This window comes from Carassius carassius, chromosome 13, assembly GCF_963082965.1.
Source record: "Carassius carassius chromosome 13, fCarCar2.1, whole genome shotgun sequence".
NCBI lineage: Eukaryota > Metazoa > Chordata > Actinopteri > Cypriniformes > Cyprinidae > Carassius > Carassius carassius.
Window position 1 is genome coordinate 21,273,550 of NC_081767.1, and position 144,179 is coordinate 21,417,728.

The following is a 144,179-nucleotide window of genomic DNA, read 5'->3' on the forward strand; positions in this document are numbered from 1 at the left end:
GCATCACTTGCTCACCAATGATCCTCTGCAGTAAATGGGTGCCGTCAGAAACCAAACAGTTGATTAAAACATCACAGTAATACACATTACTCAAACCTATTAATTAATGGCTTGCAAAGTAAAATGTGTTTTGCAATACACAAATATATCAAGATGTTTTTAACTTCAAACTGTTTCTTCAGGCTAAAATACGAGTCATGTATCCATAATCTTGCCTTTTTCAGTGACAAGTTCTTGACTGATCCAGGAGAGAAATATGCACAGATCAAGCACTGTTAAGTGAAAACAGTCCAAAACAGTTCTGAACAAATATGTTGGTGATGTAAGAGGGATGGATTTTTTTATGGAGGAAGCATCATTATGCAGACTAAAATATCAAAAATATCTTATCTAAAAGCAATGATAAAAAATATGTTAATGATTGGTTTGTTCCTGACAAACATGCAGATTTTCACTTCACAAGATTTTTATTAGCTGTTTGAACGCTGATTCTGACGGCACCCATTCACTGAAGAGGATCCATTGGTGAGCAAATGATGTAATGCTACATTTCTCCAAATCATTTCCCATGAAGAAAAACAAACCCATCCACCAGGATGGACTGAGGGTGAGTATATTTCCTGTAAATCATCATTTCGGAGTGAACTTATGGAATTGAATTTCAGATCTTTTATCAGCAGAGTATTATGCAGAATCTACTCTGAAAATATTTTTTTATGTTGATGTTCACTAGGATGTTTTTTTATTTGATTTTCTTACATACAGTTTTGGATTCAGATCAAAAGAAGAGAAAAAGGATGTATTATAGATGTAAATGAACCCAATTTGGTTATTTATAAAATCTAGGGCAAAATGGAGAGATGACGACTATAATCTATTTGACTCCTGGAGTGAGATTTCCACTCTATGGAAAAAAAAGAGATTTGATTCAAAATGGCTTTATTGTATTTGTGTTTGTCTGCTTCTGTTATTATAGTCCTTGCTTTACCTTCTCCTCCTGCAGTTCAACCAAGGAGTTATTAAAAGTATGGACACAAAGCTGGTCCTGAAATAAAGAAACTGCTTGATCTGTTGTGGATATTAAGGTGAAAAGCATAATACTTCACCATGGACCGTTGAAATGAAACATCTCCAACATCAGAGGCTATATTGCTACTGGATAAAAAAACTTTTTAAAAAAGTAATTCTTTAGATATATCCTTCATAGATACTCTGTACAACAAAAGGTCATATAGCCTATAAAACTGAAAACCTTACAGTTTTTTATTTATTTATTATCATTTAACTAAATGGACACCAAATGTCAGGCTGTTTGGAAGCACTGTAACGATTTTTGCAGGAGTATTTGATCTGAAATCTGTTGGATTTATGAGTATTTATCTTCCATCAATGTGGATCTTTAAGTAAAGGTGACACATATACTGTGTGTTAATCTGCCCTGGAGTATAAGAGATTAGTCTTTATTTGATGTGGTTTACATTCCCTTTTGCATCCTTGACAAAAAAACTGACAGAACTGGAAGGAGTGACTTAAGGGAAAGATCCCCATTTACTAATAGGGATGAAAATGTAATGCTATTCTTTGATTTCATACTTTTCAGTTTAATTTGAAAGATTTGTCATTTTTATTACTTATTGTTCATGTCTGATACATATTACACTCAAAAAGAGGTTAATTGGCTCGTAATAATAGGGGAGCCACTTTAAGTGCTGTATAGCACCTATCTTTAAAGGTGCTAAACAGTACCTTTGTCAAATGGTGCTATCTATAACGATCTATATCTATTAACATCCTCCTCCTTAGATTTTAGACATGTTACCCCACTCTCATTTGTATGCTATGAATGGGAGTTTACTACAGCAAAAGCTGTTTTGAATCCCTTTTATGCTTTTCTGAAGTAAAAAAAAAAAAAATTGTCTGGGGGCCCTGGGATATTATTTCCTTACGGGGGGTGGGGTGGTATTTTAAAGTTTTATTTATTTTTTATTTTTTATCCTTTCTCCAACTAAACTAAAAGACTAAGAGAGAACAAGAGAACTTTAAAATAACTATACAGGGGCTTAACGGGTTCTTTGTATGGCAGTGGTGCTATACACATATATACCATCCCAAAGAACCACTGAAGAACCACATGGGCCTAAAAGGTTATTTGTTACGGTAGGCTAGCGATGCTATATAGCACCCTACCCAAAGGACCACTGAAGAACCACTGAAGAACCAATTTGTGTGTGTGTGTGTGTGTGTATATTTATATATTTTTACTATCTCTCTCTCTCTCTATAATAAAATTAAATATAATAGAAAGTGGGATTCACTTATTACAAATAATGTGATAAGACGCATTTCTGGTGTGAAACCAGAGCAATATTCACTAAATAATATACTAAATACCCTTGAAATATTCAGGAGTTTTTTACAGCATGGTGTCCTATTCATCAGAACCTGCAGAAGAAACAAAACCTCTGCCAACACTTGAAAAGGTTTGTTCTTGTTAAAAATATGCTTCATGAAATGCACTGTTGTCAACACTGACATCTCAAATATGTCTTTGGTGTAGTAGTGCTCAGTTCTCAGATGATCCAAACTCAGGAGGGACGGGGATATGAAGCATTTATATTCTGCAGTGCAGGGTTATTATTGTCAGCAAATAGAGAGCTATTTAATCTGATGTGTAGCAATAACACAGCTGAGAGAGCTAATTCAGTTACCGACCATTTCACATACTTAAAGGAATTGTTCACCCAAAAACGATAATTTGCTGAAAATGTACTGACCCTCGGGCCATCCATGTAGATGAGTTTGTTTCTTCATCAGAACAGATTTGGAGAAATTTAGCATTAGATCACTTGCTCACCAATGGATCCTATCCAGTGAATGGGTGCCGTCAGAATAAAAGGCCACAAGTAATCCACACAACACTGCTTTGGATTCTTTTCACTTGTAAATTTATACTTGATCTGTGCATATTTCTTTCCTAATTTAGACGAGACATATTTTTTACTGAAAAAAAGCAATGTTATGGATAGAGGACTCATATTTCAGCCAGAAGCAATGGTTTGAAGTTAAAAACGTCTCTTAAAATGAACAGTGTTTCTGTTTGGGAATTCAAACCTTTTCTCTGTTGCAGATAAGGGAATATCTGCAAGGTTTCCCTACAGAGTTACTCCCTAACCATGGAGTGCATTAGAAGGGTTTGGTTTGGCATGTGTTTTGTTTATGTTTCTATGCACATTGCATCTGTTTCGCTTTGTTTCACATAATAATCCATCACTGCTATGGCTATCCCATCAAACTGTGCATAATTAATTCGAGGATTCATTACAGTGCCTAATTTCTCAGGAGACTGATGTGTTTGAGTGAAAATGCACAGAATATTTTATGTAAATAAGTCAGTCAAAAAGAGTCGATGTTCTGCTGCAGTGCTTTAACCAAAAAAGATGCTGAATTTATGGTTTTGTGGTTTTATCCTTTGGAACCACTGCTTAAGTTGTCCATAATAATCAAGTAACCTATCGTCTTGAGCTGAAGTCGGTCTGCTGTGTCACACACATAAATCAAAACTATGCCTGACACTCTTCAAGTGGCACTCATAATATTTGAGAGAGAAGCATGAAGGCTGGATTATCAGTCTTCTCTTTGTGTTGTACATTTTTGATGTTTGGTTCATAGTAGATGTTGAGAGCAGCTCAAATGCTCAAATACAGTGAAAAAACAAGGCGCTTGATGCTTCATGATTAAAACTGAAGGATATATTTATTTATTTATTTAAACATGCAAGCAAAAGTAGACTATGATCTGGACATTAAACAAATGTCTAATGTTCTTGAATATTCTCTAATTTTAACTTTGTATGTTGTCCATATATATTCTAGCAGATATTTTATAAACATTACAATATATAATTGCATATTGTGCAATTGCAGTTTCTTACGATACAGGAAAAGATTACAGAAAGAGATTTTACAGATAATGAATATGGAAAAAGTGTCAGATTTACTCAAAAGCATTTTTCACTTATTCCTTGGATTGTTTCAAAATACCATCTTACATAAAAATCAAATTGCAAAACTATTTCCTTCCCAGTGGCTGAGGACTGAGCAGTGTGTGTGTGCAGAGGCAGGGGGAGATTATTTAAAAGCATTACAAAAACCCATTACTTGCCTTCATGAAATTCTTAGAAGCAGATTGGATATGGAGCATGGTCATTTTCCATTGGATAACTTGATCTACACATTGCACATGCAGGGCTAACTGGGTCCGGTGCAATGGCACACTGAGCTGATGGAAATATGGAAACTATTTTCTACCTTAATGTTGCAGCAGATGAATTATATTGGCTCAAGGCATTCAAGAACTGCTGTGACTCACTGACATGAAATGTTGCTCATTTATTTGCAGGCAGCTCCGCTGACTCTCCGACAGTTTCAGTAGCCTGCATGGTCCAAGTTTCCAAATTACCTTTTAAGACGGTTAAACTGCATTTGATTTACTTTTTCACTGCTTTTACTTCACTACACTAGTATTTATGGGTTCAAAATGGGGGTTTTCGAAGTGATGCTATTGAAGAACCTTTTTTGGTTGCCTTAGTGAACACTGAACACTTGGCGTGGCACGATGCGATGCAACAAAAGATAGTAAACCGAATTAATCAGTTTACATTGGATACACTGCAGCGTGACTCAACGGAACAAATTCCCGATAGTAAACTGATGCCCTGTTCTATTTCTGATGACTGTTTATAGTACAATGACCTCATATATGTCAAAAGATCAAGGGAATTTTGATTTCTCAGTTCATGACCCCTGTAAAGGACTTTTTTTTAAGCATTTTAGCCTATATATTAAATGCACACACATAAACAAAATGTTAATCAAAAGGTTTTCACAACCTATCATACATACATCACATGCATACAGACTCCCTTTAAAGCAATTGTGAGGACAAATTAAAAGTATGGCAGAAAGATGACCCCCTTTTCATCTCCTTACTCTTTTCTCCATGGACACCACCATTTCTAGGCCATCTCTGGTGGCACAAAGCACACAAATGTATCAGAATGATTCAAATAAGATTTCTTCTACTTCTTTCAGAACTTCACTATATGTTTGGGGGCACAGAACACCACTTTTGTGAGCTTATTTGCAAATATACTCAGAACTTTGACAAAGAAAGAAAATTACAGTTCTTAAGCTGACAAAATAGCAAAAGTTAGTTTAATGACAAGATGAACTTGATGCAAGAATTCATAAGTAATCATGAACAACCATCAGCCAACAGGTCGAATATAGGTGAAGTAGGACAGTTTACTCTTGTATCATTATATGTATTCTTTCAGTTCTAAAAAGAGTATTAGGTTTTTCCTCAATATGCATGGGATGATGGGATGGCAGCAGTGCATGATGATATTTGAATAATAAAAATAGAATAAATAAGATAAAACTCCCAAAGTGTCCCACTTTACTGTTATATCAGTGTTTCCTAATTCAAACTTACATTTGCATACACAAGCAGCATATTTTCATAAGCAGTGAGCAGTGACAAGAAACTGTGATATAGGCCTAAACAGTACATCTTTAAAAGCGCGAGAAGCTTCTTCATTTGTAGGTTTAGAAATGATATGCCAGGATTATTTCAGTGTATTCCTGAGCCTGGAAGACAGTGAAAACTGTCATCCACAATCTTGGTAAGAAACATTTTTGTCAGCTTTTTCCTCCAGTTATGTCTGCTGGATGCACTCTTAAAAGACAGCAAATTTTAATTGGCTACCTCTCATAACATCAGGTGTTCTGAAACACTTGGTGAGTGATCATGATAACCAGTCGATCTCAGCTATAAAACAATTATAGTGCCTAATTGTTTTAGCTCTGTAGATCACTGAAACAACCTTCTCACAAATGTAAAGTTTTTCAATTAAATCAGATGAAAAGACTGTTGGCTGAAGCAGCAGCTGCTTTTGTCTGTGTGTGTGTGCGTTGGTAGTGGGGTTCAAATTATCAAATGTCCCAATGTAGGCAAAACCCCATTAGCACAATGACACTGTGTCCTCCAGCAATTACATTTGTTTTCTAACCAGCTGGGACTGTGACAGGCGACCAGCAAGTATATACTGAATATATAGAATATGTAGTGATGTATGAAGCACAGCTCACAGAGAAGTCACTTTCAAACTAAGTAGGCTGCAAAATCTGCATGAGAAACTTTTCACCCTCACATGAAATTTCTCATTCCTATTGAAATTACTGTTTTTGTCCCATAAAAAACTGCATTCAGAATCAGCAATATCGATTAGCATTAACTGTTGATGTTTGATATTGCAAACTGGTAGGCTATTGTTATCGATTCAATGTATTATTGTAATCATAAACAAATGTGAGAAAACCGTTTTACTGTTACTGCACTCGGTTATTCTACTAGTTATTTATAGAGCGGCTAATAAATCAAAGTCTTGCACATTTACAGGAAAAATGTTGCATTGTACTGCGGCGTTGCGTAGCCCCGCCCACATGAAACTCTCATGAGGTAAGGTTGGTTGTGGATAATATCATATGACAAATCAAATTTTCTACAAAGAAAATTATGAAAAGCATAAAACCAGCCCGAAAGTCGTGAAAATGAAAGGTGTTTTACGTTGTGCAGCACGATAAAGCGCGCGGACGGAGGGAACTGTTCTGATTGGCTGTGATTTGTGATTGATTATGTCGCGTCGTGCAGTTGTATCGGGTTCACTGTAGACAGACAAATGCTTTTCGGTCGTAACCCTGCGTCGCACCTGGTTCGGACACGGATTTAGGATTAGAGGTTAGAAAAAAACATTAGCTCAATATACAAACAACAGAAGTCAATGGAAAGTCCTCACCTTAGAAAACCAAACGTCAGAGTCTTTGTCAAGATAGCAACAAAGAGAGCAAGAAGGAGAGGGGAATCATATTTCATATTCAATTTCAACTCCACGCCTTCTGCCCCTATATACCAATAATGCGGCTTAACTGAATGCTAACATTCAAATGTGAGTTTATTCACCTTGCAGGCAAAGTTTCAAGGGAACTGCCACGCACCAGATCTCAGAGGAGTCGCGGCAGGAGTAGAAGAGAAGAAAGGACGCTAACGTTTGCCTCATCTCTAACGTTACACTTACTTTCGTAAAGGTGGAAGAAGCTGATGGACGTGATATTTAATGCAGAAAACTGTTCGCTAACCTGCACGGGCAGTTAGAATGGTCCGGCTTTGTCGAGGAGACGGAGGAACGTTACATGTGTTGCCCTGCGTAAAGAAGCAGTGTGAAAGAAACCCGATTTCTATTGCGCGTATACTGTAGTTCAACGCATCTGTAGAATCGCGCACATCGGTCAAGTCATGTCTTTTGAATTCCGAATACTGATGTTTGGAATCGGGACAGCCCTGGTTATATTTGTGATTATAGCTGATATATCGGAAGTGGAGGAAGAAATCGCGTAAGTAAATTCGATTAATGTTCAATAAACAATTCGGATTAAAATATCTCATTCTTGTCTGGTATTCCTATTTGTTTCAATACGCAGCGATATTCTTTTTATGTGGTGTTTATGTTTAGGACACTGTCCTCCGTGCTTTGATTGTCTCATGAGAGACTTTGTAGAAACCCAAACAATGGACAGTCCATTTAGGACTAGCCTGAGCATCGTATTGCATTGGCTCGTATTAATACCATGAATTCACACAAATTCATGAGAGCTCTACATTTTATTTCCCTGATTGTTTTGTGTGTGTGTTTTGTTTTTTGTGTCTGTTACAAAATCTTAAACAAGCTGTGTTTTGGAAAATAACTGGTCTAGTTAGTCCAAGCTGGCCTTAAGGTGGTCTAAGCTGTTCTGTAGCTGTCTGACAAGCTGCCATATCCAAAAAGCCAGCCTGACCACCCTACTGAGCTGATTTGTTTCTGTTCCAAGATGATTTACCACCTTACCAACTTAATAGCCACCTTGAACCAGCAAATGATTGGCTTGGACCAGCTAATAACCATTTTGGAAAAGCAAATAATCAGATTAGACCTTCTACAATGTTCCAAAACACAGACTATAAACTGTGTTTTCCTGCTGGATTGGTTTGGTCTTTCATCAAAGAGGGTATGAGTCCAAATAGGGAGACAATGTGTTCCCGAGGACTACTGTTTGCAAAGCCACAGCCTGTGTATGTGGGTACTTCAATTTGAGGGAACAGCTCACGTTTGATATCACAGTAGTCTGATGTAGTTGAATATTGTTTTGTATAATCTGGTGGGTATACGTGATATTTTAAAGCTTTTAAAGTTAATATTTTGTCCATTCAGAGTAACCAGCAGAGTGATAAGACATTTTGAAGGCGATTTTGCTGAATGTTGCATAGACTCTGAGTATTAATTCTTGGTTGGTCTCCAAAATGAGTCCTTCAGACTTTGCTGAGTGTGAAACCATGTATGAGAGTCAGATAAATGCAGCTGACCCTGGTGCTCTGTAATAGATGACTGTTGGTTTGTGGTTTTGTTCTAGTCTTGAGTGTGTTCTGTTTGCGCCCATTCATGGCGAGTGAAAAGACAGTCTGATCTGTGGTTTGTGGCAGCTAGGGGATTACTGTTTGATTTGTGACTTTAAAGCAACAGCCTGGAGACAAAAAATGAACAGTTTGCCTTTCCTCAGCTAACTGAACCCTGTAGCAGAAATCCTCAGGCTTACATAATTTATCTAGCTGTCTCGGCACATACACTTTAAAGCTCTTGAGTGAGAAGAATGTTTGTGCAGATGGATTAATTGCATGAATAATTGCATGAAAAAAAAACCGTATATGCTCCCAGGATGTGCATATAGTGCTTAATTTTTTTATTGATCATGCCACATTTGACATTTTATGCAAAGTATTTGGCTTGTTTGTTTATACCGTGAGATTGTATTTCATGTTTCTGCTGCACTGATTACAATTGATCAATTACGCATGGAAAGGGAATATTTCCTCCCTCATATTTGCTAACCGAAAATATCCCAGAGACAAAATATAATTTTAAAATCCCAATTTGGAAATTTCACACCTCATTTACTAGCTGTCAGAAGACATTAGGCAATGCTTATGATCTAATTTTTGCTTAAGTTATTGGTGAGATTTATAATTTATTGCAATTTAGAATATAATTCCTTATCAAACAAAAGATCTAATGGGTATATCTCAGAGCAGTTCTAAGCGTTCTGAAGCAACACCACCATTAAATCTGCATTTGAAGTTGCTCCCCAGAATTTTAAGAGATCTGTGATCTCCCTGCTTAATAATGCACATAGCCATGACTTTGGGGAAGACATGGAGAACATTACAGTGAGTAGTAGACAAATAGGACTGATTTGCTCAAGGAGACAATGCTGTCCTGTCCTAACTGCTTCAAAGGGGCACCCAGCAGGTAGAGGTAGTGTGAACAGCATGATGTCAGTTACCTACAGTGTTGGGGAGTAACTAGTTACATGTAAAGGAATTACGAAATTGAATTACAAAATAAATGTAACTGTTAAAATAAACTTCACACTTTGCTGAAGAAGCATTAGTTAACTCTTGGGCAGCAACTATACTCTGCCATTGTTGTGTATGTTTGTTCGCGCTTGCCTTTAAAATCGGCACGTAGGCAACTGCGCATGTCTACATGCATGCGCATGGCATAAATGTGTTAAACACCCAAATGATTGGGTGTTTAACACGGAAAAGACAATGGTGGTGTTTTCAAAAACTTGCACTTTGAAACCTGTTTTAAAAAAGATACATTTTCAGTCCCCAAATTGCCGTTGTCATGTAAATGAACAGGATAAACGCATAAAGTTTACAGTGTTTGGCTTAAAACATTGTTGTGTAAAAGGTTCACCAGTTGCCACCGTGGCAAGTGATGAAAAAATTGTTCCATTGTTTTAAAAGTGCATTCCAGTGCTGTGCGTTAAAATTAAATTATTATAATCTCATTTCAAGTGTTAAAGGATTTTGAAAGGCTGACAGTAATCAGTGTTGAGTACTACTGGTTAATCCTGCCTGCATGCTTAAAATATTTAATAATGATCAACAGTTAAAAAAACATTCATTAGAAATTAAGAAAAGTAATCAAAAAGTTATCAAATGTAATCAGTTACATTAATAAAGTAATCTAAATAGTTACTCTAGTTATTACATTTTTAAATAACTTGTAATCTATAAGCTATTACATTTGCAAAGTTACCTTTCCAACACTATAGTTACTTATGATCCTTGGTGTTATGTTTGGTAGAAATAGTTAAAAAAAATAGTTGCTAACCCACAGGCCATCCTAGATGTATATGCACTTCATTGAAACAGATTTAGAGAAAGTTAGCTTTGCAACACTTGCTCACCAATGAGCATGTGATGCAGTGAATGGGTGCCATCAGATTGAGACTCCTAACTGCTGATAAAAACATAACAAATATCCACAAGTAATCAATTTGACTACAGTCCATCAGTTAACATCTTGTGATGTGAAAAGCTGCATGTTTTAAATAAATTTATCACATGGTGAGCAAGTGATGTAACGCTAAATTTTCCAAATCTGTTCTGATGAAGAAACAAACTCATCTTGGATGCCCTGAAGGTGAGTACATTTTGTATTATATTCTAACACTTTATTTTTATGAAATGATTAATCAATAATAACGAGGGTCAAACACGCTTGTCATAATCTTGGGTTTGTACCATCAAAATATTCTAAAGAGTTTAAAAGTGGAGGGGCTCATATTAAATTCCTAAATAAACATCATCATTATAATTTCATTTCATTTTTTTTTCCAGTCCAGGATCTAATTGCCTTTGCCTCAATTATCTACACGGAGAGCATTATTAATGGTGAATTTACTGGATAATGATAATGAATATTTTATGCCTTCTGCTCTTAGGAACATTGAGGATTCACAGAAGTTTCACATAAAAAGCTTTGTCCTTCAGTCTAACAGGTTTGTAATCTGATTTGTTATATCACTTATGAATGATTTGTGGTGTTTTCCTGAGAAAATATAATTGATGCGTACAAGCACATATTTAAGTCTTTAAATGTATTCTATTTTCTGCTTGTTTGCATGCTAATTATTTATAATTATTTAAACCGTTCAAATGTTTTATTTTTTCATATTTATCAGGGTTTCACAAATTCATTACAGCGTTTACCAAAACATAGCTGCCAGTATTTTGAGCTGACAGATGTTGTTATCATGTTGTTATTTGTAGCTGTGTCTAATAATGAATTGTGGTAGACATGCGCATAAACAGGTTTTTTTTTTTTTATTTACCTCCATCAGAAATTCAGTCCTGAATGCCGTTCCTACTTCACTAGTCACCTATAAAAAGAGCAAAGTCTCTTCTTCTCTAATTCCACTGCCAGGCATAAAGAGCAAAACCAGCAATTCATCCTCGCCTGAATGGACTTTCAACAGAACCTTGACTAACCTCATCAGGTACGGCTTGAATTTATTCAAATGCACAGTATGGCATTTCTTAAGAATGTGGTTCACTGTTAATACTCTATTTTGTATCCCTTTAGCATTCATAAATATGTAATTATTTTTCTTCCAGAAAAAACATTTTGAGGTTCCTGGATGCTGAGAGGGACATCTCAATTCTTAAGAGCACCTTTAAACCCGGGGATGTAATTCATTATATATTTGACCGCCAGAGCACCACAAACATCTCTGATAACTTGTACCACCTTTTGCCGACGGTGTCTCCAATGAAGAACCGGCATTACAAACAATGTGCCATCGTAGGGAACTCTGGGATATTACTGAATAGCAGCTGCGGCAGAGAGATTGATTCACATGACTTTGTCATTAGGTAAACTTCTTTTTTTGTGGTGTAGCATTCAACAGTTTGTGCTTGTTGATGAAACCTTAGCCAACTCTGATCTAGAATCAAATAATACATTCCATCAAACAATAAATCTTCCTAAACTAGCTTTAAAGAATAATTATAAAACAATGTCCTAAAACTAGCAGTGGAGTACTTTTTTTCTCTCTAAAAGAAATAATTATGTCTCCTATTTGAACTTTTTTTATATACCAGATTTATTTAAGTGATAACCTTAAAACAGTTTGTCTCATCTGTGTAAAAAAAAAGTAATTGGGACTGTGCCTTGCAATTGCCCCTATTTCTCATAAATTGGTCTTTATTTCTTGTAACTGTGACTTTGTATCTCACAGTGTGACTTTATTTCTTTATTTTATTTTAAACCTGCACAATTAGCATCTTTTTTCTGAGGTGAAAGTACATTTTCATGAATATACAGAGCTACAGAGGTTTCATCATGAGTTGAATATCTCAAATCGGTACGTTTGCTAGGCTGATGTCAATTTATTATGAACTTTATGGATTTCAAACAGGTTACGATCAGTATGTGACACAGTGCACTTTTGAAATAGCCGTCGGAACATCCAGGCTTGACTCGTATACTGTCGGAAGGCTTTCAGAACTGAATGGTGATAATAACATACTGCAATTAGTGACCAGCTGAGCCAATATGACATTTAAATAAGTCATTCTAAGCCACAGCCCTGGAAACATAATTAGGCTGTCTTCTAAAAGTGACTAAAGTTCACTTGCCTGTAAAATGCTCTGCATGCAACCTAAAGCTGTTTGCTTGAAAAAAAAAATCCTTTTACATCAGTGTGCTTCATGTGACACACTTGTGTAATACTATGATATTCCCAATCCTAAATTAGTCTTTATCAGCCTAGCTGTGCTCATAGGATATTAATGTCATTCAGCCCCAGTCCAGGGACATACAGAGACTCAAAGATTAAGTAATGGAGGAACTTAAATCCCTCCTGTGCGTTTGGCATGGCTGTTCTGGGCCAGAACAAGACTGTGAGGGAGTGTGACCATGACAGCTAAGCCTCAGCAATCGGCATGGTGCCAGTGTTGAAAGGTTTTCCAGGTATTGTGATAAGATGATAATGCCAACACTGTTCTCAGTATTTGCTTTAAAGTCACCTCTGTGTGTGTCTTCATGGATTTTTTTTGTTTTTGTTTAAGTTAAACGATGGGATGAGCTTTAAAAGGCACTTGCATGCGCATTCCTCATGTGACAAGATAATACCTACTGTAGTATCAATGCTGTAGTTTATACAAAGATAAATTCCTTGTTTAAAAAATTAAGCAAATTCTTTGGAATGAAGGTCTATTGCTCACGCATACTTTTTTTTTTTTTGCTCTTTGTCACATTGTTAATGAATATTGTGTCACTCTTGATGCTCAATAGTCTGTTAGAGCTTTTCAGTCTGCCACAGACCCCCAAATATGATCATCCTAATGTGAGGGACCACCCATCCTAAAATTGAAATGGAAGCTATGCAGTATATTTACATGTAAAGACTATTCATTCTTTTAAATATTTATACACATTCATAATTTAACATTAATTGAATAACATCACCCACTTATTTAAAGGTTCTGCATTGACACATTTGTGTAGAGTATGTTATGGGTGTAATGTAATCTCTTTGAAGCTGGCACGCAGAGTGATGTTTATACAGTATGTTGATAGCTTGTTACTAGCTTGATGAGGAAATCTAAGGCTTGGCCATATGCCACCATATGTATACACACAGGCATAAGCATTCACATATACAATATGTCAAGGAACAAACTTGAGATAATATTAGAGATAAGAGATATGAGATAAGACCTAACCATTTGAATGTGTGTGTATGTTTCCAAGGTGTAACTTGGCTCCAGTGGAGGAGTATGCAGCTGATGTGGGCCTGCGTACCAGTCTGGTGACTATGAACCCTTCTGTTGTGCAGCGTGCTTTTCAGGACCTGAACAGTGAGGAGTGGGTGCAGCGCTTTGTCCACAGGCTGCAGAGCCTCAGCGGGAGTGTGCTGTGGATCCCTGCTTTCATGGCTAAAGGAGGAGAGGAGCGAGTGGAGTGGGCCATCCGCCTAATTCTTCTGCATACTGTGAACGTCCGCACTGCCTTCCCCTCCCTGCGTCTGCTCCATGCTGTCAGGGGGTACGTGCTCATGCATTTAAGCCCACTCAACACCCATGCTCACTGAAGCAGGTGTATCAACACTCTCGCTATTTATAGTTCAGGCATCAATATGTTCACATCCTACCCTGCGACCACACCAGAGTACTGTTCCTGTAAATGGATTGGGGCGCACACTAAGTGCACACTGGCATCTATATATCTGTATTTTTCAGAGAAGGTCTTTGTTAGTTCGCTCAATGAATTCAAGCCCCTCTGGGCTCAGTTGTAGGCAGTTGGCTTTAAATAGCGCAACCTTTGCCTCTTTCATTGACCTCTGCATATTTTAAGTCTGCCGTTCAGCCCTCCTTCAGAGCAGAGTGTCTGGAACCTACCGTCCTTACAATGCACCTATCTGAGGATGGCTTTTCTTAGATCGGGGTGTCAAACATACGGCCCGCAGGCCAAACAAGGCCCACAGAGGTGTCCAATCCGGCCCGCAGGAGGATTTCAACAATAATATAAAATAGTAAATTAAACATCAGTTTTACAATTAAATAAAGTGTGTTCGCTACAACATTTTATTTTGAATTTAAAGAGGAACAAATTACTAATTAATTTACGTTGATATTAAGCCTCGGGAGTCTGGACACTTAACATATGCCTTTTAAAGCGGCGCCAGAATCTCGAGCAGCATGAGGATATGATGATAGCTGCGTTGTAACTGATGCTTGTGTGGCAATTTTCTTGTGATTTTAAACATGTCCAAAAGAAGACATTTGGCCTGGAACGACGGACAGGCTATTTAAGGAGAAATGGGAAAAATGTATTATTATCTCAACACCAACATGTAAGTTTAATTACAACTCGTGATATTAAATTACACTCTGACGCACTGGACAGCTTTGTATGGAGAAAGTAAATTAGCAAGGAGTGTGCAATATTTATTGTGTAATAATATCCTAACTGTTGTTTTAATGATATGCGAACTGACATTTTGTAACTTTGCAAAAAAAAAAAAAAAACACATTGTGAGAGTTTTTCAGTGTTGGATGAAGGCTATCAGGTTACAATATAATTCAAAATATGAGGCAAAAATGCCCTGTATTGTTTTTAATATTTATTTAATGAACGTTAAGAAATGTCTAACTAGTGTTGCTTTCCCGAATGTCAGCACGATCACTTTTAAACAATAGCTCAACTAAAAAGATGTTAGTAGTAAGTGTGTTACATTAGTCACACTGCTGTCTATTTCTGTTTGCCAAGGAAGTTTTTAACAAGGCCAAAGTAAGACCAATTGTGTGTCTCCGTGCAGCACTAAGTATTTTGTTACTGAATTCATCTTTGTTTTTGAACAAAGCATTTGAATCTATGATTCAGTGGCCTATTCATAAAGACAATTACTAACTTTATTTCTAAATGAATCAGCCGTTTTGAATGAGTCAGTTGATCACTCATAAAGACAGAGATTTGCTGCCACCTACTAGTGGCTTTAGTGTCATATTTATTTATCCATGTTAGGCTTAAATCATCTCAAAAACACACTCTGCCAAATATGGTTATATATATATTGTGATGTGGTGAAGAATCACTCGACAAGTTTGGCGTCGTGAACAACAAAAAGGCCCCGGAGGGTGGATTTTTATTAACAAGAAAACAGGTGAAAGGTGGCAAGCCGGTGCGTGGAGACTGGTGCTCACGGTGCTCTTCACTGCTCAATCCAAGTGAAAGTGGGTGTCCTAACGTGCTCCAAAGGGGGTGGGCTGTCGGTCACTCGCTGCTTTCTGGAGAGAAATGAGAGAAAGGTTAGTCCAGCGTGCATTCGGCTCGAGACCAGTGTCCGTCTTGTCTGCTCAGCATGTGCTTCTTAAAGGGGTGGTTCGGGATTTTTGACATCAGACCTCATTTTTAAGTCAGCCTGGTTGTTATTCATCAGTGGAGACATTTTTAAAAAAAAAAATTATCCAGTCTTTATATTTGGATAGATAGCCGATGCTAGGCTAGCGCGAGTCAATGGGTATATGTTAGCCAGCCATTAAAAACAGTTTTACCCGCTCCACAGTGCACCAAACGCAAATCAATTATAACACTAGACTATCGATGCAAATGTCCGTTGATAGAATAATGTTAGAAATCAAACTTATCACAATATCAAAACAATGATTCTTATAAGCTGGTTCTTCTAATTAATAATTCACAAAGATAGCTTAGGTTACTAGTTTGAATAGCTCTGAATCAGTGCCCATTATAATTTATAGCATTAGCAGAGAGAATATTTAATTGATACAATACTGTTCATTGCAGATAGAGAGAGATTTCTCAGTTACACAAAAATACTGAGCAGCACACTAGTTTTAAAACATTGATAATAATGAGAAATCTGTCCTGAGCATCAAATATCATGTGACACTGAAAACTGGAGTACAGGAATACATTATAGGTTAATATATATTAGCTTTTTTAAAAACTTTTTACTTTAATCCCAAATGAATCAGAATAAAGAAATCTGTACTCAGTCCTAATGTACAAAGTCCAGGGGTAACTTTAATATATGGGGTCTGAAACTCCTTTCTTCCAGGCCCCTCTTTTTCCTCGAGCGTTCTGAATGAATGACACTTCTCGGATACACGGAGAGAGCTCTATTGTGAGGTTTATTCAGGGGTGAGTGGACTGGAGAGGGTTCAGTGCATCTTAATGGACATTGTTCAATTGTCTGATCTCCTCCTTTTAAACGTGGAAGAGCTGCACAGCCATCAGGTTTTTAGCATGAGAATATTTTAAAAGGGGGGTTTAGCCTAAATTCAGCAACTGAGCTCAGGCTCCTTTTTATCAACCTAGCTGTTAACACACTTAGGATTTACAATCACCTGTTACATATGGACTGGCACTTTTTAAAAACCTTATACACCTACTATTCTATTCTATTTTTTTAATTTATTTATTTAATTATTATTATTATTCAGTAAAGACACATTCAGTTGATAAAGTGGCAGGAAAGGTATTTCTAATGTTACAAAAGTTTTTTATTTAGTTTTGTCCTTTTAAACCTTCATCAAAACTATTCACAGAAAAATCCTTAAAAAGTATCAGTTTCTGCAAAACTCTTAAGTAGCACAACTGTTTATTAGAAATAATGGGAATGCATGTTTTTAGAGCACCAAATCAGCATATTCGCATGATTTCTGAACTACCATGTGACACTGAAGGCTGGACATAAATAATTGCATTTTAAAATGTAAAAAATATTTTAAATTGTAATATTTCAAAATACTGCCGTTTTTACTGTTGTTGTTTTTTTTTTTTAAATCAAATAAATAGAGCCTTGGTGAGCTTTTTTCAAAAGCCTAAATTCTTACCGATCACAAATGTTTGAACAGTAATGTCTGATTTTCTGTACTGTTTTCTTTTATGTAATTGATATAGAACAGTATAAAATATAAATATAAAACAGTATAGATCATACTAATTGTAAGAAAGCATGCACTTGAGTATAATGAATTATGATGACTATATGGTCGGTTTTATGTTCGTGATCATTGATTTTCTTTCAGGTACTGGCTGACCAATCATGTCCAGATCAAAAGACCCACCACCGGACTCCTGATGTACACCATGGCTACACGCTTTTGTGACGAGATCCACTTGTACGGCTTCTGGCCTTTCGCTCATGATCCTGACGGCAAACCGGTCAAGTACCACTACTACGACACGCTAACTTATCACTACTCATCTAGTGCCAGTCCACACACAATGCCTTTGGAATTTCGAACTTTAAGTGCCCTTCACAGACGGGGGGCGCTGCGGCTGCACACGGGACCCTGTAAACTTCCAACATGAGCTTTTGCAGCCTCATTCCAAAACGGTTTCATACACTGGACCTTATACATGCAGAGAGAAAGAAATCCTGTGAAAAAGATGGATTACCTGAATATTTCAGGTAAATCTCTGACCAAATGTGAGACTGCAATATATGAACAGAGTTTTTTTTACCTTTTCCTTTAGATTTCTTTTTTTTAAGCGTTCAAACTTAAGAAGGTCTTTCATTTCTAATTAAGGTTATTATATATATAGTCTCTTGCCATTGTTTTATTTGTTCAGATCCCATGTTTTTTGACATGATTCATTAAGTGTCTTACTCGTTCAGATTTTGTTTTATGCCATATTTGGCCACAAGGTGGAAGCATCTCTGAAAGGAGCTAAACTAAGAGGTTCTTTTTGTCTTTAGTCTTAGATTTTGGGGACAAGTTGTGTTTAAAAAAAAGCAAGTCTAAATTAAGAATGTTATTTATTTGTTGCCTTTACAGTCTATGTGTCTGTTGAGCCCACGGACAGCTTGTCTGAATGTAGGACTGTTGGGTCAGTTGTTACCGTAAATTCAACATGGTAGAATTTAGACTTAACATTTTAAATGGTTTAAAGGGGTTTTACCACTACCTTGCTACATAAATTCTTTTAGACGATAATTTAGACAATAATTTAGTGCCTCAAGTGAGAGATGATGTTATGTAGCATTATGTGACACTTGATAAAGTTGCCTTAGAAAGACATAGTGAGTAGTGTAAAAAGTTTTGCATTGATGTGCAGTAATACTTGTGGAACATGTGCACTGCAACCGTCTGAACACACTGGTGTAGCTGAACATGTTTGCAGTGAGGCAGCTATCAGAGCGTGTGCAGCCCTGTGCTGAGATACTGTAGCCAAATCCAGTTCACAGCCAGCTGTTCACACACTCTTGTGTACTCAACCGTGAAGAGACATTCAGTGTGTAAACGGTGGAATTTGTTAAAGCCACATAGTAGCTGTGTTTCTGTATCTAAGGAGGGTTTTTCGGGGTGGGGGGGGGTTGAATTCTTTTGTATGTGACATATTACACGTGAATGTATTTGTGATAACTTAAAAGTAAAAAAAAAAAAAAAAACACCTTCCTGCTGTACTCATCTGCCCAGTGTGATTGAAGGGTCAATGACATGACACAATATATATATATTTTTTTTTTTTTTTTTTTTTATTTATGCACACACTACAATTCAAATGTTTGAGGTCATAAAGTTTTTTAAAAATGTTTTTCAAAGTCTCTTATGCTTCCCGATGCTGCATTTAAAAAAAAAATACAGTTAAAGTAATATTGTAAAATACAACTACAATTTCAATTAATTGTTTTATTTTAATATATGTTCCAAAGTACTTTTTAGAAGATTTTTTAAATATAATGTTCAAAAGAACAGCATTTAATTAAAATAAATATTTTGTGACAATATAAGTTTTTACTCTCACTTTTGATCAATTTCATGAATCTATTTTTATTTATTTTTTATATTTTCAGGGGCCATTCAATAAAAAATGTCAGGGCGATGCAGAAATGATATCCTATCATAACAATGAAAAACAACAACCTTTCAGAGTTACTTCATTGGTTAGGAAGTATGGTGTATATGTATATACACACACAAGGCATGTGGTGTGATCAACATTCAAAGGAAAAAGAAAAAAAAACACTTTTTAAAATATTTACATTAATTTCAATGTGAACTTGTTTAAGATGTAAGGGGAAAAAACATCACTTTTATTCAATTATTATAAATAGATCTATTGAAAATATATCTTTAAAATAGACAGTATGTTTGCCCTCCTCCATCAAGAAAAAAATAAATAAATTCCACAAAATAGCTGAGTGACAAATTTCATTACATTTGCTTTGAGGTGCAATAAAAGAACGGTTACCTAGAAGTTGTTTGCTAGAGGTTTTCTGGAGGCAGTTAATCAAAATTAGAGAAATGTAAAATATATTTCTGCATAAACATCAGTCTACTGAGGGGCTCCACTAGTGTTTTGAACCTTGTGATCTGTCGTGTTTTTAACATGGAGCATTCGCTGCACTACATTTTGCTCTTATGATGTCTCCAGTTAAGTTAAAAATAGTTAATTATCTCACCGCAGACTTCAGCAGGCCATCAATCATGCACTACATGCATTTATCTGTAAAAAAAAAAAAAAAAGAAAAAGAAACTCAATTATGCCACAATTGACTTCAGGTCACAGCTTGGAGGACGTTCAGAAGAGATGCTTCCTGCTTTTAGGATGTGTTGATGATTACCAAAGTGTCTGGTTTTTGAGGAGAAAGTAAGATTCTTTTGTTTCTGTTATTACTGAATGACCTGTGCTGTGTGGTTAGGGACCCTATTAACTTCACACCCAGAATAGCCCAGATGTTTGTGGAGATGAGAGCAGCTTTGTCTTCATTGTATGGTAAAACTGTAATGGGTTGTGTAGAATCCTTGTTGTTCTTTCGGTCTCAATGCATATTTTAAGTTTGATGCTGGATCTCTCAACTAAGGCAAGTTACAAGAAAATCTTGCATGTAATAGTGTTATTTCACTTTGCTGCAAATTTACTCACCCTCAGACAATTCAAGATGTAGATGAGTTTGTTTGTTTGTTTGTTCAGAACAGATTTGAAGGAATTTAACATTACGTCACTTGCTCACCAATGGATCCTCTGCAGTGAATGGGTGCCGTCAGAACAAGAGTCCAAACAGCTGATAAAAACAACACAATAATCCACAAGCGATCTGTATTTTGGCCCCAAGCAATGGCTTAATTACTTCACAAGATATTAATTGATGAACTGCAGTCGTGTGGATTATTGTGATGTTTTTATAAGCTGTTTGAACTCTTATTCTAACGGCACCCATTCACTGCAAATGACCCATTTGGTGAACAAATGATGTAATCCTAAATTTCTTCAAATCTGCTCCAATTAAGAAACAAACTCATCTACATCTTAGATGGCCTGTGGGCAAGAACATTTGCAGCAAATTTTCATTTTTAGGTAAACAATACCTTTAAAGAAGTGTTTTAGACTTTAAATAAAAAGAGAAACTGGAACAGAGAAAAGCGGTGATGCCACAAAAAGAATCCAATCTGGGAAAAATGAAAGCCTATATTTTCTTAGAAATATATGGCGTGATGTCTTGACAGGCAAATTTCTAGAAATGTGGTGTGTTTTAAGGCTTGTGGGTGACCAACGGTCATAACCACAGAATGACTCAGCTCAGCGCAAGTTTTAAAAGACATTGGCACAGGAAAAAATTTATTTTTAAATGCCCTTTATGTCAGGCAAAAAGAGAATTTACAATATCCTTTGTGGTGCTTCAGAAGTTATTTTAGATGGGAACAGCCACAAAGGATTGAAGGCTCATTAAACACCAAAGTTCCACATAAAACTTCAAATTAATTTTTAAAACTAGAATTGTTTGGTGAAACTAAATAAGTTGGCCTTCTGCAAGTAATAAAGTGACATGCATCCATGTGATGTAGTGAACCTTACTCTCTCAAGCTCTCAGTAAGAAACTCTACAAAAAAACCACGTTGTTATAACTCAGACAGCTATCAACATGGATACATTTTAAGTGCACTTCACTGTGCAGTTACAAATTAATACTTTAAAAATACATATCAGTAACTTTTGACAGAGTACCACCCCACCAATAAAGCACCACCAAATTTGAAACTTGCCATTTGCATCTGTCTTTTTTTTTTCTTCTTTTTTTGAGTTAGCCTAAATGTTATGTGCTACAGTTTAAGCTTGACTAACACTCAGCTAAAGGTAAATAGACGAATGGAAAATGTGTTTGACTTATATGTTATTCTGTTCTTGAGCCATTACTGGTTAACAAGATTGTGGCAGATCTTAGATATGCCATCGCACATTCAAGCTCAAACCAGGTTTTAAACAACACATTTGACAAACCTTGCTTGGATTTAATATTTTGGATTAAGATTTGTATTTATTTCATCAATCAAGAACCCCAAAATAAGTGCGTTTATGATTTGGTACGCTTCAAAAACAATATTTTACAGTTAGCACAGACATCAACAAATTTCCTATGGAAAGAAAGATGGCTGTTGATATACACTTTTTTCCAGTGTTCAGACTAGCAAACATGTTATACAAAACCAGGAAAAAGTTAAAGCATGTATTTTAAGACATGTTCAATTATTGCTCATTTTTATTGGTCCTTAGATGCTGGGCAGAAGTCCTTCTCATTAACATTAAGTAGGAGTATCAAAATAAAACTACAGTGAAGTTAAGGAAAAGTCACATAATTCGGTAACACATTAGTATAGGGAGCAGCTCTCACCATTAACTAGTTGCTTTTATTAGCATTCATATTATTAACATATTGACTGTTTATTAATATATTCTCCATGACCATATTCGACTTCCCTAATTCTTCCCAATACCTAAACTTAACTACCTTACTAAATATTAATAAGCAGCAAATTAAGAGTTTCTTGAAGCATAAGTTGTTAATGGTTTGTTAATAGTGAGAATTGGACCCATGATACAATACATAGCTGTAGCTTTAAGATATTTCAAAGATACTCTTCCAGTGCTCCTCTAAATCTGGATAATATAATTGAATATTTCTGATATGATAACGGCTATGTGTTTAAACCCTTCATGATGTTGTGGCACTGCAGTTTTCCACTGCCAAAACCAGTTAATTCATAAAGGAGGTGTGCATTTATGCGACAATAAAAAAACAATCCCCAACCTCAGAGAGCAGCAATATGCCAACAATAATCTCTCAACTCCACATACATCCTCTCTCACACATACATTCAACCCTTATACAGTAAATATGCACAATTAGTGGTTCGTAAATTAATCGTTCTCAAAATATAGGGAGGAGGATTGAAACATATTACGCTTATTAAATAAAACTTTCTCTAAAAATAAACCATTTCACACAGTATATACAGACGATAGTATATAATAAAGATAGTTTCAGTATTGGAGCATAAATATCAATTCAACATCGTCAATAGTCAGATTTAAAAAAAAAACTGTCCATCACAAATATAAAACTATTCTTTTCATTTGAAACTTTGAGCTGATTCAATCACAGCAAAAATCACTTGAAGTAAAGCAATGCGATTGACTTAACATTTGAGCTCCATAACACTTTTAATAATTGTCTGGAATTATTAAAACCAAAATACGTATTGATATTATGATTGCAATAAATATATATATATATATATATATATATATATATATATATATATATATTACTTAACATAGCTTCTGTGTGATATACTGTAACAGAAATGTTCAAGATGTCTAATACATTCAAAGGCAATATTGAATATATTAAGCTGAATTACAGATTTCTACCAAACAAGTGGAATGTTTTTGGGCAAATATATGAAAAGTTGTCCATTTATTAAAGCAATAATTAATTTGTGGAGGACTTATTTTAGTGTCTCCCTTCTTTGGAGTAAATTTGGTTATCTTGGATTACCTTTCTGTGCTTTCAACAGAAAACTTTTAATAAAACAACAGATTTCATGCTGGTTTGGAATGCCAAAACACATTAATACATGTAAAAACTCTTGTTCCACTGAGGTTTCAAGCAAATCCGGAGGTGCAGGGAGCACAATTTCTGTATAGATGTGGTCACACAGAGGTATTCGGGGGGGTTAAAGGAGATCTTCAACAATGACTCTGAGCACAGAATGTAATTCACCTATGAAAAAGCAAAGAATTTAAGTGAGAGGGTAAAGAAAACAAACAAACAAAAAAAATGCATCAGGTTTCCAGTTGTCAAACTGGTCTAAACTGGTTTGCGTCACTATCAAACAACTACATTGCCAATAAAAAGCTGATAAACGGAGCCATGCCCAACAAAAAGGAAGCAGTTTCTCAGTCAAAGAACAATTGGACGGAAGGGAGAAGTCAAGTCTTGACGCTCACGTGCCTTCCAAATAACACAACTATTTCCATTGAGACCTGTGAGGTCCCACACCAAGAACATTCATAGTCAATAGATAAAACATCAACAACTAAAGTCTGTGCCAAGAACCAAACATTTCAGGCAGAAAGGTAGCACATAAACACTCTTCCTTAGTGTAAAATGTTGAAATATGCATTGAGTGCTTAGGAAGTCATTTTCCATTAATATTTAATTCTCTTGACATGAAAGTCCTTAGACATTTCAGTCTTTGTTCTATTTAGAACCACTTCCTTCTCATTCCCACTATGCTGCTACTCTGTTTGTTTACTGAAATATTTAAATGTGGTATAAACTGGAGAAAATATGTATCTGCACTGCACAGATTACATTTATTTCCAACCATCTGGGAAGAAACTGAATCTTGTTTCCTGTGAAGACTGAAGGTATTTAACATGCAGACTTGGAAACAAACTAGTTTACTACACTAGTTTAGGCGTTAGTCCCCCTCTCTTTAAATTGTTTTTAAAATGCCCATTTTAAATAGCACTGGAACACCTCTATGTACAAAAATAACTAAGAGGACACAAGTTAATAGAAAACATCTTATTTCACGTCACTGCACATAAAGCATGTTGTGGTAAAGCAGGCTACTCGCCTGTACTTGACATCGAACAGGGTCGAGTCGCCTTCTTCATTTAAAGGCGTCATCTGAACACGCTTGGTGGGAGTTGTGATGATGTCATACTTGCGCATCTTCTTTGTCGATTTATTCAAACCAGAGACAGAGAGAACAGGTGTTGTTTGGCCTTCAAAACTTTCAAACTACTTTAAATTAGATAAAACTGAAAACCCTCAAACTTTAAGCTTTTAAAACTACTTCAAACTTTCTGCCAAGGCTTTTTCAAGCCAACTTAACGTTTGACCACAAACTTTACTATCTAGTTGTTCTATTAATGATACTTTTAGTAATTTAGCAAAAGAAATGTTCATTCACTTCCCTTCACAGTCTGTTTCCAAGTTGGTTCATTTTAAAACTGATCTAATAAATAACAATATAAAATAATTCTGTCAAAAGTTGTGTTTATAGTGACAGACCTTTGACTGGGCAAGGTAGCATTTTCTTGGAAACAACAAAAACAGAATATCAGCTAAGTACTCAGATCAACAAAATACTAAGCCATTCAAATATAGGACAAATTATGTTTGGCCTATCTGAATATTTTTATGACAAGGCACGTGATTAGCAAGGTTGTTAATACAAATATGTGAATCGAAATGCTTTTGATGGTAGGAAGATCCCTTAAAATGGTAGAAATTCGAGATCCAGCCGCTGCATCTGTTGCATTATGTGATGGATGTTCTTCTTGAGGTGGTACTGTTGAACTGAGCTGCGTCGCTGAGGATGGACGAGTATGTGGCTCTCCGTTCACCTCATGCGCAATGACAATGAGAGCAATAGCCAAAGTATATAGCCACATATTGTTACCCTATTTAAACTGTTTGGTTAATGTCTTGGATATTGAAAAGATTTAGTATATAGAAGGTGTACAAACTCGTGTAAATTGGCGAAATATTGCATTGTTCCACGAGAGTAGACTACACATCAAACAGTTTTACAGTAGACATTTAAATAATGAATCTGTAGCCATAAGTGTTGTTGTTTTAGCTATTATAAATTATATGGTACATGTTGCAAACATATCTATCTATCTATCTATCTATCTATCTATCTATCTATCTATCTATCTATCTATCTGTCTGTCTGTCTGTCTGTCTGTCTGTCTGTCTGTCTGTCTGTCCGTCTGTCCGTCTGTCCGTCTGTCCGTCTGTCTGTCTGTCTGTCCGTCTGTCCGTCTGTCCGTCCAAAGGAATAATTTGTTTTTAAAAAGGACCCAATGTTAGATACAGGTTTGTAAAGTTTAGTTTTTAATCATTTCAGCCAATTTAAACAGATTATTTATTTTATAAATAAGCTAATGATGTAGATTTTACAAAGAGGCTTTTGTTGAAGAATTATTCATTAAGTAGGCTACTATATACCACAACAGAAAATCTGCAACCCTTATCTTTTTCAAAAAAATATCTGTTTCTAAAATAAAAGAGCATTAAATGTACCCTGCGACAAAAACAGCCTGCTTGATTTTAGAGAGAGTGGAAAATCGTCATGAAAATAAAAATAATAATGAGACTCTTTTAGGGGAGTCGTGGCCTAATGGTTATTCGAGTCGGACTCCCAATCGAAAGGTTGTGAGTTCGAGTCCCGGGCTGGCAGGAATTGTGGGTGGGGGGAGTGCATGTACAGTTCTCTCTCCACCTTCAATACCATGACTTAGGTGCCCTTGAGCAAGGCATCGAACCCCCAACTGCTCCCCGGGTGCTGCAGCATAATATGGCTGCCCACTGCTCCGGGTGTGTGTTCACAGTGTGTGTGTGTGTGTGTGTGTGTGTGTGTTCACTGCTCTGTGTGTGTCCATTTCGGATGTGTTAAATGCAGAGCACAAATTCTGAGTATGGGTCACCATACTTGGCTGAATGTCACTTCACTTTCTTTCTTTCTTCACTTTTAATGCCCAAAAAAATGACTAACATTATGACTGGACCTACAGGGATAAATCCATGATTTGACCCCTTAAGATTGTAAGTAAGGGAAATGTGTTATTATTGGATTAGTCTTTGGCTTTCTTTCCTGTCTTCCATCCTGTTATTTAACAATATTTATCAGAGGAGTCCTTCTAAAGCAAATAAACTTTAAGATCAGAGTAGTAAAGTGCATAGTTTATATTAGCCACATGATGGCGCAATGTTCACAAGTTACAGTTAGTGGAGAAAGTACTGTGCAAAGTCTTTCTCCACACACCAAAAGAAAGTGGTGTGTAGCATGTCAGTAGGAAATATCAGTTTACATTTCCAACCATTCCTTTTTGCCATTAATTATAACAATCTAGTGAGATTTTTGTATGCACAAGGAGTTTGACAACAGCCAGTGCTCTGCACAGATTTGTATGTAGGTTTCTTTTATTATCTTGGAGACATTGCCACAGTTCTACAGGATTTAGTTTCTTCAAATAATCACATATGGACTGGATGATGGTGAGATCAGGTCTTTGTTTGCAGCACTGGTGTGTTGCAGAGTTTAGCTCCAACCCTAATCAAACACACCTGAACCAGCTCATCAAGGTCTTATTAGCTATACTTGAAACTTCCAGGGAAGTGTGTTGAGGCAAGTTGGAGCTAAACTCTGCATGACACTGGCCCTCCAGGACCAAGATTGGTGACCCCTAATAGATAAATTACTGAATAGCATTTCTGCACATGTGACAAATACAATTTATAATTAGAATTAGTATGTGTACTAACATAAGGGCAGATTTAATATAAGTCAACTCTCAAGCATACATTATGTTAGAAGAACAGCAAATTTCTTCAGAGCCACAGTCCCCCAAAAAATAAATGAATTAAAATAATAAATCATAGACGGCCACAAGAGGGCTCCTAGATATATATATTTAACCAGCCCTTATTTTATTTAACATTATTCAAATATGTTCTTTGATTTATTCAGTGCTACACTAACATGCACCCCAGATTTGTGTGCTGATATTAGGGACCATAATACCATATATTATCATTTATTTATTATATATAGTTTAGAAAAATAAAGACAAAATGACATATTTTTTTCTATTCTTGGTTGTACACATATAATCAACAGAGTTCAGCTCAAAGCCTCTGCCTTCCATGAACAGTCCACCTGGTGCATTTGCTAGTGCCTACGTGGCATGACTTTAGAGAAGAGGGGGGAGGGAGTCAGGAATGATCCAATTACAGTTGCTTAGTAACCAACTGTGGTATGCAGTCTAGCTAGAACAGATAGAAAAGAGCCCTTGACAGAGCTGAGTTAATATTAAGTTTATATTAAATAAAATAATTGAAAATTCTAAAATCATCAAATCTACTATTTTATTTTCAAGTTTTGACTATTTAGTTGTGTTTTTTTATTATTATTAAGGATGTCATAACAACACTGTGAATTCAAATTTAATAGTTTTAGCTCAGTTAGCCTATAGGTTTTAATGAATAGTGAAGATGGAATTACTGAATAATATCTCTATGTATTAAATAATAATAATAACACTAGTAGCATGACACTCTGGGCCTTCTGGGCCAATTTGTTTACCCACAAATTCCTTATTAACAGAAGTTTTTGATATTTAATATAATTTAAGGTCGAGGACTGAGTGAAGACACACAATTAGATCAATTAACCACAAAATTTGTTTCGACTGACTTATTCTTACAAATGTTTACATTCAAATGAAACTACAAAATTAAGAGCATTGTATATATTTATCCAAATCACATTGTGATGAGATCAAGTTGGATTCGAGTTCATACACACACACACACACAAATATATATATATATATATATATATATATATACATATACATATACGCGCACACACACACACACACACACACACACACACACACACACACACACACACACACACACATACATACAGTCGTGGCCAAAAGTTTTGAGAATTACATAAATATTAGTTTTCAAAAAGTTTGCTGCTAAACTGCTTTTAGATCTTTGTTTCAGATGTTTCTGTGATGTACTGAAATATAATTACAAACACTTTATACGTTTCAAAGGCTTTTTTCACAATTACATGACATTTATGCAAAGAGTCAGTATTTGCAGTGTTGGCCCTTCTTTTTCAGGACCTCTAAAAATTCGACTGGGCATGCTCTCAATCAACTTCTGGGCCAAATCCTGACTGATAGCAACCCATTCTTTCATAATCACTTCTTGGAGTTTGTCAGAATTAGTGGGTTTTTGTTTGTCCACCCGCCTCTTGAGGATTGACCACAAGTTCTCAATGGGATTAAGATCTGGGAAGTTTCCAGGCCATGGACCCAAAATTTCAACATTCTGGCCCCCGAGCCACTTAGTTCTCACTTTTGCCTTATGGCACGGTGCTCCATCGTGCTGGAAAATGCATTGTTCTTCACCAAACTGTTGTTGGAATTTTGGAAGAAGTTGCTGTTGGAGGGTGTTTTGGTACCATTCTTTATTCATGGCTGTGTTTTTGGGCAGAATTGTGAGTGAGCCCACCCCCTTGGATGAGAAGCAACCCCACACATGAATGGTGTCAGGATGCTTTACTGTTGGCATGACACAGGACTGATGGTAGCGCTCACCTTTTCTTCTCCGGACAAGCCTTTTTCCAGATGCCCCAAACAATCGGAAAGGGGCTTCATCTGAGAATATGACTTTGCCCCAGTCCTCAGCAGTCCATTCACTATACTTTCTGCAGAAGATGAATCTGTCCCTGATGGTTTTTTTTGGAGAGAAGTGGTAGATAGAAATTGGAAAAGTTGCTGCTTAAGTTTTTATAATAGCAATTTGCATATACTCCAGAATGTTATGAAGAGTGATCAGATGAATTGCATAGTCCTTCTTTGCCATGAAAATTAACTTAATCCCAAAAAAACCTTTCCACTGCATTTCATTGCTGTCATTACTGGACCCGCTGAGATCATTTCAGTAATCGTCTTGTTAAATCAGGTGAGAATGTTGACGAGCACAAGGCTGGAGATCATTATGTCAGGCTGATTGGGTTAGAATGGAAGACTTGACATGTTAAAAGGAGGGTGATGCTTGAAATCATTGTTCTTCCATTGCTTACCATGGTGACCTGCAAAGAAACGCGTGCAGCCGCATAAAAATGGCTTCACAGGCAAGGATATTGTGGCTACTAAGATTGCACCTAAAGCAACAATTTATAGGATCATCAAGAACTTCAAAGAAAGAGGTTCAATTCTTGTGAAGAAGGCTTCAGGGCGTCCAAGAAAGTCCAGCAAGTGCCAGGATCGTCTCCTAAAGAGGATTCAGCTGCGGGATCGGAGTGCCACCAGTGCAGAGCTTGCTCAGGAATGGCAGCAGGCAGGTGTGAGCGCATCTGCACACACAGTGAGGCGAAGACTTTTGGAAGATGGCCTGGTGTCAAGAAGGGCAGCAAAGAAGCCACTTCTCTCCAAAAAGGTTTTTTTCTGGTTTTTGTTTGTCCACCCGCCTCTTGAGGATTGACCACAAGTTCTCAATGGGATTAAGATCTGGGGAGTTTCCAGGCCATGGACCCAAAATTTCAACATTCTGGTCCCCGAGCCACTTAGTTATCACTTTTGCCTTATGGCACGGTGCTCCATCGTGCTGGAAAATGCATTGTTCTTCACCAAACTGTTGTTGGAATTTTGGAAGAAGTTGCTGTTGGAGGGTGTTTTGGTACCATTCTTTATTCATGGCTGTGTTTTTGGGCAGAATTGTGAGTGAGCCCACTCCCTTGCGAAAGCAACCCCACACATGAATGGTGTCAGGATGCTTTACTGTTGGCATGACACAGAACTGATGGTAGCGCTCACCCTTTCTCCTCCGGACAAGCCTTTTTCCAGATGCCCCAAACAATCGGAAAGGGGCTTCATCTGAGAATATGACTTTGCCCCAGTCCTCAGCAGTCCATTCACTATACTTTCTGCAGAAGATCAATCTGTCCCTGATGTTTTTTTTTGGAGAGAAGTGGCTTCTTTGCTGCCCTTCTTGACACCAGGCCATCTTCCAAAAGTCTTGGCCTCACTGTGCGTGCGGATGCGCTCACACCTGCCTGCTGCCATTCCTGAGCAAGCTCTGCACTGGTGGCACTCCGATCCCGCAGCTGAATCCTCTTTAGGAGACGATCCTGGCCAGGGATGTGCACAGACATTTTGAGGGGCAGGGGCTCAAGTGAAATAAAGGGCACTTCTCATAATTAGGTTTTTTTTTTTTTTACAAAAAAGTATATGTATATATATATATATATATGTATATTAACGCAACTCTGACTTCCTTTTAAAAAAAATAATTTAAAAAGTTAATTAATTGTATCTTCCTCAAACTCACGCAATTGTTTCATTTTCAAAAGATGTCTACAAAATAATCAGTTCACAGAAACCATGGTCTCCTTAGTATTCACTAGGTTTATAGAGCAGCAAAGGAAACCATTCCACAATGTGCATGTTTTGAAAACATTTTCTATGCTACTAGTTTCAAGTATATATGAAGAGTTTAGATGCAAAAGCCTCTAAGTGCCATCTGAAATTTTCTTATGAGCTTTTTTTTTTCAAGCTCGTATTTAAGTTCAGTAATTTAACTTAAATGACAATTAATAGGTAATTTTCATTGCCAGTAATGTGAAATAAGTGAACATAAACATACAAGCTTGATAAAAATGATCAATATTGAAGGAAATTTCAGATGGCACTTAGAGGATTTTTCATCTGAACTCTTCATATTTAGAATAACCTAAATAACTGCATCAAACAGAGGGGCGTGTTTTACTAATCATTTGTTTATTTTTGCACAAGGTACTGCATCGTTTTAATTATTTTGGTGTTATCAGAATACATAACACTTTAAAATTAAACTTACCAAAATAATTGAGTAAAAATTCAATAAAAGCCAATGTCACGTATGTATTTGTGGTGGTATGGAATACTATTTTATAAAGGTTTCGAGGAAATAAAAAAAGTTAAATTACTTAAATAGTTAATTTATAAATATTGTTATTTTTAAAGTTTAATGTTAACTTATTTCTACTCAGTTTTATTTATTAATGCACCAGATGCAGTTACTCAGATTTACTACATTTTTTAGAGTGTATCCTCCATGTGTTTGCATCTGTAGATTTCTTCTAAATTCACCAATTTAGATTTCTAAATTTCAGGGGGAAAGACTCTTGATGTAAGTCAATAACTGGGGACGTTCTGTATGCAAATTAGGCGTCAACTAGTTAAAATGCGCACATTTGCATCTAATTGACAGGGAAATGCAGGTAAATAGGATAAACAAAATAACTAAAGCATATCACCTGGTGGTGATATATGCTTATTTTATTAACTTATTTTATTACATGGCTTGGTTGAATTCCAATGTAGAATGCGGTCTGTTATAACCAACAGACCGCTGTGAGGAGTATAACAGACCGTTGCCATGAAAAACAGAGCGTTGCTATGGATTCACAGGATTCTAACCGTAGAGACAGAGCGGACTATTTTCTTTAGCGGAAGCAATACAATCGGGTTTAACAATCGGGGGGAGAGGGAGAGGGAGCGCTTCAGAACTCCTGACCTGATATTTAGATACTATATTTCAATAAATATATTTGTTTGACAGGGAAGCTGTGTGCAAACAGAAATATATATTATTTTTCAAAAATAAAAAAAAAAGCATCCCAGAAAAAAGGGCACTTTCTCTCCAGGAATAAAAAGGGCAGGTGCTCAAGCCCCCTTTCATGTCTATGTGTGCACGTGCCTGATCCTGGCACTTGCTGGACTTTCTTGGACGCCCTGAAGCCTACTTTACAAAAATTGAACCTCTTTCCTTGAAGTTCTTGATGATCCTATAAATTGTTGATTTAGGTGCAATCTTAGTAGCCACAATATCCTTGCCTGTGAAGCCATTTTTATGCAACACAATGATGGCTGCATGTGTTTCTTTGCAGGTCACCATGGTTAACAATGGAAGAACAATGATTTCAAGCATCACCCTCCTTTTAACATGTCAAGTCTGCCATTCTAACCCAATCAGCCTGACATAATGATCTCCAGCCTTGTGCTCGTCAACATTCTCACCTGAGTTAACAAGACGATTACTGAAATGATCTCAGCGGGTCCTTTAATGACAGCAATGAAATGCAGTGGAAAGGTTTTTTTGGGATTAAGTTAATTTTCATGGCAAAGAAGGACTATGCAATTCATCTGATCACTCTTCATAACATTCTGGAGTATATGCAAATTGCTATTATAAAAACTTAAGCAGCAACTTTTCCAATTTCCAATATTTATGTAATTCTCAAAACTTTTGGCCATGACTGTTCATACACACTCATACATATACAATAATATATAGCAATTTTCAATTCATCAAATATGGTCTGTGGTTATCATTATTATAAGAGACTTTAAAACTTAGTTCTACAACATAACACTGTCATGTCATATCTCAAACATAAATTATTCAAAGTCTCACAATGTTGTTACTGTTTTCTAATTAAAAAATAAATCAATTTAAACAATATTTAAAATTCACGTTTAAGGTATGACTGTGTAATTTATCTCCAGGTCTCTTTGTTTAGCCTAATGTTAACCCATATATCAAAATTTGATTTGCTGTTCAAAAGTTTTTAAACAGTAAGATTTGTAATGTTTTTTAAATAAGTATCTTCTGTTCTTTAAGGCTGCATTTATTTGACCAAAAATACAGAAAAAAACAGTAATATTGTAAAATGTTAATAATATTTAAAATAATTATTTTCTATATCAATATACTTTAAAATATAATTCATTTCTGTGATGGAAAGCTGAATTTCCATCAGCAATTACTGCAGTCTTCAGTGTCACATGATCCTAAAGAAATCATTCTAATGTGCTGATTTAATATTCATTTTGGAAACAGTTATGCTGCTTAACATTTTTAAATACTTTTTTCAGGATTCTTTGATGAATAAAAAGTTAAATAGAACAGAATTTATTCAAAAAGAAATGTTTTGTAACAATATCCAATGCCATTTAAAAGTTTGGGGTCAGTATTTTATTATTATTATTATTATTATTATTATTTAAGATTTGAATGCTGTTATTCAGCAATAATGTGTTAAATTGATTTTTTTAAGTGATAATAAAGACTTATATTGTTAGAAGATATTTAACTTTATTCATCAAATAATCCTTAAAAAAAGTATCACAGGTTCCAAAAACCATTAAGCAGCAACTGTTTCCAACATCGATAATCAACATATTTGAATGATTTCTGAAGGATCATGTGACACTTAAGACTGGAGTAATGACGATAAAAATTCAGCTTCGCTTCAACAGAAATGAATTATATTTAAAGTATATTAAAATAGAAAACTGTTGTTTTAAATTGTAATAATATTTCACAATATTAGGCTACTGGGGAAGTCGTGGCCTAGTGGTTAGAGAGTTTGACTCCTAACCCTAGGGTCGTGGGTTCAAATCGCGGGCCGGCAATAACCTGACTGAGGTGCCCTTGAGCAAGGCACCGAACCCCCAACCGCTCCCCGGGCGCCGCAGCATAAATGGCTACCCACTGCTCCGGGTGTGTGTGTGTGTGTGTGTGTGCGCGCGCGCGCAAATGCCGAGCATGAATTCTGAGTATGGGTCACCATACTTGGCTGAATGTCACTTCACTTCACTTCACTGTTCTTTCTGATCAAATAAATTCAGCCTTGATTAGCAGAAGAGACTTATTTAAACATCACATATCTTATTGATCTCAAACTTTTGAACAGCAGTGTATAAATTTTTTTTAAAAAATAAGTTGCAGTCAGAACAACACATGGTTAAAAAATGCAAATGATAGTGTTGAGAATATTCTAGTGCAAAAATGTGTTGTTTTTTACGGTCAATGAAATCAAAGGTTAGTGTACAGATACAGTAATGGATGCAGCGTTTCTTCTACCCAGAATGCTGCAGTGAGAGGAAGTTGTCTCTGCTTACGCTGAAGCCCAGGGCAGTGCACTGACTCGCTCAGTATAACAGCGCAGGCGGAGAGGACGAGGAGCTCACACGGAGAACAGACGACGGCGACGGGCGGAGATGGCGATGCTGCGCGCTCTGAGAGAGAAGAGCTCATTAAAACGAAGATTACCGAAGAGAATGGCGTCGATCCGTTCAGATGAAAGAGCAGATCACGACGGTGGGGACATGGTAAGTTTATATTGTAGATTAGAACTTCTAAACGTGTTTGAGCGAGTGCTAGAGACGCGCCAATATGGTGGAAAGGAGAGGGTTCGACGAGGTGTTGTAAAATGGCCATGATGGGGCCATTGCCAAGGACTGAAAAATGGCATTCCGTCGATTTAATCGACGATCTTATGGTAAAAACATCGCGAAAATGTTAGGAAAACAATGCGTGGACATGTTGCAGGAAAACTGTGAAGATTTCAACTGACAGCAACGACGAGAAACGAGGATTTAACTGTCTACGCATTTTAAATTCGCTTTGTCCTTTAGGGAACATAATGTCCTTGTAACATTCGAAAGCGGAAAAAATATATTTATTAAATGTCAATATTGTTGAAACGATGCAATTTTGCATGATCCATTGCCATTCTCAACATTTTGAATGTCTTTTGTTGATTTCATATGTTTTCTTTGAATAAACAATTTTATTGAACGTTTTAATGCATTTATTGTGTGTTAATTATTGAAAAACATATTTTCTTTTCCCCGATGTACATTGTTTTGAACTTCTTAAGAGAACATTGTGAATATTTCAACGTACCATAGGATTTAGCACAATTTTGATGTTTTTACTTTATTTTAAATTTTTATTTTTTTAACTGCATAAAATTGTAATGGTTAAACGTGTGTACATTTTATGATCTTTTCCACTTGGTAATGAACTTGAATAAAGGTATCCACTTGTATTTCTTTTATTTTGAACAACATTTATGCTGTATTTTTCGACGTTAAATAATAGGGTGTTGGCTTTTAACCCATTGTGGTCCACAAGAGGAATTTATATTTTTTTTAAAAAACGTAGAAAATTGTTTCTTTTTCTGTTTTCTTTTTTGGTCAGAGATTTCCTGTGAAGTACATTTGTACCTGATTAACACGGTTTTAACGTATTAAATGCCTTAAAATTGTGCAAAAATGATCGTTCAGCATATTAAAAAAAAGTTAATTAAACCTGCAATTTCTGTTTTCCATCTGGTTGTTGCCAAAATATCATAGAAACATAATCTAGAAAGTAATACTTTTTAGTATGTCTTTATTTAAAGTGCAAAATGTTAGTTTTGAAATAATAAATGAGGTCTTTGCTAAATATGTTTGTAGAATCAACTGTTCACTCCACTGATGTTCAGAAAACAAAGGTTGCATGTAAGAATAAATAAAAATAACACATGAGTCCTCAGTAATGTTTCTGATTTATGTATATTCTTTGGTGTATATGATGTATTATGTTATGTACATGTAGATTTGAAACAATAGTACTCTACATTTACTTAGACGTTAGCTGAAAAACAATGTATTTCATGTAGAGAAACCGCATGACTGAAATATTTATGTTGAGGATTTTGATGCTGAAGTGAGCATTACTATGTAAAGGAGACAATACAATGCTAATTGTATAAATTGTTTTTTGCGTACAGGAATCAGAACAACTGGATGAAAGATGATGGGGTTTCGTTCAGTCTTATAACATGTAAATGTAAGTGTCGATAATGTAATCAATATTTTTTTAATCAATATTTCACCTTTTTAATTTACTTTATCACTGACTACCACTAGGTTGTGCTCTAAATCAAATTGTAAGACGAATTTTCAATTTAACGAAGAATCTTTTTGTTGTTAAAGGTTCCTGATCTTCCAAACGTCAATAAAGATGAGGAAAATGATTTTCGCTGTAAGTATTGCAATTATAAAAGCCTAAGCTAATTCTTATCTTTTGACCATACAGTTTATATTTTAGCTACTTTATGGTTATGTGGAATATTTATTAATGCTTTGAAAATGCTTCAGATTAGTAATTTTTGTAATTTCTGAACTGCATATGTTTTCCAGATATTTTAAACCATCAAAAATATGTAGAGCCTGAGTTTGCTATAGCCATACCATTTGTTAATGTAACCGTAACATTCTACGTGGTACTATGAACTTTGTACTTGCATCTTTCTTTAACGATGAAATGCAGACAGAAAAATATACATTTATTATTAGAAGAAAATATTAAAGGCAATTGTGGAGAAACGCCATTTTAGGCCTTCAATTAGCTTTGTATGCAAGAAAATTAACACTTTCAATTAAAATTGTTTCTAGAAAAATATTCCTATTTTGACACGTTAGACAATATAGCTAATGTTATAGTTTGCTTTTCGTTGCTCCATTAATAGCTGGAACTTAGCGTTTTGTTTTTTGTTTTAAATTGCTTAAATTCATTATTACAATTTATTTATATTTCACCCCTGAGACCCCTGTCAGTATCTCTAGTGTGAACCGCTTTAATGCAGCAAATAGAAAAAAATTTAAAGGACACATCACCTTACAACAAATTTTTATAATTACAATAAGAATTTATTTAGAATAATTTCGTCACTCAAGTTATATTTGTGTTTGTTGTTGTTTTACTTGACGACAAATTACAATAACCAATTATTATTAATAATAAATTTACTAGCAGACCACAAACTCATTGCATTTTATTGAACACTTTACAACACCTTTCAGTTCTGACTTCAGCTTATGAAAACTTAGCATCCAGAAAATTTTATTCAGCAGTTGTCAGTTCATGCATTCCCTGGGAATCGAACCCACAACCTTACCATTATTAACATTACCATTACCATAACTTACCATTACTAATAGCACTACAATTCCTGTTCATTGCAACCAGAGTAATGGAGCCTAATTAGTGATAACTTTTATGATTCCCAACGCAAGCAGCACTGTAATTATTGCTCATTTTAAGTATTACATTTTGATGTAGTTCCTCCTGCACTGTTTGTGCTTCAAATGAGAACAAGGAGCACTGCTGTTATTTTCTAAATGATCAGACTCAATATTTTAATCTGACAAATATTAAACTTAGCTCTTACTTAAAAAAAAAGTTATGTCCCATATATAGTGGACATGGTCCCATGTGACTTGTTTACTGGCCACGATTAAACATTTGCATTTAGTCAATTAGCAGACAATTTTATCCAAAGCGATTTACAAATGAGGAAAATGGAAGCAATCTAAATCAACAAAAAAGCAATGATACACAAGTGCTATTACAAGTCTTAGCTTAAACGTAACAAAAGTATGTTAAACTTAAACAAGTCACAACTGCATAGCAATACGCCAACAACCACTCAGAACATCCGGACGAAGAAGCATACCGGTGATATCTGTTCCTGAACGTTTATTTTTATTTTTATGCCAACTTTATGAAATTCATTCAAAAAAGGTTACATTACACATTCCCTCACTGAGCCTACGTCCACATGAAGCAAGACCTTTCCCTATCTGATCTTTTTTTCTTCTTTTTTTTCTCTCATCTCAAGAAAAATCTGCATCCGCACGAAACCACAAAACAATGTAGTAAACATGCCAGACCAGCATGTAGTGGCGTAATTCTGCCACAGATACACTAAAAACAGCGAAGACTTGGACTATGCACCTTGCGCGCGGTGTACAAATGAACATGGAACAATACGTTTATTAATCTGTTAATATTAGTTAATAAAAAGACAATCGTTCAGTGTTCATTCATGTTTTGGTTGCTGTAACGTGATGTCTGACTAGAGGCGAGACGTGGGCTGATGACGTCATCATTTCAGAAAATATACGGATTCGCTGTCTACACGAAAACGTCAAGGCGAGCGCCAGATTTATCCACTCTGGGACCCAGTATCATAAAATGCGGTTTCACTCTCCCAAAACGCCTGATCCGTGTGGACAAAACGCATATAGAATACAAAATGTATACGTAACGCGAAACGCATCTCTGTGTGAACGAGCCTCACTCAAAGGCTTTAGTTAAAGGTTTTAATAAAGCTCAAATCGTTTTTAGTGCAAAATTGACAGATTTAGGTCAGTATGTGAGGCTCCACCGCTGCATACTTGATCTGTAAATCATTCAAGAAATTAGAATATCCGTATTTTTTTTTTTTTTTTTTTTTAGGAGACAGACAAACCCTCTCTTCACTTATGTCCCAAGGCTACTTTAACTCTACTGTATATATATATATTTTTTAACACCTAGCTTAAACCGAATCATAATTTCTAGTCATTTTCCACTGATGTACGCTGTCTGATGAGCATTCAGTGTTTGTTTTCTCTTCCGACTCAGAGGAAGCTCATTCGCTGCTCATATGTCAATCATATTACGCATTCATAACCCGCCCTGTCTCCTGTGACAGACGTGTTACACTTCCAGAAAAACTATTCTGTGGATAAACATGATTTATGATGATTTGCATGTGATTTTCATGAGATTTTGCATGTGATTTTCATGAGATTCTGCCTGTGTTCATAACAATACAGGGTGTTTACATGAGAAGTGCTAAGCAGGTGTAGTGATTAGCTTGATATAAAAGGCTGCAAATAACACATTTATGCAACATTATATGACCAAAACCCTGGTTAGATCACAATCAAAAGTTATTACAAACACTCCTTGGTGGTTTAAAGTGAGCTTTGAGTAGAAGCATTGTATACATTTTATAAATGTTCTTATGTAGCATGAAGCTACAGTGTGCATGAATGGCAACACATGCATTTTCCTTGAAGCCTCGCCAGAGGCAATCACTCGCCAGAGACAATATTGTGTTTTATACTTCTGATCTCACTGATTCTCTTTATCCCTGCAGGTGATGTTTGCCTGAAGAGGAAGAAAGCTTCAGCAAAGTTTCAAGGAAGGGAAGACTACTCTGTAAGTCCTCACAGTGTTATTTGTATTATTAAGGTTTTACTCCATGTGTCTGTCATTTTAGCTACAATTAGGTCCCACAGTTCTAGTACCGTATTTTAGCTCTAGCAAATCTAGTAGTCACTTAACGACATAAAATGGAAGTTTCATGAAAAAAAAACATTTAGAATTGCTGAAGTTCATCACAGTTTTAAAAAGGGTAAAGAAAAAATCTATAAGCTTAATAAAATTGCGTTAAGAAGGACTACATGTTACAACTTTGAAAAGTGTTAATGTTCAGCTTTTTTCACTTGGTGTTGATGACCACACGTTTTACATTTACTTGTCTTCAGTACCTGAGCATGCTTGGGTGCCATCTTCACTTCATCTTGTTTTCAGTGGAAACCTTTCTTGAGATCAGTGACTTGTTTCTTATGGAGTCAATTCTGCTTGTGTGCAACTTGTTTTACACACCTTGATTCTGGGCCACAATTGGACTCCTTTTGTTTTCGCTGGCTTTTGCAAACTTCATTGGAAGAGTTTTCTGTGACTTGCACTTGTGGCACATTTTTACTGGAATACACTGCCCTGCATTTCTGCTTTCCTTGAATGACATGTAGAGTGATCGCTGTAACGTTTTCTGCTTTTGATTTTGGGATGGGTATCCAGACCAAAAAACATGGTCTGTTACCATTGCACATTAAATAGTGTGCCTGTTCCAGTGCATTATTTCATATGCTTCATATAAAGACATTGTATTGACATAGTTAATGGAAAGGGATTCAAAATGTCTCGAAGGAAAATTAACTTAACTTGAGAATAAAGCTATTAAGGCTGCGTGATAAATCGAATGTGATGCGTATCTTGTCAGTAAAGCCGATTCTGTGATTAGTAGCAAATCTCCAGCACCTGCTTTCAGATGTACACAGAGCTGTAGTTCACTGACAAGCTACGCAAAATCTTGTCATAATCGCAGACGATATAATCGCACGATTATGAAATCTAAAAAATCATTCTGTGATTGACAGCTGTTTACGTAGCTTGTCAGTGAAGTACGGCTCTGTGTAATAAATACTGAATTAAATACCACATTTAATAACATGTTTTTACTCAACTCACTTCATAACATTAAATGAGTGTTTGAAAAAAATACTTCTGTGAGAGGATGTGGCATTTTACACAGAATAGGGCACACAATATATTTCATATTATTCTAAGCAGTGATACAGGCTATGTCGGTTAGCATTGTATTATTATATACTTGATTATGATAAATATTATAAGACGTACTCTGACAAACCATATATTGTCATAGTCGTGTGTTTATTAGTCCTGTTGAGTCCACGAAAGCAGTTAAATATTTTGTTTATTCCGTAAGGCATTTCCTGTATTTCTTCTGCGTGGGTGTATTTGGAGTTTTATGAGCGCCCTCTGACCTTCGGATGGAAATTTAATTCTGATCACAGATCCGTGCTTCAATGAAAGATACGCATGACATTCGCAGTTTCTGCCTAATCGCGGTCTATCGCCTTTGCGATTTAATTTCGATTAATTTAGTTTTTTAATCACTTTTGAGATGCCTGACTTGTATTACATGTACTTCATACCTGGCCCCTTTTTTCCCTTTGGGATTTTTTACTTTTTACCACTTGGGACAACTTGTTCTCTCTTTGTATCTCTCTAATTTAGAAATGGACCTTTTCTAATGTGACTTCTCATTTTTAGTGGTTAAGCCACTTTGTGACACTTTTATACATACACAAACACGCATGCATGCGCACACGCACACACATATATATATATATAATAAGAATGAAGTCTTGGCAGCCTAAACATTCTGCATGCCATAAATTTATCGATTTTTACAGTTGTTTAGTTGTATCGTGTTCTTCAATGTAGTTTTAATTTTGGTCCAAGTTACATGTTGTAATAACATTTCTCACAAGGACACACTACAGTAAATTAATGAACTTAACTCAATAATTGAAGCTGTCACTTGTTTTTCATTTACTCATTTCAATGCTTTTCAACTGTAGTATTCTAACTTGGATAAAACTTTATTCTTGTATCAATGACTATTGGATACAGAAAGATTGCAATATAGTAACCTTTTCTGAAACACATTTACAGAAATGATAGCTAATGACAGACATATGTTGTAACACTACAGGAATTGAATGCTTTTCATGTGTTTTTCTTTATGATTTGATCATTTACACTAAGCATAGATCATAAAGCTACTTTGAGTAATAAGTTAGTAATAAGAACTTAGAAGTGAACCAAATCCAGGTATTACAGATTTTCCAGTAGTTGAAAGAAAGGGTTTCTGTAGTGTTGTTTCTTGTGATTTTATGCTTCTGAAATTGTGCAAATAGTTTCTTGCAACTACATCTTGTAGGTGAATATAATGAAATCATGCAAATCTGCGGAAACTATTTAGCATTTTTTTAAAGCAATTTATGGAAAAAAAAAAACTTTGTTGTCTGTTATGATGCCATTGTTATTGTATGGACAAGTTTTGCATTTTAATTTTGAAGTTGTTCTAATTGACCATATGAAGCTACCTTGGGAGACTGACCATTGTCTTAAACTTTAATATCGTTAGATGGAAAACTATATAAAAGAGGATACTGATTGATTTAAAAAAAAGTTTTGTTAATTGCTACATTATAGTTGTATGTTACGGTTTGTATGAAAAGCTGTCATCGCATCTTAAAGAGTACATTTGGGGTTTACGTTTTTTTCCCTTTTTTTAAATTTCATTAAGAACCGATTCTGGACAGTCAAGTGGAGACTACTGCTTAATGAGGAAGATGGCGGCTCATGTTTTGCTTTTGGATTTGGAAAGAGACATTTTGTATGTTTGATTTGCTATTATATTTTAATTCATTCGCTAATGTGCTCAACAATTGTATGTATTTTCTTTTCATATTTGAATGCATTGTTTTGATGAAATGCCTGTATTTAAACATTTTTAAATGCTTATTTGCCTTTTTAAAAGAAAAATAAAAAAATTATGATTGAACAATATCGAGTTGCCCTTATTGGATGGAGAATAAGAATGGCGTTTCGCAAATTATTTACTTTGATTTTACATCGAAGTTTAACACGGCTTGTCCAGGTTTAAGTTTTTATTTTCTTATTTAAACAAAAAAACTAACAAAAAAATACAGGTCTGCTGTGTTATTTAATTAACAAACTATGAATTATTAACTGATAATCGAGGTGATATTTTCAAATGTTAAAGGGTCTTTGTCATTTTCAACTGCCCAAATCAGTTTTTTTTTTAATTTTGTTTTTGTTTTTTATTTTAGATTTGTTTTTATTCATTTGATGTACTCCATAATTATGAAGCTTTCGCAAATTATTTTTTGTTTATTCCATCTATTAATTTCTTGTTGAATTGATTGCTCATTTGCTCACAAGATCCATTCTGCAAGCTTTGGGGCACGCAACTTTCCTCTTTCAAATATCACGTTTGCAAAGTACATTACGCATACAGAGCAGGTGTAAAAGTGTTCAAATTAAGTGGTCTAAAATGGTGTCCAGAGTAGTCCAGCATTCACTGCAAAATGGCAGTCTGTTGTCTCATTTCCTGTCTATGCAGGAAGTGAAGGCTTAAATAATTTTATCAACATAAAGATAACTACTGCCCTTTGTAACCACCATTCAGTCGGTCAGCTATTATACTTGCAGGGTAGAACCAACTTCAGCTTTAAATTTATATATGAAACTAGTCTTTATTGAAAATAAAAGGGGTGGGACTTTCGTGCATCACCTGAGCTCTGGGTAAATGGAGAGAACGTCAATCAAAGGCTAAGCTCAGAGCTGGGAAGGAGCTTTAGATGGCGGATGAACCTTGGGAAGGGAAGAGCGTTGAGCCTCGCAGGGCTGTCGATAGCACTTGTATCTAAACTTTGCTGAACTTTGACTGCCTCTTGGGGTTCCGTTATCGCGCGAAATCGTTCGTTTTATAACGTTTTGGACTATAGAGACGTTCTGTGACTTTGTTTCGTCGAGAAAGCCCTGTGGTGTGTGCGTAGAGCGGCCAGTTGTTGTTTTCCCTGCCTTGCGCTGGCAGCCATTGCGGTCCTCCATTTTTAGTGCGCTCTACTGGGCTCTTCTCACTCTCTCTCTCACTCTCTCACTCCATTCAAATAGGCATCGGTGGATTACTGCTATTATTTTTATTTCTAAATATTATTCCGATTATTATTTTCGTCTGAATCCTGGAATATTTTTTGATTTATTTATTTTTGTTTTAGCCAAAGTAACAAATCGGCTATTTTGTCAGATGTGAATGTACTGCTACAATCCTCCTCCTGTCAGTGGATTAGGTATGTTTACATCGTTTGTTTTCTATTGTCGATTTAATTTGCTTTCATCGTTGTTTTAATGGTTCTTTGTTTGATGACGCAGTAAGAATTTATGCATGTGGCTCTGTGAATCTGTTGCCTTGAAATGCTATTCGACACATGGATATTTGACATCGAATAGGGTCGAGCAGGTGTCTTTTCAATTCCGATGCTTTTTAACTTAAGAATTACTAAAAATATATATTTTTAACTACCTGATCCCAACTTGCATTTTCCATATATTGCAACGGCAGGCCTTTTTTTCCTCTTTCCTTTTTTTTTGACTGTTCATCCCCACTTTAAACTTTTGACAGTTAATACCTGGACAAAAGACCATCATTAACAAATCCCAAGACGGAATCATGATGAAGAATAAGAGTAAAAAGCAGGAAGATGAAGGCTCGACTCAAAGCAATGCTTCCAGGTACGATCTTTCATATTTTTCTCTCTTTTTCAACTTGTGTCTTGACTGTTTACATTTACAAGCATGGTTGGTCAAGTGTGCTGTTTAAACCACAATGTCTGTAAAATAGAAGGGTTTCGGATCACTGACCTTGGGATATATGTATAGCCACACCCTGATTTTGCTAGTATTTCTAAAAGTGAATTCAAGGCCTATCAGGGCCTTTACCCAAATGTATACTCGAGATGCAGTGTTTTAAACAGATTTGAGCAGTGATTTCGGTTCTAACATTTATAAAGTGATCGTGTGAAATGACCTTGTCTGATTAGCATGTGCTGCATTGCACCACTATGTAAGGTTAATGACATTTTAAATACTTTAACTTTGACATAACATGAGAGTTTAGCATTTGATTCATGTTACAATACTTGTAACCTGCTCTTTTCTATTGCTTATTACAATAGAAAACCTGCTCAGTCTGATTTTACTGAAATATTTTAATGAAATCCATTTCACACGCACATAAAAATGTTTAAAGCAAAGTTAATTGTTTTATCTGAAATGGAGTATTATTTCACATATGCATAATTGTGTTGTAAAATTTGTTTACTTTTTTTTTTAAATAGTTCTTGTTTGTTTATTGTGCAGTACTGTTAATTTGTTAATACAGAAAATATTAACTGCTTTTTTTTTTTTTTTTTTGATCATAAAATACTGCTTGTTTTAGAGTCCCACATGGGTGAATTACAAACTTTGGCTATAAGGTGTGGAATGTTTATAGAGTAAATATTTATAATTTCCTTAAGAAATGGAGTATATTCATATATGAATACAGTTCTAGCTCAGCACTCAATCACATATTCCATCATTCACTGTAGTATAGCTCCTTGTAAAATATTTTGGGTGTTTTTGTTGTGAAAGTGATTTTATTTTTAAGCATTGTTTGGGACGAAAATTGTAGTTTTATTTTTTTTTTCTCGTCAAAATTGGTTTGGTTTGAATAATTTTCAGCAGCAAAACACATTTTGGGGTGAAACTTTTAAAAACCTTGACACAGGAAATCAAACCCATATGTTGTTCATTAGACTGATAGTACCATCTAAAATGAAAGTAGTTCTCTATTGTGAATATATTATGTTCCATCCTTTTCCCTCCAAACTAAATAAAAACAAGATGTCTTGATTCAAAGATGCAGTGGAAGCTAATTATTTTGGTTTCTTTACTACACTCACAGTTACTCTTATTTCCATATGTAAATATGAAACTTTGAGAAAATTGTTCTTCCAAGAAATGTATTGTTTACATGGGCATTATTGATTTAGGTTAATAATTCTTTAAAATACAACAAAATGACAAGGACGTTTGCAGGTGACTTACAGTGATGTCATTTTTCATAGGTTTGTGTTTTTGTTTTTGTGTTTTTCATAAAATATAAAAGAAAAAACTTTTAAGACAACAGTTGGAAATGGAAGATGATATTTTAATGGTCACTTGTTGATTATTGAAATTGTAATAATAAAATGATAATTTATTTACACTAAACACTTAAAAATGGAGACACAGCTCATGTATCTTTAACAAATTTTGCTCTAACATTTAGCCCCTCAAGAGCTCATCAGTGGGGCTTTTACCCTGTGGGTCATCTTATCAGTATAAAAAATGAAAAGAAAAGCACAGAATGTGTTGATGTTGTGTATAGATGGTGCTTATGACTGGATCTGTCATTATTTTTATGGTCATTTGTCAAGATCTGCCATCTGAAATGATTACAGCTTTGAAGTTCCCACATATATATGTGCCGGATACCAGTCTAAACTGAAAAATAAAACTCAAATAATGTCATCTTTTCACAATTACACAATCAGTAGTTATATGTAATACTGTGTAAGTGATTATGAATTGTCAAATCAACATGTATGTTCACTTTTACAGGTTGCTTATTTTTTTTTTCAGTGTTAATGATCCATTTGAGAGTCTACATGCATTCACTGTCCTGGGAAACACATTTATTGTTGTTTAACTGCTGCAGCCCTTTTTTAAATATTAATAAATATAAACAAGAGCTGCTTTTTCCTGTACTATAGCTAATGTACTTTATTTGAGGTGTTTGTAAGGCTTACAGCTACACAAAAAGCACTGCTTGGTTTCATCTCTGTGTGAGACTGGTTTCATTAAATGGCTGAAAGTCCTCAGTCACAAAATGGCTCTTGCTTTGTACTGCAAAGCTTGTATTAGTTGCTGCATTACATACAAGCTTCTTGGAACTACAGGAAGCTGAAGCAGGAAGTCTTTTAGAGGTCAGGTGATCTCATCCTTTGATTTCATTGGGCCTTCCCGTTGCTAGCAATAAGCAGCCAATGAGAATTCAGTTGAGAGGTTAGGACCACCCATACGTGATGTCATTACCCATATAAGCACAGTCTAGCTTGTACTGCTGCTCTGTCAGCAGATGTTTCATTTCCTGAGCACATGACACGTGTTTATTTCTAGCAGTGCATTCCATTATAGGACTGGATGTGCTAGCTTTCACAGCCAGATCTGCGTTATGGTTTCCCATGAATGCCATCTATCAAATTAAATGAGCTTTACTGAGATACTTTCACTTTAGGTTTAAGGAAAGATATAGTGCATAAATGTATATAAGAATAGTTCAAAGTAGTTTTCACATTTTAGTGTCACGGTTCATTTTTTAACTGTAAGGTAGATAAATAGTTTCATTTTTAGTAGGAGGGCCTGTTTTTCTTTTTTCAGGAGGAAGCAGTTGAAATTATTTTTAGACTCAAAGGGCAAAAGGACAGAAGCGGTCGGGCACAAAATGACCTGCTGGTTGCTTTGAAGGTTTATTTATTTATTGAATTATTTGGTTTGCACATTGAAATACCTTTATTTTGAAATAAAATTGCATACAATCAATTTAACAAATCAATAAATCACATTGTATATAAATGTCATATACTCAGTTGCGCATGTTAAAAAAAATGCTTGCTTTCAATGAATTATTCCACTTTGACAGTTGTTGTGAATTTGTCTGTTTGTCATTTAAGTAGCTTAATTTTAAAGACAAGGAATGTTAATTCCAGCTAAGAGTTTTCCATGCATTGTATTGGATTTCCCCATTCCCAGTTTCCAAAATCCTTGGAATGCTTTTGTTTACACTGACAAAGACTCAGCGTGGTTTAAGACTTTACACTTGGAAGATTCAGCAATTATTTTTTTTTTGGACTGAGATTAGATTTAGTTTAAAAGACAGACTTATCCATTTCAAATTGGTAAATAATAATAAAAATAAATAAAGAGAAGAAAAGATGGGTAATTCAGTGGTTTAATATTAAGAAAGTTAAAATACAAAAATATAGATATAAACTACAAATTTACATATTGACAATTCATAAGATTTAGATGATATTTTTGCCAATAACTGAGATTTTGAACAGGACTCCTACTTTTTAGAACAACTTCACGGGTTTTCATTGTTTCTCAACATGCACATCTTTAATGTTATAGCAATTCAGCTTCAGAGGAATCGAACCGCTCTGGATCGGAGTCTGGGAGTCAGTCAGAGAGTGAGCAAGGAAGTGATAGAGTTCGTTCCCAGCGTTCAGAGTCCAACAGCACTTCTGATTCTGAGAGCCACTCTGAGTCAGGCAGTGAATCCACTGGGTCCAAATCCCATCAGACCTCAACGCAGGACAAAGACAAACCGGTCAAGAAGAAAGACAGCCTGGCAGATGTGAAGAAGGTACAAAAATAGGCCAGCCTGAACATTAGGATCAATCAGTTATTCAGTGGATTTAAAATTAATGATGTTCCTAATTATCATAGATGTGGGAGGAACATCCAGATATTTATGGTGTTCGAAGATCCAGTCGCAGCAGACAAGAGCCTGCTCGGCTCAACATCGGAGCTGAGGTAGGCTGGCTGTATGTAACTCGACACTGACCCCTAGCGGTTTGTTTTTGTTTTGTATTTTCACGTACTGCGTTGACATTCACGGTAAGTTGACATGTTCTGCATCTTGTACTAAAGTAATTGCAGACATGGTTCCTTAGTAAAGCGTATATATTTATGTTTGGCTCTAGACCCGGAACTGATCAGGCTTGGCAGCTCAAGTCGTGTAAACATACTCCCTTGTGTTGAAAGCTTTATTTCTTTAATCTGAAACATGACGTGTCCATGCCTTGTAATCTAGTGCTGTGTATTCAAAATGGATTTCTAGGGCAGCAGTGATTCAGAAAGTGAAAGTCCCAAAAGAAAAGGCTCACGGCAGAAAAAGAAAGAGTAAGTGTACTGGAAGAATTTAAATGGGTGTTTCACTCTCCTTTTTCAATATTTTGTTTACCAATGCGTGCTTGAAGCCCCCCCCCCAACACCCAATGAATATCTCCATATGTAATATTTAGATTCAACCATATTTTTGCATGTAAATGTCTGTTAGGCAGTTGTTTTCATTTACACTAAATACATTGAAAAGTGTAATTTAAGTTCTTAAATACTTTTTAAAATAAACAGTCATTCTTGTAAGTAATTGATTGATTTTATATAGTGTATATATATATATATATATATATATATATATATATATATATATAATATACTGCTTGATATGAAGTTTTGAGATTCACAAATTAAGTATGAGTAATAAGTATATAGAGTAATCGAAAAATTAAGTTTACTTGTTAACCATTAATGTAAACATTTTAATTTCGAATATTTGATTTATTATAAAATGCAGTTCATTAGTTCTGAGTACATTCAAAAGTTTGGGGTTTGTAAGATTATTATGATTATTAATGACTTATTTTATTCAGCAAGGATATGATTGATTCAGTTGATTTCTTCAAATGGGACACTTATATTTTTTATGTTATGTATTTCTATTTCAAATAATGTTTTTATTTATTTCTTTTACTTTCTGTTCATCAAAGAATCCTGAAAAAAATTGGTCACGCTTTCCACAAAAATATTTAGAAGCACATCTCTTTGCAACATTGATAATAATAATAATAAAATGTTTCCAAATCAGCATGTTAGAATGATTTCTGAAGGATCACATGGCACGGATATTTTTTGATCAAATAAGTGCAGCCTCTGTAAACATGAGACTTCTTTTCGAAACAAACAAGATAACCATCTTACCAACCCAAGCTTTTGAACAGTACTGTGCATGCACTGAAGCGTCTCTTGCAGCATGTATAATTGCCTGCATGATGGGGAAGCAGTGAAACTGACTGGCTTGCAGCTTTACGACAGGGTAGGAGCTAATAGAGGTCCAACAGATGAACCTGTGGTATTTCTGTGTTAAAAGAAATACCTGGAAAGATGATGACTCAAATGACGAAGAGGATGTAGAGGAAGAGGCCAGCAGTTCAGAGAGTGAGCAGGAAGAGAAAAAAGTTAGATCCAGACGACTTCCTGCTAGAAGGTAAGAGTGTAGCGAAGCCTGGCCTTCAGACAGCGCATCGTAAACTATTAAATGAGAGCCTTATTAAATGCAAATGATGGTGGCTCATTTTTAATTACTATGATTGCGCTACAATTATTGGTGTGACTTTCTTTGTTCTATCAGAAATGAACATATGTGTCCTAAATTTTCAAAGCATGTATCCTACTTTTTGCATAATGATGAATATAACAAATTCAAATTTTGATTAATTTAAGTAATATATGAAGAAATAGAACTGCTATAGAAGTCGGACAGCTGTCTCAAGGCTATCGGCTTATAAGTCAGGCTGATAGGTGTGTAAAGGCGCTACACTAGCAGACACATCAGGGACGAGGAACAAAAGGCAAAAGCCTAGCATGGTCAATGAGTGTATACATGCGTTTGTACTTCTCTTTCCCTTCCCAGACCACAGACAAAATCATCTGGCAGGCAGCAGTCCCAGAAGGGACGGAAACAGAGGAAGCAGGAGTCCTCAGATGAAGAAGATGAGGATGATGATGATGATGATGATGATGATGAGGATACCCCAAAAAGACAAACAAGGCGGCGGGCAGCAACTAAAGTCAGGTATGGATCGTTCCTATAAAGTAGTTTATGTTGAGCTCATGTATTGGGGATGCCATACTTCTGCCAAATATAGTCATTTATTCAAATATAATCATTAAATATGTACAATAAATACACCTATATATTTCCTAAGTTCATTCTGATGTTTTTTTAATGTAGGGGGTAAAACACTTACATTTTACCTATTTAAAAAAAGTCTGAATAATAATTAAGAATCACTCACTTATCTATTTCTTTTTTTCTATTTTTTTAATCCTATTTTTAGCAAAGTAAACAGCCTTTTAGTTTAATCCTACTAGAAAATATAATCAATATGATGCATCTGGTCTTTGAGGAGCATTAATCTGTACATCGCTCAGTTATAATATATTGTATTGCATTGGGTTATTTGTTTTGTGCCCCACAATAAAAACTACAAATATATTTGATCATAAAACTAAGCATTTAAATAACATCTTACTGGATATTATTGGAAGAAATAGAGTAACAACTAATATTTATAGGCATTTTACACAAGTAGACTGTTGTACTGTAAAGATCTTGTTGATTTACATTATAAGCTATAAAATGTAATCTCATAATTTCATAAATATCAGCAACTGCACCAAATTCCATATATTTACTTGGTTTGGCTCTAAGAATATTTTTCCTCCTCTGATGCATCAAAAATGATAATGGACAGAAAACATACATGCAAACTTTATATATATTTTGAACTTCTTTCAAATGTCAGTCTTTACAGGCAGGGTTCATTTATTTAAAAAATTTTTTTTTACACCAAATCACATTTTTAGAGTCAATAAATTGTCCTTGAACTCGGTATTAAAAAAACCCCATACAAACTAGCATTAAGTAGGGTTTCTTTCTTTTTCTTTTTTTTTTTCATGGACATTTTTAGTTGTGATTGACCCATAAAGTATTGGGACTTGTCGAAGTAGTAATGTTAAAGCATGTGTTGCAGTTACAAGGAGGACCAGAATGATTTTGAGACGGACTCTGATGACCTTATTGAAATGGCAGAAGGAGCCGAGGAGCAACAGGATGATGACAGTGAGACCATTGAAAGGGTCCTTGAGACCAGAATTGGCAAAAAAGGAGGTAAAAACCTTAGGTTTTTCTTTTCATACTTAATATTCTGTGATACACACCAGCTATTGTGCTTGTTTTCTAAAGCCCTTGATTTTTCTCCACCTTTTCCAGCTACTGGAGCTTCCACGACCCTGTATGCTATTGAGGAAAATGGAGACCCTGGAGCAGACTTTGACCCTGAGAAAGACGAAGGGGAAACTCAGTTCCTCATCAAGTGGAAGGACTGGTCCTACATCCACAACACTTGGGAGAGTGTGGATTCCCTCACTCAGCAGAAAGTCAAAGGGATAAAGAAGTTAGAAAACTTTAAGAAGAAAAACGAAGAGCTTAATACTTGGTCAGTGCTCATAGACATGAGATATATCCATTTTTTTATGATCTCTGGAAGAAACTGGCATCTTGAAGCCAATGATATTGAATGCCATTTTTACAAATTAACTGACAGCAAACATTGAAATTTTGATTTTTGTTTCTTCAGGTTGAATAAAGCATCACCTGAAGATTTAGAATATTACAACTGCCAGCAAGAACTTACCAATGACCTGAGCAGGCAATTCCAGATAGTAGAGAGAGTGATCGGTAAGAGATGACTCGAATAGGACAATCCTGGAAAACTTTTACTATCAGCTCTGGTAATGCTTTTTTTTCCTGCCGCATCGATCAGACAACACCGATCCGAATCCGATACTGTGTGTATACTATTCTGTGTTATTGTTAAAGGGGTCATATGATGCGATTTGAGTTATTCCTTTCTCTTTGGAGTGTTACAAGCTCTCGGTGCATAAAGAAGATCTGTAAAGTTGCAAAGACTAAAGTCTCAAATCCAAAGAGGTATTCCTTATAAAAGTGAAGACTCGTCCACACCCTTCTAAAACGGCCCATTCAAACCCCCCCCCCCCCCCCCCCCAACATCATGTCACTGTGAGGAAGATTTGCATAACGACACCCAGATGTTCACGCAAAGAAGGCATACCTTTTATTCTCATTGTGGTATTGTTGTTGCCGCTGCCGCCATGTCGTATAGATGCTGTGCGTTTCACTGAGAAAGCAAAACTACTTTGTTTGGTCTTCCAAAAGAGGGCAAAAGAGGATATCCACTTCGTCATGCCTGGAACTAATCCGTTCTGGTCGCTGAGGAAATACATCAACTTTACACTGTGGATCGCAGATGGGTTTTATGTTTGTCTCGTTGCTCTGACCAGACAGGGCATCACAATATGTTAAGGGGCGTAACATTTCCGTCACACGCTTGAGGTATTCGAAATGCACTTTAGGTATTCGTATCACAAATGCACTGAATAGCTGGCCAATCAGAGCACACCTCGCTTTTCAGAGCGATGAGCTTTGTAAAAATCGATGCATTTCAGTAGGCGGGGCATAGAGGAGAAACAATAATTTACTGTAATAATGTGGAAAATGTGTTTTTTGAACCTTAAACCACATAAACACATTGCAGTACACCAAATACACAAAATAATGTTCTTTTTTAGCAACGTCATATGACCCCTTAAAGTCCCACAAAAAGAACACAAACTTTCTAAAACACCATAAAGTTTTCTTGCACTATAGTTTTCTAAAGCTTTTCCATAGTTTAATGTGAGGTACAGATTAATATTTAAGTGGTTAAATACAAGTTCACGTAAACTCTTTTCTCCGCTGCTACTGTCTGTCATCTTCCATTCAGTCAAGATGATGAAACTCTCCAAGATGATTCTGTGTTCTTGTTATTATACTTTTGTAGAAAAAGTTTAATGGTTTTGAATAAAGGACTCTATTTTGCTGGAGTTTAGTGCTGTTTGTATATCATGTTACAAGCTACCGGATGTCTGTTTTTCATGAAAGTATTTTACAACAATACAAAGAGCAATGTGTAACATTTTAACAGATTTAGTCCTACATGTATTCACTTTTATTTGTTCCCCTCTAGATTGGGAAGTGTTAAGGTTTTAAAAAATGATTGAGCACTCAAGATTTTTCTAGAGTAACTTTTGCTGCTTTTTTTCATTTGTTATGTTTCTTTATAATGAAGTGGATGGTGTTTAACACACAAAAGAGTGATGATCAGGTCAACACACTGAGGTATAGAGATTCAAACACTTGATTTAAAAAAAAAAACTGCGCTGGGAACAGTGTCATCCGACACCCAGAATGTTTGGTGTTTTATTTGGTTTATTAGTGTAATGCAATGTATTATGAGCTGTTATTCATTTTCTTTTTCTCTCATTTAATCAGCAACAAGAACTGGGAAGACACAAGCTCCTTCAGACTCACCTTGTAAGTCTGCTGCTTTTGAAATTGCACTATATCTGATCTACTCGGTCAATGGAAATGGTTACTACTTTAATCATTTTCTGTCATGTCGCAACAGCCCATAAAAGCAGTTCCAGTGAGCCAGAGTACCTGTGTAAGTGGATGGGGCTGCCGTATGCCGAGTGCACTTGGGAGGAGGGCGCATTAATCGGAAAGAAATTTCAGGCTTGCGTTGATAGTTTTCAAAACAGAAGTGCCTGTAAGACTATTCCTTCCAAAGATTGTAAGGTGAGCATGACATTGAGTTCTGATGGAGCTTTGCTTTGCTGATTTGGGAAAAGGTGTTGAAGCATAGTGCCATGCTGTTATGTGAACCATGTCATCTCTTTTTTTTGCCAAATGGAAGGTATTGAAACAGAGGCCCAGATTTATGGCCTTGAAGAATCAGCCTTCCTACATTGGAGATGAGATCCTTCAACTCCGAGATTACCAGTTAGATGGAGTGAACTGGCTAGCTCACTCCTGGTGCAGGTGAGTAATGGACAAGTGGAGCTTTTAGAAGGAATTTATTATTTTCTATTACGGATGAAGTACAGGCATTCACTTTGTGTTCAAATATTATTTCTGTGCATTAAGTCTTGAATTATAAAAGATATCTGATAAATGTGCTGTTTTATAATAAAATAACTTTTAATTGAACAACAGTATGAACAAGAAGAGGAGTTAAAAAACTAGAAACACTTCAAGGTTACATGTCTTTTTTTATTAAATACATTTTAAATATCATTAGCTAATATTAATATGTAACCTTATTTAATAAGATTTTAAAAAATTAATAATTTATTAATAATTAATATTTTAATAGCTTGATCCTATTCCATCTCATCTCCTTCAAGCCATTTCTCCTGTAGTTGGACCTGCACTCACTCACATCATCAACACATCCCTCCACACTGGTGTTTTTCCCTCATCATTTAGACAGGCACATATAATTCCAATACTTAAGAAACCCAACCTCAGCCCATCTCTTTTAGAGAACTACAGACCAGTTTCCCTTCTTCCTTTCATTGCAAAAACACTTGAACGAGCTGTGTTCAACCGAGTCTCTACATTTCTCACAAACAACAATCTCCTTGACAGCAACCAATCTGGCTTCAGAAGTGGACATTCAACTGAGACTGTCTTGCTCTCAGTTGTTGAAGCTCTAAGACTGGCAAGAGCAGAATCCAAATCTTCAGTACTTATCCTGCTTGATCTATCCGCTGCTTTTGACACGGTTAACCACCAGATCCTCCTATCAACCCTACTGGCAAAAGGCATCTCAGGAACCACACTTCAATGGTTTGAGTCTTACCTATCAGATAGGTCCTTCAAAGTATCTTGGAGAGGTGAGGTGTCCAAGTCACAACATCTAACTACTGGGGTGCCTCAGGGCTCAGTTCTTGAATCACTTCTCTTCTCTGTCTACATGGCATCATTAGGTTCTGTCATTCAGAAACATGGCTTTTCATACCACTGCTATGCTGATGACACTCAACTCTACCTCTCATTCCATCCTGATGATCCGACGGTTGCTATTCGCATCTCAGCTTGTATAACAGACATTTCTTCCTGGATGATGGACCATCACCTTCAACTCAACCTTGCCAAGACAGAACTGCTTGTGATTCCAGCAAACCCATCGTTTCATCACAATTTCACCATCAAGTTAGGCACATCAACCATAACTCCTTCAAAAACAGCTAGAAGCCTTGGAGTTATGATTGATGATCAGCTAACTTTCTCAGATCACATTGCCAAAACTGTCCGATCCTGCAGATTTACTTTATTCAACATCAAGAAGCTCAAGCCCTTTCTTTCGGAACATGCTGCACAACTCCTTGTTCAAGCTCTTGTTCTGTCCAGGCTGGACTATTGCAATGCCCTCTTGGCAGGTCTTCCAGCCAATTCCATCAAACCTTTACAATTAATTCAGAACGCGGCAGCAAGATTAATTTTTAATGAGCCAAACAGAATACACGTCACACCTCTGTTTATCAATTTGCACTGGCTTCCAATAGCTGCTCGCATAAAATTCAAGGCACTGATGTTTGCCTTCAAAACTACCACTGGCTCTGCACCCATTTACCTAAATTTGTTACTTCAGACTTATGTGTCCTCTAGAAGCTTGCGTTCTGCAAGTGAACGTCGCATGATTGTGCCATCCCAAAGAAGCACAAAGTCACTTTTACGGACTTTTAAATTAAATGTTCCCTCCTGGTGGAATGACCTCCCCATCTCAATCCGAGCAGCTGAGTCCTTAGCCATCTTCAAGAATCGGCTTAAAACACATCTCTTCCATCTTTATTTGACCCTCTAACTTTAACACTCACTATTCTAATTCTATTCTTAAAAAAAATCTAACTATCTTTCTAATCTTTTTGTATTCTATTTTCTTTTCATTTATTATGCAATTATGTGTGTGTGTGTGTGTGTGTGTGGGTGTGTGTGTGTGTGTGTGTGTGTGTGTGTGTGTGTGTGTGTGTGTGTGTGAAAAGATCTCTAACACTAGCTTGCTCTATTCTTTTTTTTATTCTGTCGGTGTTCTTTTTTTTTTTTTTTTTGTATTTAAAATCTCATGCTACGTGTACTGTTAACCTAACTAAGACTTGTTATAGCACTTATATATCATTACTCTTTTTGTTGTTTTTGATTGCTTCCACTGTCCTCATCTGTAAGTCGCTTTGGATAAAAGCGTCTGCTAAATGAATAAATATAAATGTAATAAGTTGAATTATTGAAAAAGAGAATATTGCATATAATATCAGTGTTATTTTTAATATTATTTATATTTAGCTTTTATTTTGTTAGTTTTTATTATTTAATGTTTTTTATATTTTTGCTTTCATTTTAATTTAAGTTTAACTTATTTTGTTTTTAGGTAATTTTGTTATTCTGTTCAACTTGAATTTATTTTTTGAATTCAGTTTTAGTCATTTTATTTCGTAAGCTTAATTAATTTAGTTGGTGAGATGTTTTTTATTTTCATCTAATTTATATTTTGTTTTATTTCAGCTGTATTATTTTGATAAATGAACATGATTTGTAATAGTTTTAGTTAAATAAAACTAGTAGAAAATATTTTAAATAAAAAAATATTAGCTAATATCAAGATTTGATTTTAGTTCTTGATTTTGAATTAACCATGTTGTCTTCATCTCTGGTTTCTGTTATGTTCTGTAGGTGTAACAGTGTTATCTTAGCTGATGAAATGGGCCTGGGAAAGACCATTCAGACGATATCCTTCCTTTCCTACCTTTTCCATCAGCACCAGCTTTACGGTCCCTTCATCGTGGTGGTACCCCTGTCAACCCTCACTTCCTGGCAGCGGGAGTTTGATATTTGGGCCCCGGACATGAATGTAGTGGTGTACCTGGGAGATGTCATAAGTAGAAAGACAGTAAGCTAGTATTCATGCTGAGACAATGCAACCACAAAGAATCCAACCTGTTATTATAATACTGGTTTGAGGTATAACGCTCTGTTTTTGACCAGATCCGGGACTATGAATGGATCCACCAGCAGACAAAAAGAATCAAGTTTAATGCACTTTTGACCACATATGAAATTCTACTAAAGGACAAGGTATGATATTCATGTATCTTTGACTTAATCCTTTGTACTTGCTTCTTGTGTCATAAAAATGAGTTGTTGTTCATTATTGAGACGTTATTGAGTTAAGTCTTGTCTGTGTATGCAGGGAGTGCTGGGTAATATAAACTGGGCTTTCCTCGGAGTTGATGAAGCTCACCGACTTAAGAATGATGACTCGCTGCTGTATAAAACTCTGATCGACTTTCGATCCAATCACAGGCTGCTCATTACTGGGACCCCACTGCAGAATTCACTCAAAGAGTTGTGGTCCCTTCTGCACTTTCTTATGCCTGACAAGTAAGTACTAAGAGTCAGGGTTTGCACCATCATAATGAAAATACAGGTTCATATTTGCCATTTTTGCTCCACTAGGAAACTTGAGAGAAAATAAAAATATGAACCTTTGTTTTGTTTGAGTGTAAAGGTTAAAATGTTAGTAAAGAAACTTTTTTAAACTGTGCTTTAGAAATATATTTATTAAAGCAAAAGCTCCGTACAAATAAATTTGAATTGAAAATGATTTTGTATATTCTGTTAAGGCATCTAACATTTAATAACAGGTAGAAAAAAAATAACAAATGCAAATTAAAATATTTTAAGATATACTTTACCGTTCAAAATGGCTGCTAAAAATACACCTTCTCCAACACAGGAATAAATGATATTATTAAAATAGAAAACGGGCTATTTTAAATGCCAACAGTTTACAATACTACTGTTTTCACTGTGTTTTTGATCAAATAAATGCAGCCTTAATGAGCATAAGATACTTTTTTTTTTTCAAAAAAAAAAAAAAAAAAAAATATATATATATATATATATATATATATTCTAAACTTTTGAATCGTAGTGTATTTTAGCTAATAATTATATTAAAAGACAATAATTACAAGTAGTACTTTTTTATTATATGTTAAGTATGTTCTTAAACAGTATTACCGGGTCTGTAAACATGAATGTATAGCTGCCTTTATAATTTAGGAAGACGGTCATCATATTTGGGGGTCCATGAAGTAGGGTTGTGGCAGAGAGGAAATTTTCCCACCGTTTAATCGATGTGTGACAACGCCAGTATCACCTCTGTTTCTCCTGCTTTAAAGTGGTGGTTCAGGATTTTTGACATCGGACCTCATTAAGTCAGCCTGGTTGTTATTCATCAGTGGAGACATTTTTTTTTTTAAATTATCCAGTCTTTATATTTGGATAGATAGCCGATGCTAGGCTAGCGCGAGTCAATGGGTATATGTTAGCCAGCCATTAAAAACAGTTTTACCCGCTCCACAGTGCACCAAACGCAAATCAATTATAACACTAGACTATCGATGCAAATGTCCATTGATAGAATAATATTAGAAATCAAACTTACCTTTCATCACATTGCATTAGTTATAATTTGTTCCCAGCCTTGTCGACAGCAGCAACGGAGTGATATTGATTACCTAGGCAACCGAGTGAGCCGGTCCACACATGACGCAAGTGTATTTACCTGCCGCTGGCACACTGATCATTACTAACCGGAGCAAAGTAAAATTCCGCAGCGGCTGAGAAACTAGTTCCTTTAGGATCATTGAGATGAAAGGTAAGTTTGATTTCTAACATTATTCTCTCAACAGACATTTGCATCGATAGTCTAGTGTTATAATTGATTTGTGTTTGGTGCACTGTGGAGTGGGTAAAACGGTTTTTAATGGCTGGCTAACATATACCCATTGACTCGCGCTAGCCTAGCTTCGGCCAACTATCCAAATATAAGGACTGGATAATTTTAAAAAAAAATGTCTCCACTGATGAATAACAAACAGGCTGACTTAAAAATGAGGTCCGATGTCAAAAATCCCGAACCACCCCTTTAAAGCACCTCCTGCTGGCAGTAAACATATTTCACTTGTTATCAGAAACAATCTACTCTAGAGGGACTACTTAGCTGTTGTAATTGATTCTGTTTGGAAGTCTACCGGAAATTATGTTAGGGCCACAAAAGTGTGCATGTGCAGTAACATTTGTTTATGTTGTTAAAACCATCTATATATAAAACATGGAACTTTTATTAACAAAATAAATAAAAATAGATCATGATAGGGCAGATATATGCCTAGTATAAAAAAACAAATAACTTGCATAAAGTTTAAATAGCCTACTTCCTGTTTTGTGTACCTAAGTAAACATGTACACTATATGCAAATTGCTATTATAAAAACTTAAGCAGCAACTTTTCCAATTTCCAATATTTATGTAATTCTCAAAACTTTTGGCCACGACTGTATAATATATATAACCAAATAAATTAGAAACGTAGAACGTTTATTAGCAAAACGAGTAAGAAAGCTTGGAGGCATGGCGTACACCTTGAAGTCAAATAAAATTAATGACACAAAGTTTTAATAAAGTAAAAATAAGCAAACAATGTGGAACCAATTAAATAAGAAATGAAGGTTTAAAAAAACTTCCAAAATCACGGCATGAGTCAACAGGCTTTTCAAAATCCGAAATATTGCCAAACAGGCGGTTTTTCCTCTGCCATCGTCACCTCACTCTTCTTGTCAGTCAACTCGACTCACTCTCCTCCCTGGATAAATTAAATCTGATCTGTGATGCCACTGTCATTCGTTACACTGCATTGAGCAGCCGCGTTCAGTTTTTAATTGTAGTGTCTGTGCTTTTACTGAACTAAATGATTTTTATTACTACAAAAAATCTAAACGATTTTGGGGGTCGGTACCACGGTGGGCAAGTGGCGTAACTGGTGTTGCGGCTTAACACCGTCAACACCGTCTATCGCGGCAAGTCTACCATGAAGTCAAGAAGTTTAAAACCCCTGTTTTTTTAATTTGCCTCTTACTAGGTTTGAGTCTTGGGAGCATTTTGAGGATGAGCATGGTAAAGGCAGGGATAATGGTTATCAGAGCCTACACAAAGTTCTGGAGCCTTTTCTACTGCGTCGTGTCAAGAAAGATGTGGAGAAATCCCTGCCAGCTAAAGTGGAGCAAATCCTCAGAGTCGACATGTCTGCTCAGCAAAAACAGTTTTACAAGTAAGTGCGGTTTCATCCAATTTCACAGCTCTCTAAATCGAGTAACTCTTTGATTGAGCCAAATTTTGATTCCAGACTCTTAAGACTGCATCCAGTTGGAATGCAAGTGTTTAGAGAACATCTGTCCAGCTCATCATTGTTAATTTGTAATGGGACTTTTTCAGATGGATCCTAACAAGAAACTACCAAGCCTTGTCCAGAGGAACCAGAGGCAGCTCTTCTGGTTTTCTTAACATTGTCATGGAGCTGAAGAAATGTTGTAACCATGGTTTTCTCATCAAACAACCAGAGGAGCGTGAGAATGAAAGAACACAAGATTACATACAGGTATGGCTCTCCTAGACTGAAACCGAATGATTTTGTTCTTAGGAGACGTCATTTTCAGGTTGTTTGTTAATGTTTGTTCAGAGCTTGGTGCGCGGCAGTGGGAAACTTGTTTTGCTGGACAAACTTCTCACACGACTCAGGGAGCGAGGCAACCGTGTACTCATCTTCTCTCAGATGGTCCGCATGTTGGACATCCTTGCTGAATACCTGTCTTTGAAACGATATCCATTTCAGGTATGATCTGAACCGTACTGCAGTGTGTTAAAATGTTTATCTGTACAGCATTAAAGTAAAGACGTGGACCCTAATTAGAAAGATATCTACTAGGCGTGTGTGTGTAATTGACTGGCCGACTAGTAAAGCATTATTTAAGCTGTTCACAAATCGATTTTCCTGTGTGCCTTTGCCTGGAATAAACATCTGTGTCTGTGGAGACATTGAGAGATGTAGCTTGTATATACTTGGCTCGGGCGATTTAAGGAATCATATGTCAGGGTTGCAGTATGTCTGCTCAGACATCAAGTTCCACCAGCCTATTTTTATCCCTCAGTTCTTGTTTGGTCGGTGGAGCTTTGAGCATTAGCACAGCTTGCGTCTTAGTCTTGTTTTGGTCTGGCAAAACATCATCAGTGTCGTCATAATTTTGTGGTGACTTGGGGGGTTTTAGGATTTTATGGGAGCATATCAAGCTGAGGTGCCCTGGTTTGGTCAAAGTGCCACGCGTGAATTTCCTGAACTGTATCTGTGTGTTCTCTAATGTTCAGCGTTTGGACGGCTCCATCAAGGGAGAGATCAGAAAACAAGCACTGGACCACTTTAATGCAGAAGGCTCTGAGGTAAGATCCTAAACTATGGCATGCATGTTTGTTTTGTTTGGTTTGCAGATATTTGCTATGGTTGTGGCTTTACTGGTGGTGGGAATGCTTGATCCATGGGAAATACAGGCCTTATGTAATTATTAGAAAAATGTAAATGTAATGCATAAAGGTTCAAAACAATTCTGTAGTATTGAAATAAAAAGTGCCCATATGTGTGTTTAAAAACTCTACATAAAATAATTAAATATACAGTATATATGATAAATGAATGTTTTTTAAGGTTGTGAAATGTCCGTCACAAAAAATAATGCAAAACCATGAAGCAAAATAATGGTTTCTTAACTTTCCCCACCAACATTTTTGAAAAAAGTTGCCAGCCACCGCTAGCTGATTTTCACTCACATTTGATGGACTCCAGTATATTGTGCTGTATGAATTTTTTAATATGCAATACACCAAAATAAAGATCAGAGCTTTACTTTAAACAAACAAATCTGTTTTATTCTAGCTTAAAGCATTTCTTTTATAAACACTTGAATATAGGTATAATTTTGAGCAAAAAGTCGAGAATATCCGTTTTATGAAGTTTTCATTTATATGCGGTCTACTGCTGATTATCGTTATTTTTCATATGCATCTTTTTACATAAGAGATTGCTTGTTTCTCCATCCTGTTCATGTGTGTTTTTGTTCGGGAGGTTTTGTACTCGTTCAGAAGATGTGTAATAGCCTCCCCGAGTTTATAAGAGTGAAAACATGAAAAGCCATAACCCGTTGCATTGATTTTTTTAAAAGTCAAGATAACTAGTCAATGGTGGGGAAAGAGTTAACAAGTATTGATTTACTCTGATCATTCCACCAGTCTGCTGTTGGTCAGACAAACAGATTTACACCATTGGATTGGTTATCATCTTGTTTTTATGAATATTACCTGGAATAGGATATATAGTCGAGCTGCCACAATTGCTTGATTATAAAAAAAAAAAAAAACCTCAAATGCAAAATACCGTAAGTGGCGTGTATAAAGCATTATTAGATCATTTTGTAAGGTTGCATGAAATTTTAAAACCATTTAAAAATCATTATAAAGCATAGTGCTATTATGAATTCACAAAGGCTGTGAAAACAATCATCAGGCCATTGGTGCCCTCTGGAGGAATTTGATATAATACATAATGTACACAAATTATTATAACAATTATTATTGCTTAATTGCTATTATAAATGTATTTTAGGTGATTTTAAAGTCTATTGTTCGCTTAGGTCTATTTTTATTACCACAAAAAAAAATCTGTTTAATTGATTAATAGTCAGAATAATCGACCAATTACTCTATTAGTGACAGCCTTAATATATAGATATAATCGTTCATCACTAGACTTGCAGTTGGCTCTTGATCTCACTGTCCACTGTCTTTCTCAGGACTTCTGTTTCCTGCTATCCACCCGAGCTGGAGGGCTTGGAATTAACCTGGCCTCTGCTGACACGGTGGTTATCTTTGACTCGGACTGGAACCCACAAAACGATCTTCAAGCCCAGGCTAGAGCCCACAGGATTGGCCAGAAAAAGCAAGTAAGTAGAGCACGAATCTTTGACCTAATGTGCAACCTCACATACTTCAACTGGAATCATAAGTAACAGTTCTTAGATGGCAATAAAATATATTTGGGGATTTCTGCCATAGGTGAATATCTATCGTATGGTCACAAAAGGCACGGTGGAGGAAGACATTATTGAAAGAGCCAAAAAGAAGATGGTTCTAGACCATCTTGTCATTCAGAGAATGGACACCACTGGGCGAACCGTACTAGATAACAACTCCGGAAATTCAAAGTGAGAACCTTGAATATTAAATAGAAAAAAATGTATTTCACTGATCTGAATGTTGTTTTAAAGTTACATTGAACATATAACACTTAATGTATACCTGTGTGTTGGCTATCTCCAGTTCAAACCCCTTCAGTAAAGAAGAATTGACAGCAATCTTGAAATTTGGAGCAGAGGATCTGTTTAAGGAACCTGAGGGGGAGGAATCAGAACCGCAGGAAATGGACATTGATGAAATCTTGCGGCTTGCGGAAACCAGAGAGAGTGATCAAGGATCTAGTGCTACAGATGAGCTTCTTTCACAGTTTAAGGTGCTCAAGAGTCTATTAAGTCTTTTAATGTTAGGTGGCACATTTTCTCCTGAGCCTCGGCCCACAGCTCTGTTTTTTTTTTCTGGTAGGTTGCTAACTTCACCATGGATGAAAGTACACCAGATCTTGAGGAGAGGCCTATACGCGATTGGGATGACATCATTCCAGAGGAGCAGCGGCGGAAGGTGGAGGAAGAGCAGAAGCAGAAGGAGATGGAAGACATCTACATGCTGCCCAGAAGCAGAAGCTCCAACAAGAAGGTAAAGAGGTGCTTCTAGGTTACCTGAGCTAGTTATTGCCTGTATTTTCATGTACTGTCCAGGGTTGTGCCAGCTCAAATTGGGTAAGTGATTATTTTATGGAACCCATGGTAGTGGAACATATGGCTGTTTCCAACAAAAACAGATGATATTTCGCCAAAAATATACTTTTCATAATTCTCATGACAATTTTGCACATATAAACAGTGCCAGTAGTCCTACTTACCAGTATCTTTGCTGTAATGTGCAAAATAATTATTTTCATTACTTATAATTCAGATATACACTACCTTTCAAAAGTTTGGAGTCAGTAAGATTTCTATTTATTATTATTATTATTATTATTGTTTTTATACTTTTATTCTGTAAAGACATTTATGATTCTACAAAATATTTACATTTCAAATAAATGCTGTTCTTTTTGAATTTTGTTTAGAAAAATCCTGAAAATCACTGTTGTCAGAAAAATATTAAGCAGCCCAACTGTTTAAAACATTTAGAATATATAATAAATGGGCTGTAAATTTACTTAGTGGGCATATTTGTTGTATTGAATTTAAATGAAAGAAGCATTGTGTACAATCCTATGTAAACCCTCTTTTTTGCATAAAGGTTTAAAAGGATTTTCAGCTTCGTAAACAGATATGATTATCAGCATGCATTTATACTATACATGTGTATATCAGTGGACATAATAGATGTGTGTACATATTGTGTACCCCGTGGCTTTTCAGCGCTTTTATCCTCTCCTGTGAGCTGGATCCATAATATCTTGCACAGGCTGTAATGACTCATTAGATTTTATAGCCTCGCGCTGTATTCCCATGTGATGGCAGCACATGTTGAAGTATACAGCATCGTAGCTTTTGGAAACGAGTCATTACGTTTCCCAGCACAGTGGACTGCCCGGCGATTAAGGCCTTGTGTCCGTTTGCAGCCACACGCTCTTGCTTTACACCAGAGATGATTTAAACCCGAACAGAAAAGAGACCTCCACAAAATATTCAGTGAAACCACTGTTTTAATATTCCTAAAAATGTTGCTAATCTATGCTTGGAGCGAGAATGGCTAAAAACAAGAAAAATACAGTTTGCGAAGATATGTCATGGCACATTTTGCAAAAGCTGTATTGTGATGTTTTTTTTAGCCGCAGGCCAATGACAGTGACAGTGACGTGGGATCCAAACTGAAGCACAGATCCTCGGGTTCAGACAGTGAATCCGATGACAGTGAGGATGACAAACGGCCCAAGCGGAGAGGCAGGCCGAGAGCTCGCAAAAACAATGTGGAGGGATTTACAGACGCAGAGATCCGCAGGTAATGTAGCTTAACGTCCACTCACTGATTTAAGAAAGACATTGCTGTAAACACTGCATTTACTTAATGGTCCATTTATTTTAGGTTCATAAAGGCATACAAGAAATTTGGAGCTCCGCTTGAGAGGTAAGAAATACTATGCTCAGAAAGAATATATTTTGTTGTAATTCCAAATTTTGTATTGTATATTTAGGAATCGTTCACACTGCAATAAAAATTATAGTAATTAAAAAATATATATATAGTAATGAATGAAATGACGGCATATGGTTTTAATGAAGGCTAGTAAATAATGCTAATTACAATTTTGGGGTGAACTTTGTCTTTAATTACTTTTTTTTCTGTTATGTAAGTTATTTTAGTATTATTTATATACTATTTTAATATTTATTAATATTTTGATTTATATTTTATATCTATATTTTTGGATATTTTGTTAATTTTTTTAATGTGCTTTTGTCATTTTTATGAATTTTTGTTTTGTTTTTTATTTAGCTTTCATTCATTTTTATTTCAGTTTAGTTTTTAACACTTCATCTTAAAATTAAAACAAAAAATATATATTTTGTAAAAATGTTTGTGTGCTTTTGTCAATTTTATGAATTTTGTTTTTTTATTATTATTTAGCTTTCATTTATTTTTATTTCAGTTTGTTTTTAGTACTTCAACATGAAATGTAAACAAAAATTTGAATTGTAGACCTGTTTAAGTTTGTAATCTAATATTTATATTTTAATTCAGCTTCATTTCAACTAACAGTTAAAAACAACAACATGTAGTTCAATTAAAAGTAGTACAGAGCTGGTTATGGTGTTTTCTACAGGTTGGAGGCGATTGCCCGCGACTCAGAGCTGGTGGATAAGTCCATTGCAGACCTGAAGCGTCTGGGGGAACTGGTGCACAACACCTGTGTGACTGCAGTGCAGGAGCACGAAGAGCACATGAAAGAAAACCCTGTGGAAGGTGCGTGAATGCTTAAGAGCAGTGCTGAGTAGAAATAGTGAAATTAATAGTCTTTTAATTTGTATTATTTCTTTGCTGCAGCTAAAGGCCCAGGGAAAAGACGAGGCATTAACATAAAGATCTCTGGAGTTCAGGTCAATGCTAAGTCTATTATCCAGCATGAAGAGGAGTTTGAGCCACTACATAAAGCTGTGCCATCAAATCCTGCTGAAAGGAGCAAGTGAGTCCTAATTAAAGATATAGTGTAGATTCTTTTTCATAATATAGTGCATAGTTAAGTTGCTACAGACACAAACTGCAGTGTGTCTTTAACTATTGCAAGCACTCTCAGGCTGGAGATTTGATCAAGCCACTTAAATTTGAGTTGATGGTTTTATTGGGGAACTCCGTCAGTTCAGTTTCAGTCCAAATTAATGTACATTTCTGGGTGGTGCACTATTCAAAATTGAATTGAGAATGCCTTTTGAATCCAAGTTTAATTTAGGCTATTGAATTGAGGTAGCAAATAGTATCTAGAATTCAAGGAAGTAGAATCAGGAAAAAAATGGGATATATAATCAATTATCAAATCTTTATCCAATTTATTGATTATGCTGCCAGTTTCTATAGAGTTAAATTTGTCTGCCAGAATGTTAAGTTGTGTGAACATAATCTGGATTTTTGATTGTATTGAATTTATATAATGAGAGAAAAAAATTCAAACTGTTGAAAAATTGACATAATTAGTCAAAATTAAATCACAATCTAATGAATTCAGTTTTTTCTTTGCAGTGATATTTGTATGGTGCATAGCCAATTCAATTCTAATTGCAATTCTAATTGCATTAATGCATTTTAAAGAATTTGAGTTTTATTTTCAAGGAATAAAATGAGACAGAATAAGTCAAGTTTTCTTTCTTTGATGGCCAGATTTCAGCTGACCTGTCGGGTGAAGATTCCACACTTTGACGTAGACTGGGATATTCTTGATGACACACAGCTGTTACTGGGTATCTATGAACACGGCTATGCCAACTGGGACCTGATCAAGACCGATCCTGATCTCAAACTTTCTGAGAAGGTACATTGAGTCAAATTCTAGCTTGAGCAGCATCAGCGATGTGTAATTTTGCCTTACTTGACCTCAAGTGTCCTGTTGTCTTTATTTGTAGATTCTCCTAGATGACCCTGATAAGAAACCTCAAGCTAAGCAGTTACAGATGCGAGCAGACTACTTGCTTAAGATGCTGAAGAAAGAGCAGGAAAGCCAAGATGCTGTCAAAGCAGGAGATGAGGTGAAGATCATGGGTTTTTCACCATAATCGTAAAAAAAACATGCAGCCCATATATTTTAAGACATTTTCATTCTTTTTATCTTTCCATCTCCTAGACCAAACCCAAAAAGAGGAAACCTCGGATGAAGAACAAGGCCCATAACAATGGTCTGGTCAATGAAATTGCCTCTCCTCGTCTCTCCGACAACCCATCAGAAGAGGGAGAAGTGAAGGTATGTTACTTTTATTTAATCTCTACACTATTCAATATAACAGATTGATTAATGAAGCGAGATAAAGACACAGAATCCACAGCACTCACCAGTTATGCTGCATTTTTACAATTCTCTCGTTTTCAGGACAATGCAGCTGAAAAATCTCCCACAAAGAAGAAACCGAAGAAGGATAACAAAGAGAACAAAGAAAAAACAGGAACTCCTAAAAAAGAGAAGGAGGGGGACAAAGACAAAAAGCGTTCCAAGTCCAAAAAAGAGAAGGTATTTTTTTATATGTTGCCATCAGTATTATGTTTCAGCATGAGAACATTTCCTTTAGAAACTTGGACTTAAGTATTATGTTTCACCGTCACCCTGTGGACAATGTTTGTTATGATCTTATTCTTATCAACAGGTTGACACAAACTCATGATTTAGACCTAAATTATACTGCTATTATTATTCAATTCTCTGTGTTACAAATATAAATGTATTACTTTTTTATGTCCAGGTTAGATCGGATTAAATCTGTACATAATAAAGTTATATCGTCTCAATGTGTCTCTCATCAACTCATCTTCTCTCTTTTCCAGGCCAAACCAGGGGGGAAGGGCAAGAAAACTCAAGGCCCTGTGCACATCACTGCAGGAAATGACCCTGTGCCTATTGGAGAGGAAGATGATGAGCTGGACCAGGAAACGTTCAGCATTGTGAGTGTTAAAATTCTCCTTCCTTCATCTCAGTCTTTCCTTTTCAAGGCATGATGTAACTGTAATGTATGAAGAAATATGTTGATGTTTTTAACGTCCTATAATGTGTGTGCAGTGTAAGGAGCGGATGAGGCCGGTGAAGAAGGCTCTGAAGCAGTTGGATAAGCCAGACGAGGGGCTGTCGGTGCAGGAGCAGCTGCAGCACACTCGCACCTGCCTGCTGAAGATTGGAGACCGCATCACAGAGTGCCTTAAATCGTATAGTGACCCTGAGCACGTCAAGACCTGGCGCAGGTATCTCAACTACACATTATACATCTGATTTCAAAAAGTTCCCATTATATTCGGACATTTATTTTCAATCCCGCTTTTAATTTGTCAGAAACCTCTGGATTTTTGTGTCTAAATTTACCGAGTTTGGTGCCCGGAAACTGCACAAGCTGTATAAGATGGCTCAAAAAAAGCGCTCCCAAGAAGAAGAGGTAAGCTCGTCTTAAATCCACAGTACTCAATGATATAGTTCCCCTCATGTGCCATTAACTCACTTGCTCCTTATATAACTTACAGAAGGAGCAAAAGAAAAAGGATGATCCCGCCAAGAAAAAAACCTTCAGCTCTAGCCGGGATTCTGTAGGAACCCAGCCCGGAACCAAACCTCATCCTTCGGTCAACCATCTACCTGGACCTCCCCCTCACGCCCACCACAGAGAGCAGTATAACCAGCCCAATAAAAGGCACTTTCCTAATGACGGTGAGAGCTGAAACAATCCGGATGTTTGACGTCAGGTTGTCACGCATCCAAACGCATAGATCGGGAAACAAACGATCAGATCAGAAAAGCAAACAATAAACAGCTAATTTGCACTATCAATGTACTGTAGTATGACTAAACGAATAGTGCTCATAAATGGCTTTTAAGAAAGTATTCTCTCTTGAAATGGAGGAGGCTTGGACCCAGAAATCATATTCAAGACTTATTGTAGTTTAATTAGCTGATTTAATTATGATTTTGAACAACCGTAAATTGTCATTTATGATTCCAGTTGTCATTTTTAAGGATCAAAGTCTTATTTGTTACCTTGTGCATCTTTTAGCCGATAGAGGAGATTGGCAAAGGGACCGTAAATACAGCTACCCGGGGAACAGCAGTCAGCCATGGCAAGGGGATCGCCATCACCCGTATGACACTCAAAGGTACAAGGACCATCACTATGGTGACCGTCGTCCTCATGGTGACTACCGCAGCTCAGGAGGTTACCGGAACAGCAGCTCCCCTCGCAAACGACCCTATGACCAGTATGGCAATGATAGAGATCATCGGGGCCATCGAGACTATTATGACAGGTGAGCAAGAGGGGCTTTTTATTACATGTGTTAATGTTGACAACATGGAAAACGCCCGTCCTCATGCCCAAAACTGGGTTGTTGTGTGTAGAGCTGTAGAACAAATATTTAGCTTTATGTTTTCAGACATCCAGACCCTAAGAGAAGGCGTTCGGATGAATACCGCTCCCCGAACTATCACCCAGGTGGAGGAGGGCATCCACAGGACTTCCGAAGGATGCCAGACCACAGGGGACCCCCTGGAAACCATGGCCCCATGGGGCCCGATCACTACCGCCCCTTCCACCCCGACAAACCCCCACCCCTAATTGACCCCCGCTCCCCTCAGTCTCAGAAATCCCCCCTAGAGCCCATCTCGCCTGCTTTGGAAAAAACTGCAGAGAAACCCGTGACGGACTTTAATTGGAACAACAGGAAGACGTGAGGTGAATACTTGGTTAGTGCAGAGACGGTCTGTACTGCCAAAGGATATGGCAGAAGGCCACCTTAGGCAATAAATGGAGCCACCACCAAACTCCTCTTTATCGCCACTGTGTGCTCTCTTCTAGGTTTTACAACCAGGTTAAGTCTGCCGTTTTGGACCGAGGAAACCGAACGAAGCGTGGTTAGTCCTATGGACTATGACTGAACTTGGTGAAGTGTTGAAGTATGCCAAAGTTAAAAAAGGGCCCCAAGTATTTGGTCTTTGTTGAGAGTCATTAGCAGAAAGGGACTATCCCCAAAGCAAACCTATTTTTGATGTTCATGCCTTTTTGTTTTGTTGTTTTGTTTTTTGCAAAAAAGTTTTTTTTTCATGAAAGTAGCCTTCGTGTGAGGAGAAAAAAAGGAATTGTTTTAATCTCGCCTTCAGATGTTGATTCATTGTTGTGTTGAGCTGTTCCAGACTATCAGTTTTGCTTTCTGAAATATCCTGACCCCTGTTATCGTGCATCATCTTGAGGAAAGAAAATCAAGTAATTACTTGTACATTTTGTCTTTTGATGTTGTTATCATGTAGGAGTCACAAATATGTGATGAGCTAAAACCGCAACAATTACTGAAATGGTTTTTCTTTATTTTTCAAATCCGCTAAATGTGTCTTCGCTATATTGCAGATGCACCACTTGTTAATATTGTAATGCTCAGATGCCCTGTTTGAGGACAGTAGCCTTAATTAAAAAAGAAAGGGGGAAAAAAGGCTCAACAGCATTCCGGGTCCATGTAGACCTTGTCAGAACACTAGATAATCATAGCACGTAAGCTATCTTTCTCTTTAATTTCTTATATCTGTAACACTTGGTGCCACTTAATTCCACTTTATGGTCAGCGCTTGTACTGTTGCATCTTTTTATTGCACTAAAAGGACAGTACTTGCTTGATTTTGAGTATGTAGTAACGGTAGACATAACCCGAATTTGATTTTCATGTTTAGTTGAGTTCTTTTCTCAGTATGAGTGTGCTGAAACGCTGATACCGTTGACCTTAAAGTGGAAATGTGAGTACTGTATGAATGGGCAGGTGTCTCAGTCTATTTTTTTGTGAATCAGATTTTGTGCCAAAACATTGACAGACTGGCATGCTGGTAAATACCGTTCATTGAATGTTTGATGTGTTTTTCCATCTGTGCCTTATTCTTGTGTAGATTCAAACACCGGATTGGTATAAGGATGTTAAGTGATTGGAAATGATGCAGTATTATGCTGTAGTGTACTATTTCTGAACAATTGCCAAGATGGAATTTTAACTAGGATGTAGAGCCAGCTCTGGTGAGGAGGGAACAATGTAGTGTACTCATTTCCAAAACGTAATGGTGGCAGGACTGTGAGACTGTGGACACCTCTGCGCCTGCTCACACTCCACAGACATGTTAAGCTTTGAAACAAGCCAATTTAAAGTAATTTATATTTGTGAAAAGTAACTGTTAAGATTAATTGTGCTGTACATATGTTTATAGACCTATATGTATTAAACTTTCCTACATCATGGATAATCTGTTTTTGTTCTTCGCTGATCATTAAAACTAATAGCAGTCTTCATAACTAGTTTTATACACAACCTAGTTTCAACAAGTTGACCAACTAAAATTTTTCATTTATTTAATGTGATATATTTAGGACAAATCCCTGAATGTTAAAATAAAAAATATATATATAAGTTCGCGCGCTTTACTTCATGACGTGCACTAGGAGTCTGAGAGTAACGCGAATTGCTAAGGTTAGACATTCTTCTGTCCACTTATTTTATATTATTATAATTTTTTTAGCATGCTTCAACATTAATTTCAGTTCTTAAAGAGCATAAGGGAATAAATATATAGTTAGTAAGCTGGTAACGTTCTTCAGAATGATAAAGCCTACATGAGACACGTGTTTTAGAATCTTATGACAAACTGGTTAAGACGTCATAACCTTTTAAATCTTTTCGATCACTCTTTTTATTTATAGTTGTTTATTTTAAGTGGGGAAAGCACCTTTGACTATAAATAATATTTGAGGTTTATAGAGCAAAAGTTGCAATAGGGCTCAAACACGGTGATGCACACTCTTCTCTTTAGATAGGATCATGGTTGTAGTCTTAAATGGCTCAGCAAATTGAGTTTACTTATTGTACCATTAGGTGTCAGTCTTGGCTCAATGTACTTACACGAAGTCTAATGCTATGGCAAAGACACTTCCATTGTCAAACATGAATTCAAACAAAAAGGAACAGCTGAATACAAAACCCCAAACATCAAAAATATATCAACATGACACTTTATTTTTCTTCAATAAATAATTTACAGTATTTACAGGTGGTGTGTGGCACCGCTTTAGTCCTACATACAAAAACAGTCTAAGCTGTCTGGTAACTCCCATTCAATGTCAATACATTTGAAAATGTTATCATTCACTTTTATTTTTCAGCATAAACTCTTTCACCATCAAGTTAAATCCAAGTAAGAGCTAGGTTAAAGAGAATAAAAACATAAAGTGCTTTTGTAATAAACAACACATGAACACCGCAAGTCACACGTTTCCTACTTACTATTTAGTTAAAAGACGTGATGTCGCTGTTTTACTCTTGTGCCAAATTAGATCGTAAGTCCCTAAAATTGTTTTTGTTGTGCTTGTGTACACAATATCCCTTTAAATTTAAAGGTAAATTTCACCACACCGTTTGATGTACCAAAGAATCAGCACAAAATATGAATTGCCAAATCACACAAACTTATATACATGTCACATTACACACATAAATCCAAAAAGCACTGACAACACAAGCACACTTAAACACAAAAGTCATTACAATCATTTTTTTATGCTTTCAAAGTCTCTTTAAAGCCACAAACTGCACCAACAAGCTTTCTTAGCAGTATTAAGGCTCTCAAAACTTTACAGTGTAAGAATAATTTACCATGAAGTCTTTCAAAGGATTCTTTATGTATAATTCATATCTAAACCATATTTTCATAGTACTTTTTACTAAAAGAAAACAAGCACTGATAAGAGACAACTGTGACACATTCTTAGAAGAAATTGGACATGTTGAAGATGAAGTTATGTGGGCTTCATCTTCCATTAAGACCTTTCCAACAGTCTCTAGACATGGCCTATAAAACTATTAAGCTACCTAGGGTGCAGTTTCACTCTTTAAAATAGTGGTGTTATGTATCGTGTGACTTTAGCTCACCAATACTACTACTGCGATTTACAATACTGAGTGCCAGTAAACCTGAGCCTGCTAATGGCTGAAGAGCAAATGCCCCCATTTCAAATGTCACAAGAAATGCATGGCAGATGTTCTCAATAGCTCCTGCACTGATCCATCCACCTCACTGTAGTTAGCAGCACCTTCCAATATTATACACAATCAGGACATCTGGTTTGAGCCCAATACTTAGCAAAGTAAACCACCAAAAGTCCCATGAGAAAGTGAGAGAGAGAAAATTCAGCTGTTTGGGAAATTGTTGGCACCATGGCTTGTTCTTTGGCAAAACGCCTCGGCCATAAATTCACAGATCTACAGTCATGAGTTAAACGGGGCCTACAGCACAGCCACGTCGACACCCTTTTGAAATGGAGAGCAAGGCGTTGCTCTTTTAAGAAGCAGTAAGGATGATTGATGGACCTTCCTTGTGGGTCCCATCTCAAACTGCAAACATTTTATGGAGGAACTTGGCTCTCTCCTGGATATATACGTTGCTGGTTATGCTACCCCTACTGCAAACTGGCATGATTATTGTTTTCCAAAAACATGTTTATCTGAAGCAAGTTTGCTATTTTCAAAGACAACTCTGCCTAGGGCTATACCATTGTATGACTATTATTTTGTTTATTCAATGGCTTTTACTTTGTGAACAAAGTCAATGTTATTCTCTATGTGCCTAACAATTGTTCAGGCTAACTTTGAACATCCAATTTGAAGATAGAGAAAATTCAATAAATATTTTCCAAAATTATAACACCTAAGCAGTATGGGTGTAGTTTAAAGTTTGACACAATGTCTGACACCCCATTTTTATATAAAATGTTGAAAAGAGCTCTTGGCAGACAGTAAAACTTCTTACTGACCCATGAACCACCACACCAGAGCTACATTATGACTCTGGGTGCAATCTACAGATATTATGAAACACTTCTCTCACACACACACACACACACACAAGCATTCATATAATCACCCACAAAATCTTTCTCTTGCACACACACATAGACAAATTATACAAAAGGCCTGATGTTATGGCCTCTGTAGACAGCATGACTTACTAGTCTGACATGGCCTTGGCCAGGGGGTTTTCTCTAGAAGCTTCTTCAAAGAGAACCCCTGCCGGCCCTCCAACTTTGGAGACGTGAATAAAAGCTCCTGTCAGTCCTCCAGCCTGGCTCCGGGAGACATACTTCACCTCTCACTTGGCATCAAGTGAACTGAAGAACATCTCCAAGCTCTTCTTTCTGCAAAGGATCATCCCCCTCTCACTCCTGTCAGTGACACATCACCCTGGTGGGAAAAAGGGTGGTTTAATCTGACTCGAGTCTCAGGACCTCTCAGCACTGTTCTCTGTCATGAACCAGTTATGAGATCAGCAGGATGACCACAGAGATGGGTGGGTCTCCAGGAACGCTTCTGCTCTGGCCTGATGAATGAACATACGTGATGATGACGAGAGATGAGTCCATGGCGTGACACAAGACACACAAGTGTGAAAGCCCTGGGCAGAATCTCAGGCTCTAGCTGAGAATCCCAACCTCTGATAGATGGAACACAACATGGTGAGAGCAGCATTTCACATGCATACAGCACCTTCCAACCATCTAACAAGGATGTCCATTGGGGACTACAGACAAATGAAATGCATGTCAGTCCATAACTGTACGACAACAAGGCTGATGAGGATTAGGAAACTAAAACCCCATTTCTCTGAGGCAGAATTGAATATTGTATCCCTTTCAAAGAGGTGATACTTGTCTTTGTTGGAGTGGAGCATTTTAACATCCTCAAAGGCATAGTAGGCCGCAAGGGTGAAGTTGATGTCCCCAGAAGATAGCAAGTCAAAAACACAGGATTGGAAATACAAATCCTCAACTGGTAGACGTTCTTTGCACTTGGCCATGGCTGACTGGTGTGTGAAACCATGTGTAGGAGTGCCCGGCCCGCCCCTGCCTAAGCCTTGGCTCTCAGCTGCATGTGCTCTGAAGGTCCTGAAGTCTATTCGCTGGTTGGCAGGGCAACCATGCAGGCAGAGGTAAAGGTCCTGGTTATCTTGGTCCTCCACCGAATTCACAACTTCCTCTGGCATCCGCACTGCAAAAGTGAGGTAGCGGCCAACCTGCCGAACTACAATAGTGGTGCCGATATAACGTGCTTGGATCTCCACATGTTGTCCAGGCACCTTCTCTACTATACGTAAGGTGTTGGCCCCATGGCGGTCACCTCCGTTCTTTGAACCATCAGCAAATGCAGCTGGAAGCTCGTTAGTCTCCGCATGGTACATCTTCTGGTCTACACATTCTTGATAGTTCCTGAAGATGATTGTTAGCTGTGGTAAAAGTGAGAGTTAGAACAAGTGAGAGTTATTTGCAAGATTATTTAAATTGTACTGTATTAATTATGGTTTTTGACAAAACAGAAATAAAAACATTAACTGAAACTATAAAATCATTAATTGAATTGTAGTAGTTAACAACAGAATTTATAAATCACATTCTAGAGATAAAAAAGTAGATGGCTAGAAAACCTTTCAAGTACACAAAGTTTTGATTTTGAAAATGACATATTTGTTTAATCAAAACCAGGCAAGAAACAGCAGCCACAGGTATGAAGTGTTTTATGCACCACTGCACATGGCAAAAGATAGTGACTTGAGTATTCCATTCTGCATAACTGAGCATTGTCTTTATAAAACGAGAGGACTGTGCCATGCAGACCCTCCAATCCCAGAAGCTTTCGTAATGTCACATTTCAGCAGCAGCTCAAGATACAGGGGGCCAATATAAACGCACTCTCTGGAGAAACACAGGTCCAGTCTATGTTACAGCAGGCCTCAGTATGCAGACACAAAGACAATCCTTTCATGCTGCTCAGGGCCTGCCTGTGAACCCCAGATTCAGCTCCAGGGAGTGGACTCACGGCAGCTAGAGAGCACAGCCTGCACAGGGGCTAATTAGAGAAGGCTGCTCCTAACTCTGAGTCCTCCAGCAAGTAGCCATTAGGAGGCCAATGGACTGCTGACACATATTTGACCTCGGGATGTCCAGGCTGTTCTGATCTTGGAAATGATGCCTATGAGTGTGTCTCTATGTCTGAGTTTAGTGGAGACTATAATCACTAAGGGTGCAGTTATCTACCTCCGGTTAGCACCACTTTAGTTTTTCGCAGGACAGCAAGAGCTTGTTTAAAGCAAAGGGTCTATCAATAAACAAGAGATGTCTTGTTTGCACAGGTGCCATCTGCCTGTAGACTTGTTTTTCACTTTTGTCCCAGCTGAATGTTACAAAATCCATTCATTTATAAAAAAAAAAAAAACAGCTTAACAAAAATACCATGATCCCTTTCCCTTCTACAAGAAAGAGCTGTGGGTCCATCTACTTAATGGGGAATCATTAGAGGTTTTTGATGGCGGAAAATTGCTCTGTTTCTTAATGTGACTCAGTACAACGTTCCTGTGCTTTTCTGCCACAAGGAAAGACTCTGAAAAACATTGAACCCTGGTCACACAATTACAGCAGTCAAAAGGACATCGGGCATAGTGAAATTAGCATTCAGCAATCGGACACATAAACTTGTAGTCCTGTGTTTTTACCTTAGGCTCCACAGCTGGCCAATTCTAAAGCAGCTCTCTGGTTTTTCCAATGGGCCGTAAAGCAAAACAATGATCATTTATGAGGTTTGAGGGCCAACTAATGCAGAGAAAATGTTGTCTGTTTCCTGTATGGACCGAGCACTTAGTTAAATCACACAAACAATGGTAAGGACTGCCACATATATATAGTAACATTAGTCCTGAATGGCCTGCTAACATTCTAAGTTATTAGCCTGCCTCTCTTTTTCTGTTGGCACTTCTTTTTAAAAAAAGAAATTTACTTTATGTCTTATGTCGTGGAACACATCCAAATGCTAACTAGAGTCTGCACTTACAAAGTCTGCTTTCTCTTCCCACTAGTAAAACCACACTTTCACCATTAATTAGTTCCATGCTGAAACAGTTCCTTAAAATTGTGGCTATGGTTGAAAATAAGCTGCTAAAATAAGACCACAGACTGATGCTGAAATTCCTTTTGCTTGTTTTTTATGTGAGACACAGAATATCCTTACCTTGCTAGTAGCTGTAGCAGAAGATCCAGGTACAACAGGAGTGTTCGTAACCTGCACAGACAGGTACTTATTGTGAATCAGTGGCCAGGCACCCTCAACTTTACAGGTCTGAAAGTCATCGTTGAATGTGCGGAGATGTGGGTCCCCAAAAAAGCCACAGTGAGTGTAATTTGGAGGCGCAGCATTACGTGGTAAACTCCGCTCATAATGGCACACCTCTGGTTTGTCCGAGGGAGCGTTGATGTCCGGCGGTGGCTGGACCGGGGGCGGGGGTGTGCGGGCACGAGGCTGGGTAGTGGGCCCTTCTTTAGAGCAATTGTGTTGGCTCATAAGATCCTCTATGCCATGTTGGGCTGAATGGTAGGCCAGGTCACCCCGGCACGTACGGGCAGTGCGACGGACACAGCTGTTATACGCTCGCAGAGCAGTGCAGAACTCCTCTTCTGGGCCAGAGCTGGAGGTGGAGGCCCAGAACTCTGAGTTACACTTCAGGATCTTACACTGCAGAGTTGCTGTAAAGTGAAAAGAGAGCATAAACACACTGGTCATGGTCAAACCAAGTTTACAGAAAGCTAAAATTAAATAAGTATCAGCCTGAGTAGCTGACAACACTGATTAAGCTTTAAATTTGAAAACTAAAATTCTAATATCTAAAAACTAACCGTTCTAATGACTTGTCCTTTACATTTTTTTTAATCAAGAATAGCCCATTTTAATTTCTTCTAGTTAATTTTACAAAGCTTTTTATTCACATTTCATATAGTAATTGTTATTATGGTTATGTCAGTACTGAACTTTAAATGAAGTTCAGTTTATTGTTATCTTCATGAAAGCCAGTTGCTCAAGGCTCTCAAAACAACACATGAATTCTCTCAAAATCTGGACAAAGTGAAGCTTTAATACCATCAGTAATAAAAAACAACAACATTCTAACTAAGTTCCAAGTTTCAGTTTTTTGCCAATTTCCATCAAGTCTAAGTGATATAAATGTAGTATAAAGCAAGGCTACTGTTGTCTGGTTGCCTTTTCAAAAATAAATAAAAACAAACAAAAAAAAAAACATAGAAGGCCAATCAACATTTGTTGATTTAATGTGAAATTTAGAATGTTAATGGAATACTCTGATTATGTTGGTCACAGGGGAGAAAAGCTCAACACTTAAGAGCTACTGTAATACAGAAATTAAGGAATAAGCATCTAAATAGGCATCATTACAAAGTAATGAACTCTCGACGGGCTTATCTAACTTCATTACCTCACCATGAATGACATCACTTTATATAAGTAAATGGGCTGTATGCTTTATCAAATAATGCTTGACTGATTCCAAGATCCAATTAGGATATCTAGCAATTTCACACTTTTTAAGGTGCAACAAAAATGAAAAGCATTAAGACAAATGGAAAGGAAGCCTTCAAACTGACATTCACACCAACAAAAGTCTATTATTTAGAAGTGTTAATCATCTCACATCAAAATCACACTCATTCACACCTCGATTTGTACTTTTGCATTGCTAAGCAGATCGTGGAGGTGCTTTTGAGTGAAGCACCAGGGATGTCAGTGACCAAGGGCAAATGCACATCTGAAAAAACAAAACAAAAAAAAACACTAAGGGTAACAGTAGGGGGTAGCGAGGTGTGTGTGTGTGTGTGGGGGGGGGGGGGGGGGGGGGGGGGGGTTCTGAATGAAAACAATGAAATTTGACATTGAGAAGAAACCAGCAGTCATAAATTAGCCTTATGTAAAGGAATTAGGTAGAGTTTAATCGGCTGTGCAGTACAGGACGGAAAGGGGGCAAAGCAACAGGATCTCTGGAGAGAAACTGGCTCCAGGACCAATGGGTGGAACACAGAGTAGGTCTCACCATTCCACAGGTCAAACTGGATATGGATAGCCACCTGTCCAGAGCAAGAGGCCATAATCAAAGGCAAAAGCAAATTCAAACACATTCCCCTTTCTCGGATTACAAGAGCTGAAATGAAATCCGGAGGCTTTTCAGTCATGTGGGTTTTTTTTACCATTTGCGTTTCATAAAATGCAAGGACATGCCAAAACTACACAACTTTGTTTTCAAATGATCAAGCAACAATCTTTGTTGTCCCAGTTACACACACATCTTCCACCTAGCAGCTACAAAGGGCATTCATCATCCATCTGATAAGAGACAATAGGTTAATTTAAGATGTCAACGACTAGTGCTTGCATGATTACCTTTTGTTTGGCGTTAAATAACTTGAAAGAAGATGGGACACCGGGTGTAAAATCAAACTGCTCACTATTTACAACTAATCAGAGTCTTGACAGAATAAAACAGCCCTTATAAATTCCATTATAGTGAGAAACACATGAATTAATTATCACATTTGGAAAACACTGTTGACCCATAATCATTTGGGATTGCCTACACAGTAAAATAGCTGTATTTACAATTCACTGTGAAATCAATGCATGCTAGGTCATTTAGCATTTAATATCATATCTATATTCATGTTGGTTAAAGAAAAAAATGTATTCCGATTGAGTGGTTATGATCTCTGGTAAATTTTAGAAGTGGTGAATCAAACATGCAGACATATAAACACTTGGCACTGAAAAATATCAATAATGGTCACGATCACATTTTAATTTTAGATTAAAAAAAAAAACTCAGAACACAAAAAAAACAAGTAACTTCAAGTGACAGCCACTGCCAAACTAATCCATGCCACAGTTTATGGTGGAAACATAAGTATAAATTTAATACAGTGGACATCAAAATATTACAGTTAATCTATTTTTTTTTATCTATGCAGGTATCTATACAGGAAACTTCTGACATTTCCATTTAAGGACATACGGTCATCAAACTTTTTAAAGGCTTTACTCTGCTTGTGAAATGGTTTTTGGAAATTTTGTCCTCACAAGTCCAGCGAAAACAGAGATGTGGAGGCTTCGCTTCCCCTCCCCGAAACACAGCAGCGAATCTCCGCCAGAGCTGTGGGAAACACTGCGGTAGTGTTCGAACCGAACCCTCGGATCACCACGCTCTTCTCGCACGGTTTAAACAATGGCTCTAAAAAACCTAAGTATCACTCTAGATCTGCACACATTCGCTCAACTTTCTCAATGCGAAAATGTTTAGATTTACATTTAACCCCTTCAACTTAAATGTGTTATGTGTAGCCTAGCGTAAACTTGAAAGTTATAAACAACATTATTCAAGCGTGCATAATAAAGGAATGCGCGCTGACAGTGTTTTGGAAGATAAGTAACTTTTGCCAGCCATAATTGGGTCATGACTAATCAAAATATATCTAACTGCGTTTAGTTTGCTGCTAAGTAACAAAGCATGCGTTTGTCTGCATTATTTCAACATTAATTTCTTTAAATGTTTGCTGTTTTTTTTAACGATTAGGTCATCATTGCTTCGACGATTAAACTCCAAAAAACATATACGTGTCCTTATTTTCAGTCCTAAAACTCGAATTAGATTAAAAGGGTTTTTCTTACCTGCTGGAAACAGACAGAGAAAGAGTACAACGAACTGGCAGACTTGTAGCGCCGATGGTCCTGCTCCTTTCCCCATAACCATCCATCCAGCACGGGACAGCGCTCCTCTCCTCTCCCTATTTACACCAGCAATGTGAGGAAAGGCGAATTAGAATAATGCTGCGATTTTCCGTTCGATTGAAAGTTGCTGAAGAACCGCAACATATCGAAATCATGCAGCCCGCCCTTCCGTCGAATAAATATCGCTGCTTTTTGTCAGGTATTCTCTGTGTTCACACATTCCCAACCCTCACTAGAAACGTGCCATCGATTTTCCAGTTCGCTAGTATCAAGAGGGTGCAGCCTACACTAAAGTGCACCAATAAGAAGTCACTGTTTCGCCACCAACCCCTGACTAGTTTCAAATTACGCCTGGGCTTTGAAAACTGGGCTTCACCCGTTTGCCATGTCTGCGAGCTCAGGAAAGTGAACCCATGCTTGTTACTTTTATCAAATAGCTGTGTTATAGTTAGTTTCCTGAGCGGTTATAGGCCTATGCATTTTCAGTTTTGCGAGAATCAAAATGAGAGTGAAAATGTATTTCTGAAGTTCTAAAATTACCTTGGTAATTAAATACCATTTACTTGAGTCTTATACACAAATTCACCAATTAGCCCATTTAATCCCATCTGTGCACAATAAGAGCTGATGTACTGCACACACTACAAATGAAAGTACAGATGGTCTTGCTTTTATTTTTGCATGGCTGGTGTAAATAGTAACATGTCCAGAGCTGTATAACTTGGCTACCATATTTAGTATACATAATAATTAAAGCCTCTTTTATTAATGTATCCAAGAAGATTGCTCTGTCTGTCTCATATAAATCATAATCACAATACATGACGGTGGTCACAATAGCCCCAATTTGAAGAAATAGTTAACTGATTCATATTATATAGCCTCGGCTAACAGTACATTTGCAAATACATCAATATATCAACAATAAATTGTTATTTTAATTATAATCCAGAATAAAACATACTTTCAATTAAAAAAAAAAAAAAAAAAAAAAAAAAATTATATATATATATATATATATATATATACACACACACACACACACACACACACACACACATGAATTTACAGTCTATTTCATTAGACTGCCCAGGTATTATACATGCTTACCTATAGCTAGGTTAATGGGTTAAAGCAGGTCCAATAAGGGCCAACATCTTGCAGAGTTTAGCTTCTCCCAACATAAATAGCCAGAAGATTAGTAGCCCTGAAGATCTTGATTTCTGTGGTCCAGGTGTGTTGTGTTTGATGGAGCTAAACTCTGCAAGACAGTAGCCCCCCCAGGAGCAGGACTGGACACTCCTGTGTTACATACTCATTTAAATGCAAAAGAAACAATTCGTTTCTGGTTAAAATTGCATTTGGAATTGATGCTTTATTTGTGCAGTAGATTGATTTTAGGAAGAATTCCAAATGGAAAGATGTTTCTTTTCAAACCTATTCTTCAAAAATGAAAGAGAAGCCCATACCACCCACAACTAAACTGCAACTGCATAATGTTTGATCACCTGTTACATAGTGTTCTGTCTCTGTCAACATAAATGCACCCTTTTTTTAAAACGTTTAAAAACAACTGCCAATATGTGATGTGACCCCAGTTTAGAGATCTAACAAACTCACATCGCTGCATTTGCTTCATTAAGTCCCCCAACAGATGACCGTAACAAGATGCACTACTATAAAATGTGAAATATTTATAAAATACATAATCATACTAGGACTACTTTTTTATTTGTGTGAACATATGAGATGAAGAATGAATGATGCTTGCCCATCTATAAAGTATAAAAGCTATTAATTAAAGTAATTGATCTGATTATAAAAGTCTTTATTTTTTATTTTTTAGATTTTGACAGGTCAAGGTAACTGAACGGTCCTAAGGAAGAGGAGGGAATGTGTATTTGTTAGGGCAGGCTATATGGTTTTGTTTTTAGTGGTCAGCTGTTGCAGTCCAACAGATGGCGCTTGCACAGTGGTGGAGAATGAATGATATCTCCAGACTCAAGATGCGTCCTAGTGTATAAGGGTTTGAAAGAACCACTATATGATTTACAGTTCAACTGTGATGTCTCCATTTTCTTTTGAAATTAGAGATAATTTATTTGAGGTACTTAATACCAAAACATGACATTATGATATATCTTTAGAAAGAAAATATAGCCTAGATGGTGCTGTGAACCCAACACAGATGTTCTCTACCATTTGTGAGTTTAATTGATCGTCTCTATATGATTTCTAGTGCAACAGAGGCTAAATTATTCAAATTTAGACAGCAAAATAACACTCATTAGTGACAGCAGCATAACATCTAAAAATCCCATTCTCATTTCCTTCTATCCTAATAAGGCTAATGCAAAAATAGAATAATGTAATTATTCCTAATATTAAACACAATCCTTACATTTAGATTAGCACTGTAGCCAAAGAACTCGACTACTTGCGATGCAGACTTTTGAGTCAAAACTATGCAATATATGATCTCTATATCGTTTATATGGAGGTCTTCACTGTTAAAGTAACCGCTGCAGAAAGTTTCAAAAAAATCAAAGCTATTCGTTAAGAAATCACTCAGAACCCACCTTTTTGAATGCATGGAGCTCTTCAACACTTTTGGGTTGAGTTTCTTTGCGGCTTGCTGGTCGAATCCGGAATGAAGCGCGTGCAGGCGTGCTTTGTATCAGTAATCCGAAATTTCTAATTAAGTCTATATATCGTTGTAAAACTAAAGGTTAAGCGCTGCTGTTGCCCCTGCATGATGTCCCTTGGTTATCATGTAGGCGTATTATTTTAAAGGCGAAATGGGTTTTTATCTAAACGCTGCTATCTACTCGCGGTGACTGATGTTATTTTCATCGGTGTCTTGATCTGGAAATGAAGGTATGATCCGCCAACCAGTTTATCGAGAAACAGACGATAAAAAAGAAAAGCTCGGAAACGTTTTCGAATAAACAGTGTTCTTCATTTTGCAGTGGTATTCCCAAGATTCCTCTGTGGCTCTCAGGACTTGACTAGGAAGAGCCCTCGGGGCAGCAGTGTTGTTGATAGCGCTGGCTCGTTTCCTCGCCTCAGTGTTGTGAAATGACGAGTTTGAAAGTGTGAGGCACAATGATCAGCGCTGCTGTCTCCAACTCTCCACACTGTCATAGTCAATACAGGCTTCTGTCTGTTTAACCATGCTGTAAGATTAACGTCAAGATTATAATGTTACTGGATTAGAAAGAACACATTTTAAGCATTTTCTGCCCGTAATTTAATAATCGTGTGTGTGTGCACTCTCAAAAAGGATGTGTTAATTAATAACACATTTTTTGTGTTATGGCTATTTTAACACATTTTGTGTAATTTTAAGTTGATCATGTGTAAAAAAAAAAAAAAGCGAAAGAGAGAGAGAAACAACACAGTGTGTCCAACACAATATGTGTTAACTATCATCCAATCACATTGCTGCAACGTCACTCCGCACCTCAAGAAGGACGTTCGCGCCTCTTTTTCCATCGATGGTGGATGACTTGGATGCACACATCAGGTATGTTATTTTTTTATTAGAAATTGTAAAATATACATTTTTAAAGTATTTTATTATAATTTTTTTAGACGGTCAAATGTGCATTTAGTTAGCGACCTCTACTCTCTGCGGGTATTTTCCGTTGACGCGAGAGGCAGTGTTGAACAAGGCAGCAACCGCGTCTGATGTTAACGTTTGTAACGTTAAGTTACTTCAAAAATGATTTTTAATTCTCCTCATACACTTCGGTAAGTTTGTCCCTCATTCTCTGGAGAGAACTTGTTTTTAACGAGTTTTGTTTTTCTTTGTTTGTTTTGTTGCAAATGACATGATGTCTGATAAAACGCTGCAGCTCCTTAACAGGTTCCCTTTCGAGAGTACTCTCGTACTGCGTAAGCTAGCTTACGCTATGGGAAAAGGTCCCCTTTTCTCGAGAATATGAAGCCAAAAATTATCCTTAATTTTTAAATAATGTAAAACGCAGTGCTGCAGCACAGCAGACCCAAGCGAAGCGGCTCGCGCGCTTATTGGCTGTGCTGCGGCAACTGCAGCAACCTATGGTGAGGCGGCGGAGAGTAACGAACCAATGGGGGCGCTTCGCGCCCATTGGACGTCAGAGCGCGCCAAAATAGGCGTGGCTGGAACTATATAAGCCACCGCTTCACCATAGGGATCAGATTTCATCTCCTTCAGCGATCTCACCTGCACTTCGCTGTCTTCTCCGGAGAAGCCTCTACACGCCGTCGAAAAGCCTCTCAGCGGGATAGCACTGCAACGCAGATCTGAGGACGCCGGCTCGTGCTTCATCTCGACGCCGCCTTCAGCACTCGCTTCCTGCTGCGCCATCCGGCGTGACTATATCCTTTTCAAAGCTAGTGTGTTTGCCGCTGCATCACACTTTTTTCCTCCAGAATTCGAGGCGTTGTTTCAAATGCCTCGGGCCTGTGCTTCCTGCCGAGGCCCTCTGCCCAGCGAGGACCGCCACATCATCTGTGTCTCCTGCCTGGGCCGCGAGCATGCTGAGAGCGCACTCTTCAAGGGCGGCTGCCCTGAGTGCGACGACATGGCTATATCGACCCTGCGGGCTCGATTAGCTCAAACCAGCCACGATGCTCCACCCGCTCCGCCTCTTCTCTCTCAAGTGCCGCGTAAGAAACGCCGCGATCAGAGAATGCCTGAGCATACTGTTACACGCGAGCTCACGCCGGAACACACCCCGCGTGCCTCGCCCGCTCTCGCTCCTTCGCCTGTCCTCTTCGTGGACGAGCAGCGCCAGTCCCTGCTCACCAGCGCCCCCTTCTCCTTCGGAGCGCCTGAGGTGGAAGAGGACAGACACGACAGCCTTTCTCTCGCCGCGTCCAGTAGTGAGGAATGGTCGGGCTCCATTGCGGACCCCCCCCCCTCTACAGCACCCAGCTGCACCGGACAACGCGCCGATATCAACGCGGAGCTTACTCGCGTGCTTACAAGGGCTGTCAGCGACCTTCAGCTCGACTGGTCTCCTCCAGACGAGCCTGCTAAAAGGCTGGATGAATGGTTCCTGCAGGGGCGCCCTTCGGCCCCTCCGCAAAGAAACGCCCCCTTCTTCCCGGAAGTTCACAATGAACTCACGAAGTCGTGGAAAGCCCCATTCTCCGCACGCTTGAAGACTTCTGTCTCGTCAGCGCTCTCCTCTGTCGACGGCGCCCGAGACCACGGTTACGAGAGCCTCCCCCCTCTCGAGGAGGCTATTGCTGCACACCTCTGCCTGCCCTCAGCCGCTGGATGGCGGTCGAAGCCTGTGCATCCATCCAAGCCGTGCCGCACCACCTCAGCTCTCGCTGGCCGAGCTTACACCTCCGCTGGTCAAGCTGCTTCGGCTCTACACACCATGGCTGTGCTGCAGGTTTTTCAGGCCAGACTTCTCCGTAACCTGGACGAGTCTGCCCCAGATACCTATGACTTTAAAGATCTCCGCAGCGCTACTGATCTAGCCCTGCGTGCGACAAAGACCACAGCACAAGCGATCGGCCGAAGCATGTCAAGCCTCGCTGTTTTAGAGCGACACCTCTGGCTCACGCTCACGGAGATGAAAGACGCCGACAAATCCGCCTTTCTCGACTCTCCTATCTCGCCTTCCGGCCTCTTTGGCCAGTCGGTTAAGGGTTTCGCTGAACGCTTCACTGAGGCTCAGAAAACGTCGCAGGCAATGAGACACTTCCTGCCGAAACGCTCTAGCTCTGCTGCGGGACGCCATAGAAATGCGCCGCCCCCTCAGACCTCGAAGCCATCGCAGCCAGACTTACAGTCTCGCCCAGCGACCAAAACCCAGCACCGCTCTCGCTCTACGAGCCGCAAACCGCCAGAGAGACGGGGACCTCGGCCCAGGATTGTGCTGAACCCCGAGCCTCCGAAGCCCTCCTGACCTCCGGGCTGAAAAGACCGTGGTTAAGTCCCGCTGCGGCCGGACCACCACACAAGAAACCTCACATGCTTCCTCCAATCCCCTCACTAAAGGCGGTTGGAGATGTCTATACTGCAGTAAACGAGCCTGTTACAATGCACGCACGCCTGCACACAAACACCGTTTTCACGGCGACCTCAATAAAGCACAAAAAGAGCTTTTTCTATGTAGGCAGTGTGCCCACTACACAGTACGCACCCCTACATGTATACACACTCCCCCAAGTGTCACAAAGACTCACTCGGGTCTCCTTTCATGCCCACCTTCCCGCTCGCGCCGGAGGTGCTCTAAATGTAGCGCGCGTGCCCACTTCTCAGTGCGCAACCCTACAAATAAGCGCTGTCACCACAGTGTCACAAGCACAGCATACTCGAGCTACTGGTCCCCTCATAACAGGCGGCCAGTGCCCGAAACACATTCAATCCATAGCCGCACGAGCCGCTGCATGGCAGGCCATCCCCGGCATATCAGATTGGGTTTTGAATATAATAAAACGAGGTTACTCGCTCCAGTTCGCTCGCAGACCGCCGCGCTTTCGCGCCGTGGTCGAAACGAAAGTGAAAAGCGAAATGACACACGTCCTTCGCGCCGAACTGATAAACCTTCTTGCAAAAGGGGCGATAGAAACTGTCCCCCCTGCGCAGCGCGAGTCAGGCTTTTACAGCCGCTACTTCCTCGTACCAAAAAAGGATGGCGGTCTCAGACCCATCCTAGATCTCAGACGTTTGAACAAAGCGCTTATGACGCGATCGTTCAAAATGTTAACTACCAAACAAATACTCGCGCAAATTCGCCCGAGGGATTGGTTTTTCTCAGTGGATCTGAAAGACGCTTACTTTCACATTCAAATAGCACCCCATCACAGGCCATTCTTGAGATTCGCCTTCGAGGGGCAGACTTATCAGTACATGGTTCTTCCATTCGGCCTCTCCGTAGCGCCCCGTACGTTTACACGGTGCATGGATGCCGCTCTCGCACCCCTAAAAATGCGGGGAGTGCGAGTATTGAACTACCTCGACGACTGGCTAGTTTTAGCCCATTCCGAGGAACTACTGACGACACACAGATCCTGGATCCTCAGCCATTTAGAATGCCTGGGTCTCACGATCAACACTGTCAAGAGCGCTCTGTCTCCCAGCCAGAGGATTTCCTTTTTGGGGATAGACATAGACTCTGTGACATGTACAGCGCGTCTGACGTCACAGCGCGCTCTCACTATTCAGCATTTAGCCGTGTCGTTCAAAGCCGGGTCTCTTTACCCGCTCAAACGATTTCAGGAAATGCTAGGTCTGATGGCATCAGCCTCTGCGGTTCTCAAACTGGGCCTGCTGCGCATGCGCCCACTACAGCGCTGGCTGAGAGACCGTGTTCCAGCGCGCGCCTGGATTTCCGGCCGCGCGCGCATCAGGGTGACCCACGGCTGCATCGCAGCTCTGGCCCCTTGGAAAATAGCCAACTGGTATCAGTTAGGCGTAAGCACGGGCGCTGTCTCGAAATTAGTGATGCACCGAAATGAAAATTCTTGGCCGAAACCGAAAACCGAAAAAGAGAAAACCAAGGCCGAAAACCGAAACCGAAACACCGAAAGAAATTATGCCAATTATTCCATTGCATTTATTGCTATGACCATGTACTAACTTTACTAAAATTAAGACATTGCAATTGCATAAATTAATATTAAAGTTTCAAAGATAATTACAATTACATAAATTATAAAAAACATAAAAATACATAATTACAAATTATGCAATATTTATTAAGCACATTGCAACAATGCACAGTATAAAATAAAATTCAAACTAAAAATGTATCCCACTCATGTGAATATTAAATAATAATGTACAGGCCTACTGGCCTGCAGAAAGGTTTTAAAATGAACTGTTCTCTCATAAAAACAAAGTGCATTTAGGTCAAGTGCATTTGAAATTGTTCTCTGTAGGACTAGAAAGTGCATTACTTCTCCAGTAGGCAAGACTGTTATCACTTCTGGGGATGGGGACTTCAGACAGATAACCATCTAGCTGTTGAGCAGTTGAGCTTGTCATCTGCCTGACATTTGAGAAATATTTGAGAGAGTGTATTTAAATAGGGGCAGGGCATAAATAATTTGTTTTATCAAATTAAAGCAGAAATCTAGCAGAAAATCTAGCAGAAATATGGCTACAATCTGATATTATGTATGTATATGTATATATATATGTGTGTGTGTGTGTATATATATATATATATATATAGGCTACTGTAAATAAAATGTCACATATATAGTAGCCTAAGAACTAGAACAATAGCCAATGTATTATTATTTGAGGCACTTTCTTGCAGAATTTCACTGAAAATATCAGACAACGAGGGTGAATGCCAAGAGACGAGTCTTTTTTCCGCGCTCTGATCTGTCTCCTGCGCTTGGCGCTTCTCCGTCTCCACGCGGGTTCTCCGCATCCAGCGCGGCCTGTATCATTTCTCGTGCGCGCTGCCTTATTTCCGCATCCAAGTAATGATCTTTATAACGCGGATCAAGCACATTCGCGATGAAGTGCAGAGGATCCGAAAAGATCTCAGTGAGACGTGTGCTAACAGACTCTATAAGACTGTACCTTTCTTTGTTCTCACTTCGTGGTCCATCTCAATCTCTTTGTTAGGAGACGCTTTAGTGCTGCGAATAAAGGAATAAGAAGAGAGAGAATGTTCTCACTGGTGTGAAGTGAATGTCGCGGGGAGCTCGTGGTCTGCGCTATGCAGGTGCACGTTCAGGTCGCGGTTTCTGTTTGCGTCATCATCACAACATTTCGGCCGTGTTGTTTCAGTGATAAAAGTCTTTCGGCCAAAAACCGAAAATGCTCTTTTGGGCCATTTTCGGCCGAAAATCTTCGGTGGCCGAATATTCGGTGCATCCCTACTCGAAATGGAAAGTAGTCTCGACAGATGCATCCAACCTCGGTTGGGGCGCCCTGTACGAGGGCAGGTCTGCCTCCGGCCTCTGGTCGAGCCCGGAGCGACTGTTACACAAACTGTCTGGAGATGATAGCGGTCGAACTATCCCTGAAAGCTTTCCTCCCATTTTTAAAGGGCCACCACGTTCTGGTCAGATCAGACAGCATGTCAGTGGTGGCCTACATAAATCGCCAGGGTGGTGTCAGGTCAGAAACCTTGCACACCCTGACCGAGCGTCTTCTGACATGGGCACATTACAATCTGCGCTCGCTAAAGGCAGCGCATGTACCTGGCATCCTGAACTGGGGCCCGGACATGCTTTCCAGTGCGAATGTTCCCCCTGGGGAGTGGTCTCTTCACCCACAGACGGTTCAGTTGATGTGGAGCATCTTCGGCAGGGCAGAGGTCGACCTCTTCGCTTCAGAAGACAACGCTCATTGCCCAATATATTTTTCAAAGAGCAGGGACGCGCTGGCCCTCGATTGGCCCAGACGCCCGCTTTATGCCTTCCCACCGGTCGCGATGCTACCGCAGGTCATCGATCGGGTCAGGAAGAGCAGATGTGCTATGCTGCTAGTAGCCCCACTCTGGACGACCCAACCTTGGTTCTCCGAGCTGATGCAGCTGTCCAGTACAGCCCCATGGCCAATACCGCTGCGGAAAGATCTCCTCACGCAGCTGAGGGGCGCGCTCTGGCATCCCCACCCCGAACTTTGGGCCCTTCATGTATGGCCCCTCAACGGGTACCCGGGAACCTCCCTGAGGGAGTGTTAAAGACCATTACGGAAGCCAGAGCGCCCTCAACCAGGCGCCTATATGCGCAGAAATGGTCAGTGTTCTCCACCTGGTGCGGGACACGGAACCTAGACCCTCACTTATGTGACGTGTCTGAGATACTCTCCTTCCTACAGGAGCGTTTAGATGCGGGCAGATCCCCGTCTACGCTCAAAGTGTAGGTGGCAGCCATTGCAGCTTCTCATGCTCCGGTGGCCGGCCTATCACTGGGAAAAAACGAACTGGTCATTCGTTTCCTTAAGGGAGCTCGTCGGATCAACCCTTCAATCCCTTCCTGGGACCTGTCTACGGTCCTAGAGGCCTTAAAGGGCCCCCCTTTTGAACCGCTTCAGTCTGTCGATATGAAGCTTCTTTCGTTCAAAACCGCTTTTCTACTGGCTCTGGCCTCAGTCAAGCGAGTGGGGGATTTACATGCGCTATCTGTAAGCGCTGACTGTCTCGAGTTTGGGCCTAATGACTCCAGAGTCATTCTCAGACCAAGACACGGCTATGTCCCCAAGGTGCTCTCAACACCGTTCAGAGCGCAGGTCATCTCGCTGTCAGCCCTTTCCTCGCAAAGCGACGAAAGCAACGCGAGCTTCATCTGCCCCGTCAGGGCTCTTAAAACCTATATTGTGCGCTCCGCCTTACCCTGCAGGCCAGGGTACTTTCTATATAGACGTGCTAAGCCTTATCACGTCCCCCTTTTTTCGTTCCCTATATAAAGCTCACTAAGGTTGGCTGTTGGGACTGGGATTTCTCCTGCTATAAAGCCCCGAGCTCTCGCCTCGGGCTGTGACAGGTCGAAGTTCCCGAGCACGCACGGCGTTTTACATTGTGTTCCCATAGCGTAAGCTAGCTTACGCAGTACGAGAGTACTCTCGAAAGGGAACGTACTCGGTTACTAACGTAACCTCGGTTCCCTGAGATGAGGGAACGAGTACTGCGTAACCTGCCGTGCTATGTGCTCGGACCGGGTGATCGCTTCAGTCGATTTAAAACCTGATCCCTATGGTAAAGCGGTGGCTTATATAGTTCCAGCCACGCCTATTTTGGCGCGCTCTGACGTCCAATGGGCGCGAAGCGCCCCCATTGGTTCGTTACTCTCCGCCGCCTCACCATAGGTTGCTGCAGTTGCCGCAGCATAGCCAATAAGCGCGCGAGCCGCTTCGCTTGGGTCTGCTGTGCTGCAGCACTGCGTTTTACATTATTTAAAAATTAAGGATAATTTTTGGCTTCATATTCTCGAGAAAAGGGGACCTTTTCCCATAGCGTAAGCTAGCTTACGCAGTACTCGTTCCCTCATCTCTGGGAACCGAGGTTACGTTAGTAACCGAGTACGTTTGACAAAGTGGTAACGTTACCACTTTCATTGTTATCTGTCGCATCTCTTTCATTAAAAAATTGATGAAATTGATGTTTAGTTAAATGCCCTTAAACAATAACATGATTTATCAAGGTAACGTTAACGGTAAAAATTTGATTGACTTCGACATTCGAGTACGTCTCCATTTCAAAAAGGATGTGTTCATTTGAATATTTTAACACAGTTTGTGTAATTTCGTGTACGTAATTGACACAAATTGTGTAATTGATAATACATTGGTGTGTAGAAAATTAGCAGGAATAACACACTGTTGAGTTAAAAGTAACACAATACGTGTTGTCCTCAACACAGGTTGTGTTGTTTTCAACATCCTTTTAAGAGAAGCGCAGATCCTGGAGTGCTCAGGGTCTCGCGCTCCCCTGGGATTTTGGCACTTCTCTTAAGAAAAAAAGAAAAAGAAAAAAAAAATTCGAGAGTCCATTGTAATACGGAATTCGGATTCAGAACCGCGTACTACCACACTACTTGTAATATGTTTTACCATAATATATGGCAGAAATAGTTAAAGTAATATGAAGTACCATTTTCATTGAAAATGAACATATTTTAACTGCCTTTTTTTTCTCGAAGGTTGCACCAAAGAACACATGAAGCTGGTCCAAGTAGTCATCAGAAGGTTTGTATATATAACTGAGTGCTGAAATAAAAGCACTCTTTTCAATATTTTTATCACTCCGTTTGAATTTGTTTGCACATTCCACAGAAACTAAAAGTCTGTACACTTGTTTTCAATAAATTAATTCAATAAATATCAGCAAATATATTTCAATAAAATGTAATATGTTTAGGGCGCAGAACCTTTTTTTAACACCTTTAAAAAAAAGGTGTGAGTGAATGTTTATGACTGTGTGAATCATTCATCAGTTCTATTCAAAACTGGTGATTCATTCTGGAGCAATATAAGTGACTTTGAGTAACTGAATCACTAACTCATCTAATAAGAACTACTTTGTGCTTTTTATATTTCCAGCATCAACGTAATATAATTGATGTGGACACAATGCGAGCACTAATTGAAAGCAATAGTTCGAGTATATATAAGGATTATGAAGCTTCAGGAATGCTTTCAGAGACATCAAGAAAGCTCCTTGACAAGATAGGAGTCCGTGCGTTGGTGGAACAAAGTGGATTGTAAGTTTACAGTTGAGAAATTAACTAAAACAACTGTGAATGTGATAACGTATATAGATGTTGAGTTCTTTGAAAACACACTTATTTTTAATAATTTGAACTGAATTTGGTTCCTGTATTTTATTTTAATGTATTATGCACATGTCGAATTGGGTAATTCTTCCATGTTTTGTCTATGTTTTGCTTATAGTTACCCTTGTAATGAAGAGAAATGGATGTTGGCAGAAAGTGTGGTAACACTGTTTCCTTCTCTGAAGATCAAAATGGGAGAAGAGAATGAAGGATTTGTAAGTTGCACTTATTAAAACTCATCGAGCCTACTTTAAATAAATGCAAATTGGAATAGTAAGTGTGCTATGTTAATTAGTTAACAGGTTACAAATCAATTTTAAAATTTAGTGACTAGGTTTTTATTTTTTATTTATTACCAATATTACAATTACAATAACACCAAAAGTACATCCACTCTGCTGGTTTGCTTGTCACAAATCATGGGTTCTTGTAAAAGTTACAATTGTTATCCTCCGTCTTTCATCCAGGAACATTTCTATGACCCAGTCTCCCACAGTGGACTTATTGAGATGAGACTTCGAAATCTACGGAGGAAACTTCATGATGATCAGTGTCGCTACCAGCGCAAACGTATTCGATTCAGTGATTCCTCTGGTGTGTCTATCAATTTGGAGGTACCTGCTGAAGGGGAGGAGGAGTCCTCTCGGGAGTGGACGACTGTGATCAAAAGGATGAAACCATCTCCAGAAAACCTCAATACCATCAAATTGGGCATGGAAACAACATACAGTAATCACAGGTTATGGGTCGCAAACAAGTCCCCAACAGTGAAAGAGATTTTTGGACAATATCCTCGATTTTTAGACATGCCATACTTGGTAAGGACTTTTGTTTTGCATGGCTTTTCCTTATAGCTAGGTATGAATAGACTTGTCAGCAAATAAGGGACATGGCTGGTAGATATTCTGTCCACATGAGTTCAAAATGTTTTTTTTTTTTTTTTTTTTTTTACGTTGTTAGCGCACAATACTATTCTTATGGTGAGAAATTCATCTATGCTATTTATATATACAGTCATAATCTGGAAATTCTGTTCCTTCTCTTACATTATCCTTTAAACAAATTTTAACCACACCCCTCCAACCATCAGTTTGCTGCAATCTAGAGATTAAGGTGTACTAAAATCAAGCCCCACCACTTATCTTTCTTCATTCAGTTTAATTAAAATCATAATACTGCCGTAAAGGTTTTTGTTCTTTTTTTTTTTAAACTGTTATTCATAACCTGGAATGGCCCACAATGCCTCTCTGAAGTTAAAACTGCATAAACTTGACTCGAAAAGACTCAATATTTTGTGAACATACTGAGGAAACCCAGTAGTGTTGTAATTATGTAATCCCGTGTTGTAGCTTGACACTGAGTTTGGAAAAATGTTTCCTGGGAAAGTGATTCATTTGAGAAATGCTGCTGATGTAAAACCTTCACATGATTTTCTACAAAGAAAACCTTTTTGTAAATCCGAGATATAAAATTGTTTAAAAATGTCTTTATGAAATTCAAATGACATGTGGATGTTGACTTTGTGAAAATGTAGCAGTTAAGTTTTAAATAAATTTAAAAAAGCTTTTTTGTTTTGCGTTCATTATAACTGGTCAAATAGCACATCTATGACACAAATTGTGTGATTTATGACACATTAGTGTGTTAAATATTTTAACACACTCCCTGTGTAAAGAAGAATAACACACTGGTTGAGTTAAAAGTAACACAAAATGTGTTGTCCTTAACTAGACACACAGGTGTGTTAAGATATAACACAGGTTGTGTTGTTTTTAACACATCTGTTTTAAGAGTGTGTGTGTGTGTGTGTTTGTGTGTCTTAAACATCTAATTATATCTGCTACAACTTAAAGTAGTTTCCAAATCTATTACTTATCAATCAACTGTGTAGATGAATCTAATGGTGTGCTGGTCATCCATCCAATTACTGGATGGTCTTTAACACTAATAGAATAGTCATGGACATCTTAAAGGTTATGTATGAATTTAATGTGGTCTACAAATTAACATGTGCAAAATCACATGTAATAACCAATCTTTTGAGTGTGATATTGCTTCTGGATATACAACAGCAGCCTATATTAGGCTATATAAAGAAAATAGATCCAAATAGAATATATATCAGAGAGTGACTAGTCAGTTCTTATTTTTTCGACTACAGCAAAAAAAAAAAAAAGTCAGAAAATTGCAGAAGCATCAAGCTTTAAATAGTAGTACCAAACAACACAGACTGAAAGCTGGTCTGGAAAATAGTATTTAATAGTGCATAGTGTCAGTGGTTTCCCCTCCCTCTCTCCAATTCAGTCACTCGACTCCTAAATTGGTATTTCTTCTGAATAAGTAATTACTTAGCACCCATGTGTAACATTTATGTAATCCAAACATACTGTATTCATCACGTTGTCGTGTGAACTATCAGCGTCAGTTGTGTAACCTCACTGCTATTCACAAATCGTCTCCCAAGGCCTCATGGAATAGTAAAATGTCTATCAGATGCACACTTCAGAACTTATATATATATATATATATATATATATATACAGTAAATTTTTGTATAGTGTATAGTAGGGACGTATGCAATTTCAGATGCAGCTTTAGATCTTTAAAAAAACTAGTTCTAGTCAGAGCTGTTCACATGCCCAGCAGATGTTGGCTCACAGGGACCCAGGTTTGAGTATATCCTGGCTCCCAAACTTTCTTACACCTACATTCCTCCTACATGTCAAATTAAACCGGAGAACCTGCTGAATCAGATGAAACCCAAATTTAACATGATTGCAAATCTACAATGTGTTTATATAAGAAAATCCTTAAAAGTAGATGCATATAGTTACAAACATGTCATACAAACAAATCGTATCAGCTAGACTTTTTTTATTGTTGAGTGTAATTACATGCAACCTCTTACTAAAAGCAGTCAAGGTACAAATAATGTAATTAGACAATCTAAATGTAAATGGCACAAATCCAGAAAGTAACTCAAGTGATAGAAACAAGACTGGCTGCTCTGAGTCATGTCCTTGTTAACTGCAGAGCAGGGTTGTGAGACTGCAGTGCCAACATCAGGGGCTGAGCCCATTATCCAGTTTAGACTCAAGAAATAAACCACTATGACCTGACTACATTATACTAATCCCATATGCATGTAACTTGTTTCAAGTCCTGTTAAATTTAGCAATAAGGGAATATTAATATTTCAGCCATGACAAAAAGAAAAAAAAATGGCCTCAGATTATGTTTTTTAAAAGTTGAACCTCTTTTAACTTGACAAGGCATTCTAAAAATGCAGTTGTCATGCACAAGACACAGCCGCAATGGTCAAAGACATCCATCTAGCATGTTTACATAAAACAACTGAAAAGCGCGTGGAATGCAAAAATGCATTTTGTGTGAACAGCTACTGCATCAACAAGCTCAGTACATACTGCATCACAATGAATGGTCATTGTAATAATAATTTAGAAAAAAAATATCTTCTTTGCAGCATTGCTCACTTGGGGTGTATATTGGACTGTTACAGTTCAGTTATTGCATATCAAATCAATCAAATTACCATTTGAATTAAAATCGCTGGAGAGCACACATAAGAAGAAAAAAAAATCCATCACTTTGAAAAATAAAACCCCCTAATATTCTCTTTGACTTAATATAATTAAATAGTCAAGTCAAGTCACCTTTATTTATATAGCGCTTTAAACAAAATACATTGCGTCAAAGCAACTGAACAAAATGATAGTTAAAGGCAGTTCATCATTGACTTCAGTAATGTCATCTCTGTTCAGTTTAAATAGTGTCTGTGCATTTATTTGCAATCAAGTCAACGATATCGCTGTAGATGAAGTGACCCCAACTAAGCAAGCCAGAGGCGACAGCGGCAAGGAACCGAAACTCCATCGGTGACAGAATGGAGAAAAAAACCTTGGGAGAAACTAGGCTCAGTTGGGAGGCCAGTTCTCCTCTGACCAGACGAAACCAGTAGTTCAATTCCAGGCTGCAGCAAAGTCAGATTGTGCAGAAGAATCATCTGTTTCCTGTGGTCTTGTCCTGGTGGCCATCTGAGACAAGGTCTTTACAGGGGATCTGTATCTGGGGCTCTAGTTGTCCTGGTCTCCGCTGTCTTTCAGGGATGTAGAGGTCCTTTCTAAGTGCTGATCCACCATCTGGTCTGGATACGTATTGGATCCAGGTGACGGCAGTGACCCTCTGATCAGGATACAGACTGGATCTGGTGGCTACAGTGACCTCGGAATAAGAGAGAAAAACAGACTAATATTAGTGTAGATGCCATTCTTCTAATGATGTAGCAAGTACATCGGGTGTTATGGGAAGTGTTCCCGGTTCCGGTTTACCTAATTAATGCAGCCTAAAAATCCTTTAACGGATTTGGATATTAAAAGCATATTAGTATGTTATGTGTAAACCAGGTTAAAGAGATGGGTCTTTAATCTAGATTTAAACTGCTAGAGTGTGTCTGCCTCCCGAACAATGTTAGGTAGGTTATTCCAGAGTTTAGGCGCCAAATAGGAAAAGGATCTGCCGCCCGCAGTTGATTTTGATATTCTAGGTATTATCAAATTGCCTGAGTTTTGAGAACGTAGCGGATATAGAGGATTATAATGTAAAAGAGCTAATTCAAATACTGAGGTGCTAAACCATTCAGGGCTTTATAAGTAATAAGCAATATTTTAAAATCTATACGATGTTTGATAGGGAGCCAGTGAAGTGTTGACAGGACCGGGCTAATATGGTCATACTTCCTGGTTCTAAGAACTCTTGCTGCTGCATTTTGGACTAGCTGTAGTTTGTTTACTAAGCATGCAGAACAACCACCCAATAAAGCATTACAATAATCTAACCTTGAGGTCATAAATGCATGGATTAACATTTCTGCATTCGACATTGAGAGCACAGGCCGTAATTTAGATATATTTTTGAGATGGAAAAATGCAGTTTTACAAATGCTAGAAATGTGGCTTTCTAAGGAAAGATTGCTATCAAATAGCACACCTAGGTTCCTAAAAGATGACAAAGAATTGACAGAGCAACCATCAAGTCTTAGACAGTGTTCTAGGTTATTAAATGCAGAGTTTTTAGGTCCTATAATTAACACCTCTGTTTTTTCAGAATTTAGCATTAAGAAATTACTCGTCATCCAGTTTTTTATATCGACTATGCATGCCATTAGTTTTACAAATTGGTGTGTTTTACTGGGCCGCGAAGAAATATAGAGCTGAGTATCATCAGCATAACAGTGAAAGCTAACACCATGTTTTCTGATGATATCTCCCAAGGGTAACATATAAAGCGTGAAGAGTAGCGGCCCTAGTACTGAGCCTTGAGGTACTCCATACTGCACTTGTGATAGATATGATACATCTTCATTCACTGCTACAAACTGATGGCGGTCATATAAGTAAGATTTAAACCATGCTAAAGCTCTTCCATTAATGCCAACAAAGTGTTCAAGTCTATGCAAAAGAATGTTGTGCTCAATTGTGTCACACGCAGCACTAAGATCCAATAAAACTAATAGAGAGATACAACCACGTCTAAAAATAGTAACACATTTTATCTTTGACTTAACCCACTATGACAGATGGTTGAGGGATATCGCTTTTGCTGTTAGTCTCCAAGGCAGAGGTTTCCACCCTGGTGTGAAGAGAAAGGCTTTAGAACAACCGGATGCTGGACATCCACCACAAACACAGCTGGCGGAGGACAGAAAAATAAAAAATAAATAAAAAATAGAGGGGGTGCAAGGGCAAACATACAAGGCTTGCTAAAGCTATGCGCTCAGTTGATACATGTTTGGCTGACATTTTTTACATTTAGCAATACATAAAAATCCAGCATGAGCTTTAGCAAATAACGATGCCAGAAGGTGTTGGATATTTTGTGCAGGAAGACCCAGGCAAGTGAGAGTGTTTAAAATAAAGAAATAACAGCATAAAATCATTTTAAAATGGTGAGAAAAACACAAGTGAAAATAGTAATGGATAAAGAATGCAATATGAGTGGGAGAGAGGAAACCACATAACAGAGAGGCTAGACATCTACAGAATGTCACACATGCACTGAATGAAAAACAAAAGAAGAAAAAAATATATATATACTATTTTATTTTGGCCTAACACAAAGACTTTGATTTTAGTGGTTACCCATTCAGACATGAAAACAGATACAATCAGCTGTAGTTATTACAACAACAATTAAGAAAAATCAATAACTCCCCCTCCTTTTTGCTCCCCTTGATTTCCATTCATTTGCTTGATGATTGAATACTGACAGTGCCAATCTCATTATGTTTCACGTAATTCATTATAGACACTCTGTCAGTTTTATGACTTTATGTCTTAAAGCCTTGGCCACTATAATAGAATGTGAGGCGAGGATAAGACTTGCCAGAGAGTGAGCCATTCCAGCCGGTAATTATGGTACGAGACCGTGGGATCCCAGTCTGGTTGAAAACCATTAATTTTCCAATTTGTCTCATGAAAAGGCAGAGGATTGGGCACAGTGAATCTAACCAATGTTTATTTTATGAGCGTTTGTGTAACAGCCTGCTGTAGGAACACTATGATCTGAAGTATGGTCACACATTTGAGATGAATGCTTATAACAATGCCGAAAGCATGATCAAAGGAAGATTTATCTAATTTCTATTGTGTTGGGTGTAATTAGGTAGATAAGTTGAAAGAATGGCTAGACTGTCATTTTCCCCTTTGTTAGAGAGGAACTTTATCAGCGTATATGTGGGCTAGTGAATATCCTCACTAAGCTTTCTAAACAGCAGCTTACGCAGAGCTGTCGCCATGTTATCTTCTTCACAGCTCAACACAACAATAATGAAGTGTGTAGTTTAAAGTGTACATTGCTTTAATATGCCAGTGAAGTTCACTTATAAATAAGCCAAAAAGAGGCTTTCAATCTTCTGGTGTTCTTTTCATATAGGAATATATGCAGATGTGCATTTGTGTGACCAGCTTCATGTTTAAATATGCACACAACAAAGCAATTTAAGGTTAATTATATCCGACCTCCATCTGCATGTAATGAATGCAAATGCTATATGAGGGAAAGGACATGTTAATGTTATTTTGGTTGTTTAGTTATTAAAAATGTCGATTTTTCAAACTGAAAACTCAAACAGTTGGAGTCTCGCACTATTTGTAAACAGGACTATTCATGAGGAGAAACACAAAAGGTGGTTTCATAAACATCTGTGGACTCTTATTGCTTTTCGTTAATTCTGAGTATGATCGAACTGATAGATTCAGGTTTGTTTACATTCTCAGTCATCCCAGTTTTACCTGCAGGGACATTCCTTGTTATTTGTAGTAAGGGACTGATATGCAAATAGATTTGTAACATTCATCAACCCCTCCATCATATGACTCACAACAGCAGAGAAGAATCATCACAACGTGATCTTAATCAAACATACTGGTTTAAACCAATACTGTAGGCTGTTTTATATTAAATGTGGCTGTTTTGTATTAATTTTATTTGTATATGTTTTTAAGGAGTTCTTCTGAAGTTAAAAACACATTTTGTGAGGCTGTATACAGTAGCTCTATATGTATATATATATATATATATATATATATATATATATATATATATATATATTGCTGTCACAGAACAGAAGTCTGATACTTTAAAATTACTTTCCCCAACTTCAAAGTGACTGGCTTAATTGACCCTGTCATCAGTTATTTCCTGCTGATAAGGTAATTCAGTGATTCAGCAACAACTAATGAGACATGAAGCCAAGGGATGTCTTCAAACTCCAAACAAATATGTCAGAACTGCCTGGTAGGAACACCCCTATTTGTGATTGCTGTGCCAACTGAAATAACTACCTTCATTTATCTCTTTCTCCCACAGCGCATATCAGGATAATCCTTCTTCTTTAGAATTCATGCATCAACCAAATCCTCAAGAATAGGTGGCAGGTGATTATAATTACTCGGGTAAGACTTGATCTTAAAATACAGAGCTCCAATTATCTCATTATCTCTCATGGTCATTATAAATTCTACTTTTTACATATTAAGTTTATTAAATATTAACTTATGCACTTTGTATATACAAATCTATGTCATTGCCTATAAAGTTATATGTTAGTAGAAATATGATCAGTTGAGAAAGATAGAGAAAACAATCCTCATTCTTTGAAAAGGTCCCACCTCAGTTTTACTTAAAAGGGTCATATGTTGCAATTTAAATTTTTCCTTTCTCTCTGGAGTGTTACAAGCTCTTGGTGCATAAAGAAGATCTGTAAAGTCGCAAAGACTGAAGTACAATATGTGGAAAATAATGTATTTTTTTTTTTACCTTAAACCACATAATCACATTTCATTACACCAAATACACAAAATAATGTTCTTTATAGCAATGTCATTTGACCCAGTGGTTATAAGTGAACACAAAGGAGAAATCAGTCCAGAACGGTCTTTAGAAGCAATTCTTAAAAAATGAAAATCTTTCAGTTTTCAATCTGTGAATTATCCAACCCAGGCTCATTGGGAAAACATGTATGTAGCAACATTTCTGGAAAATTATATTACGTTGTTTCTTGCACAATTCAGGACACATTCAGAGTGAAATGTCCAGTGTGTAGTTCTAAAAGTGAGCTCAGTTTTATTTGAAACAGATAAATGTAAATCTGGCGACAATTTATTATGTTGGTTGTCGTATGTATTGCATCAGTTATTAAATAACCGATAGGAATAAAATGTCTGGTGAGTGGCGCCCAACGTTTAATTCTCTGTCAGGTTTGAAAATAATGTACCACCTCCTTTAAACCCTACCTTAAACTTTCCAATAGTGTTAACAAAAGTAAACCTGGGATAAAAATGCAATACAAATATTAGCAAAATAGCCAAAATGAATTGCAAATAATGAAGGACTGTCAATGGAGAAAGATGCTTTTAATATCCTTTGTTGATCCTGGATCAACATTTAAATCAACCAATCACAATTTTCTGAAGTCATCAGTATGTGCAGACCAAACAATGCTCAATCCATTTCAACCATTCCCTTGTTTTAATCCAAACAGTCCAACAACAGGTAAAATTTTCCATCAGACTTCTTTGGCTTCCCCCTCTCTGTAACCAACAGTATAACCTCTAAAGCACACATGCAGAAAAACATAAATGACACCTGATGCCTCTATATCCATTTATTAAAGTAAGACATTCTAGGACTAATCTGTTAATACTGGTTTCATTTATGGAAATTTCACCTTTGTCTCTTAATTTTAAATTCAATGCTTTATGTAATGTATTCTTTATGTAATCTATTACAACTGAATGTAAAACTATTTGCATTAGACATTCCTTGTTTGTTTTATTACCCAAATGACCATAGTTAGATTTTTTCTTATTGTTTTCTTATCAAAGTATATTATGCACAAACACATGCACGCACAGACAATGTACAGAGCTGTTGTGCTGAGACCCTGTTGATGACAGCCTAGAAATGCTTTATGCATCAGCAATGTTCGCTGAATTAAAGAGGCAAGGAATCAAGCGGTGCACTGTGTCTCAGTTCACATAGATCACCTTAGCTTATTCTCACAAGCATGTAATTTCCTCCTTGATGAAACACAAAATTAAATGTGTGGCCCTGAGAGCAAATGAAAAAGAAATGGATGAGAACAGATATAAACGCAGACAAGTGCCACTTGGAAGGAGCTACCCACAACACACAGCATAGTGCTAGACTTAAAGTGTTGATCTGTCCGTATGATTGAGGGGTTATCTAGCCCTCTTGGCACAGTACAAACTGCACAACTATGGCCAGTTGCATAAACATAGACACTATGTTAAGAATGTGTCTTTCAAACTAGTTAGATCAACTAGCAGTTAGCCAAGGGGTAATCAGACTTACTTTTTAGATTCACATTAGACCAATCTACGTTTTTGTAACTGACTTTAAAAAGTTAAGAAAATAATTTAGATTACTAACTTTTTTAGACTAGTCTAAGCTGTTTATACAACCTGCCCCTGATGTAGAGTGCTAAGAGGCATCATTACATTCACTTTATCAGATGCAGACAGCATTGATGTGTATCCTAGTGGAGTACTATCTAAGAGAACACCTATTAGGTGGAAAAAGGGAGGTGAATGGTCAAAGCCTCATTATGTAAACACATTCTGGCTTAAAAACTTGGACTGTTAAATGTTTCTTAAGCAGACATACCAGTCCGGTATGTGCTTTTAATTTATGCTTGGCACCTAGAGATGAGTATGATCTGCAATTAGAATTAATTCAGAGGCAAACTGGAGTTGGTGAAAATGAAAATAACAACAACATACTTGAAAGGGCTCCAGGACTGAAAGCTTATAATGAATGCATTTTTAAAAGACACTTTTAGTTGGAACACTCATTTGTATGGTAAGACAATATAATGCATTATCATACAACGTAACAGTTCATCAAAAAGTAAAAATGTCACTTTAAACCTGTATGAATTAATTTCAACAGTAAGAACACCAAAGGATTAAACATACTTTCTTAGCTACTTTTTTTTTCATACAATGGAAGTTGATGGGGACTAGGCACTGCTAATCTCCAAAAAGCATCAGCAAAGTGATCCATATGACTTGTGCACTATATTCAAATCTACTGGAGCCATAGTGTTAACCATAACTAGGCATTCTCAGACAAAATTGCCCTGAAAATCTTGCTTGACTGTGGTCACCATTCATTTTAATTGTATGGAAAAAAGCTGGAAGGACATTCTGTATCCTAACATCTTTATGTCATATGGGTTTTGAATAACAGAAATGTCCATTTTGAACGAGTTATTCCTTTAAGGGGGCATAACACACACAGTTTCACCCAATCTCATGTTAATCTTGAGTACCTATGGAGTAGTACTGCATGCTTCATATCTCCAAAAAGTCTTTAGGTTTATCATATTTATAAAAAAAAGCTACAGCTTTACAAAAAAGCCGAGCTCATGGAGGCATGCCGTGGGTGGAGCTAAAGAGTTAGAATGTCGTGGAAAAGTTCATTTATTTCAGTAATTCAACTCTTATTAAACTATTAAATAAATGCAATGCACACAGACTGAAGTAGTTTAAGTCTCAACAAATAGATTACAAATTAGAATACTTCATAAGACCAATGAAAAAAAAAACTTTTCGTAGTTTTTAGTAAATTGTTGGCCTTCTGGAAAGTATATTTATTTACTGTAGATGTACTCAATACTTGGTAGTGGCTCCTTTTGCTTTAATTACTTTCTCAATTCGGTGTGGCATGGAGGTGATCAGTTTGTGGCACTGCTGAGGTGGTATGGAAGCCCAGGTTTCTTTGACAGTGGCCTTCAGCTCATCTGCATTTTTTTTGGTGTCTTGTTTCTCATTTTTTTCTTTACAATACCCCATAGACATTGGACCACTGGGCAGCAGTCCAGTTCTTCTTTACCTTAGCCCAGGTAAGTGGCTTAACAAGAGGAAAACGACAACTGTAGCCAAATTCCTTGACACTTCTGTAAGCCTTGACCCCAGCCTCGGTCCATTCTGAAGTTCACTCAAATTCTTGAATCGATTTTGCTTGACAATCCTCATAAGGCTGCGGTTCTCTTGGTTGGTTGTGCATCTTTTTCTTCCACGCTTTTTCCTTCCACTCAACTTAAAATATCCTGGTCATGATTCAGAACTGCAGACAGTAAGTGAAAGGGCATCAAATTTCTGTTTTACACTGACATTTACATTTAATTATTTAGCTGACGCTTTTATCCAAAGCGACTTACAAATGAGAACAATAGAAGCAGTCAGGTCAACAAGAGAACAACAACAGTTGTCAAGTGCCATGACAAGTCTCAGTTAGTCTAGTACAGAACGCATAGCCAGGTTTTTTTTTTAATAAATAAATGAAAAGGCAAAGGTCCTTGAGAATGATTTTGAACTTCTTTGGGATGGCACCACAAGGCGTTGTTCACTTGCAGAGCGCAAACTTCTGGAGGGCACATAAGATTTAACCAGTGAGTTTAGGTATGTGCCAGTGGTCGTCTTGTAGGCAAGCATCAGTACCTTGAATTTGATGCGAGTGGCTACTGGTAGCCAGTGTAACCTGATGAGGAGAGGAGTAACGTGAGCTTTTTTTGGCTCATTGAAGACAACCCTCGCTGCTGCATTCTGGATCAATTGCACAGGCTTGACAGTACATGCAGGAAGGCCCGCCAGGAGAGCATTAGAATAGTCCAGTCTGGAGAGAACAAGAGCTTGGAAAAGAAGTTGGGTGGCTTGCTCTGACAGGAAGGGTCTAATCTTCCTAATGTTGTATAAGGAAAATCTGCAGGACCGGGTCATTGTAGCAATGTGGTCTGTGAAGCTTAACTGATGATCCATCACAACTCCTAGGTTTCTGGCTGTCCTCGGAGTAATGGTTGACGAACCCAGCTGTATAGAGAAGTTGTGATGAAGCAATGGGTTAGCTGGAATCACCAGGAGTTCTGTCTTCGTAAGGTTAAGCTGAAGGTGATGGTCATTCATCCAGCTAGAAATGTCACTCAGACAGGCTGAAATACGAGCAGCTACCGTCGGGTCATCTGGTTGGAATGAAAAGTTGAGTTGGGTGTCATCAGCGTAGCAGTGATAAGAAAAGCCATGCTTCTGAATGACAGATCCTAATGACGTCATGTAGATGGAGAAGAGAAGTGGTCCAAGTACTGAGCCTTGAGGAACCCCAGTAGCAAGGTGTTGTGACTTAGAAACATAACCCCTCCAAAACACACTGAAGGTACTGTCAGAGCGGTAGGACTTTCAATTCAATTCAATTCAATTCAAGTTTATTTGTATAGCGCTTTTTACAATACAAATCATTACAAAGCAACTTTACAGAAAATTATGTTTCTACAATATTTAGTAGTAGCTAGTAGTTTGTGCACGTTTGACAGGATTTTAGAAAAATAAAAATAATAATAATAATACAAGACGTAGTCAGCTAGATGATGAACTATCAATATTATTAATTAATAGTAATTATAGGATGCAGTCACACATGTAGCAATAATTGTTAGTTCTGTTTGTTGATTCAAGGTTAGCATCATCTGGGGTCCTCTGAGGGTCAGCATCATCTCTTCTCAGGTGTTCTGGATCCAGACTGGAGCTTGTGTAAATCCTAGTTACCACGGGATGTAAATCCCGTGGCAAAACATAGAAACAAAATAGAGACATCATTAGCATAGCTGCTGATCCAACAAAGTAAAATTAGTTTAACCCAAGCTAAAGAATAAAAATGCAGATGCAACTACACTCACAATTTAAGAGATACATTATTCGAATGCTTGGCGAAAGAGATGCGTTTTTAATCTAGATTTAAACAGAGAGAGTGTGTCTGAACCCCGAACATTATCAGGAAGGCTATTCCAGAGTTTGGGAGCCAAATGTGAAAAAGCTCTACCTCCTTTAGTGGACTTTGCTATCCTAGGAACTACCAAAAGTCCAGCGTTTTGTGACCTTAGGGTGCGTGATGGGTTGTAGCGTGGTAGAAGGCTAGTTAGGTACGCAGGAGCTAAACCATTTAGGGCCTTATAGGTAAGTAATGATAATTTGTAACAGATACGGAACTTAATAGGTAGCCAGTGCAGAGACTGTAAAATTGGGGTAATATGATCATATTTTCTTGACCTGGTAAGGACTCTAGCTGCTGCATTTTGGACTACCTGTAGCTTGTTTATTGACGAAGCAGGACAACCACCTAGAAGTGCATTACAATAGTCCAGTCTAGAGGTCATGAAAGCATGAACTAGCTTTTCTGCATCAGAAACAGATAACATGTTTCGTAGCTTGGCAATGTTTCTAAGATGGAAGAATGCGGTTTTTGTAACATTGGAAATATGATTTTCAAAAGACAAATTGCTGTCTAATATAACACCCAGATTTCTGACTGTAGAGGAAGTAACAGTACATCCGTCTAGTTGCAGATTGTAATCTACAAGATTCTGTGTGGTGTTTTTTGGTCCAATAATTAATATCTCTGTCTTATCCGAATTTAATTGGAGAAAATTATTTGTCATCCAATCTTTTACATTTTTAACACACTCTGTTAGCTTAGATAATTGGGAAGTTTCATCTGGTCTCGTTGAAATATATAGCTGAGTATCATCAGCATAACAGTGGAAGCTAATTCCGTATTTTCTAATAATATTACCAAGGGGCAACATGTATATTGAAAATAGAAGGGGACCTAGGACGGATCCTTGTGGCACTCCATATTTTACTGATGATAAATGAGATGACACCCCATTTAAGTAAACAAAATGGTAGCGATCGGACAGGTAGGATCTAAACCATCTTAGAGCCTGCCCTTGAATACCTGTATAGTTTTGTAATCGATCTATGAGTATGTCATGATCTATGGTGTCGAACGCAGCACTAAGATCAAGTAAGACTAGAAATGAGATGCAGACTTGATCTGACGCAAGAAGCAGGTCATTTGTAATTTTAACAAGTGCAGTTTCTGTGCTATGGTGGGGCCTAAAACCTGACTGAAATTCTTCATACAGATCATTTTTATGCAGGAAGGTGCTCAATTGAGCAGACACAACTTTTTCTAAAATTTTAGACATAAATGGAAGATTTGAAATAGGCCTATAATTTGCCAGTACACTAGGATCTAGTTTTGGTTTCTTAATAAGAGGCTTGATAACCGCCAGCTTGAATGGTTTTGGGACGTGACCTAAAGATAACGACGAGTTAATGATATTGAGAAGCGGTTCTTCGGCTACAGGCAACAGCTCTTTTAGTAATTTAGTGGGTACAGGATCTAATAAACATGTTGTTGGTTTAGATACAGTGATTAGTTTATTTAGCTCTTCCTGTCCTATATTTGTAAAGCACTGCAGTTTATTTTTGGGTGCGATGGATGAAACTGAAGTGTTAGACGCTGTAGAATCTACATTCACTATTGTATTTCTAATGTTATCTATTTTATCAGTGAAGAAATTCATAAAGTCATTACTATTTAACGTTGGTGGAATATTTGAATCAGGTGGCGTCTGGTAATTTGTTAATTTAGCCACTGTGCTAAATAAAAACCTTGGATTGTTTTGGTTATTTTCAATGAGTTTGTGGATATGCTCTGCCCTAGCAATTTTTAGAGCCTGTCTATAGCTGGACATACTGTTTTTCCATGCAATTTTAAAAACTTCCAAGTTAGTTTTTCTCCATTTGCGTTCAAGACTACGAGTTACTTTCTTGAGAGAGTGAGTATTACTGTTATACCATGGCACAGTACGTTTTTCTCTAACCTTTTTCAATTTGATGGGGGCAACAGCTTCTAATGTATTAGAGAAAATAGTGCCCATGTTGTCAGTAATTCCGTCTAATTCATGTGTATTTTTGGGTACAAATAGCAGTTGAGATAGATCAGGCAGGTTATTTGCGAATCTGTCTTTGGTGGCTGGAACAATAGTTCTGCCCAGACGGTAACGCTGAGACATATAGTTAATATCAGTTATACGCAGCATGCACGATACAAGGAAATGGTCTGTAATATCATCACATTGGGGTACAATATCTATAGCAGTAAGATCGATTCCATGCGATATAATTAGATCTAATGTATGATTAAAACGATGAGTGGGCCCGGTGACATTTTGCTTGACTCCAAAGGAGTTTATTAGGTCAGTAAACGCAGGTCCTAATGTATCATTTGCATTATCAACGTGAATATTAAAATCTCCCATGATTAGCGCCTTATCAACTGTAACTAGAAGGTCTGAGAGGAAATCTGCAAATTCTTTTAGGAATTCTGTATACGGCCCTGGTGGTCTATACACAGTAGCCAGAGCAAGAGATACATTAGATTTCTTTTGCATGTCTGACAGTGTAACATTTAGCAGAAGTATTTCAAAAGAGTTAAACCTGTATCCTGTTTTCTGGGTAACATTGAGAATATCACTATATATTGTTGCAACACCTCCTCCACGACCAGTCTGACGGGGCTCATGCTTATAACAGTAGTTTGGTGGAGTAGACTCATTTAGACCAAAATAATCATTTGGTTTTAGCCAGGTTTCAGTCAAGCAGAGTACATCAAAACTATTTTCTGTGATCATTTCATTTACAATAACTGCTTTGGGTGTGAGTGATCTAATATTTATGAGCCCAAACTTTAAAAATTGTTTTTGTTCATTTACTTTACATTTTTCTGGTTTAATTACGATAAGATTTTTTCTAGATCCTACATTATATTTTGACCTCACTATTCGGGGAACAGACACAGTCTTAATAGTTTTTACAGCACAAGTACTTTTATCATTTAAGCGGGTGGAACAAAACTCATCATAATAGTTATTAGAGAATTGTCTTACTAGTCACATGGAGCGAAGTGTCCTGGAGATGTTGTCAGAGAGCAGCTCCGCTCCGATTCTGCTGGGGTGTAATCCATCAGCGCGAAACAGCCTAGGACGCTCCCAGAAAAGATTCCAGTTATTAACAAATAGCAGTTTCTGTTCTTTACACCATGACAACAACCATTCATTTAAAGCAAAAAGTCTACTGAACCTTTCGTGTCCTCGTCGATACGTGGGCAGTGGTCCTGACACGACGATCGTCGCCGCGGGCATCGTGCTGCGAACCGTCTCGATCAGGCTGCTGAAGTCCCTCTTCAGCGTCTCCGTCTGCCGCAGCGTGGTGTCGTTAACCCCGGCGTGAAGCACGACCGCTCTGGGGCTCTCGTCGACCTTCAGGATCGCGGGTATCTGCGCAGAAACATCGAGAACACGAGCACCAGGCAAACAATGAGTGTGCACTTTACCTTCGGCTAACGTAGCACTTACGTGTCGGACGATGGAGTCTCCGATGATCACAGCGTCGCGTCCTGTCTCGCGGAGGGGAGCGAAGCGGTTCCGGATGGAGATGTCGAAGGCAGGAGGGGGAGAAGTCGTCGCCCGGGACCCGGCTCGCGTCCTCCGCTGTGGATGCACCCAGGGTCCGTGGTGTCCCGGCGTCGCAGTGAAGGACATCTGGGAAGATCGCGTCCTGGGTGCACCGGGCCTGTGCAGATAAACACACGGAGTAGACGTGGTGGGACTGTTAACAGATCGCTGTATACTTACCCCGGACTTGTGAGCGTCAGCCCGGGATGATTCCAGCGCGGTTCTCCGCTCTCTCAGCTGGGCCTGCCTCACCTCCAGGTCGCGAATCTGCTTTCCCACGGCCTCGAGCTCGAGCTGCACAGAGTGGAGACATTCATCCGCCATTAAAGCAAGTAACAGTGAGTACAGCAGTGGTAATGTGTTTGAATAGAGTATTAGCAATGTTAGCGCAGTTAGCTGCAACCACGCCGCTGATGCTAACGGGCTAAAAGCTAATAGCGGACCCGGGAGATTAGAAATAAAACTAGTGATAGCGAGGCGCTCTGATTGTTTTTGTTGTAGAATACAATAGAGGATATATTCACACGTTATATAAACGGAAACGATGATGTATACAATTGATTTTTGAGTTAAAAATAGTCAATGAAAAGAATATAGTGACGGAGCTCAAACGCAGTACAGCCGCCAACAACAAACAGGAAGTGACGTCTCTAAAAAATTGGTTGAGTTTGGGTAACGACGAGACTAAACTCAGAGGAGTGCGGTTCCAGAGATGCCCATCTTTTTGAGGGTGGACAGGAGAATCTGGTGATTAACGGTGTCAAAAGCAGCAGACAGGTCCAGTAAGATGAGTACTGGGGATTTTGAAGCTGCTCTTGCTAGTCACAGGGCTTCAGTAACCGAGAGCAGAGCAGTCTCAGTTGAGTGGCCATTTTTGAAGCCAGATTGGTTGCTGTCCAGGAGGTTGTTCTGTACAAGGAACATAGAAAGCTGGTTGAACACAGCTCGCACAAGTGTCTTTGCAATGAATGGAAGAAGTGATACCGGTCTGTAGTTTTCAAGAAGAGCTGGATTTAGAGATCGTTTCTTGAGCAGTGGGCTTACCCGAGCCTGCTTGAATGCTGAGGGAAATGTTCCAGAGTGAAGAGAGGAGTTGGGATCGGATCAAGTGGACAAGTGGTAGGATGATTGGACAGGAGAAGTTTGGAAATGTCCATCTCTGAGAGAGGGGAGAAGGGGAAGAAAGAGTGTGCGTCGGTCATTGTGAAATTGTCCTCAGTCTGCGGTGTGGAGAGTTGGTCACTGATGGTTCTTGTCTTATTTGAGAAGAAAACTGCAAAGTTGTCCGCTGTAAGAGTCGATGGAGGAGGTGGTGGAGGCGGATTAAGAAGAGAAGAGAAAGTCTTGAAGCGTCACAATAGCTGTTAATTTTGTTGTGGTAGTAGGATGTTTTAGCCGTGAAGACATTTGCAGAGAAGGAAGAGAGGAGAGACTGATACACACTGAGGTCGGTAGAGTTTCTTGATTTCTGCCATTTCCTATCTGCAGCCCTGAGTTTAGAGCGATATTCACGGAGAACCTCGGACAGCCAGGGCAGATGGGGCGGTGCGTGCTGGTCTAGACAACAGTGGGCAAAAGTTGTCCAAGCAAGATGTTAAAGTGGAGGAAAGAGTGTCCGTAGCGCTGTTTGTGTCCAGAGCTGAAAACTGAGAGAGTGCAGGAAGCGAGGTTGAAACCACAGAAGATAGGCGAGATGGAGAGAGTGAGCGTAGGTTCCGTCGAAAGGTGACCTGGGTTGGAGTGTGTGCTGCTTCAGGAGTAAGTGCTAGGTTAGCAGTAATGAGGGAGTGGTCTGAGGTGTGCAGTGGAGCAACTAAAGAGTTGTCCACAGAGCAACAGCGCATGTAGATGAGGTCCAGTTGGTTGCCTGATTTGTGAGTCGCTGTAGTAGACACTCGCTTGAGATCAAATGAGGTGAGCAGAGTTTTGAAGTCAGCAGCCTGGGGTTTATCTAGGTGGATGTTGAAGTCACCAAGCAGTACCAGAGGAGTACCATCTTCAGGAAAGTTTGATAGCAGCACATCCAACTGTAGGTGATTCAGGCAGGCCTTCCTGCAATGTACGTAGCATGCTCTCCAAGTGTTAGTAGTGATAGTAGAGATCTGAAAGCACATAGTGTCTACAAGTGTAAGAAATATTTGAGAACAAGCTATACAAAAAGTAAAGAAAGGGGGGAAAAGCAATACTCAAGTGCCCTGTCGGTGTCCTTGCTCGGTGGAGTCGCGCAGGTAGAGTCAATGGTTTTTACACTCGTCCGTCTTCTGAAAACGACCGCTTTTGTATTTGCCTGATTACCTGTGATTGAAGTCAGCTGGCCACGCCTCACTATTTAGCAGATCGAAACTGGGCAGTCCCGGAAACGCAAAACCAAGCGCCACTTTCAGCACGTATTTACCAGGCTAAGACACACACAATTTAAACCAAAAACTTTCCTAGCAATGACGATTCCACAGTAGTCTAATGAGAAACCGAGACAAAACACTTACAAGCTGCTGTCCTTTTGTTGGCATTTGGCGCTCAGGTGCTCGTCACTCTTTAGCTCCACCCATGGCATGCCTCCAGGAGCTTGGCTTTTTCGTATGTATATATATATACTGGCAAAGATAAAACACTTGTGAAACTCCATTGCTGCCCCAGAAAAACAAACTGTATACACTGTTTACATAATGCTGGGTTCTTTAGGAAGCTGAACAAAGTTATCTTTACCTTACAACCAAAAACACACTTCTTTGGAGACATTCTTCCCGAGCAAGTCACGTTCAGCGCTGCTGGCAGATGAAGCTCATTGATAGGCGCGATCACATTCTCACTCTGGTCGATGACTGCGTGGGTGTGTTTTTCCGGAAGAAATGCCCATACAAGAATTCCACCCTTGTTTACGTCATGAAGAGCCACGATCGAAAAAACAACTCTACAAAACTTGTACGAACCCAGAAGTAAGATTTTTTGGCACAGAAATACTCTGTCATACGTCCAAATAGTTTTTTTTTTTACTTTGTCCATGCTTAGCATGAGAATACAACTCTTTAACAGTGTAAACAACTCTGAATGCACGAAACAGCGTTGTCCACCCCAAATCATAAAGATTTCTACTTTCTCTACTGCTATAATTATTAAGCCGAACATGAAACAAGCTGGAAGGCATTATGTCAGTGGTTGTTAGGCCTAGAAGAATTTTCTTTTCTTTCTTTCCTTCTTTCTTTTTTCTTTATCATTGATGGAATGATAACTTTGTGGATTCTCAGAGACTGGGCTCATATGAAAAGGAGTCCTCAAAATGACTCTATGGCAGCTGTTATCTTTGTTGCCATGTAACCAATAAAGCCAGAGGTCTTCAATTTTTTCTTCCTTTTATGAAACCTTTTATTATGTCTTGTATGTATATGTGTGAATAGAATTTGAAATATAATTAATTTATGTATTTACTTATTTTTTCTGCACCCCTCAGCAGTAATATTATTTTACCATTTGACTAATAGAAGGTATAACATATATATCAGTAACAGTAACCTTCAAGAATCCGCTTAAAACCCATCTCTTCCATTTTTATTTGACCCTCTAACTTTAGCACTCACTGTTCTATTTATATTCTTTAAAAAAAAATTCTTTCAACTTTTACATTTTACTAATGTATAAATATTGAAATTAACATGAACTATGATTAAAATATGTTTTAGAAGTATTCGTAATTGTTATGTTGTGTTATCTAATGTTGGTAACTGATATTAATAAATGGAATCTTATTGTAAAGCGATGCATACATCACACATACATTTAAGTTACTTTTATGAAGCCAGGATAATTTTATTGTGTGTGTGTGTGTGTGTGTGAATGGAATTTTAATCACTGCATATATCAGGAGTAACAATCATCTAACATCAATCTATTCGAAAACATAATAACTTATATCATATATTAGATGACAAACACATCACAAACACAATTATACAACTCTGATTAGCATAAAAAAAACTATATTTATCTTACAAACATGTTAGTAGCAGAGATAAGAATCAACAAGCAACTAGGTGGTGATTCATGTCAGTGACATGTTGTTCTCCCTCAGTGTCTAATGGTCTTGTATGCACAGCTGTAGGGGTACGTCTTTTCTTTTTTTTGTGATGTCCAGTCACCAAGGCCAGAGCTAAAATTACTACAGCTGCAAATCAATTATCGACCCTTCACAATTCTACACAGGTTCTCTGTTTGGCAGCTGTTTTGAGAGCTGTGATGGACAAAAGAAAAAGAGATGTATTTTGCCGATCCTTTGGATTGGAGTATGCAGGTCACGAATAAGAATCAAATCTCACAGATCCATGCTATTGCATTTCAAGAACTCTCCAGCAGCTCAGGTGTTTAGTGGTACAAGACTGTGCACGTGGAATTGCAGATGTGATTTCAAAGCAAATGCATGAGTCGGCAGGGCTGCTCTAAAATCTTTAGACTAAATCACTTTTAATTAGGCAAGGAAAAAGCATAAGTTGCCTAAATACATATTTTACTGGAAGAACACAGATGCTTTTGTCAATAGATTTATAGACTGCTGTTTTGTTGTAGTGCTTGATACGGATTAAGAGTTTTAACACTGTTTCCTGTTGAGAGATTATTAGCAATCAATCAGATCCAGCTCTTTTTGATTTGTGATTCAAATATCTGAGATTAAAGGATTTTTTTCAAGTTATTAACAGACCTAATGTCTATAATGTACAACATTTGTGGCATGCAGATCATTATCAAGGATAATGTATTTTTGTATTAAATGAGAAGCCAATGTGTTTATAGTAATTACAGTTTCAAGCAAGTGGGCAGCACAGTGAATAGGCATAATAAAATATGCTATCATATTGTTTAGAAAGTTTATCAGTCTCTTACCATCCCTGTCTGTGCACAGTTACATCCATTTCACCTCATGTCATCATGTCACCAACTAAAACTTAAATCTTTTTTGCTTTTGTTTGGCATCTGTATGAGGATACCCGGAAGGTACATCAAAAAAGAGTGATGTAATAATCTGTAAAACACTATTTGCATAGAAGATAAATGCACCCCTTTAAAACATCCATTTCATGATGACTATTGTATATGCATTTATACATGTTGAAGGAATTGATATTATGCAACAAATGATAACTTCACATTAATTTGAAGATAACCAAGAATACACCTTCATTGTGATATGCAAGCTTGCCGTTGTTTTTTAGAAAGGGGTTTAAGCAGACAGCATGGTTGGTGAAGTCTATATGTTACTTGAGAGAAGTCTGTTTATTCAGTGAAGACTAAATCATGATATTTTGATTTAAAATAATGGGCTAAACAAACAAACAAAACGTCCATAAATTAATCGTTCACAATAAGATCTATATGCATTTATAAAACAGATAGCGTGAATTTCTATTTCATGCTGACTAATATGTGGCGTTTTGCCTTGTATCTAGACTTCTCTGTCCACTCAATGAAAGTCAGTAGAGTTTAACACAACACTCAGTGCCACTAAATTCCATTGTATAGACAAAAACATAATCTTTTGTGTTTCTGAAAAGAAAGAAATGCATGCAGAATGTGAACTATACCTTTATGATATGATTGTTAAACCTGCATGCCAACTTGAATACTCCTCAAGCTTTTTTAATTTTTTACACTTGCTAAACATTACGGTGATTGTTGGCTAATATTATGCAGGCTTTAAAGTGAAGTACATCTGAATAGAATGAAATATATCTGAATTATTCATAGTTTCAGTTTGGAGTTTTAGCAATTCTTATAAGGATACATTTATCAAGTAGTTATCCTTTTGTTGCAGTAAAAACAGAACAATGCTATGTTAAAATATCATGGTTATATGTGAAGGGGAAAGTTTAGTGAGAGACGTCAAACAGGTTTCTATTCAATTGACTCTGACTCATTAATGAGCTTGGTAAATGTCACTGTGGAGGTCCAGATTAATTAAAAACCACAGACAGCTGAATACAAGAAAATGACTGGTAGATATCCTACCGGCCACTAAGAGTCAAATGCAAAGTTCCGATGAGCTAAATTACACTATTATTGATCGCTAGCAGTAAAATTACACTGTAATTGCTTCAGCTTGCCTATTTCAAGAAACTGTTAAAGATGGAGTAAATCCTACTTACAACATAAAAGGTATCATGGCACTAAATGACAGACATGTGAAAGTAATTTGTGGGATAGTTAGCTCCCTGCTGAGATGTATCTAAATGCAGCATTCAGGGCAGAAAAAGCTTAGAGATTTGGGGTTTTAAAACATGTAATACTGCACTTTGCCAGGGAAATTAAAACTTTCCATACTAAGAAACAAAATAAAAGTATCATAGAAATAAGAATTATGGAAATGAGTCCCATCTGAAATAAAAGTACATGATGGTGAGTAAAATGTGTGAAACGCTATTGACAGCATAAGGAGTCCACCTTATGACATTATTGCATTCATTAAGGTATCTGTTAGTGTGGTATGATACTGAACCAGACAAACCTGATACTGTAAGTCACAGTGCACCTTTAAATAGCAGCTACTTATTGCAGATGTTCTTGTCATGATAAGAATCACCAAATGGTAATCAAATTATTTTAACAAATTGTGGTGATATTATATAACCAGACCCTAAATTATAATTTTTCAGTACAAAGCTGCTCTATTAGCTGAAATAGTTTATTTGTCTAGTGTCATGTGTGTGTTTATCAGGGCAGGGTAGAAAAAGCCATTTGAAACAGAAACTGGCTTCGGTCAAAAGTTGCTGAAACAGAAAAAGGCAGAGGTCCAACACAACTGCCACTGCCAAAATAATACCAGTGACTCATGGTTGCCTTCAAGCCATGCTGCCATTCTCTTCTCTGTTTCAACATACAGTCTAGCCATGAACTTTAATTAAAAACACTATATATATAGAGAGAGACCTCACAGTCTCTTCTAAGTGAAAGTTGTGATTTTCTTCAGATCACTCTTTGATGCTGTTAGTGCTGAAAAACAAATGTATACCTTTCTTTCACCTATTTGTTGGAGGGTGACACATTTACAGAAGCATATTTCTGCCATGGAAATAAAAAAGTAAAAAATGTAATAGCAACCTTTTTTTAATTTCAGACTTTTTTTCTTTATATCTCACAATTGAAAAATTAACAATTGTGAGATATAAAGTCAGAGTTCTGACTTTTCCCCCCTGCAATTACATCTTACAATTCAGACTTTTTTTTGTTTACATCTCTCAATTCTTTTTCTTTTTTTCTTTCTTTCTTTCTTTATGGTTATAGTTATTATAGTTAATAGCAATTGTGAGTTAGATATGAGTTATATCTATCTATCTATCTATCTATCTATCTATCTATCTATCTATCTATCTATCTATCTATCTATCTATCTATCTATCTATCTATCTATCTATCTATCTATCTATCTATCTATCTATCTATCTATCCTCCATACCAAAACAAGCTTCCAAAAAAGAATGTTCATGATAACAATAAGGAAAAATATTTTTAATTATAGTTTAAAAAAGTATTTATTATTATTATCATTATGATATAAATATCAAATTGTTTTTAGAAATATAAAATTACAAATTATTACTAAATATCTTTTTTTTTTTTAAGGACTGCATAAGTTCATTAAGTTGGTCTTTTTAAGAATTACATTATTTAAATCAAGGTTTCATTTTCGTTAACATATCTAGACAGTATTACCCTGATGTTTTTTTTTCACACCCCAGAAATATCAAAAGAAATTAATTCAGAAATAAAAATATGCTCAACATACTGAAGAAGAGGTATATTCAGCTGTATGTATTGATTACATTTTCTATGTATTTTTAAATATATGAACAAATCTGAATAATAAAAAGTGTCATATCACTGACACAGGAACTATAAGGAAAGTAAGTTGCATGTTTAAGGGTTAAGCAGGAGATCTTCAGTAAAACAGTACTGGAGTGACTTCAGCAGATGTTTGCAGGCTTTTTCCCTCACAGAGTGGAATGGAAGCTGTTTAATACATGCAACGTGGGAGAGGGATCTGCAAACTCTAATGCAATAAATATTCCTGCACAACATGAATAAAAAAATCTGCCTCGCTGAAACAATAGCCGGCAAATCCCTTGAAAACGGCTCTGTTGTCCAAACCAAGTAAAGTGTGGGTGCCTTGACCTCTTGGCCGACACAAACCCTCCTGAATTGGTATTCAGGCAACACACTTCATATTTTAAAACAAGTGTTTGGGTATTGTAGTGCCAAGACTGGCCATCGGCTTTCTCTGTGGAGCTACAGCAGAATGCCAATTTAAACACAGTGGTGCAGCAGTAATATTCGCAGCACTTAGGTCTTGTAGAGCTGAGTGACTGCAGGATGGATTGCGTTATGTAACCACGGCCCATTACAGTCTGTTTGCATCAACCAAAACAGACAGCAACAGTTTTGAAAGGAGCAGAATGCAAAATTATACTTCACAAACAGTAAAATGAATCCTTTGTGTGAGCATATGGCAGGATGCGCCACATCTACTGCTCATCCATATGGCTAACACATGTTCCTTCCTGTTGCTGTCACTCTCTCCCTTTTTTTTTTCCTTGGAAAGGGGATCCATACCAGCAGCCCCAGCTATATCTGTCTGTTTGGCAAAGCTATATTGTAGCTGCAGTGCAGTGCCTTGATCTAAACTCCACCACTCTGAGCTGAGAACCACCTTTATTCCATTTGGCAAAGGCCTGTATGCATACACATACTCTAACCGCAAAAAAAAGAATACTGTAAAACACCCCCACAGTGTTAGGTAGTAAAGTATTGAAAAAGAGGTGGAGGAGAAGTGAAAATGTGTGTCAGGTTAATCCTAACAACTGCAAACCCATCTTTTGCTAAATACGCTATTGATTGAAGCCCATTGATTTGTGCACATGTGTGTGTGAGCGTATGTGTTTGGGTGTGTGTAAACAGCTGCTCTTGTGACACATTGGCATCCCTGCCAATATCTGTCAGTATGGAGCTCTGAAAATAAATCCTATATGCTTTCAGCTGTCTCAGCCCACACAGAGGAAATTTGAAATCACATAGCAGTTTTAGATAAGAAAGTCACACAGCCTCAATTCCTGCCAGATACGTCAGCCAAAAACTGCCCGGGCTACAGATGCTGTCCATACTTGCCCCTTTGTTATATCTATATCAATATTTAGGGAAGATGTTGGCTGTTTTTGTAGCATTAAGTATGAGAGATGCAAAGTAAATGGCTGAAGAATAAAGTTGTACTGTATGAACATTGTTCATTTAGCAGCAACAGGTGATGGTTTCAACTTTGCCTTTAAATATACCTTATGTAGAAGTAATAGTGTCAGTTGCATATTTTTATCCATATCTATTGATTGATTCGTGATCATTTGACCTTTTATGATAAGAAATGTTGGTTTAGGGTGTAATTTGGAATGACTCCACCAAATCTGAATTTTTTTATGAATTAATATTTTGAGAAAGGTTTTTGAAAAGAATGATTATGATGTGTACACACATGTATTCAAAGTATAAGAATATATACAATTATACAATTCTGAGAGAGAAAAAACGAGATTTGTGAGATATAAATTAAATTGCAAGATATAAATTTGCAATTCTGAAAAAAGAAAAGTCACATTTGCGAGATATACACTTAAAAAAAAGTCTTGAAATTGTTCATTTATATCACAACTTTTCTTCTCAGTATCGCAAATTTATATTTGTAAAATCTGACTTTAGATCTCTGGCTTTCGTTTTCTGAACTGCAAAAAAAAAAAAAAAAATCAGAATTCTGACATAAAAAAATTACTTTTTATTTTTTATCCCATGGTGAAAATAAGCTTTCATATATTTGTCATTGACCACACACAAAAAAGTTATTCATACTTTCTTTCTTTTTTGCTGTGACTTGCTTGTGACTTGTTTCGAAATTGAGCCTGACCTCAAATTTAATGTTTATTTGGACAAATACACACGCACGCGCACACACACACACACACACACACACACACACACACACACACACACACACACACACACACACACACACACACACACACACACACACACACACACACACACACACACACACACACACACACACACACACAAACCTCCATCTCTGCTACTTCATTTATAAAGAGTCTTTTGCACCTGCAAATCCTTTGACACAATGTAACTGACTGACAAAGAGGTGAAGCCTTCAATCTCATTGAGGCAACTGCCATCCAATGAGTCTCCCTCACAAAAAGAAGAAGAAAATAAGATTCTTTAAGGGCATCCAGTGGAACCATAGAAGGAAACTCAAAAGAGAGACAAAAAAGATAGGGAGGGAATACGTCAGAGAGCAAGAGTGTGTTTGAGAGTTGAACACAGGCAGGCCATGCCTAAAGAAACGTACCAGCCTTCACCAAACACAAGATTTCACCAAACAAAGAAAATGTGGCTGCTAAAAGTTCATCTGAGTCACAGATACATTAATTAAAATGACAGTTATGTGTTCAGTTAACCTAACGCTCCTCTTCAGAAGCTCTCAACTGTGGTTTTATGCCATGAATAAACCTAATAGAAATTATTCTCAGGAACTGTTTGCTTTGTTGGACCTACCTGATTTGGAAGAGGAAATGTGGATAAAATATGCGAAATCTTCTTTGTTATTAATGTGATAATGATAGTCATCCACATTAGACAAGCACTTATCAAATGTAGGTCATTTAATGCTTCTTAATATTCACTGTTAAGGGAATTAACACAGGGCTAAACTTGAATATCAAGATTTGTCAAGTCAAGTTACCTTTGTTTATATAGCGCTAATACAATTCTGAGCAGAAAATAATCATGCAAGGTCTTGAAATATGAGACAAATTCAAATTCACAAGCAAAGCAACTCTTCAAAGACAATAGTGTCATTTTCTCAAGTCCCTTCAGGGCTGATTCTTTTCTGTTCAATAACCGTTTAGTTTTTAATCGTAACTGCACTATTTCTTTCATTTAGCCCCTGTCCATGTGATACACCACCTCTCTCAAAACAGTGGAAAGAAGACTTTGTCAGACACCTGTGATATGACTCATGTGGACCGGCCCTCCCTCTGTAAATGAAAGCGCCATGAAGGAAATGAATCCTCCACAGCAATAAGATGGTGAGCTCTGTAGGCCTTTATCTGATAATCGCTTCTATTATCCAGACTATGGATAGTGCGGCAAGTCTAATTTTAAATGATAGTCCGTGTGGTGTGAACAAAGATGAGCTGACACCTGGAATTTCTCCATAGTCATACTGGCTGCTGTATTACTTTGAATAAAGCTATTGATTTGGAACGAGCTCTTACAATGATGCTCCTATAGGACTTGGAATTCTGTTAAACTACACATAAATCAGAAGCGCGGTAAAGCAAATATTATAATGATAACACCAAAAACACATTGTCAAAGACTATTAGACGCATACATATAGTGTGATAATGTGACCCCAAAGGTCCCCTGGGGGTGTGTGGGAAAAAAAGAAAGTCTAATGTCAGATTTGACAGTTCTGACATTTGTAGGCAGATAACAACTTCAGCACTTATGCATAACTGACTGATAACTATTTTTCTCCAAAATGGTGCTGGTAAATGTAAGTCAAGTTTGGGGCCTGTTAGATTTTTTTATGTTTTTGTAGGAAGTGTCTTATATTATTAGTATGTAATTTCATAAAAAATACAGTATAACAGTAATAAAAATACAGTAATAGTGTTTATATTATTGTGAAACAACTGTTTTCTATTTTAATTTTGAAATTGAATTTATTACTGTACTATTCAGCAGCCATTACTCCAGTCTTCAGTGTCACATGATACTTCATAAATCATTTTAATAACATTTCTTATTATTATCAATGTTGAAACCAGTTGTGCTGCTTAATATTTTTGTAGAAACCGTGAATCTTTTTTTTTTTCAGGATTCTTTGATGAATAGAAAGTTAAAAATAAAAGCACCTATTTGAAATAGAACATTATAATTGTAACATTATGAATGATTTTTGCTTTCAATGTTGATCCATTTAATGCAACCTAACTGAATGAAAATATATTTTTTTAAGTAATATTACTTTAAAGTATAGTTAATCCAAAAATAAATAAAAATAAATTACTCATCCACCCTCAAGTCGTTCCAAACCTTTAAGACTTTATTTCTGCCATGAAGCACTTTAAGACTCTTTACTTTAACTTACTCAAAACAGGTTTTTAACCAAAATATGCTGTCTGCTACTGAAACTCAAGGAGGTAGATGATTGAAATGTGTTTACCTGATTTGACTATGCTGAGCATTGAGTATTAAGTTATTAATGATGTTACATTTATTGAGCATTTCATTCATGCCGGTTTGAAATGAATACTGCATTCACCTAAATCCTTCTGGGGTTTAAACTACATGGGATTTTTACTACAACATAAACTCATATTTCTAAAGGGTATCTAGGGAGAGGCCCGTTGCTATTTGAACAAGACACAATCACTCAAAAGAGACTAACATGACAAGTCAGTAGTTGCACATTATGTATTTTCTCAGCCCCGCTCACCAACCCGCACATGTCATCAGTTCAGCCCTCTGCTACTTAACTAGAATGATTTAATGTCCATATCCTTTTCACAGCCGCACTATGATTGTCCACTGTGAGAAATGACTCTAGTCTCCTTTTATAAGGTTAAGACAAACAGTGACAGGGCAATACCTGTAAACGGGCCGATGAGTTTGGGAAAGACAGAAGGCCTAATCTCAGTTTGGTTGGATTTATCATATCTGCTCTGGTAATCCTTAACACAAAGCCTGGATGAGTGCTGTCTTTGTGTGTGTCAGAATAGCAGGCTTGCAGTACAAGCCTTGGCGTGTATTTTCTTTTTTCTCTCTTTTTTTTTCTTTGTTCATCAGTAACACTGTGGCAGGTACGGAATCTTAAGTTACAGTGAGGATATCTTCTGACAACATGGAGGTGCTGAGGGTCCTGGGTGGGGTGGGCCGGAAGGTTCATGCGGAGCATAACAATAATGTGCATCTACAGGGCTGCATCTTAAAACCTTCAAATAAGATAAATGTGTGCAAGAAGCAATACTGCTTATTAAGACTTGTCATATTTGATGCCAAATTTCTAAGGTCAGTAAATTATCAACATGATCAAAACTTCTGAAAAACCTGTTGTATACAACCTACTACATGCTTTAATTACCACTTAAAATGTTCTGGTATTTTTGGTATTTTGTGTCTTTTTGCTGTGAAATCTTTACTGATTTTTATGAGGTAAATGTATTATAACTTTCATATTGTTAGTAATTGTGACGAGTGGGGCGGGGCCGAGGGACATGGGAGCGAGGCCGGTGGAGTGATTGGAGATGAGCTACACCTGTTCGACCCGCTGGTCTCGAGGCCCACGGAGGAGATGGAAGGATATAAACTGGCGACGACAGTGAAGGACGAGAGAGGACCAGGCCTGGGCTTTTAGTTGTGTTTTGGTTTTTATTTGCGCGCACCAGTCGTCCGTGAGGGGCTGGTGCGCTGTTTTGTGTTTATTTTGCTTTATTAAAATGTTGTTTGATTGTCCGCCGGTTCCCGCCTCCTTCTTCCCGATGATTAGCAGGGTTTAATTCATTACAGTAATATTTTAAGACAAACACTTACTGGACTGAAGTAGTTTCGTTTTACTTGATTATCCATATACATTTGTAAATAAATGTTAATATGTGAGTATTAAATATAATTATTCAGGTTTTTGAGGAATCGCTCAATCGCCAAAATATGTTTTGGCCCCAAAACAAAAAACTACAGTGCTTTGATCATAAAAATAACACTGTTGGGAGATAAAAAGTGACAAATGATGTTTATATGCATTTTATGTAATTGCATGTTATAAAGATCTCATTGGTTTACATTACAAAAATGTCATTAGAATTTTTTTTATCTTCAGTCATATAAATACAAACTGTACCCCCCCCCCCAGTTTGAATAAAGCTGAGCTGTTTTTTTTTACATATGATTTTTTTTGTACATTTAAATAAATAAACAAAACTCTTTAGTTTAACACTTTAGTTTAAAGTTTCATTAAACTGTTCCATTAAAAAAACAAAAGCAAAAGCAAAAACAAACACACACACTTACTTTGGTAAGTTTTTGTTCACTTATTTTAAGGATAAACAAATAAAAAAACATGAAAAAAATCTTCCAGTGCAGCATGACAAAATACATTTATATTCATAATACACTCTCTGTATCATAAGACACTCTCTGAGTCTTTTGCTTCTCAAGTAAATTCATCTAGTTTTATGATTTCCAAATATTTTTAGAAGAAGAAAAAGTAAAACAATTTTATGCTGAAAATAAGAAAAGAGTGTAGCATATAAATACATTACTTATATTTGCTTAAATATGATAAGGGCAAAAATGAATGTATATTGCAGCATGTATCTGCACTACTCAACAGTGAGAGAATGTGTGATATTTAAATACTCAAATATTTTCAATCATTCAAAGCTGCTTTAAGTATGACAAAGCTACTCAGAGCAAATATCTGAGAAGACCTTATGTTAAAAGTGTGCTGAAAGAACAAAAGAGCCACAGGTGCAAGCTCATTTTACACCTTGACCTGGTTTGTCAGCTTGTCTGCTGAATTAGTGCCACTGCAAAGTGCAGTGTCAAAAGCAGCAAATCTGAGCTGACAAGAGGGAGATTAAGGGCCACAGGTTGGAGAACAATCACTACACTCTTCAGACATTTAGAAAATTATCTAAAACACAAAGTTATTTTAAACACACGGTTTCCTTTCATACCTATTGTAAAATTAATATCTTATGGCTAAATGGGCTTAGACTGTTATCAGATATGTTAAGTATGCATGCTTTGTGTATGTGCACATGTGTGTTATTATTTGTTGCTCTTCGGGTCTGTGAATCTGAGCAAGGTGTGACAGCAGTGCAGCTGTTAAAAGATGATTTCACTCTTTAGTTCTTGACTTTGTGTGTTTATTTTGTGTGTGTGCGTGTAGACATAAATGCACCTGGGGGTGTCCATGCTTGCAAACCTTCTGAAAACCTCAAAGCTGTTCTGGCTGAGACACAGAATACCTGCATCATTGTCACTTCAGCACCTTTGGCAGGCAGGAGGCAGTGGATGGGGAGAATAAGTCGTTTGTCAGAATGGGGCAAGTTGAAACTACAACCCTATTTGTTCCACTAGACCAAGTTATGGATTTAGTTAATGAGAAGATACAAGGTCTTATACATTTCTTAAGCACACACATATTCACATGCATACATTGACCTGGCTGTTCTCACACACACACACACACACACACACACACACACACACACACACACACACACGCACGCACGCACGCACAATGGGCACACTATAATGCAGCCAAGTGGAAAGTATGAGAGAGAAGCTTTGCCATCAGTCTACATTATTCAAATAATGTAGATGGGGACCAGTCAAGTGAGAGGGTGAATATCACATTTATGGTCAAATGTAATAAATAGAGTATTACAATGCACTTGCTACTAATAAAGTAACCTATACATTATATTGGCTAGGACAGTTAAGGACAGTAAAGATTTGCACTTATAATCAAAATGTTCAAAATGACATTTGCATGTACAATTTACTATTTTATATAAACTATATTCACATTTAGCCTGCGGCAAATGCTTATTAAAGAGAGAGTCTCAGGAAAAAAATAAGTTGTCACATAGTAAATAATCTCAAAACATATAAAAGATCAGTGACCATATTTGACCACATTCATGACCATATGTCTTAAAACACCTAAGTACGCATTTAATAAATGCACTTTGTAATAATCTCAAATTAAAGTTTTAGTAAAATTTGTATATTTTAATTCCCTGTCAGTTGGTCACACAGTTGACGTCATGTCAGTGACCGACAAATTGGGATATTACTTTGATAGATAAATCTACTTCAAGTGTAAACTATAAGAAGGCAGCAGACATGCATATAAGCTTTTTGCTTCGGAGCCAAGCGAACACATTGTTCTGCTCCATCCAGTGTCTTCAAGTGACTACGAGTTTAATGCGCTCTTGAGAAAGCTTCTGGTGTTCGTGGTACAGCGCTTCAGCAGTGGTCATTCCGAGTAGAGCGGGTTATGGGCAGTAAGCATGCTGAAGTGGCGTTCATGGATGAGTCATGTTCCCATTGTGGGAAGATGGCCATCTTGGAGCTGCGAGCTAGGCTCCGTTTCCTCCAGGGAGGCTGAGATCCATTACCTCTGCTGCTCCCTTTTTCTATCAGTAGCATGGGTGGTTTGAGGATAACAGTGATGACAAACCCCTCAGGGAACCAACCCTCAGGGGCCCACCACTCCTCTAGCACCTCCGATTCAGTTGAACAGCCAATGGAATGTGCTGGGCCCTCTTCAAAGAGCATACCAGCGGTGACCAATGACCAGATGTCAATCACTGACCTCGTGCTACGAGTGACGAAGGTCACTGCGCAGTTTTTGGGCTGTGCGATGTCCACTTTGGTGGTCCAGTAGCTCCAAAAGTGGTTGTGTCTGGTCGATATGAGGGACGCTGACAAAGTTTAGTTTCTTAATGCCCCTGTGTCCCAGCCTGCTCATTGCTAAAAAAGCGGGCCCCACGCTCCCGCGAGTCATCCGCAGCAGCCTCCAGCAAGTGGCACCTTGGAGGTGGGCATAGGCAGGCCGCCCCACCTGTCCTGTTCCCCGTCAAACCTGATGGTGAGCGGAAAAGTGAAAGGCTCGGGGATGGGCAACCCAGAGAGGGAGGAAGCTGCTCTTTGGGGGATAGTGAAGGCACCTCTCCCTCCCTTGGAGGAGGGCCAGGTGGAGAATCTGGAAAATCTCGAGGTGAGAGCAGTTTTTTCTATCTCTGGGACCCAGGAGTGCACAGAAAGTCATGGACGGCCCAACACCGAACCTCACTCATCCTCCTCCTTCGCCAGCCAGCAGCGAGTGGTTTGAGAGCATCAACAAAGGCCCTACTCTGCCAACCTGTGGAACCAGGTAAGTGTTGCACTGCACACTCAGACCTCTCTTCGGTCCACTCTCAAGCTACCCGATTTGGGTCCCTGCCCCACTGCGGGTATGGTGGTGGTTTTTCCATTGGTTCCGCTTGCCCGGTTTCTGGGTGCCTGGCTATCGCTACCCAGCCCATCTCACTGGCTTCTGAGGACCATCTACCTCAGCTATGTGATTCAGTTTGCCCAGCATCCCCCCAAGTTCAGTGGTGTTCGCTTCACAACAGTGAAGGCAGCTGATGGTCCTGTCTTGCGTTCGGAGATCGCAGTCCAAAGATGAAAGATGTGATAGAGCCAGTGCCTACTTCATTGTACCTGAGAAATTACCAATTATGACTAATCTTGAACATGTGTTTCTTGAACCGGGCCCATCGCCGGTTACCATTCAAGGTGTTGATGCGGAAATGCGATTTCGGGATCAGTTCTGTGACCACAGGGACCTGGTGCTCCAGGCCCTCATTCTGTTGGGTCTTCGGGCCAACTAGAAAAAAAACATACTCTCCCCAATGCAGAGGATCTTTTTCTCAGTATGGAGTTGAATTTGGTCGAACAGACAGCACTCCTCACAGAGGAAAGAGTCGGTTCTCACCTGCTTGCATCTGTTCAAGGGCAGGACAGTGGTTTCACTGAAACTATTTCAGAGGCTCCTGGGGCATATGGCAGCTGTAGCAGCACGTACACCGCTAGGGCTATTGCATATGAGACCGCTTCAGCACTTAGACGGATGTCTCCCTCCACCCTAAAAGTCCAGGTTGCTACAATTGCTGCGTACCATGACCCCGTAGAAGGGAAGTCATGGGTAAGAATTACCTGGTCATCAGGTTCCTTAGAGGGGCCAGGAGGTTAAATCCTTCTCGGTCCCCCTTGGGACCTGTCTATAGTGCTTAAATCACTACAGCAGGGCCCATTTTAACCTTTGCATTCAGTCAAGCTAAAATATTTTTCATTGAAAACTCTGCTCCTGCTCGCACCCCATCAAGAAGTACTCCCATCAGGGATCTGGTGGTGAATCTGCAAGTGCTGCCCCTGGAGGAGGCAGAACCAGCCCTAGCTTTTCTCTGTCCCATCCAAGCCCTGAAATGCTACATAGACCGGACACAAAGCTTTAGGACCTCAGACCAGCTCTGTCTGTTACGGAGGCCAGCAGAAGGGGAAGGCCGTCTCTAAGCAGAGGATGGCCCACTGGATTGTGGATGCCATCAACCTAGCTTATCAGACACAGGGTGTGCCCTGCCTGATCAGGTTACGAGCTCATTCAACTAGAAGTGTTGCATCCTCCTGGGTGCTTTCTCGGGGGGTGCCTCACTGAAGATATTTTTAGAGCTGTGGGATGGGCAACCCCCAACACATTCGCTAGATTCTAAAGCCTTTGTGTGGAGCTGGTTTTCGTCCTGTGTTCTCACCACAAATGGGTAGTGGCACTGAGAGGCCCTGGTTAGTGTTGGCTTGCTAAAACCACTCCAGAGAGTCCATATCGTATACCCTGTTGAGTTCTTCCTTCCCCTCTGCAGCCAGATGGTGGAGTGTCTTTGGGTAGAAGGCTGGGTTCCATATGAGAGACCTAAGTAGATCCCATATGTACACTCACCTAAAGGATTATTAGGAACACCTGTTCAATTTCTCGTTAATGCAATTATCTAATCAACCAATCACATGGCAGTTGCTTCAATGCATTTAGGGTTGTGGTCCTGGTCAAGACAATTTCCTAAACTCCAAACTGAATGTCAGAATGGGAAACAAAGGTGATTTAAGCAATTTTGAGTGTCGCATGGTTGTTTGTGCCAGACAGGCCGGTCTGAGTATTTCACAATCTGCTCAGTTACTGGGATTTTCACGCACAACCATTTCTAGGGTTTACAAAGAATGGTGTGAAAAGGGAAAAACATCCAGTATGCAGCAGTCCTGTGGGCGAAAATGCCTTGTTGATGCTAGAGGTCAGAGGAGAATGGGCCGACTGATTCAAGCTGATAGAAGAGGAACTTTGACTGAAATAACCACTCGTTACAACTGTGGTATGCAGCAAAGCATTTGTGAAGCCACATCACGCACAACCTTGAGGCGGATGGGCTACAACAGCAGAAGACTCCACCGTGTACCACTCATCTCCACTACAAATAGGAAAAAGAGGCTACAATTTGCATGAGCTCACCAAAATCCGACAGTTGAAGACTGGAAAATGTTGCCTGGTCTGATGAGTCTCGATTTCTGTTGAGACATTCAGATGGTAGAGTCAGAATTTGGCGTAAACAGAATGAGAACATGGATCCATCATGCCTTGTTACCACTGTGCAGGCTGGTGGTGGTGGTGTAATGGTGTGGGGGATGTTTTTTTGGTACACTTTAGGCCCCTTAGTGCCAATTGGGCACCGATTAAATGCCACAACCTACCTGAGCATTGTTTATGACCATGTCCATCCCTTTCTGACCATCATTTACCCATCTTCTGATGGCTAGATCCAGCAGGATAATGCACCATGTCACAAAGCTCGAATCATTTCAAATTGGTTTCTTGAACATGACAATGAGTTCACTGGGCAGTGCTTTGACAATGATGAATGAAACTACTTGATGCGACACCCGGCCTACACCAAAAAGGGGCGCAGACGGCTTGCACAGGGCATTGAAAGGGGCAGCATCCATGGCATTTTGGTATGTAATCCCAATTCGTCGGTCACCAACGTGACACTGAGATGTTTCATTATGTTGTTATAATCATTTGTTGTTCTTTAGATACGTACACTTGTTTTAATGTATTAACTAACATACTAAAACACATGTAAAGTAGTTGGTTAAAATTTTAACTGTAGTGTGTTATTCAATAAAAAAATTCTAAAGTTCAGCCCTAGTCTTTTAAATAGTATGCTAAAATGTGTGCTTCTGTTTCTGAAGGGTGTTGATGTAGTGCGGAAGGATTAATAGTGCAGGACTTCTTGTGTTGTCATGATATTGTATTAAAGATTGGATGATGTCATGAACTTGCCATTCCTTAACCTTTGGTAAATCGATGCCATAGTTCACAGAATAATCAAATTAGTAAAAAATATGTTCTAAAGTAACAAACATGGGGTGGATGATGTGTAGAACTTTGTGGAGATTTTGTGTGGACCTGCAAATTACATTTTCTCATTTCAGGTAGCATCAGAAACTCACTGCACCCAACTGATAACGATCTGTTTATGTTTAGGATTACATGTGTATCACAGCAGTCTTGGTGCTGCAGATTAAGACTGCATTGCAGTATGATATTGGATGCCTTAAAATGAACAGTTTGTCTTTTGTGCATCATATATTCAGATGGTTGTCATTAGCAGCCTGAAACCTTGTCCTTTTCCACCATCAGACTTTGGCAGCTGTTCTCAGATCAGTTCATTCATCTGTCAGCTCTATTGCTCTGACATGGACAAATCTGTCTTGCCTCAGCCAAACCTAAATGCTGGCCTGTACAAAAACCGGTGAACACCCTCCTACTTTACTCTCAAAATCACCCTCAGTTTAAATCAAAATTAGCTTTGCGAACATATTCATAATGCTGTCTCGCCTATATGTAATCTAATGGAAATACATCCTAACCTAGCAGCATGTGGAATTTTGAAAAATGTCTATTTTGGCATGCATCATAGGTGTTTTTTTTTTTTTTGCAACGTGTGTGTGTTTAGGCATGGCAGAAGAACATTGCTTTCATATGGAGTATAAACTGTAACAGATTAAAATTTGTTTTAGCCAAATGATATTCATGTCTGATGTGCATTGTGTGTCTACAGAGTGATCAGAGTGAGACACATGAGAATTGAGGGTTCAGTCGGCATCATAATGTTGATTATAGTAGTGATAACAAAGGCATGACAGCTGCAGTTTTCCATTTTTTGGCTCAAAAGATTGAGAAGTCCATAATCTCTGTAAATTCATAATTACTGTCCTTAAAAAAAGTGGTATTAACTGTATATTGTCAGGGTTCTGTCACTTCAGTCTAGTGTTATTCATGGTTTTGTGACAGAGCCCTGATACTCTCCTCATGTCATTGTTTTCATGTGAGCGCGCGGCTTCGAGACTGCTCGAGCCGTGCACTCTTGTCTGCGTGTCCTGTTTTTTGTTGGAGCGTGGTGTTCTGATCCCGGCACTCATGTTTTGCTTAGTTTCGGTTTCATGTCAGGGACCGGACACTCGCGCTCCATGTTCTGTTTTATTGTGGTAACGTGCGGTCTCAAAGTGTTGTCTTGTATTGTTGCACACAGCTCAAATTATCGGCTGTGTGCTTTCTTGTTATGTTGTCTTGTGCTGTCGCACGCAGCTTAGTTTTTACTGGCTGCGTGCTGTCTTGTGTAAACACGCAGTTTATGAGCTTGCTTATTAGCTGCGTGTTTGTGTCTAATTCAAGCACATGGTTTGTGATTTGGTTTGCTGGCCATGTGCTTGTTTTTGTTTTGTGTGAGCACATGGCTTTTGTCTTAGTTCCTATGTGCCATGTGCTCTCGTCAATTGTCTTGACCCCATCCATCTTGTTACCTGGTTATTGATGTAATTTTCCCCACATATGTTCCCTCGTTACCCTACTCATTAGCTCCCTATTTATTGTCCTTGTGTTTGCAGTCTGGTTGTTAGTTCGTTGTTGAATATTTGTCTTTGCTTATCGTGCCTTGCCTTGTCAGTCCAGATTTGTCTGTTTCCTCTAGTTTTTGTTTGTTTATTTTATTATCACTATTAAAGAGCCCTTCTCTCTGCATCATTGAGTCCTCGCCTCTACCCGAACCCTGACAGTATATGTGTTTATATTGACACTCATTGGACATATACTGTATAAAATTGACCACACATGGCATTCATATATATGGTAAATGTGTATGAATTTTGTACATTCAGTGTAGGTCCCAATAAAGTTTAGGTAGACAGCGTAGGTCCTGGTACAAATAGACATTATTATTATGTTGGCTTGGCAAAGCCAACATACTGTTATGCTATATAAACTTCTTTTTTTTTTTATTATTATTTTTCTGAGATTAAAAAATTCTAAACGCTTCTTCTCCTAGGGCTTTAAAGCCACAAGCCCCAAACTCGGCAGACACCTGCGGGATAGAGCGGTGGTGTGTGCTATATCTTTTCAGAGTGATCAGACTTAAAGTTTTTTTTAAATTAATTTTTAAATGTTTAATACATTACCCATAGACTTACATTGTCTGAGAAAAATTGCGCCCCTACAGTTGCAATACCCGTTCTAAGGTTTCATTTCACTTTTAAATCGGTCAATACAAGTAAATAATACAATTTCTCTCAAACTGACAAGCTAAACCAACATATCTGATTATTACAGGGGTCAGGGCTCATTAATAATTGATTTCTGGGCAGAGAGCGCAGTCAGAAAGACGAGAGAAGAATCACGGCTGGTCAGCTCAGGCAGCTCAGTCTCCACGGAGCTCACAACGAGCGAATTTATTCTTATTTAAGACCTTATTAAATTAAATTATATCGGCGATTGCACGCAATCTACCCGTTAGAACACACCAAGAGCTAAATTCAGATGTTTCTGAACTGTTTAAAGTAATAACATGATATATTCGCGGCACCCGTCTGGCAACGAGCTCGCGATGTATTTCTCTGAACACTTGAAGTCCACATAGAGAATTTACAGCCTTTCACGTTAAAACACTGCAGCGAAATGGCACAGAACAATTAGAAGAATATATTATACACATGAAAATGAGTGTTTATATGTGCTTGTGAGATTTTCTCTGTCAGGCTGAAGGTCACAGCGAATGATCAGCGCTGCACAACAAAGCAGGGAACTACACTGCGACCAAAATGGTCACATATGCATCAGTGATTATTTTTATACCTACTTATGTGTTATGCTATGATTTAATATGAGCATTTATTAAAACAGAAATGTGTATTTTAAGAATACGTTTTATAACGTGCTCCGAGCATTCAACACATCAAGTTGGCTTCAGCCCCGCAATGCGGGAAAGCTGAACTGAGCAGCTGGTGACTTGCGCTGTGTTCGGTCTGCACGAGAGAAAGAGAGCCTCACGAACAGCAACACTGAGCCGAGCTCTCCTTCAGGACGTTCACGTCCTTCTGCACCTGAACGAACAAATACACATCGCAGTTTAAATAAACAGAAAAAAAGAGCGAAAAGTGAAAGAGCTCAATTCAGCACCGCGGTGTTCTGGTGTTCAGGGAGCAAGCAGAGAAAAGTCTTCTTGCTTATGTACCGACAGCAAATAAATACAAAATATGTCGAAATACCCGACAGAAAGTCACATAGATTGATCGGCAATATTACTCCGAATGCACACAATCCACCCATTAGAACACAACAAGAGCAAAATCCAGGGTTTTTTGAGGCGTGTATGTGTGCAAAATGCAATATTTGACATCGTGAAGGAAAAAAAAGTCACATGACAGCCGCATTTCGGCAAGTAGGGCTCGCTGCAGCCTGCGGTGGACATCCAACCCCGCCCACATCCAAGCGTGACGTCAGATACCCCGCCCACATCCAAGCGTGACATCAGAAACCACACCCACATCCAAAGACGTCACATATCCAACCCTGCCCACCCGGATGTGCCATCATAAACCGCGCCTATATCCGTCTACGTCACGTTCTCATTAAATTTCAAACAGGAAGAAGCGTCAAGAAGACTGAAGTGAAGAAGTTTGTGATGTTTTTAATCGGTAAAAGAAGGAAATATTGTTTTGCGATCGCCAGAAAGAAGAAGAAGTTGTTGTTATCTGTATTTGCCAGTTGCCCAGAAGAGGAAGAAGTTATCTGCCATGGCTGTAAGTAATGAAAAATTCGGTTCTTAGGCCAAAAGTGTTTGTCACACTCATGGTATGTCTCTGCTTAACGTTAATAGTTAAAATGGTAAAATGTACATTAAATTATCAATGAATATTTTGTTAGACATGAAGTGAAACGATAGCACAACGATAACTGTTTTGTTATGAGCTTTAGTAAAGTTACAAAGACACGATGCTGACTTCACACAGGCACATTATAAGGCTACCAACACTGCTGTGTTTACTTTCATAATGTCTATATTGCTCCTAACTGTATCCTGATAAAATGTATGTGCATTGATTCATCCTTCATGTTTTTTTTTTTATATCCCTGACACATAATACTGATCTCTCTCTCACTCACACACACACACAGACACACACACACTTCACCTCTCTCACATACATGTACTCCCCTGGCCCCACGCAAAACACATGGAATATATTTAATGATATACACTGACAACTCTTGCACAGTAACTTGTTTGAGCAACCACACAATTCACTATGTCTTACTATGTCTCTGTTCGTGGCAAATCTTTGTATCCTTCTATATACACATAATATTTATCATGTTTAACAGGATCCTACACCTCTGCAGTCCAAACCTGATCCAGAACGGTTCTGCCGTGATGGGGGGGTTTGAATGTCCCTGCTGCAGTTTCACCACTGAAGAGAAGTTCTCTTTTACACTTCACCTAGAGAACCACATAAGTCATGCAGTGGACCATGGAGGTATGGTGAGAGCATGTCTTTAGATAATGATTGGTTTTTATGTTTTTAAATCATATATGCATGTATATGTATGTTGTATAATCTTAATATGTATGTGAATCTCAAAGAACAACAAGATGAACTGTAGTTTCTTGGGAACCACTAAAGTGATGAGAATATTGTTGTTATTTATCTATGTGTGTTTTGTAACTTGCTGTGTACACTACACTTTTGTTAATTTTTTTTTCTACAATCCTACAGGTTACTTCATCTTAAAATGAATGGCCCATGGAAGATCATTAAAACCAAGGTACGAGAATGCAATAATAATTTTTTTTTCAGTCCTTGTTCTGTAGTTTTTTGTATAAGAAAAAAATTAATTATACATTTAAATATTTGATAGAATATTCCAACCCAGAGAGAGGGACTGGATTGTGGTCTGTTCATGCTGATGGTAAGCTGTGAATTACAGATTCTGAGCATTTATGGTGATGGCAGAAGTTTAGTTTAGTTTACATGCAGTATTTAGATGAATACGGTCGCGTTATCTGTACGTTACAGTAAATTTGTGTCAGTTAGTTTCAATATTTGAATTTTCTCAATGGTATTTGTTGTCTGTTTCAGTATGCACTCTATATAGCACTGGACTGGACATTTGACTTTAGCCAGGTGATGATCTCAAATTTTCTTTTGGAAGGTTTTCCTTTTTTATTTATTTATATTTTCCAGAAGTTTTTTCAAATGCATTCTCAGTTTTTTATTTTGTGTTTTATCTGTTAGGATAACATCCCTCAGCTCCGAAGGTGGTGGTGTAGTTTGCTCTTGCAAAACATGTCACATCCAATGTACACACAACTGGTTAATGAAATGAAATTGATTCTTCTGCATTCAAACTACCCAGACACACTAAATGTTTCCTCCTAGAATGTTAAGCGGTAGCAAAACTTTGGAGAGGCCACAATATTGAATGTTTAGAAATGTGTTGAATGCTTTGAGTGGTTGGAAATACTAAAAAGATGCTCTACAAATGGTCCATTTACCTAACCTTTGAGTCTGTCTTTAGGTTGTCGGAGTCCACCATCACCAAACAGCCAGCTAGTACGGAAACTGTGATGGGTCAAGATGACAGTGATGAGGTAAAAACTTTTTTTTTTTTTTTTTTTGTGAAAATAATTATAGTAATTTTAGATTTACCCCACAAACACAGTTTATTTTGTACTTTCAACAGAAGATCGAAGAGGAAGTTCGAAGAGGAACATAAGGGACATTGGTGTAGCATGGTGCTGGGTTCAGAGCCACTGTCAGCTGTTCCATGGAGAGGTGACAGAGCCTGAATTTCTTCAGATGGACGAAGAAAAACAGTCTAATATAATCAAAGACTACCTGAAAAGAGAGACTGAGAAAGCAAGGGATGCCTGTGTGTTTGTCTTTGACAATCGCGAGGATATGGAAACGTTCTTATTAAAATGTGTTGATGAACAGGGGCTGAAAGTCAATACCATGTTTCTGGGAGTTATTTAATTTATAATAATTTATTTACTCTACATTGTTGAATATTATTGTTTTGTGAAATAAATATAACAATACCCAGTTAAACAAGGGATGTCTTTTTATTGATCTTTATGCATCCGTAGGACTTGGACACATTTTTATATATATTTGTGTTGATGGAAAAAGGCCCAAAAGTCAATGCCATGTTAATCTATCAAAGCAACCAATGACTTAAGCCTATGTATGTGTAGCTTAGTCTATATAGAGAACCGTCAATCCTATCATGCAAATGTAGTTGCTCTTTTTTGCGAGGTGATACATTTTTTTTTCCATGCACATATAAAAATATTAGTGTGTAGATCCTAATTGTTCTTGTATATAATTAAAAGGAAAATACAAATACTTAAAACCAAATGAAGTATATAAATTTGCCAATTTCAGGAACATTTTTTTTATTTAAAATGAAAGAAATATGAAAAATAAACCCATTTAAAAAAAAAAAAGAGAGGAGGATTCCAGTTATTGCATAACACCCATATTTATCCTTAAAATAGTGATATGATCACCAACATTCCTACCTTATAAGTGAAACATATTTTTAGAGAATTAGATAAATAAAAATGCCTTAAACAAAATTGTCTACTTAACTTTGAAATTGTCTAAGGTAAGTTACAATCGATCATAAAATATGTGAATTTGTCATTACATAATCGAACAGCGGAAGGTATAAATATTTTATTAATTTACCTAAGTATAATCAACCAATGCATGCGTTTTACCAGCTGTTTGGATGAATTTACTTCCATACATTAGAGATGTGGCCTAGGTTTAATTTGTACTATTTAAATTTATTTAATGCAAGTTATTTAACCTGTATTAGTAAAACGAAAGATAACATTATTTAATTTGATCCCCGAAACAATATACTTCCGCCATATTGATTCAATTTGTTTACGTCTTAAAATTGTACCTTGACAAAATGTTAATAAAAAAAAAAATAAATAAAAAAAAAAAACATACTTCCCCCATTTTTGCACATGCACACAACACATGGGTGTTCACCTGGCATCACCCGATGACGTATTTTTACGTATGGCATAGGCGTGGCGTCTGATGTCACACTTGGATGTGGGCGGGGTTGGATGTCCACCGCAAGCTGCAGCGAGACGCTCCTCCGTTTCGGGGCGAGACCGGACAAATAAATACACATTTCATTCACACTGACAAGCTAAACCAACATATGTTATTAGTACCGGGTCAGATCTCATTAATAAATTATGTCTCTGGCCAAAGAACAGAGAGAAAGACGAGAGAGAAATGAGCGCTTCATCAGCCAGCCCAGTTATCACTACGAGCTCAGAATAAAAGCATTTGTATATTTTTTAAGAGCTTCCAAAAATAATATCACAGCGAATGCACTAATCCACCCATTAGAACACAAGAGCAGATTTCAGGTGTTTTTGAGCTGTTTATGTGTGCCAAATGAAATATAATTTGACAGCGTGATACAGCTTATGAATACTGGAAGGAAAAAAAGTCACGACAGCCTTTTAAAACCCTCTGGAGTCGATTAACGCATATACGCGTTTTGAGTCATTTTCTCCTTAAGTTACACCTTCAGTTTTAATCGTACAGATAAGAGCAATACATCAATCGAATCTGTAAAGGGTCTACTTTTTTTGGATACAAACATAATAACAACAAAACTTTGTGCACTTATAAAATACCCAGATAGCACACGTACGTCGCGGAGACGTCTGCTGAAGAGCGCATCATCTGATAAACATCGGATTCCTTTTTTATAGTCGTATTTTGATCGTCTGTAGATCGTCTGTTTGAGCTGTTAAATGAAACGTCTTCCCTACCTCTAAATGACATCTATACGACGTATCTTTATTACCCGAAATATGCCGGCATGTCCGTCGTTAACGGGAAGCTGCTATACTTGATTAATTTAAAGGGAAATACTTGAAGAAATAACGATTATTTAAAATCCATATTCTGTGATTTGCTCTTAGTACAAGAACGTATATAACATGTTTAAAAACAAACATCAAATTATTATGTAGACATAAATTTATTTATTAAATGTATTTCCATTGATGTTTTCAAGGAGACACAAACAATTTTTCTTTACGTGCACAGACACTGTGTGCTTTACGTTAACATTAATATTGCTCTAAATAATCAGACAAAAGAAGATAACAAACAAGGTGTGCTGTCTGCAGCCTTTGTCTGCGCTGATCTTCATTTACAAACACGTCATTAAAATGAACTGTAACTCCATGAATACTCAACGAAGAGACATGAGAGATATATCTATAGAAAGCTTGACATGTCTACTTTTAAACTAAACAAGTGCTGCCGAACAAATATTCTGTGATAACGTAATCCATATCAAAACAACGCGATGTCCTTTTTTCACGTCTCCCTTCATTATATCTAATGTGTATGGAAGGCCAAGAGGGTCAAATACACGTGAATTTTAACGCGTCAACAACACGTTAAATACGTGTATTTCAAGTGTAGACAACACGTGAAAAATCAGCACGTATTTAACGTGTATTTCACATGTTAAATACACGTTAAATACACGTGCAATACACGTGAAGTACAAAAATCAGTTTGAACGGGTCAATGTCATTGGCTGCTGAGGACTTCGGTCAAACCACTTCTGTGAGCTTAGAGGGATGTACCATTCATAGACAGGCAACCACCATTTAACATGCTATAGATCAGCTTATTCAGCCTTATTATTTAGTCTTTTTTCTTTTCTTTTTTTGTATAGCCTATAGAAATAATATATTTAAGTTTCAGTTTTATGAAATGTTTATTTTTTAATAAATATAAATTAAAATTTTGTGGTGATAGTATAAAGTTTATAAAAGGTACAGTATTTTGTAATGAAACAGGACTTTTTGTTTAGCTCTTGACTCGCCGAAGTATACTATATATAGTGTCCCTTCTTTAAATTTTCAGTACTGTGTGATAACTTAAATATGTTGTCAGTACTATTAAAATAAGATCAAATTGAATGGTATTTAGGAGATTATAGTTTTTGCATGACTTATTTCGCATTCAGCTAGACAACCCTGTCCTAGCTGTTATCATAGCCTAGGCTTTTTATTAAAAAGGAAAACAGCAAGGGACCATGGAAAACGACTGTTGCAGGTGTATTTTTTTATGGTATTATTATTTATTTTTTTGGCAGCGGGGCAACTCAAGAATGTTGGGCACACAAGTACTGTGGCTCTTTTGCCCCATGGCCAAGCCAACATCAAAGTTAGTTCACTAACTTTTAATTCTGGTTATGTTGGCTTGGCAAAGCCAACATACTGTTATGCTATTTAAACTTCTCCTTCTTATTATTTTTCTGAGACTAAAAATTCTAAATGCTTCTCCTCCTAGGGCTTTAAAGCCACAAGCCCCAAACTCGGCAGACACTTGCGGGATAGAGCGGTGGTGTGTGGTATATCTTTTCAGAGTGATCAGACTTAAAGTTTTTTTTTTTAATTAATTTTTAAATGTTTAATACATTACCCATAGACTTACATTGTCTGAGAAAAATTGCGCCCCTACAGTTGCAATAGCCGAGAGAGATTTAGGGGAGGAGTCGGGTTTCGTTTCACTTTTAAACCGGTTAAAAATACAAGTAAATAATACAATTTCCTTCAAACTGACAAGCTAAACCAATATATCTGATTAGTACAGGGGTAATGGCTCATTAATAATTTATTTCTGGGCAGAGAGCAGTCAGAAAGACGAGAGAAGAATCACTGCTGGTCAGCTGCTGGAGGCATTGTCTCCACGGAGCTCACAACGAGCGAATTTATTCTTATTTAAGACCTTTTAAAAATACAATATTACGACGATTGCAGGTAATCTACCAGTTAGAACACACCAAGAGCTAAATTCAGATGTTTCTGAACTGTTTAAAGTAATAACCCAGACAGCAAGCCAACATTGAATAAACATTGTTTTTCCATCTGAATCATCATTATGGTTGATATTGAAATTTCAATGCAAAATAAATGTTGAATCACCATTACAATATCGATGAAAACCTGATGTTATTAATGTTGATGGCAACAATATTGGAACAACATTGATCTATAGTTATCTTTATGATTGATTAAGCATTGATATTTGGTTTCCGGGTGATCCCTGAATGTTTTGAAAAGTCATTGATTTATAGTGGACAGAGAAACGACGCGGTTGTTGAAAAGTCATCGAAATATAGTTGACCGGGAAATATGATTGAAAATGCATCGAAATATAGTTGACCGGGAAATATGATAGAAAATGCATCGAAATATAGTTGACCGGGAAATATGATAGAAAATGCATCGAAATATAGTTGACCGGGAAATATGATTGAAAATCCATCGATTTTTGGTTGACCGGGAGATCAACGGGTAGTATACCCAACGTACTGCACCGGACACAGCTCATTTCTGGACCCTTGGCACAAGCGTACAGGTAAGCTTGCTTAATGTTCGATATTAATAAATTGTACCAAATCAAATACTAGGCTGATTTTTTACTTGATGGTTAGTGTAGTAACCGACGCAGTGCTGCAGTCACTGAAATTTATTTTTGGCATAGCCCACATACCGGTACTTCATAATAGAAACATTTTGCGGCACGAATGTACCAATACAAATAAATATAACATCTCCAATTATTTAGCTGAGCATCAATTGTACGTTAGTACAATAAGTTTAATTTAATAAGAGGCGATCTAGAGTTGAAATGTTTTATTTTTTATTATTTTTATCAAGTGATCAACGTGTTTGTTGTCGCTGCGATCAGTGGCCCGGATGCTGTGTACAGTCTGCACTGTATAAGGTCTGCACTCGGACACGCGCTTCAATCCGTTGTGGAGACGGTCTATTCGTTCCGGTGAAATTACTAAACATAAATATACACAAACGTATCCCTGTCTGATATACAACAACTGATAAACATAATAAGTTTTGATAAATAAAAAAAAAAAAAACATACGAGTGTGGGTTAAAACCCAAACCCGGACCTTCTGACATGCTAGGCAAAAGTTCTACCACTGAAACATTTGAGCTGACAAACAGATATATTGTAGCTTGATATTCACTATAGGAAGAAAGTGCAGCATAAAAAATAGCATATTTTAGCATTAAAATCCCTTTAACATTTATGGTGATCTGAGGGGGCGGGGGAGTCCAGTTAACGAGGCGTAATTCATTAGCTTTAATGAGAATTGTATATTTTATAGGCCTACATTAAAGTTTATTTCGTTTTTTATATTTTACATGTATTTCTTGAATGCTACTATTACATTAACTGTAGCTGAAAAAAATAAACCACTGTATATTTAATTTGTATATTATGTTGTTTATATGAAACTTTCTTTGCTTTTATATTTTTAATAACAGATTGGTTACCTGAGTACATATGTATAAAGTACAGTTACACTGTATGATTGTGAATTTTAATTGCTGTTTTTAACAGAGATTTTTTACTTTTCTGTTCTTTTACAGAACACTATTGCACACAAAGTAAGCAAAACAACATTTTTTTATTTCATTTTATTTTATTTCTGCAAACAACTTGCACCACTTGCAATAGCTGTCCAAGGAGGTGAAGGACCTGCGGGAGGAGTTTAGGCAATTCCGCCAGTCCTGCAGGTGTGGACAATTGGAGTCTGTGGTACAGCCACTGTCGGAGCCCTTGGAGCTGCCCTTCCACACCATGGAGGCCCTGGACCATGGAGAAGAGACACTGTTAAATGGCACAAACCGACAGGCAATGGTAGTTTTAGTTACATCATTATTCTGTCAGAGAACTTCATTGATATGCACAACTTCCTTAAACTGCCTGACCTTTATGACAGTAGACTAATGGGTTAATTTCACATTTCTCATTTCAATATCTCCTTAAAACTGCTGTTTTTTCAGTATGCCTTTATCAATCCAAGTTACATTCAGACTGAAAAAAATAATAATTCTGCACAGACCAAATTGGCTGAAAATTATGTTTGATCTTGAAGCACTGTATAGAGGGGTGTTTCACCAAAGCGGAATCAAGAAATCCAATGCTTTAACCATCCAGCTCCAGTCTGTAGATGACGGGAGAGTACGCTGTGGCAGGGGAGGGACGGACATTAAGGGACAAATACATTGCGTTTACTGCTAAAATATACGAGATTGGTGAGGAAGAAGAAGAATGTCAGTAAACAGACAGTTTTTGGTCCCATTGACTTCCATAGTAGGAAAAAATGTATACTATGGAAGTCAATGGGACCAGAAACTGTCTGGTTACTGACATTCTTCTAAAGAAGGATTAAGAGATCCGCTGAATGGATTCGAAAACGATAAAACTCAACTGTTTAACTTTGGGGGAGTTGTAAAATGAGCCTAAAAAAGTGGAGTATCCCTTTAACGCTGCAAATGTGTAATACTTTGCCAGACTGCTCATCTCGCCACCATTGGAGGGACTACCCTAGAGGTGAGGATCCGCCGTATGATGGCACACCAGTTGTCGAATGAACTGGCTTCAAGACTGAACTGGGCTGGAAAAAAGAACAAGGAGCCTACCAAACAAAAACGTCCCTTTAAAGAGTTGGCACTCTGCCGATCTTTGTTTGGTAAGTCCTGCTCCATTTTCAATCACCATTATATTATCAATCCTAGGCTGCAAGCCAAAGGGCCTTAATGCACACCCCAACTCACCCCATGCAGCACCAGGAATCTTAGCACGAAGTTAACACAATAATCCAAAAATAAACCTCAGCATTCAGTGACTTGTAACAGTGATCTATAATTGTTAAAGGATTAGTTCACCTCAAAATGAGAAACAGTTGAAATGTTGCCGTAAAGATAAGAGCAACACACCGCTAATCCAAATGTAGACTTGTTGTCACGGTGCATGGATCGGCTGTGTTCTCAGGTCCTGTGATTTGGTGTCTTTCATGTGGTTACATCATGCTCATTGGAATCAGCTGCTAATCAGTCCCCGCACCAGGTGTCTCACATTACCGTCAGCTACATATACTCACCTCATTCTCTCCTTCCTTGTCTGATAGTTGTTCCGGATGTTGGACTGTCTTGTTGGGTTGTCTTGGTCTTGTTCGTGTTGGATTGTTTATTTCGCCATTGATCGTCACTGGATTGTATTCATCACGGGAGATTCACGCCACTTCATCACCAGCCATCAAGCCACTGCGCCACCCAGCCGAGAGATAACATCATCACCCACGGAGTTCATCATTGTCTTCACGGAGTTTGTGTTCACCGTATTTGTCGTCAATAAATATATGTTCACACTGCTTTTGCTTCCTATCACATTCATTACCATCACAGAACTATCAGACCACTTATGGAAGCAGCAGGCTCCACCCCACTCACGGCTGAGGAGGCTTTACGTTCCTGCATCTCTCGGCTGGAGACCCAGGAGAAGAGCTCGGCGGATACGGGAACAGCGATCCGAGCTCTTGTGGCGCAGGTATCTGAGCTCACCCAGCGGATGCAGAACTGGCAACAACCCACTGCGCCAACCCCACCACCCATGCCGCCCGCCCACCAGGAACCATCCGGGGCTGCCCAGTCACCCGAACCCCGCCTTCCCCCACCAGAGCTTTACAGCGGTGAGCCAAACTTCTGCCGGGCTTTCCTCACTAGATGCTCCATGCACTTTTCATTGCAACCTCGTACGTTTACCAGTGAGGTAAGCAAAGTGGCGTTCGCGCTCACACTGTTAACGGGGAAGGCGGCACTGTGGGGCACGGCGGTATGGGAGAACCAAGATCCGTGTTGTGCCTCGTTCTCTCCGCCGAGATGAAGCGGGTGTTTGACCGCGCGGCCACTGGAAGAGAGGCCGCGCGGCGTTTGACGGATCTCAAACAGGGGGAGAGATCCGTCTCAGACTTTTCTATCGAGTTTCGCACCCTGGCGGCGGAGTGCCGATGGAACGAGGAGGCGCAGTGGGACATGTTCCTGCATGGGCTGGCTGACCGTGTCCAACGTGAGATCTACGCCCTGGATCTACCCGCTGATCTCAACGGCCTCATCAATCTGGCACTACGGGTAGACGCTCGACTCTCCCGAACCGAGCGGTGGTGTTTAACCGCTCGGTTTCCCCCTGGGGAGGGACCTCCAGTTCGAGCCAGTGGCAACGACGCGGTCGGCCCATTCCAGGATCACGAGCCCATGCAGGTGGGTCGAGCTCGGTTGACTCGGGAGGAGAGGGAGAGGCGGAGATCTCACAGCCTTTGCCAGTACTGCGGGGCGGTGGGACATTTCGCCTTGAGCTGCCCGGTAAAAGGGCCAGCCCGGCAGTAAGGAAGGGGCTACTGTCGGGTGGGATCTCCGCTATCAAGTCCTCGTTCAGATCTACCTCCACGCTCCTCCCGGTCAGGCTTAGATGGCATCGTCTGGACCTGCACTGCACTGCACTTTTGGATTCAGGGGCTGAAGGTAACTTTAAGGATTCTACT

At 38.0% G+C, this 144,179-nt stretch overlaps 3 protein-coding genes and 1 long non-coding RNA gene across 5 annotated transcripts; 3 read left to right on the forward strand and 1 right to left on the reverse strand.

Annotated features, from left to right (window-relative positions):
- Positions 1–6,647: 6,647 nt before the first annotated feature.
- Positions 6,648–17,935, forward strand: LOC132156091 (alpha-2,8-sialyltransferase 8B-like). The gene is made up of 6 exons (XM_059564925.1): positions 6,648–7,451; positions 10,884–10,940; positions 11,283–11,438; positions 11,557–11,814; positions 13,697–13,990; positions 17,500–17,935. The coding sequence occupies exons 1-6, from the start codon at positions 7,354–7,356 to the stop codon at positions 17,783–17,785; spliced, it is 1,149 nt and encodes a 382-aa protein (XP_059420908.1). The 5' UTR covers positions 6,648–7,353; the 3' UTR covers positions 17,786–17,935.
- Positions 17,936–34,253: 16,318 nt separating this feature from the next.
- On the forward strand, positions 34,254–42,070 carry LOC132156093 (uncharacterized). Its single transcript, XR_009437384.1, has 5 exons — positions 34,254–34,459; positions 35,908–35,966; positions 36,113–36,161; positions 39,109–39,170; positions 41,914–42,070. It is a non-coding gene; the product is annotated as an uncharacterized LOC132156093 (long non-coding RNA).
- Positions 42,071–42,537: 467 nt separating this feature from the next.
- LOC132156092 (chromodomain-helicase-DNA-binding protein 2-like) lies at positions 42,538–71,230 on the forward strand. 2 transcript variants are annotated; one of them, XM_059564927.1, is made up of 38 exons: positions 42,538–43,483; positions 43,816–43,925; positions 47,409–47,643; positions 47,727–47,813; positions 48,121–48,182; positions 49,210–49,326; positions 49,753–49,914; positions 50,876–51,012; positions 51,115–51,340; positions 51,482–51,582; positions 53,236–53,277; positions 53,372–53,541; positions 53,660–53,784; positions 56,476–56,692; positions 56,788–56,877; positions 56,993–57,183; positions 59,729–59,917; positions 60,082–60,244; positions 60,326–60,478; positions 61,009–61,080; positions 62,484–62,633; positions 62,746–62,894; positions 63,010–63,199; positions 63,289–63,459; positions 64,607–64,776; positions 64,861–64,902; positions 65,600–65,739; positions 65,821–65,959; positions 66,649–66,799; positions 66,891–67,013; positions 67,109–67,225; positions 67,352–67,489; positions 67,801–67,917; positions 68,033–68,211; positions 68,300–68,399; positions 68,485–68,668; positions 69,012–69,261; positions 69,388–71,230. In XM_059564927.1, exons 2-38 carry the CDS (start codon positions 43,864–43,866, stop codon positions 69,683–69,685), a joined length of 5,409 nt encoding a protein of 1,802 aa, XP_059420910.1. In that variant the 5' UTR covers positions 42,538–43,483; positions 43,816–43,863; the 3' UTR covers positions 69,686–71,230. The 2 variants fall into 2 exon arrangements, with proteins under 2 accessions (XP_059420910.1, XP_059420909.1); XM_059564926.1 differs by having other exon boundaries at positions 42,538–43,925.
- A 2,799-nt stretch (positions 71,231–74,029) lies between these two features.
- On the reverse strand, positions 74,030–83,665 carry LOC132156094 (repulsive guidance molecule A-like). Its single transcript, XM_059564928.1, has 4 exons — positions 83,163–83,665; positions 80,524–80,639; positions 77,032–77,543; positions 74,030–75,256 (listed from the first exon to the last, which is right to left on the reverse strand). Exons 1-4 carry the CDS (start codon positions 83,174–83,176, stop codon positions 74,555–74,557), a joined length of 1,344 nt encoding a protein of 447 aa, XP_059420911.1. The 5' UTR covers positions 83,177–83,665; the 3' UTR covers positions 74,030–74,554.
- Positions 83,666–144,179: the final 60,514 nt, after the last annotated feature.

Excerpts from the sequence above, each read along its gene's own strand:
- LOC132156094 (XM_059564928.1), bottom strand. Across the intron at positions 77,544-80,523 it reads TCTCTGTCTGTTTCCAGCAG|CAACTCTGCAGTGTAAGATC; the intron begins GTAAGAAAAACC and ends TTCACTTTACAG. Across the intron at positions 75,257-77,031 it reads CTGCTACAGCTACTAGCAAG|CTAACAATCATCTTCAGGAA; the intron begins GTAAGGATATTC and ends CTTTTACCACAG.
- LOC132156091 (XM_059564925.1), top strand. The coding sequence starts at position 7,354 with ATGTCTTTTGAATTCCGAATACTGATGTTTGGAATCGGGACAGCCCTG. Across the intron at positions 10,941-11,282 it reads TTTGTCCTTCAGTCTAACAG|AAATTCAGTCCTGAATGCCG; the intron begins GTTTGTAATCTG and ends TACCTCCATCAG. Across the intron at positions 13,991-17,499 it reads CTGCTCCATGCTGTCAGGGG|GTACTGGCTGACCAATCATG; the intron begins GTACGTGCTCAT and ends ATTTTCTTTCAG.
- LOC132156092 (XM_059564926.1), top strand. The coding sequence starts at position 43,864 with ATGATGAAGAATAAGAGTAAAAAGCAGGAAGATGAAGGCTCGACTCAA. Across the intron at positions 43,926-47,408 it reads ACTCAAAGCAATGCTTCCAG|CAATTCAGCTTCAGAGGAAT; the intron begins GTACGATCTTTC and ends TTAATGTTATAG. Across the intron at positions 62,895-63,009 it reads AACAACTCCGGAAATTCAAA|TTCAAACCCCTTCAGTAAAG; the intron begins GTGAGAACCTTG and ends GGCTATCTCCAG.